Genomic DNA, 144,179 nt, shown 5'->3' with positions numbered 1-144,179 from the left:
TCAACTATTCTCCATCCTTTGTATTTACACTATTTCTCTTCCATCAGCAGTTCCAAAATAACAAAATCTAACAAATGCCTAATTTGTCAAAGATATGAGAAATTTTGCTTTTTCACATCGATCAAGCACTTGACACATGGTAGATATACAGTGATAGATGGTAGATATACACACCAAAATCTTGTGACTGAGCAAAAGGCTACAAATAATTCCATTCTACAGAATTCAGAATTTCATTCCAAATGCAATTGGCAACTAGTTTTGGACAATTTGCCCTGTGTTTTCCAAAGAAACTTATGGATTTTCCTGGAAGAAGTGAACTGGATTGCTAAACTGCATGAATTATTACTTTCTGCAATCCTGCATTGGGCTCCACATTGTGAGTGTATGCTTCCAAGTTCTACTGTAAAGTAAAGGAAGGCTAGGTCTCTGCTTGTCCAGCTGGTAAATGTCAATATTTACACCTTTTTGTCTGCATTAGGAATTCATAACATCTTAATTTAAAGAACTTTAATGTAGGTACCCAATATGTACTTATTTGTTTGGACCCATAAATACCTTTTTTTAAAGAAAACAGTAGGATTAAATAAATACAAATGTATGTGTGTTTGAATTTTCCCATGCTTTAATAGTTAAAGAAAGAGCTTCTAAAATGTAGTTATTTCTAGGACTTGCAATACCAAGCCTGAGATCAAGAAATTTTAAAGAACATAAAATTTATTGGAACCACATTGTGCTTGTTCTTGAAAACCAACATTTTGGCTTTTAAACTCAAATAATTTTTGTGGGAAATTAATGCTTACTGCTAATAACTAGATACCATTTCCAAGGAATCCAGGGACAGTCTTCTGATAAAAAAAACAAAGATAATTTGTGAATTTATCACATGGCCCAGACTTAAATTTGATCAGGTTCTCTACTGTCTTCATTTGCATTATTGACAGCTAATTCCAGAATTAAGTTGCTTAGTTATTTGCAAATTTTTGAAGGACAGTGATGATGTTGATTATCACATGAGCAAAGCCTAGGATTTTTTAAGAACTTAGGGGAATTAAAGACCCAGCTTGCAATGGAATGTAGACACCTAAAGCTCTTAAAGCTTATTTATATTATGACTAAAAGATGTTTTGTTACAGAGTTACCTCCTTACAGAGTGTAGTGCTAACCATTGATTAAATTTAGACCTGAGACCTCTCTTGTAGGCAGGAACATGAGAACTGCATGACCTGCATGTAGCACTGCCTTTCTGGACCTCCAGCTACCACCCATTAACAAAAAATTCCAGGCATAGCAATGTGAAGAAATATCCTGTGTCAGGGAAAATCTTGTTTCACATCATGCTGTCTTCATAAGTCGTGGATATGAGCAGAACAAGGACAGCAAAGAAGATGAAACTTCAAGGTAATGGTCAGTGGTCAGTAAATGTCAGCTCCTGCCATCTCAGTAATAGTGCAATAGTATCAGTTCTTAGAACGTGTTACTGATATTTCTCCTATCCACCAAGAACTGCCTCAACAAAACCTTGGGATGAGATGGAAATGAGAAAATTTGTAGTTTAAATCTGAGAGAGTATATAATAAAAAGGCCTTCAGTTTTTCTTTTTCATTTGATATGCCCTTGTGAATCCTCAAGCTTCCCCTTGAAGTGTTGCTTTCAGCTGAAAACATGACACTGCAATCCTGTATCTTGGGTATTAAAAAAAAAGGCGTTTCTTAATATCAATTTTGGCCAGTTTTAGAAAATCAGTCTCTGGTGTTTCTATCTGGAATATTACCGTGACAGCCTTCTGCACACCAGTTTGTGCTGCCATTCAAAGCTCTAAAACACTGCTCTCCTAAACTGTGCTGGCCTGGGCAGTGGAAGATGAAAGGTCTGGAGCCTGATGACCGCTAGCAATGCACGTGAATGGACAAGACTCAAAAAGCAGAGGTGCTCTTCCAACTGTTCCTCTGAATCCTAGGTAGCCAAGAGGAGACACTGCTTAGGGAAGTTCAAGGTCAGGCAACATTTCAGTTAAATATGGGGATATGAAGAAGAGAGAGAGAGAAAATTCCTTTTACTTCCATGGGAGAATATGGCGATTGGAGGCAAGAGTGTGAGATGAGTCTTCCCACTGCGATTTAGTATAAAAATTTTTGAGGTGGGTAAACTATGCAATGAAGTGCTTACTGTATTAAATTTAATGCTTAGGTTAACTAAGATGTCATATGTAAACTTATGGTATTATTCAGCCCACACTCTCCCATAAAAAGGGACTTTTTTTAGCTGTAACTAGTAATTATAGAGCATTAACTTGGAGCTTTGGTCCAGATGACAAGGATCTGCTAGCAGTAGCACCTTATGATCTGGTCTGGTCTGTGTTACTGATTGAAAGAACAAATAGGCACAACCAGTGTTTTAGACACATATTTAGATCACACTTGGCAACCCCAAGAATGGTTAACATACATACTCTCACTTCAGATTATGTTTCAAATTGAAATGACACCTCTCTCTTTCCATTGACTTTCAAACCAAGTAGTAAATCTTTGACATGCCTCTACTGAGAAACTGGCTAGCCCTATCATTTTTCTTGAGATGAAAAAACCCCATAAAACAAAACCTAATAGCCAAAACAGAACTAGTTTAGTTGCAACACAATGGACTAAGTTTTTGGCTGTAAACCCCATTTATGGTGCACTAGAGTACACCAATAATTCTTCTTGTATAAGACAAAAATGTATATGATTGTTCTAAAGCATATACACGCACAGAAAAGTCCCAAACCTTATTCACTTTGGCCGTATTTGTGCTTATCTAACCATAAACTATGGCTAAAACTATTTTGGCAGTGTAACAGTGCATTATATAGTTTATTGCTTTTTGTTTTGGAAACTGAAAGCTGCTAAGATATTGCGGTTTGGAAGCTGCTTGCAGAGCGTATACAGTGTTTCTCAGAGGCACACACTTTCGCTGTATTTTTGTTTTGTCAATGGATTACAGACATCTCATACAGTTAGGCTTTTATGTATCTTTTCAAAGACCCTTAAAGAACATAGGTGGACTTTCTGCTCAGTTTGATTTGATTCACTCCTATGTTATTAAAAGAGGTATGTGTTATATCATAGTAAATACAATAAAAATGTATTATACCACCCCAGACGTTTTTGGGCTTTATGGATTATTGTAACAGGTTTTGATTTCTTACTTGATAACTGAATCTTTATCCATTTCATATTTCTTTAAGGAAGGTTTCCTACCTATAAAAATATTTCCCCTCCAGAAAATTATTGAATAAATAAAAGAACAGAATTCCACAGTCTTTTTTTTTTTTCTATTGTGTATACTGTCTGATAGACACACACAGAAGACACACACAGAAGACACACACAGAAGTAGTAAATGGAGATATAGGTGAATAAAGAAAAGGAATTAGAGGGGAAATGATGTCGGGGTGTGTGATGGGTGCTGATTCTGTGGGATTGCAACAGCAACAACAGAACTAAGATTCATATTGAGAAGGATCACAGTGTTTGTGTCTTCAGTCATTTCTTGAGGACCCTGAATGTACAGAAAGATATGAGGGGGAGTATCAGAATAGACGTGGTGCTTAACCACCTTTAATTGGAATTGAGAAGTCCTCCCACCTCAGCCATGTCTCCCAGGCAGCTTGCCTGGCTATGCCTGGCACTGTTCAACCCCAAGCATGCTGGGGCAGACACCCCAGATCACGGGCTCCAGGTACGCCTGGGGACACATCTGCAGGCATGTGGCACATGGAGAGGAGTCTGGCCATGAAGAAAACCCTGACTCAAGATCATGTACCCTAGAGGAATCAACCTGAGGACACAGGTTATTAAAGACCACAGCACGTGGTGAAATGTAGACTGCATTTATACGTGGTGAAGTAAAGCACATATAATCAAGCAGCTATTGCAGTGATTGTACACACAATGGTTCTCACACTATTCCTTTTTTATTGCCTTCTGTTACTTGTAATCATGCATTGACATAAAACAAAGATATGTGTGTAATAAATATTTGGATGCTATCATTTATGGCGTGCCACTGAAGGGAGTAAAATCAATATAAAAGAGATAAAAAAACAGATTAGTCTTAAAGGTTGAAGCTATAAATCAGCATTGTGCAAAGTGCCAGTCAGATTTACTTGGTCCTTGTACTGTAAAAATACACAGCAGTAGGAATTGGCTTGCATGGGACAGAATAGCAGGTAGGGCACACAACCACACCTTTGCTTTTGCTGCCAAGGTCTGCCCCAGCCAATACAACCATGCTCTGACTAACTAAAGGTCTCCTTTTCAATGTTAATCTGCACCTGCACTGGGCTGGGGGGCCCTGGCAGACTGCAGAGAAGATGACCTTTCAGCAATATTTGCAGGCTATGTTGCCATGGTTCACCCTCCATTCCACAAGAGCATCCTCCTCCCTGTCTCCACCGTGGTGTAGACGTGCAGATTCCTCCAGATCTGTACCACACACTGCTCCAGGTGAGGCATACTTATCCTACAAACTGGATGCAAACTTTCCTTTTCCAGGAAACACAGCTTTCCTGCTGGCCTGACTAAGAAAGCTAAGTGTAGGTCTAGGCTGGGTTCCCAGATCCTGAAGATAACTGCTGGGGAAACAGAGGTGCCTTTCTGCAGCTCGGGTAAGTGCTCTAGCCCCATCAGCAAGCAAGAGAGCTCTGCCAAGGGGCCCCTCTGCTGTGGCAATGTTTAAAGGGACGTGTCAGTCACGAGTGTATTCAGCGTGCCTTGCAAATGCCTCTCCAGTCATGACCCGTCAAGGATTTAGGAAGAGGAATGCCTGCATCCCCAGCTGCTCGGCCCTGTCAGAAATGGGCCCGTTCTGGTGATGTGCTGAGATGTGAGCCCTGGCCCAAGGGAAATGTGGCGAAAGAGGAAAGCATCTCTGGTGTTTATGTGTCCTCAGGCTTCTGCAGCAGCTGTGTGCTCATTTTTGGTGTCTCAGTGCTGCATTCACCACTCAAATTCTGCTTGAGACCCACGGTGTGAATCCAGGCTCTGGATCCACCCCACTTGGGGTGCGTTAACACAGAGTAATCCCTACTCTTTCTAAAATGGGTGTTTTCTTCACTATCTTCCTTTGTTTCACCTCTTGTGAACCAGCCCTTCACCTGGCCCTTAAACTAGCCCTCCTCTTTTGACCTGCAGCTCTGGTCCCATCCTGACAGGTCCCAGTCCATCCTGTGAGCACCTTGTCCAAACCCAGGTTTTTCTCTCAGTCTCCCTCTCCAGGGCCTTTCCTGGCTCTGGCCAGGCACCACACCTGTGGCTGGTCTGCCTCAGATTATTCCCCAAACATCTCCAATTTTCTCTAAGGCTGCAGTCAGGATGCTTCCATGATCTTCCAGTCCCAGTAACTACAGCTGCTCTTCACCAAAATTGTGGGGCAAACTTTAGTTTCCATAAGAAAAGGATGATTTTGTGTGTGAACTGGAGATTTTTTTATTTTTTTTTTTAATTACTTCCTCCCTGAAAGTCTTCTCTGTGAGGGTGCCGACAGGTAACACACGACAGTGCATTGCATAAGCTGGTGTTGGATCTGGTAAACAAACAGAGTGCAGAACCCAGCCAGTTCCCAGATTTCATACTTTCCCCAATTATTTTCACAGGAAAGGATTCACATTTCACTTCCTCTGTTGTTGCAAAGGTTCAAAACATTCATACTTGACATATGGTTTTATTTTATTTAGAGCTTTATTTATCCTTGTTTTCCTTAAGTATAGGAGCCACCATAATGAAACTGTTCTGTAATTTAAATATATGTATAACTACATAGTGAAAAAATGAAAAGGGAATTTAAACAAAAAGTAAGTAAACTCAGCACTAAACCACAGCATATTTCCAAATGAAACCCCATAGAATCATTGCATTGCCTGCATGGTGGGATAAAATTAAAATAACCTACATTAATGTTTTTCAGCAAAATGACAGCCGTGACTATATAGTTATAGATGTATATAGAGATATATATGTATAACATAAAATTGGCAAATATCACTTGAACTTTACTCCTCTCTAGAATATCCTTATTTGCACGGGGATTACCTTTGACTTATATTAATCTGAATAAGAAAAGGCATACCTACCACTTACAGACAATCAGACCGTCATAGTCTCAAATGTAACCTCTGTAACAAGCATATTTTGCATTATATTTTTTCTTCTTAGATTGAGAGCTTTACTCTGTATTTATCTCTGTTTACTTCTGATTTTTTCTTTCAAAAATTATTCTTATGTTGAAAGGATGACTGAACTAATTTCAACAGCTGTTGATATTTTGAAAAGTAAAAAAAAAATATTTATTATGTAGCATAGCTTTGAACTAAACAGATAATTATGTCCAAAACTCATATTTCTGAATTGTTTGGAAGCAAACTCTACGTGGCATAAAAAACCCCCTCCAAACAAGATCAAAATAGATAATCCTACATTTTACCTTAGATTTTAAAATTTAGGTGAAATCTCTGTGAAGTGAACTCCATACATTAAAAGAGAATACTTTTTGGCTAAAATAACATCAGACATGGGATTTATTAGTGCAGGCAGATATTAATCACCCTAGCTGTTATTACTCCTTTGAAACTTAATGCTCAATGTAGATTAATAGAATTCTTAGCAGTCATCACAGAAAACACCACCTTCCAACTGGAGAAGAAAATTTTGACAAAATATGGGAGTGTCATTGTTAATCTCACAGAGAACAATGAGTTCTTCAACTAAAAAAAAAGGGAGGATCTGCACTTGAGTAATTTTATATCCCCCATTTAAAATTAAATAATGATCAAACAATTTGCGGTGCAGATGCATTCTCATTGCATTAATTGTGGCAGGGTGAACAAGTTCTAACAATATAGTGATTAAAACTGATCATATTTCAACCCAGAGCTGGAAGGTTTCAGTAGGTAAGTACTGTAAGACAGCATCTTTCATCTTTTTGTAGCTGGCTTGAGGCAGCCCAGATCAGTAATAACCCAAAGGTTTCATTGTCCTGAATAAAGATCTACTGGTCTGTTTTCTTGGAGAAATGAAGCAGCAGTTTCAGTTCCATGTAGCAGTACGGCTCCCACTGTCATTAGGGGCTCTGTGGGCTGTCTCAGCACACAGGCAGAATTCAGCATTCAGGACTGGGAATTTAGATCTCACCCCTAGGAATATTCACCTGAAGGACAGGTTAGGAGACCTTGCTGTGGGAATGTCTGAAGGAACAAAGTCACCCAGGCTAAATTAACATGTAAAATATACAAATTGTTTCAAATACGTGTACATTTTTTTATTTAACGTGTTGACACCTGTTACAGACCTGCAGCAGACCTGCTGAGCATCTTTAGAGGCTGCAGGAAATGAGCTTGCTCTAAGTCACATGCTGCACGATGCAAAGCATAGGAAGCATAGGAAGACTGCTTTCTCTGCACCTTCTGCACTTTTTATGGGTTGGACTTTTTTAAGAGTTACATTAACACTCAGTGACAGCCTTGTTCTGCTTGTGTTTGAATTTGAACCAGTCAGAAAAAAGTCTGCACTATAGAGAGAAAGCCTCGCTTTCTTTATTAGTGTAAATTATTTTGCTCTGAGTCAAGAGCTGCCAGACTTACAGGAAATGATAAATGGGCCTCTGCTTTACATGCAGGAGAAAAAGGCAGGAGGGAAAACCCCTCTAATTTGTTTGTATGAAGGATTGCATATCTCTTTTGCACAGTGCCTGAGGTAGTCTCGTTGAGGAGCTAATGTTTCAGTTTTGGAAATAACACTCTGTAGTGAATCTAAGCAGATCTACAAAGCTGGTGGCAAAGAGAAGGATGGCTGAAGAGCAGGAGCAGTGCACATCCCTGTGCAAACAGGTACAGGACTCCTGCCTCAGTAAAATACAGTCTTCAACACAGTGAACTGACTGAAACAATTTTTTCACCTGATATTGAATCACCCAGGCTTATGTAGATGTTATTTCTCCTACTGAGAGCTTCTCTGTAGGACTGCTCAGTTGAATTAATGAGTTAAATCTGTGAAACTGATGGATATAATCAATGCCACAGAGAGAGTGTAGGTCAGACTAAGCCTGCCTCTTTGAGCAGTCTAGACAAGAGATATATAAAATCAATTTGGAGTGAGAGGGAATTATTTTCTAATTGTTCTGGAACTAATCAGTTAAATTTTTGGACGGCATGTCTGATACTCATTCTCTTCTATCTTCAGTTTCTGTAAATATCTTCCCAAGCAAAACAAGCCTGTATTCCCACAGATCTTGGTATGCTTTGAAAGAGCTACTGAAAAACATCACTTGTGGAAAGTACTGCTTATGACCCTCTGTCCTCCAACTTCAGTCTGAATATGACCCTGCAAAATTTTCCCATGTGCTGAGAAAATCAGAACGTTCTAGAGCAGACTGCAACTCACCCATTTGCTTTTGTCTGTGTCACACCATGTGCCTTGATGACCAAAGAGGGGTGGGGCTACAAAGTTAATTCTGAAAATAATATATATCTTGCAAGCATCACAGGTAGGAGCCTTAGACACAGATTTTTGCTTTTACCCTTGAACAGTAGTAAAAGTACATTTTGGACAAGAGGATCTACTTGACCACTTTCAAAGTTCAAAATGCATTTTTAGAGAGTTGGGAAAGAATAATAACTCCAGGTTTAAGAAATTAAATCTTTTGAAACATGAGCAAAGCCCTGAAAATCTTGAGAAACAAAGACGTTTAAGAAAATAAGCCTAACTGATACAGAAGCATTTTTTGAAAGTTGCTTCTCATGATACCAAAAAAGATAAGAAAATCAGAGAGTCACTTTGCACACAAGACTATGTCACTTTCTAGCAAGAAACTGCAAATTTTTGAAGACTTTTCACTCTGAAGACAGGAGTCTGAAGATGCTTTTCTATTGTGCCCACAATAAGCTTAACCTTGGGCAAGCATGAATTTGATTATAAGAAAGCTGACTAAAAGGCAATCAGAAAAATTAAAAGGACACAAATTAGAACTGCTCTTACTGCAAATGAACCACATTTTGAACTCTAATGGATTCTGGTTTGTCCATAGTGTTGTGTGCAAGTTTGAATTATAATGTTTTATGTACACGTAGTGGTAGGTTAAAGCTACGTGTTTATTGAAATAAAAGCTACAAGGCTTAGCCAATATATGATCATCCTAGATAAAAGCTGATTCACTTTGGCCCAAGGGCAGAATCACTGGGATAAATCCTGCTAAGTGCTAAAATCAGAAAGAATCAAAGCTACAAATCTGGCGTGCAAGAGCTTTAATCTAGAAGCACTATATACATTGTATTATAGTTCTGATTTTAATGTACTTGTTGCTTGAGGAAAAACCATCTGCTTTACATTATGCCTGTGGTGCAGAGTACATAGATTTCATCACATCTCTGTACAGAATAACAATAAATGGACTGTGAACCATTCTTCAAATATCTTCTTTAAGAATATAACAACTGGTATAATATTTCAAGGTATGAAAACCACAAAGAGAATGAAACAGAATAACTGCAAAAATGCACTTTTAAAGAATGTTTCAGAATGGCCTTGGTCATGTTCCCTTTATTTTATTGTCGATTTTGACAGTTGGCCATCTTCAGCTGTCACTGGAAAGATCAATTCAAAACTTTCACTTTATTCCTGCTTTAGAGATACTAAAATAGTAAAATAATTATTATCTTTGGAAAATATATTTATCTTCTGCGACATGAAAAGTGCTGGACATGCTCTGTGCCTTTTTTTCCTCACAAGAAAGTTATTAGTTAATACACTTAGGAAAAAATTTATAGAACTTCAGATTTTCAAGAATAGATCAAGGCAGAAAATATTTCTAGGCTTTACAAATATCTGGGTTTAGAAAAAGTTGTCAGATTGATTTCTGGAATGGGACTTCCACAACAGAATAAAAAAAATCAAAACAAACAAAAAAGCCTGGTGCTCCGAAGTGTTTTCCAAAATAAGTCAGTACCCTGTTTGTACATGGAAGTAAATCTAATTATCTGGAACAGTCAGAAGAGCAGCATAGATGTGATGATGATCATAATGTTACACAAGCTATATAATTTTGCAAACATTATCTACGGCATAAAGTGACATACATAGTTATTATGGTCACCAGCCAGAACAAAGAAAGTTTGAAGAATGAAGCAACAAGGGGAAAGCAAATACAAGTCAAAGGCACAGTTTTCCACTGTTTTGATCAAGTATGCTTGCTCTAAGCAGTGCAAGGCAATTGTAGTACAGCATCCAAAACAAATGTCAGGTAAGAGCCTGAGACATCAGTAGTTGTCAAAACAGAACTGATTTAGGCTTATGGGACTGCACTGTGTGAGGAGCAGGCTTGTAGGTCCCATTGTTCCATTAGTGTGTGATCTAGATTCCCCTGCTTTGGAGGATAAATGATCATTACACAACCACAGGTAGGCCAGTAATTAGAAAATTTGTCCTAACTATCAGAAAAATGCAGTGGTGCTTGATAACTTTGTGTATGGGATGATATGAGTATATTCCTTCACCACCAAAGATCTGGTGTCAGTGACCTGGAAGTCCTTCTCAAATTATATCAGAGAGCCTTTCTGTTTACACTAGACCAGACTCCAGTGTCTGAATCACTCTCCAGACTTCACTTGACTGCAGGCTGAGATCTTTGCTGATAATAATAATTGAAGGACTCAGGCTCACAAGTAGATTCTAAAATTAGGATGGTGCTGACTCCACACCCTTTCAGTCTGCTGTTGTTTCTGTTGCACTTTTTCAATTGTGTGAGTCAAGACAGAACTAAATAATGGTCATGCAGACTAGCTGGCACAGATCATTCTGATTCATCCATGAATCTGTAAATCAAAAGAAGTTTTAAATGCTCAATAAAATAGTCTCATATGCTGAGGTCTGCATAAGCAGAATATGAAAACTTTTTTTTAACCCAACTTTAATTAAATGAAAGGGATGCATATTTGAGGAGGGAATCTAGAGAGGAGTTCCATTTTATCACTGGGGTAATCTCCCCTGCTTTGGGCCAGGCCCATTACATGACTCAGTGCTTCACAAGTGAGCAACCAGGAGTGCAGGTTCTCCATTTCCATCAAGATCTAGTCTTACTTATGGGAGAAGGTGAATGGATCACTTTGGAACAAAATCTGCCACTCCAAAGGCAATAAAAGAAAACAAGAAACCTTTTCCATGGAAGCCCACTCTTTGTCCACGCTCAAATCAGAAAAGTCCATCTCTATCAGCTTCTATGACTGCACCTGACTGTGCCAGGAGAGAATGGACCGAGGTCTTCTGTGAGTACATCAAAGAAGTTCCATTTCTTTGAGTCTATTTTGACGTATTTGTGAAGCCAGAAAATCCAGGAAATGTAGAGCAAAAAAATGAAGTGTATGCAATGGGACCCCAAACTTAATTTACATTTATTACTTGACATTTTATTTTAGCCTGGGACTGAAAATTATGTTGATGCAGGAGATCATAGAACAATAGAGTGTGTCAAGTTGGAAGGGGCCCGTAAGGATAATTTTTCCTGTTTGTGGACAAAGTACACTTCTTCCACTGCAGTAAGCAGAGGAAGTGACCATACATTCTAGTTCCCTTTTTGGTACCTAAAAGAAGACTATGAAACTAAATTAAATCATGCTAGCACTTTGTCTGATGTGACATTGTGTATATTCTTTTCTTCCTCAATATAATTCAGTGGGTCTCAGCATACAGCAGAATCCAATTAAACGTAATAAATCACGATAAACATAGACTCAAGTGGGAAAGGGGGCTTCCCCAAAACTAATCAAAGCAATAGGGAAAGACTACTAAATGGATCAAGGGAAAAAAGCAAAATATTATGCTATAATTACACTACACAGAAAGAAGGAGTCTGAAGACCTGCCATACCTGGCATATGTTGGGACCCAGATGTCAGAACACATCTACAATGTTCTACAATGTTTAGAGTCTGGCACAAGTGGCTCTATGACTTCAAATTACAGTTATCCCCAAGCAAAGCATGTTGTACAGAAAAAAATCCTTAAATGAATTACCTTTCTGGAAAAGATCATGTTGGTATTTCAGGTAAATCAGACAGTGTTTATAAAGAAAAAATGCAGTAAAACTTTAATGAATGCCTCTGCATTTGGCAAAAAGCCAAAGAAAAATGCTGTACCACTGCTTTTCAGAGAAAGTGAAGTTATTATTCACTTCATGGGTGTGGGATAATTGTTATGCATTTCTTTGAAGCCAAACTGTTTCAAAGGCAATTTAAAGCATAAAGTAAATTGCATGTGTTTTAAAAATAAAATACCTCTTTTATTGACAATACAGACATTTGGCCAGGAGGAAATCTATAAAAGGAGCAGATTTATTGGAAGAAGTGATAGGAAGGTTTTCTAAAGATTAGAACTCAATAACATACAATTTTTATTTTATTCTTACTGCAACTATTCTAACAAGATGATTTCAGTGCTAATTTGGTTCCTATATATCTATGTATTTAGGTATGTATGTATGTATGTATGTATGTATCTATCTATCTATCTAAAACTCCCTGATTCCCCTAGCAACCCAGACCTTGGTAAAAGATAGTTCTCAGCATATTCACTTCATAGTGGAGATTCCCAGTACAGTCTTTGAAACCTCTCTGCTCATATTTTAGCTTTATTTAAAGTCTTCTCTTGGATAGATAGTCTGAATGATTTAATCGCTAGCAACAGCTAATATGAGGGTTTACATTCTGAACATGTCCCAGGTGAGTCTTTTCACATAGTTCTCAGAATTCTTTGAGTCATAGATCAGTTAGTTTGTAAAACTGTGAAGAATTGTCCACAGAATTTTTGGCCCGGTCATCAAGCTTGTCTTTAGCCAATTACCTCATCTGCAAACAGAAAGTCTCTCCAGAATGAGAAATAGGAGATAAGAGGGGAACAGTTATGGCAGAACTTCTATTGGAGAACTGGATGCATCATCTATGAAAAATATCCAGCACTGTCCCAGCTAGCTGATGCTACCCAGAAACATGCAAGACATATCCTTAAGGGATCACAATCAGCTTTAAAAGACCTTGCTTGAAAAATACCTCTTAAAAAATGTTCTTCCTCCACACCAGGCCAGAGATCTGAAGAAAAAAGAGTAAGCATAGAAAACTAAGCTGAGTGCCAGCAGTTCCAGCAGAGCTTAAGTGCTGGGATCACTGTATCTGGCTTTCATGCCTGCCTAAGGCAGCCTGCACTGATTGCTGTAACACCCACTGGTACTGGCAGACAGCCGGCATCCCTGTCACTGTAAAAGCTTTCTGGTCGACTTTCATATCCCCTGTCACAGAGAGGGGAACAGGCAAAATGCCACTGGCAGCAACAAATGGATGATTCCCAAGGATTCTGCTTGCAGAATACTTAGAAGCAGGATGCAACCTAGCTGAGTGTGTTGGATAATTGATAGAAGGAGTTTATATTGAAGGCTGAGCACTGGAGGCCAGAACAGACGTGCTTTCATGGGGTCACATGTGGACATAAGTTATGCATTTTCTTTAGTGAGAGGAGATTGGCAGTTTCTTGTACATAAAAATATAAGTCGCTTCTGCATTCCAGATGCTGTGGTGGTACAATGAAGTCTTTCCAAATTTAAAAAGTTTTATTGCAACAACATTGACCAGTTATGAGCACAAAAAGACTGTGACCTGGATTAGAAAGATAAGAAATTACTAATAAGAAATCAAATTTTTCTCTCCTGATTTCCATGTCTGTGAGATGGTATGTAAATCAAACTGATTGCCTATTAACATGTTAAACAAATCCACATGCTGATCATGTCAGAATGTAAAAGGAATGTAATTATTTATTAACTTTTTTCCTCCTAAGTGCTTCTCAACAACATGCAGATGCCTCAATGTGGTGGTGATTCCTATATCTGGAATAGGCACCAATCTCCCCGGGCCTACCAGCTGCTTCTGTAGAAGTTGTGGAATTGCTTATGTAGATATTTTGGATAGCCTATAGCTAAATGGCACTAGATGTCTGTGTTTTAGTCCTTGAATATCTTCCAGTGTGTCATTCATTGACGTGCGTAGGAGATTGAATTTAAGAGTTCAGAATTTCAAGATTTAATTGTGTAACCACTAGCTATGTATACTCTGAGTAATTAAATGGCTGATCTTGATCTTACACTCTAGTCATGCTCTTGATATTCTGGAAAATACAGAATAAAGCTACATCTAGCATTACATCTGGTAACAGATCTGTTCCATTTCCAACAGTGAAGTATTTCAAATAGTCACTTTTCATTACTCCAAGTTAAAAGCAAAATGGATGATGACATTATCGCTGAGAGAGGAGGAAAAGATGCATACCAGTAAGACTGTGTCAGTAGATTGTTAATTGCTGTGTCAGTAGATTGCAAAGGTTTCCATTTCTCAGCGAAGCACAGAGATTACGTTCTCTGAAACTACACAGATGCCAAGGACAGGCTGAATGGCTGAGGAAAAAATTAAATAGAAAGGAGGAACAACACAAAAGCTGATTTCTCCACCTGGAGAAAAGATAATCTTCCAAAGGTGTTTAGAAAATAAGCTACATTTTTTGTTCTATTGTCTCAACCTCTTCAAATAGTATAACAGCATTTATGAAAAACATCTGCCAATTAGTGGCAGGACTGAAATGTGGAAAGATCTGTGGTTTTGCTCTATTGTCATTATTTTCTCTCTTCCCTTCTTTGATGCCAGAATAGTTGTAGCACAGGTCAGAAAACAAAGGCTTAAAAAACCCCACACTCAGTGTTTTCAAAGCTATAAATATTGATTTTTAAAACAGGCATAAGAGCTTTTCCCTGTTTTGCATTAATGACAATCGGCTCCAGCTTCAGAGGCAGTAACCATTCCTGCTAGGATGGGAAAAAATTTAGGAGACCCAGAGGTGACATTCAGAGCCAGAGACTGCCAGAATTGTTTTAGGTGCATATGGACAGTAGTTATTTTTGCATATATGTTCTGTATTTTTCCACATGAACAAGCAGAAGTGATCTCTATCCTGAGGCACAGAGTTCCTAAGTAAGGTAGGCCACTTCTAAACTCACCTGTCAACTTTAAACAAGGTAATTTTCTTACTTTGCAGACTGAACTAAATCCACTGTGACTGGGCCTCCAGGTGAGGAAGAACAATCAGGGTACAGACACTGACAGGGATAGAGGGGAAGACAGAAAGTGAGTGGGTAAACCTGTACTTATCTTTTTTGTTTCTCCCATAAGCCAAAAGGATTCCACAAAACATTGTTAGAAATATTTAGAAATGGCAAATATAGGATTTCCCTGCAGTTTTTGCAGAGAAGCTCAAATAATTTATGCTGCAATTTGACAAGTTCCATAAGGTATACGAATATCATGAGCAAAGGAATATATATGTCCAGCTCCTGTGAAAGCATCTCGATGATAGCTGAGAACACCTGCTGCAGGCTGAGATATGACACAAAAAGGCTGTCAGCTAGGGAGTAAACACCTTCTTTTTCCAATTCTTCTGGATGGATTTTGAAATGTTTGTGTGAGTCATTTCCAAAAGTTTTGCATGAATTTCGAAAACACATGAAACCAAAAAGAAAAAGCAATTTGGCAAGCAGCTATGAGCCCTTTAAAAGCACACCAGCAGGCATCCACTCTTGAGCTGTGCACACGTGTTTTTCCCACAGCATGAAAGGCCTCAGTCATGGACCAAGCAGAGTCATGAATAAAAGATGGGAGAAATCCAGTAAGTCATATAAATTGTTTGCAGAGTACAAGCTAGCTCAGTCTAGGTCTGAGTGTATTACATGATGGCACCTCTAACTAACCCCCAAAGGACCATCACTGGATGTCCTACTACTCCCCAAGCTTCCTTAATATTTTGGTCTTTCTTCCACAGTTTTATGCAGCTCCTTGTTGCATCCTCTTCAGCCAGAACAAATCTCCCTTACCTTTTTATCTCAATTGTTTGGGAAATGCAGACTGTCAACTCTTCCAAAGTACGAAGAAATCAAGGAATTCTTAGTGGTGGAGAAAGAGACATTGTACAGGCATTTGACATGAGTTTTCAACATAATGTTCAACAAAATCAAACCATTATAAATCTTGCATGCATAAGGAATTACCTGATATAAAGAAGGAGGCAAGATTTTCCCATATATGAATGCCTCCAATATCATGAACAACCACTTCAACTGCTGTCTCTTTGTTCAGCGCTGATGTAATAGACTACATTCACTTTGAGGAAAAGAAACCCAAACCCCCAAATCCCCTAAAAACCCAGCTTGTTGAAAGAAAAGGATTTCAAAACACGATAAAAACAATGGGCTTGTGTTACAAGGGGAGGTATTTATTGAAGAATTATCTTGTCAAGAAAAAAATAATAGCTGGTCACCTGCCACTTCTGCTGGATCATTCTATTTCTTTATACTTTTCTCTTCATGCAAATTATTTTATAGTGTGGTGTATGGAAGTGCCAGCTCCTAAATACACTGTTCAAATTGACTAAGGGTGATCATCAAGAAATATTTTGTTGTGTGCCTCTCTGGAAGGCAGTTTCTTGAGATAATTATATAGAGACTAGAAGGAAGAAATGAAGTGAAGAAAAATAGAGGACAAATGAAGGGAAATCCTTCTCACAGGGAGAGTTTTTACAGGCCTACTAGTTTTCTTGTATGAATAAGATGTACCACAGTGACCCTAGTCACACAGAAGCAGCTTTTCTACAACAATGAGGAATCCTGTTCTGTCAGTGCAAGGAGATGATGTAAGACATCTTTGTACCATTCTGTGATCTATTAGAAATGTCTCTGTTTACTGATGCAGTTGATTGAAGTTAATCAGATGATGTACTTTTACTACAAGCTCTGCAGTGAAATAGCCGTTTTGAAGGTTCCTGACTATTAAGCAGAGATTGAACAGTTTGATCACAAGCTATAGAAAATTATAGGTCATAGTTGTTTATGCAGCTCCCCAGGAAACATTCAGCAGAATGATGACAAGACTTTTCATGAGCAGGGTAAAGAGCACAATATAGCTGTAATTCACAGCACTTGACTATTTTTAGTTCCTAGTGCTTAAAAAGGCTTTGAGACATTAAGAATCAGAAAAAATCAGAACAGGATGCAATTTATCATGCAAGGCCAAAAATGTTAGCCTAAAGATCTCTTTAATGTGATCTTAATGGCACTATACTGACATTCATCTGACGTGAATGATTTTATTTAGGCAGACTGACAAAAAAAATCTTGAAAGCCACAGAGCCTGCACTGTGGTTACAAATTAGTATGATCCCAGAAGCAGATAAGTAGCTGATTTGCTCCCAAATGTGGAGGATCTCAAAATACATTAATGGTGTGTGAGACTTTTTTAATCTCCAGCCAAGAGTTACTATTTTTTCTCCTTCTGCTACTAGGCAAAATGTGCCTGGACATTTTACAGTGTGTCATAAATTAAAGAACACCAAAGGGACCTTTCCTCTTTACTATAGCAATCTACACTAAAACCACAGTCTGATTTTTTATTGTAAATAGAAAAACATATCTGGTTTCTAATTCCAGTAAGCTGAGCAGCTAGTTGTTAATGTGGCACTGAAAAAGCATTTCATACATGATTTAAGAAGCTGAGTGCAGATAATTTTATCTGAAATTATACCACTAAAAATATAGTATGGTAAATGAAAGGTCAAATACTAGCTCTTGAGGGATGGAAGAAGGGTCCTTCATCATTTATTGCATGCAGTTTTTAAATAAGTGTTTCTCAAGTTTTAGGTTACAACTAGGAAGTTATAAAAGACTCCAAAGACGTAATGGGTGGAAGAAGTTTGTACAAGTTCCATTCCTCTAATGTGAGGAGTGACAAGGGAACATGAGTGGGCTGTGATACCTGGCTGGGTATGTTTATCTTAGCCAGAGAATTGCTACCTACCTCTCACTGCTGGCAGTGGCTTGATTTCTCCTGGGCAGGAGAACTGACTTGGAGCTGCATGAAGACTGACAGACCAAAGTGTTGAGAAAGATTGCTGTGAGGGAAGATGTGACTCAGAAACAACTGGAAAAGAGAGAGCAAAACTATTGCCATGTTCTCAACATGCAGGGGGAAGACGAGGAAGAATGATGACAAGGGACAGTCCCAAGACAGGTATTCTACTTGCCAAGTCTGCTGTAAGACTGATAGTCAAGGACTAGAAAAAACAAAAAAAAACCAGCACAACTCAATCTCTCTGCTAAAGCAGAATAGAGGATTGATATGCAACAATCCCCTTTATGCTGCAGAGCAGGAAAAGCTGTTTAAGCTAACACACAAAAACATGTATGTTAGTTATCTGTGTTATTTTCAGTGCTCTGAGCTGCTGTAGCAGGAACCACCAACATGCCACAGGTAAAGATAGCAGCTGCCAGAACAAGGAAGAGAGAGCAATGAGAAGTTGCAAAGAATGGTAGCAAAGTTTGAAAAAGCTACAAAAAGCAGATAAGCCACTCAGCAGCTGTTCAAATTGGGTCATGTTACCCAACAGATTTTATTGATTGAGGGCTGCTGCTTACATGGTATCTCAAAGTGGACGAGAGTTGACCTAGCAGTTGCCACATAAGAGGAAAACAGATTCTAAAACAGTGTGGTATTTGCTTTAGGCATTAGATGTTATAAATCATTCTGTCTAACCAACTTGCTGGAATTTTCTTTCTCACCGCCCCCCTTCCCCCTTAGATAAAAACTGCTAGGTGATCTGTGTCTGTTAGCATGGGAGTCAGTCATTTCGAACATTGAATAATTCAGATCAGTTATTCCAAGTTCTTGGGTGGAAGCTCAGTCGGTGTATTTGTTGCAAGGATCCACATTTGAATGCAGTCCTTCCTGCTGCCAGTGAGCCCTGGCAGAAGGCTCATCCTAGAACCACCAGGCTGTTGCGTAAGAGGGAGTCACCAGTCAGACAAGTCTGGTCTAGGAGCTTACAGTTGGCTCTGAGCCCTGTGGTGTGAAGAGCACTTAGCACTACAGATCTCCCTGCACTGCCTGTACAGGAGTTAAGAGTCTTGGCAGCAATTCTGAGCCATATTTGTCCTTTGTGTATCCTATTAGTGACTTCAGCTACTGTGCAGTGCTGCTGCAGGAGTCTGGGTACCTCGTTCCCTGACGAAATGGGTGACTGCTCCAGCCATGAAGCAACTGTTCTTGCTCTACAAACTCCCACAGGCTAAATTCTTCACCTTCCTTCGCCGTCTGTCAAAGTGATTTCAAGACATTCTCACAGTATATTCCAGCCCTTACTGCAGAAGCTACACAGTTGTCTTCATGCAGAAGCAGCAGAGACAGAAAACTACATTGATAATATCTAAACAATAAGCTCAGATTAGTTTCATTCTACTGATATATACTGGAGCATATTCTGTAAGATTTATATGACCCCTGTGAGTAGGTAGGTGGGCCCATTAATACAAAAATACCCTAGTTCTAAAAACAAATAAAAGCAATGAAAAATGTTCAGTGGTAGATCCACTCAGATCTAGATCTTTTGCCACATATTTCACTTTTGTCCAGATTCTAGCAACAGGCATGCTGACTTCAAACCACTTTGAACTTCCACAACTTTTGAAGTCACAGCTGAGTCAGAATATCTGTATCTTGCTCATCTGTAGCAAGAAACATTTTAAATGCTGGTTTTAGATATCTGCAAAAAAGGGAAGGAATGGAACAAACTTGACAAAGTCACTTCACAAAGTTATATTTGAGGGGAAAAGTCAGAGCTTAGAAGCATTTGATGAGGTTTATCTACATTCTTTAAACTGATCATTTCCACATTTTTGCTGCTTAATAATAATATTCTTGGTCTGAAGGTCCTATGATTGTTATTTTACTTTGCAATATTAAAATTGAAATACAAAGTTAGCAAAACTTTTCTTTGCCTGAGAACTTCCTTTTATTTATTTTATTAAGAACTATTGAGGGACTGAAAGTAGATTTGAGCCATAAAGCTAAGTACATAAAAGTTTATGTACTGAATACAAGTCCAGGTCTGAAGTTTAACACAGATCCCTCTTTTTACAGTGAACGAGGTGTCACAGGCTCTTATTAGCCTTTCAAGTTTTGATTAGATGCCAGTATAATTAAAACATTCTTTGGCACACAATCATGTGCCTTCACGATCACAGGCTGTTCAGAATGCGTGCATGTGCACGTTGCACAGCACTGCTACCACCACCCACAGGGACTCACAAACGCCTCACCATTTCGTTCAGTAATTTTAGGTACTTCTGCATACAAAGGACTGTTCTATTTTTTATAGCAATTGGCAGTACTGGGAAGTCCTGACCAGCTCTTGGAATTGTATTTGGAGCTCCACTGCCAGAGAGTCATTCTGCACTTACTCTACAGTTTCATCTATAACTTGGAAGAGCAACTTGCACCTTCTGTAGAAAAAGGTTTGAGAGACAGTTATGATCATAATGTTGATGAGAACTTTCAATATTTGTGCTTGAAAAAACAAGGATGTCAGTATGGACTGTTAAAGAGAATAAACTCTCCAATGAAGCTATTTGTAACATATTTCAGCTGCAGAGATCCTTCACCTACTGCAGATGTAAAACCAAGTATGACAGTCACGCTAGTTTTTTATTTTGTTTGCAGGCTTTTATGTCTGAACTTCCATCCAAAATTGATTACATTTTTCCCCTCAAGAGAGTGGAAAAGATGCTGATGAAGAGCTGAATGTATGTCCTAACTGTTGGGCTATAGACCATCCTGGGAATCCAGCACCTCCTCCTGAAGAATCCAATTGTCTCAAGTGCATGTCCTAGATCCTAGACCAAAGGATACATCCCTTGGTCTCTCACTCTCTCTGTTATTCATGAACTACTTGTTCCAAGTGGAATGACTTAAAAGGAGAGACTTTTTCATGTCAGGATATATTATGAAGCACTATGGAGACCATTTCTTTCACATCCGAACTCCAAACAAGGTAGAGCGTGGAGAGAACTTGCTTTGCTTGCACCTTAGCTCCTTTTTGATAGGCTTTCTGGCTGCTCCCTGTTAGACAAAATTTCTTGGTGTGTTCTGAAAACACTTAGTGGCTTGGGACCCACAGAGATGCAGGAAATGCCTGACATGCAACGTTGAGGGCTTGGTAGTCAAGTAGCTTGATATTGCCAGATTCCAGTTATGGAATAATCAAGGCAGCCAAGTAAGGACTCTGAAGATTTAAATTTTGCTCTTTAAAAAAGCATGGACTATGATTTAGAAACTGGAAAATAATGCAAACACCTTCAAACATCTTTCAAGCCCACTGAGAGGGAAACCATTCTTTCTCTTCCTACACCTCCCTCTCAAGACTTTACTGACAAGTGTCACAAATTAATTTCATAGTTTCTTCTAATTTAGCTCTTACTAACAAGGAGTCAAGTTCTTCTGGTTCATACCATGTACCAAGAGATGCCCACTACTCTGTGTTGTGGGAAGTCTGACTGTAAAACCATAACCAGTAAAAAGGAGAAAATTTGATCAAAAATTTTCATTCTGTAAGAATAGGAGAAACTTTTACATTTTTTATTATTATTATTCCTGTTATGTAGCATGAAGGATTCCAATTAGTCCTAACATCCCTCAGGCATCCTCTACTGTTTTTATAATTTATTTTTTTATTAATGAAACTTCTCGAACTTATTTTTATAGATTTCAGACCTTTGGATGATTATGATCATATACAGCCTTCAAAATGTGTTAAACTATCTGTTGAAGTTATTAATTTTGAAGTTAATTTAGTAATTAATAAAAGTTATAAGCAGTGTTGCTTACACTTTTACTTGCATCCAGGTCAGATTCAAGAGAAGGTAAGAGTCTGTTAGGTTCAGCACATATTATAAATATGTTTAAGGTTGAGGGACCTCTCCTCAAAGGAGAAAACTAAGTGCATATAGCTTTATATAATACTAATAACATTGTGTGTTGGACATTGAATAGAAAAGTCATGTTATTAAGAAGAAAACTCATTATTTCATAAGACTGATCACATCTTTGATTTCATATATTTGGTTGAATCTTTTCACCTGAGAATAAAACAGCTCTCAGTTTAAGTGTGTGAGTGGAAGAGATGGTTCCTCACTGGGAAGATCTCCAAAATACCTATCTGGAAAAGCTTCCCTCTGATAGAGCCTTGAGTAAGATGATGATTTCTACCAGCAGAGTGCCTGAACTTTTGATGCAGTGCCCTACTGCTGGTTTGGTATCACCATGGTTGTTAACTTTCATGCTGAATCATATCGAAGAAGAAAAACTTCAAAAATCATTAAGAAAATGGATTTCTCCAGAACAAAGTAACTCCTTCCTTCAAATACTATTGGACACTAAGGTCATATATCTATGGGAACAGGTTGATACGTGGCTTGAAGCTGTACTTTTAACAAATGCAACAGACTACAAAGAAAAGGATAACCAGTGTTGCTTATATTATTGCTTGATTATTTCCAGATGTTACTTTATAGATTTGCAGTCTTGTTGAATTATACTTGTACCTTAGCATGTCTCTTTGTGCAGTGCAAGAAGAGTAAACAACAGGACTGACATACAGGGTTCATAGCCTAGTATTGACTCCGGATAAGACATCTGTCTTAATACATTTTACAAGACAATGGTGTAGTTCCAGCCAATTAAATTATTGTCCATCATGAAACTAAACTGAAGAACTGTTGTAAATTCAGTAAACTGCATAGGGAATTACAGTGAAAGATTTGATTTAGCATTACAAACAATTTAAAAGATTATCATGCAAACACAACAGAGCACACAGGAAACAGTAATATTAGCAAATATTATTAGAAATAAACTAATTGTTTTCTTAATGTCGCTATGAAGTAGCAATAAACAGTAAATACCAGTGTAATGTAATACCAGTGGCCAGCCCCAGATCACAAAAAAGAATATGCTTCTTTTCAGCAGCATCAATGCAGAAATCTGTTCCTGCCTCAGTACTTTCAACTGTGAATTTACTGTGACTAAGTAATGAATATAAGAGCCTTCCAACTACTAGTTGTGGCTTGCTATTTACAAACTTTATTTATAAACTCATTGTCATGCAAGTATAAAATACTAATTTCATGGACAAATACACATTTGTTCACCACTCTAAATTATATACATTGTATTTGCATCTAATATTCAGAGAAGTGCAAAGTCCACAGTGACGTAAATAACAAGTTTTGTAAACTAGTTTAGATGACAAGCTCTCAAAAGATATTAGTAACCATATGATAACATTTTTTGTATACTGCTGAAATCAAACATTTTTGTAGTAAAAGAACATACATTTCAGCTACATTCAAGTGAATATTTTATTACCATGTATTATGCCTTACAAACTTTAGTGGAGATGAGCAAGAGCGCTACAGAACCACACCTTAACGCAAGAGGTGTATTGCATGGTATGTGCAGGCATAGCGAAGGAGAGAGAAGAACTGGAAGGAAAAACAAGGTAAGAAAACTTGTAAAAAAAATGGACAGTAATACTGACTAACACTGGGTTATAATTTTACTTATAACAGACCTGAAGGGTTAATAGAGATCCAATTCAGAAACACCTGTGCACTGTAGGTACAGTTTGGTGCAGATCAAGAGTGCACTAATACAGTCAACGTTGTACGCATAAGGTAATGCACAAAATACGCTGATATGCATATAAACAACTATATTGTTTACATTAAGTAGGGCAGCACAGTTGTAGTACTGCATCCTTGGCACTTAGTGATAGGACAACATGTATTTGGTTTAACTAAATTCATAAACAGGGTATATAATGGTTTGTAAGATGGAACAAATACATTATCCCTTTCAACCTTCTGGTTTTACAGCATTTTTCTAATTTTCCAGTTCAAATGCAAACATGACACACTAGCTAGATATGGAAGACATTTCAGATATTGGCTTAAAACATCACCTTCAATTTAAAAAAAGACAGACTCAAGGATTAATTCAAATGATAGCAACTGAATTTGCTACTATTGTCTTGTGCTGAAAACAAAATCTGAAACATGGGGGTGAAAAAAAAGCAACGACCTTATAATAAAACCCACAATGTCTTTATGGGCTTTTCCTGAATAGCATCTGCTTCCTTAATGTCCCTTTCATATATGCTAATTTCACTTAAAAGAACTGCTGAATTTATTAATCTGAAAAGTTGCAACTGAGTTAGAAGTTTGGCCTAATGTATCACATCACACAGAATGGAAGAAAATATGCTCTTCTTCAAAGAAAGCATGTTTCAGCTATGAAAGGATTCCAATTTTAAGTGATTGTCTTTTATTAAACAATATTAACAACTATCTGGAGGGAGCCAATTTACTTTTGCCTGTTTCAAACAAACTAAATGGCTAAATTGCCATTTTACATTATATATAACAAATGTAATAAAATTGTTCTTAACACATAACGATGTAATACTTTAAAATTAACTGTTTAAAATATTTTACAAAGACATTTTATTATATATGAACTATACAACACACAAGAATATGAAATATCTTGAACATATACACACTTCTGTATTTTCACGTAGATTATTATTTTGCACCAAACATTGGTGTCTGCAATTTTACAGTCCTCAGATAAAAGCAAAACAAAACCCCAGAATGTTTAGTGGATATGTGTAGTTTGGATTTTTTCCTGAAAATAAAACCTATTGCAAGAAGAATTTTTCTAATGATTTTTTTCTTTCCCCGATTTCATATTTTGCACATAACTTTTCAAATGGATCAACATACACAAGAATAATAACCTCTCTATTCTTTGCAGTGCAATTTGCCAGGGATAAAAGTGAAACCAAACTGACCCTTTCCCCACTATTAACATTGAAAATTGCAGTCAAAAGAATGTAAATGCCAATCACTATTGAGACTCCTTTACACCTTTTATTGAAAATGCAATCCTTTTCAATATCCATTTTAATGAAAATATTTGCATAGAGCAGCCTTGTATTATTTCTAAAGAACATTATGACGTTTTAACACAAGATAAGGCACATGTTTTTCAGTATTAATAATCTAAAACTAATCCTGAGGATCTGCTCCTCCCCCTCAGCAAAATCTGCTTTTTTAATATACCCTGTATTACCTGAAGAAAGCAGAAAAGCAGTATAGAATAAACTCAAATTCTTTAGCTGAACTAAATTCAGAACATTAACAACTCCTGTTAATAGTGTAACAAATCCACAGATGAATTAAGACACTCTCTAAACAAATAATTGGTAGAGGGAAAGAAAAAAAGACACAGCCAGTAGCACTGTTATGTTAGCTAAAAGTTCATATACTAGAGATGACATTTATAGTGAGTTTTGCTAAAATAAGCTCCCATCAGAAACAAGGTAGCTAAATTGTGAGGCACTTAAGGTTGACATGAAAAGGAGGAATGCAAGGGGTCTGTTTCATAGAAAACCTGAAGTTGCATATCATATCCTTGTATTAAGCCTTCTATTAAAGTGCTAGAAATGGAGACTTGAAACAAAAGGATTCAAATACAAAATAAGTGATTACAGAGCTTAGTATGCATTAAAATTAAGTGCTTTCGATTCTCACGAATTTAGAGCTTTTTAATAGTTTTTTGAAAAATAAAGTCTGGAAATAATCCACGTGTGAAATCACCTTCCTTGTGCCATCAATGCTATTTGTAAAGTGCCCAATTATTTTCTAAACAACAAAACCATTTGCCTTATCTTATGTTGTATAGCATGACATAGTCTGTAGTATGTGTGTAATCCATACTGCAAGGACTCAGCCAGCCTGATGGAAAACAGCACATGCATACTTTTGATTGGAAGATTTCATTCCACCTGTCATTCTAAATAGCCAGGTCTTGAATTACATATCCACCCGTATATAGTGCAACCAACCTCATATTCCCAAAATGTCATTTAGCTGTTCAAGTCTGATGCTCAAAGGGAGACACTTAGCAAGCTTTTCCTCAGAGCAACCTGACGCCCAGACAAAATCACAGATGGAGCTCTAGATCTGAATCACATAAATCCACTAGATGCCAAATCTGAGAAGGATCTGGGTTCTTTTGGATGATGAAGAGGCTGAAGATGTGTGGCAGTCTGTGCATTACTGATCACATCTAACTGAGAGGGATATGATTCATTTACATTTCCTCCATTGAAACCATTTTGGAACTGGCAGGAAAAAAAGAGAATATAAATGGTTAGTATAGGAAACCAATTTATTTATAAGGATTTAAAAATCCTCCTAAAGACACATTGGATGAAATACATAAATACATTAAAATGCATCTTAAAATACATTGTTGAAGTCAGTGGGAGCCCTACTTCTGGCTAAGCAAAGAAATAATTCTTTTATCTAAAGTGCAATGGAGTTTCTATTTCTGGAAAGTACAGTCTGAGAACTCTAATTGTTACATCCAGCTGTAACATTTTAAAAGCAACCTATTTACATCTTTCCATGCCTGCAGTGGGATCCAGACATAACAGCTCCTCCAGGAATGCACATGCAGTCCTATTCATAAGCTGAAGCAATCCACTGGCTGAAATGTTGCAGGGTGGGCTTTTTGACAGTCTTTATATTGACAAGGCCAAGTAAGAGCAATGAATGGCTTTCATCAGTCTTAACATAATTGTTCATAGGATTATTTTAATCACATAATGTAATGCTTCCTGTCGTGCTATGGACTTTATCTACAAAATACTCCATTCGGTCATGCAAAGAAAATACAACAAAGTATTTTAAACATTTCCATCATCTCTTTAGGAGTAGCTTATATTCTAAGTACTCATTCCTTCAAGGACTATCTTTAAGAACGTGTCTTATGCATTCATCCATCCATTCAGCTATCAAATTACGCTGGGTATTAGTTCTTTTTTCCTTCTATGCAAACATTGAAATTTGACTAACTGTGCACAATTCTTCTAACTTTTTAACAAGACTTTAGCCACGTGAATTATGTTTTTAATCAAAGTTGACACACTTTTCCAAGAATATACACAAGGATTACTTCTGACAGAAGCAGGTTATTTCAATATTGTTCATTACTAAGATGACCATACTCATTACATTTTTTAAGAATGCTCTCAACATAGAATCAAGTACTTAGGAAGGTTTCTCCTGCTGAATAAAGGAATACTGATCACAAACAAGCAGTCAAACAATCACAGGCCTTTCTGTCCTTCTCCATCACTGGAAGTGATTTTAGACTACACTGGCTATGCTCCTACCACAATTACAAGACAGGCAGAAAGTCAAGGCACGTGACTACAATAGACCCTTCTGGCTTTCTAATTCCGTAGTCTTTTTACATAGAAATCGATGGGAGTTAGAAGTCTGAAAATATACCAATCATGCCTTGTATAGCAACATCTGTGCTCTCTCAGGACTCTAACCACTGACAGGGATGTCAGTATGCTAAACCCAGCCACCAAGACTGCCCTGCTTTGGCTGGGCTGTGTGAATGTGGGCTCAGACAGCAGATCCTGTCTGCTCAGTCACACGAGGCTTCTGCTTGCCCAGTGCTACTCAGTGCCACGCAGCACAGCAACACCCGGACAAGAGGGGCTGAATTTTCCTCTCAACAACTTAAGTAAAGGCAACTTTTCACAAAGTGGCCTTTGTTCATTTTTTTACCACAAACTAAATGTCCTATTATTATTGCAGCACAGCATTCTAGTAAATATGAAGCAATAGACATAATTTCTTCAGAGGTGCTGTCTTAGTCATTAAACTTTTTATAGATAGATGTGAAGAAAACACAAAGAAGAAAATAAAAAAAAACAGGGGTCATAACAAAAATTATTAAGGAACAACAAAATAATCTGCAAAATAAATGTAATTGAAATCAGCCATTAAAAATAAAGAAATGGAATTGCAAATGCAACTGGTGTTCAAAACTGATACATCACATTAGTACAGCTTTTGTGAAGAGCAATTCTTTGTTATTATAAAGATGAACTTGGATGGCCCTGGAGCTGCTCTGGAACCCTATTAAGAAGCACTCTGAAAGACTAAACACTGAGCACAGCCAGACAATGCACAGCCAAGTCAAGCTCAAGTTTGCACAGTGCAGCTTCTCAAAGGCACTTCATGCAATTTCAACCCTGGGCACTCAGGGAGAAGCCATTCATCTTGCTGAACTATGCTATATTTTAGGTAAATTTCTGCAATTCTACAATTGTATTCTTTTCAGCAGTGAAGTAGTTTTTAAAAGGGAATGTTTTGTACTTGCATTAAGCATGTAAAAAAATAGGTATGTTCTAATTGCATTCCTCACCTTTGTCTCGCATAGGTTAAATGCCAATTAATACTTTAATTCTATAAATGCTTATGCATGTGCATAAGCATGTGCAGGATCAGTACTTCAGAACATTAACTCATTGAGGTAAAACAAAAAAAATTGTAGCTCTGTACTTTCGCAGCATTAACAGAAATAAATGGTACAACAGAAGGTACTTCAAACAGGTTATTCAAAATCAGGAACGAGTAATTTAAGTTTTATTTCTAAGTTAATTTTACCAATGAAAAACAGTGTTTACAACTGTAGTCTGTGCTACAGCCAGGATCCTCTCTTCTATGGCTTTTTTGTGCATTCTCCTTGGTGAAAAAGACCAGCTTATTTTACTGTGAATATAACTTTTTCCAACTCTTTTTGCTTCAGCAGTAAATTTAGACAGCAGCTTGAGGAACAAGCTCACTTTCACTTATAGCAATGTATAAAAATTATTGCAGTGACATATTGTGTAGGAGTGGAATACTTCATATTTCAGGCCATTTTTATGATACTATAATCTAATACTTTCACTAATCCTAAAATCTTTGAGGAAACTAAATAGCTAGACAATACTAACACTTCAAAAACCTTTTTTTTTTATCCTTACAACATATTTAATGAAACAGAGTGTGCCAAGCAAACTCAATTCCTCTCAGAAAGGTCTATTAGCAAATTCCAAGAATTCAATCAATCAATCTACTTTTCTTTTGCTTCTATCAGGAAAATTACTGGTAGGTATCACAGACTAGTTCATTCACTCTGGATGAATACTGACAGAGAGCTATCAGACTGCAGGTACACGTATATATAAACTTGACCAAATGCAACTCTCTTCACAAATAAAGCAAAGACACCCACACACTGCTAACCCATCCATTTCAAACTCAGCAATTCAGTCACAACAAACTCTGCCTCGCCAGCAGTCACAGCAACCACAATATAAACTCGATTCAAACTGCAAGCAATGCAGCAAGGCTGTTTACCATACCTTGTTCCCCAAGGTTTGCTGTTGTTGTTGATTTGTCATCATAGACTCATATTGCATTTGATCCATGCAGCTGGGCTGTGCCTCCTGCGTGCACGGGTACATGGAAACAGCGCCTGCATAGCACGTCTGGGGAGTGAGCATAACCGACTCAGAGTTTATCCCACACTCCAGGTTTTCAGGGACTTGCTGCAAACAACTGAGAAAATCCTCAAAGTTGGAAGGAGTAGAATAGGTCGATCCATCAAACCCTGCTGCAGGAAAATCCATTTGAGCAAAGTTAGAAAGCTGTGGCATCATCGCTGTGGGTTGCTTGTAAGGAACAAAGTCTTGCCTACACTCATAAGGGGAAGAGTTAACTTTTGATTTGTAAGAGAACTCAGATGTACTGGCATGCATGCCAGGGAACACATATTGCTGGGGCTGCTGCTGTGAGCAGCTAAGAGGCATGCCAGAGCTCCAATTTGTGAACATCCCATTGACTTGCATATGTTTCATCTTTTGACAGAGCTGCTGTTGCTGCTGCTGCTGCTGCTGTTCCACAAGCTGTTTCTGGTGCTGATGAAGTTGATGTGGATCTAAGTCTTGCTGTACCATGCAACCTTCATTCTGGACCAAAGGCTGCTGCTGGTTACAGTCTGAATATAAGAAGTCAGATTTATTTAAGGAATCCTGAACATAAGTCAGGATTTCATCAGTTATGTTGATGTCCCCAATATCATCCACATCAGGTAATTCAGTTTTAAAAAACTCCTCATCCTGCTGAATACACTTTAGATCTTCAAAGTCAATACCCAGATTTTTCATGATGCTGTACAAATCACTGGTTTTGTTATCCTGAAAGAGTGCTGCACTGTCTTCAGGAAGTGGAACAGTACTGTCCTGGGAACATTCCAGCAGCTCCCGTTTAAGAATGCCGTGATTTCCAGCAGGTAGGAGATTTTCTGTCCAGCCACTGCTAACATCACCACCCAGTTCATCCCTACCGTCTGCAAAGAAGTTCCGCTCAAAAGAAAGTTTATGTGATGCTGGAGGGCAGAGATAAACAGACTCGTCTTGCCTTAACATGACACCTAGGAGGGAGTTTGGATCCACAGAATCATCATGTAGCGTTGCTTTGGCTCCTTTTCCCACTGTGCTTTTACTCTTCAGATGAGAGGGGTCCATAAGGCTCGACATAGGGAAAGATACCTCATATAACACAGCCTCACCAGTGGCAAACATGAAGGGCAACTTCATGTTACGCTTCCGTAGATGCTCTGCCCCTTCTTCATCTCTGAAAATAAATCAGATTTATAGCATGGTACTGCAATACTAAACAGTTACTCTAATCTTTTTTCCCCTGGAATTAACATAAAAAATGAACTATTTTATTTGTAGGCATTTTTCGAATTCCTACCTATTCCAGCTCAACTTGGCTGAGTTAAACCAAGAGGCAGATTATGAAATAAGGAGCTTATGACTGCAATGCCACATTTACATATTACATTTGTAATTAAATCTAGATAGCATACACCATTTTCTGTGCACTATGGGCTGAAATGAAAATAAGTGGGCTTTGTTCCATGCATTAAGCTTTTCTTGGTATAGCAAGTAAATCAATACTTGAACTATCTCTTTTTCTCCATTTTATAGACTCCTTAGCAAAAATTATTTAATCTATTTAACAAGGCTGAATTCCACAGTAGGCAGAACTTAGTTTAACACTAACATTCAGGACTGAATTTCTTTGTTATTTGTTGTCCCTTCTACACGACTGCAGTTGGATTTCTCAGTTTTTGCTCAAGTGGATGGAATAACATCAAGCTTCTGCTGCTGATCTTGTTCTTTATAAGAAATCAATACGCCTCAAGTTTTATGCAAAAGGACTATGCCACAAGTTCTGAAATATCAGAATTCTTTACATGTTTGTTATCAAACTGAAAGAATTTTGGGAATTTGGAATATAAGGGGTAATAATTTAAAAACAAAACTTCCTTTGCAAATATAAACAGCCTCAAACTAGTTTTCAGTTATTGGAGCAAACTACTTTATGAAATGATGACTTACGTAAGAGGTCTTTGCGTGGAAATGATGTAATCTGGTCTTCCATTTTTGTAGACAAGTCGTGCATTTGCCTGTACCCAGGCCCATCGATTTTCTTTGGTTAGAAGCCTAAATACAGTCATTCCACTCTCACCTGTCTTCATCACTAAAGAGTAAGCAAACTGTTTACTGTCCAGCAAACAAAATCATGAAAATTTGTATGTCATGAAAGGAATCCCATCTGCAGAGAAATGTTACTAATCTCATGTCCTCAAACACCCAATTCGGTGTGGCACTAATGCATTCCCAGTGAATCAGGATGACTGACCACTTCAATATGTCTAATTTACTCATAAAATAGAAGTCAAAATTGCAAGATATCTGCCACAGATTGGCAGCATGCTAAATGGGGCTTTGTCCATTATTTCTTCAATAACAGAAATTAATAAATACTAGAACATCTAAATGACAAAAGCCCAAGTCTCTCTTACCTTCAAAAAAGCAACTATTACTTTAACAATTAGAAAACACATTAGTTCTGAATCCAGTTCTTTCAAATTTTGACTGGTCCATGCAGAGGTACTTAAAAATATTATGTGTCATTCCCACTACCACTAACAATCTTGATAAACAAACTCAATTTTCACAGTATATTTCTGTATTGGGTTCGCATGGCCAGGTTTTGGTAGTGGTGGGGAGGGCTACAGGAGTGGCTTCTGTGACAAGATGCTAGAAGCTTCCTCCATTTCCAGCAGAGCAAAGCCTTGGCAGCTCCAAGGTGGACATGCTGCTGGGCAAGACTAGGACAATTAGAAATTGTGGTAATGCCTCTGTGATAACATATAAGAAAAAATAGTTATTGCAGAGATGTAATTGTGGCCGGAGAAGAGCAGGGTGAGAATACATGAGAGGAACAACTCTGCAGACACCAAGGTCAGTGAGGCAGAGCAGGCAGGAGGTGCCAGAGCTGAGATTCCCCTGCAGCCCGTGGTGCAGACCATGGTGGAGAGGCTGCACCCATGCAGAGCCATGGGGATGCAGAGATCCACCTGCAGCCCATGGAGGAGACCCACGCTGGAGCAGGGGGATGCCTTAGAGGAGGCTGTGAAGCCATGGGAAGCCAGTGCTGGAACAGGCTCCTGGCAGAGACTTGCAGGCCCATGGAGAGAGGAGCCCATACTGGAGCAGGTTTCCTGGTGGAAGGTGTTTTTAAGGCCTTATTTTACTTCGTATTATCCTGCTCTGGTTTTGTTCATAATCAATTCATTAAATATGCCCAGATGAAGTTCTTTTTGCCCATGATAGTGTCTGGTGAGTGATCTCTCCTGGTCCTTAACTCATGAACCATTCACTACATTTTCTCTCCCCTGTCCAGTTGTGGAGGGCAGAGATAGAGAGGCTTTGGTGTGTGCATGGAGAGAGGCTTTGGTGGATTCTTAGCATGCAGCCAGGGTCAAGCCACTAAAGTCGTTTTGGTGCAAAAACCCAGGATTATGAGGATTTTGAGATAAGGATAGTAGCCAGGAGAGGTAACAGACAAAACAAGTACTGAACAATGTTAGAGAGCAGAATTATCATGGGGAAGTTTTGTTGTAATTGTGGTGAAGGGACAGGGGGTGGTTTCTGTGCAAATTGTCCAATTTTGTTCTGTGTTGTGATTAAGTTATCTTGGTTTTGTGTGGAGAGCTTTCTTTTGGCTGGTTTTGTTGTTCTAAGTAAAGCTTGTGTGATGAATGTGGATTTTAAAGATAATTCTTAAATATGTGATTCACAGAGGCGAGGGGTGGAAGTAATACAATTGCTCAAAACCCCTGCAAATTTCTAGACAGAAAAATTAAATAAAATATATTAGGAAAGTCTAAGAATCTAACCAAAAATCCTTGCTACAAAACTTATTTTCTTTCTTTTAATCTTAGCATCAAAAATGCAGCAAAACCAGTTTTAAGACAAAGTTTTATCCCCTTCTACTCTGGAACCATCTCTTTGTTTTTCTTTATGAAAGAAAGAAAACCACTGATAAGCAACAGTGACTGAGCTACACCTGAAACAGAAAATGTGCTTAAATAGGTTGAGAGCAACCTGCTGAGGGGCATTATCTAATTGTTTATGAGACCATAAAAGAAAAAATAATGAACTTTCACGAGAAGTCAGTAGAAAAGAAGTACCATAATATTCTGAAGGTGATTCTGTTAGTTCCGAAGAAGCTATGTTATAACTAACAATAAAAGTAAAAAACGCCATCCCTTAAATAGTTGTACATCAGACAGGTGATGCTTATTTCCTTAATGTTATACTTCTCTCTATAATTGTTACTTAAACCTACTCAAGCTGCCATGAATCAAACCCAGAAATGTTTGGACGCTAGCATGCTAAATCAGAGATTAATTTCTGGTAAAATCTTACACCAATATCAAAAGAAAATGCTTTCTTTAACTTGCTAACAGGAAAGCTATCTTTGGCCAAAGAAAGTTGTTGAAATAGCAGAAGTTGGGTTGAGCAGAGAAGGAAGTGAGAAGAGCAAGATGTGACAGAGACTGGAATATTTATACTAAAAGGATCTAAATAGGAATATTAAACATTTCTTCAAGCAGTGTAAGTTTTTAGAAGGACAGATAGAACACATGAAATGAACAGTGTTCTTTTTATTAACAACATCTCTTTTTTTCTGTAATTCTTATTGCATTCATACGGAAAAAATACTCCATGCTTTGATTTTTCAGCCTTTCTTAGGGAATGAAACTTACTTCGGATGTGATTTTCAGCACAATAAAGCATATCAGCTGCATGAATGAACTGGTATCCTGTTCCTCTCATACACAGCTCTGCTTCGGTGTATCCCAGGACAATCTTTCCTCTGGAAGGTAAAACCAAAAAATTGCAACCCTGCTCATGAACCAACTCACAGAATTAATGTCAAGCAAGTTAATTTTGACTAGAACATTTCAGATGCAAGTGCTAACCACAGTTAGTTGCTCTATCAATTGTATACGGAAGCAGAACAGCTCTAATAAAAAACAGAATCAACAAATAAAAAAATTTTAACTAATCTGCCAGGTTGCCTTCGATGACTAGGACTGGGTTCACACAACCATTGGACCATAAAAAAAAGTGGATGCCTACACCTGAACTCTCAATTCCATACTCTGAACATATTCACTCCTAGCAGGCAGCTCCCATTAATTCCAAAGAAAGACACAATTTTCTTAGCCCTGTTTCTTATCATTTACCTATAAGTGTTTGTGTGTAGAATTAAGTAGGGATTTAACTTCAGTTATCTAAAACTCCTTGCCTAAATTAGAATTTTCAGCAGCTTAAAGTTTGAACCCAGATATATCTCAGAACTACATCCCTTTTACTGTTGAGTGGTTTGCGACCCCTGTGTTTGCATTTAAACAAGATATGACTCAGAGGACCACTAGCAAGAGTCATGTTTGACCCTGGCAGCTAAAATTAGATTACTTTATACAGGTTGGGGACATGAAACACTTAACAGAATTTACATGATCTCTGTGTGATACATGATAAAAAAAGCAGTCAAAAAGAGAGCTAAACAGGATTTGAAACAAAGAAATGGAGATTCAAGGACAAACGGTAAAAAAAAAGGGAAAAATAGGGATTGGGGACAATATACATAAAACTATAAAATATGACAAAAACTGAATGTTTCAAGTGAATAAAAATATCAAACAGAAGAAAGAAACACTGTGTTAACATTTTGTTAACTTGTATCAGCTTAGAGAAATAAAATATTTTGGTCTCTCAGTAGACAAAATACTAAGTAATTAAATTCTATCCTGTAAATAGGCATGAAAACCCATATGAGAGACTCCACTGAAAATGAAAGCACTGTCAGTCAACAATAGGAAGAAGAGGAGAAGGAAGGAGGCCAGAGGCTTTTATTTTGAAGAAAAAGCATCCTAATGGGCTTCTTGCCATGTTGATGCATAGTAAATTATTTTGATCTAGTATTGCAGTAGTGTTTCCAAATTTTACATAGGGAAAAGAATGCTTTGGAAATGGGCAAAAGTCATAGTATAAAAAGTATTCAATTTGTTTATTTTGAAGAAAAAACATTTCCATTGTATTTTACACCTCTTTGAACTGAAGGAGAAATGTAGAATGAAATGAAACACTTGTTCTATCAGTTCTAAAACCAAATTTCAAACCAGATTTAACATGAAACTTTTCTTCTTCACTATTTCTTTAGTATGCTGTCCTTAGGTGTTTCTCTTTTGCATTGGTTTTGGGGGTTTTTGTTTTTTTTTTTTTCTAACACTTGAGAGTCAGAGAGTAGTATGCCATTTCAAGGAAATAGACTATGGCAAACCCATTTCCCTTTACTTGACAGCAGGGCTGGAGAGAAAAACCTTAACAGCTTCTAAACAAACATCACTGAAACAGTTTATATACCAAAAAAGTCGCCTGCTTTATATTTCCAACACATACTTGAAACCTATTTCATCAGTAAATCATTAGATAATGACACACAATAATTTATACCTACTTTGCATCACAGCCAGTAGGTGTGAAATCCAGTTTGTGTTTAGTTCTGAAGATGAAGTTTTTGGTTCGTATCTCAAGGATAGATGGTGGCTGCAGGGGAGTAGCTACTGCAAACAGTGCAAGCTGAGGAGACAAAGCAGCACCATCCTTCCCTTTCTTGTTTTGTCCATGGAGAAACTTCAATCGTCCTTGAAAATTCATAGCCTTAGGATGAGGAAAAAAAGTAATTTTTATATGCCGGAGATATTTAAAAGCAAGATATTTCTGTTAAGATGCAAAACATGTAGTTTTCATTGTTTCTTAAGATCCATCAGATTCAAGCTTTATAGGATGGCACACATAAAAGTTAGCTAACAAGTACAGAACACTGTTGTTATACCCCTGAGTGTGTCTTTTCAATATCTACTAACAAACTTACTGAAAAGTTCATTAATGAGAAGATTATTCCATATAAAAACAAAAGAACCCAAACAAATCAAATATCAACTGGGGCTTCTAATATTCTAATGATCATACATGCATATAATTATTTCATTATGTCTCCTGCAAATTTGTATGTTCAATTTTCCAACTGGAAAAAAGTCTATTTTGAAAGATATCACAAAGAAGGTGATAAACCCATATTTGTTTTAAAATCTAAATAATTGACTAACAAAAAAAATGCATTTAAAACAGCAAGCAAAAACTTTTCCAAATAAGGAAAACTATGGTCCTCTTAATTACTGTAACTTATTGCACCTCAAGATACTCAACTCGATACAAGAAAATACTCTTGTAATGCTTTTTGATCTACAAATCACACAGCACTTTACACAAGCAGTTGCTTATTTGCATTTCACTGAGGAAACTGGACCATGAGAAATGAGAGAGCTTGCACCTGACATGTTAAAGGGAAGACATTCAGTGTCACTAACTGAAACACTGTGGCTCAAGCAGCTCAGATATATTTGGAGACAACAAATAAAGTAAGTTGCTGCACCCCTCGTTAGGATAATGCAGATTTCCAACTTTTAAGTGTATGTGGAAGTTTTTATGTAACTCCATACCCACCAGGAATCCAGATGAATTATCCAGGAGACATCGTAACCTGCAGATGAAATTCCTTTCCATAAAGGAAGAATTCTCTGGAGGAAGTTGGTCTGGGTTATAATAGGTTGCTGGCTGTGAAAAGCCATTATCTCCTGCAGGAAAGGATTATTTATAAGGATTATTTTTAGGAGAACACCTAGTTAAGGCTATCTATAACAAACGATCTTCTGTCTCATAAACAAAGCGTTAGGGCACGACCTGAGCAAGAACAATGTAAACTGGAAACATCCTCAGAACCTATAATGATTGTAACACTGAGGTCAAGCATCAATTCTTCTGATTTTTAAGCATTTTTTTCCTTTGTGGCTTTTGTTTGAGTTTTTAATTTATTCATTATGTTTATCAACAGCCTAGATTCTGGATCAGTTGCAAAGAGCAGAGTTCTTAGCAAAGAACACTCCCATGTTCCTACAACGGCAGGATCTGCAAAAAGGCATAACAACTACAGGAACTGAGTATTCAAAAACTCAGTAATGCCATCAAACTGTGAAACTTACTTTCCAGACAGCCAGGTGAAAGCAGTAGCAATAAATAAAAGTCAGCAACTTTAGGAAACCACTGCAAAAAATCAGCATTTTTCTCCAACTAAGGCAAAATTACCCTACTAAATAGTGAAAATATTTCTGGGTTCTGCTGATCAAAATACCATAGTTACCTCTTCAGATACACCTGGAGTACTTGTGTTTTGGGGGTTGTTTGTTTTAAAAAATACTCAAACCCATGATTGTTAACTAGAGCAACAACATGGTATCCTTCCACCTTGTCAGGACAAGCATTTGCTGCTAAGTGGTATTTACAAAACACACTTAAACATTTGGAATATTAAGTAAAACCAGAAGGTAAATCAATAAACTTCTGATAGAACACGTATGTTTTACATGAGACTACATACACAGAGATAGCAGAGCATGATTATTCACTGCAAATTTAGCAAAGCAATCTTGTTTGCAATATATATATATATGAAAAAACAGTAATTCCCTAGGAATTCATACATGCAGAATATTGAAAAAAATCCAGCTTAAAAAGACATTTTATAATAAAATAATCTTTAATTTAAAAAACACTCCATGTACTCTTAGAGAACCAATTATCAAGTATGGACAAAATAGTAATACAGATTTTAAGAACTCATATTGACCTTTCAGACATGGAGATGAGGTCAGGGAGAGCATGTCACTTAATAACACATTACATTATATTTTCTGGAATATAATTTTGACTCACGAACAGCTGGAAAAACTTACAGATAGGCTCAGAGGTTAGTACACTTGCAAAACTAACCAAAGGTAAACAAATCATTACCAAATGTCAGTTCAATTTAATCTTCTATGAATTCAAGGGACTGAATTGGAGCCAAATAAGATTGCTAATGTCTTACCAATAGGCCTTGCAACCTAAGGCCATCTAAATCTTACAAGTATGCTGAGTTATCCAGCTTTTCAGATAAAATCAGGAGATATCTTTTTTTCCTAAAAGAACTGCTATGCAAGGTCATTTTTGCTGAATAAACTTCAAGGTATGGAGAAAAAGAAACTTTTCCTGTCCTAGCTGGTAGTGTGACAAAAAGGGATAATCTGAAATTACAGCCATCTAAAGAACTGCATTGGCCAGTCACCAGCATGAGCACATCCCACAGCCAGACAAACTCTGTAGTAGTCCAAGACAGTCACCATACTGAAATTAGAAAATAAGAAACTCCCACAGTCATCATAAGGATGGTTCTCAACAGACAAAGCAAACTTCCTTACTCGCTACTGGTGATTTTTTTGTTATAAATTGCTTAATTGATGGTGAGAATTTTCAACACTTCTGAGAGAATGCTTCTCTAAGAAGCTCTCTAAAGAAGCATTGATTATGCAGAAAGAGCATCAAAAAACCATCTTGAAAATCCTAAATAATATTTTAAAAATGCCTACTCTAATGGGGTGAAGACCTAGTACCCAACGAGCAGTGCCAGGGTTTCTGCTGGCATCCTTGGCATTGGTAGGTGTGTCCTGCAGCATTTCTGCCACAGGAGAAACTCAGTGTTATTCTTTTGTAAATGCAGAGCTAAAATTTGAAGGTTCAATAAGTCCAGCTGGATCCTGTGGAGTTTGTCAAGTTCCATAGTAAAATGCACAGTTCTCAAGAGTGAGCAAAGCTGTGGTGAAAGAAGTGGCTCCCGACAGGAGGGGAACAGAACTCAAAACAGGAGGCAATGGGCTTCAAAACTGAACCTCCTACACTTGTGAAAGCAACACTGCTGCACTTTTCCAGGAAGACAGAAGGCAGGAAGGTTTTACTGCCAGGATCTTGAAGAGACTCACTGTAAGAAGGCAAAGAATCTTACAGAGCATCTACAATCCCTAGAGCAAAACTAGCAGTTAACACTACAGGGGTTAGAACCCATATCCTTCATAAAGCTCACACTGGATCTCATCAATGCCATGTGCATTGGAGCAATGTGCAGAACATGCAGTGCATTAAGTGCTTGTCTTTAAACTCAAGACCATATGGTTGTGCAACATGCAAAGTTCAAAAGATAATCCAGACTTAATGCCCCAAAGCAGATATTTGGGACTGAAAAATCAGAATTTTGCAAACTTCTCTGGGAACAAGACAAGGACTGGGAGGCATGTCTGGGAAGCACAGTAACAGCTGAGGAAACCAGTGGTCTAGCAGCATACCAGAGTATTGAGTGAGAAATTACCAGTTCAGGCTAACTGAAGCAGAATCAGTTCCCAGTCTCAGGATGGAATCTGTGCCTGAGCACAATTATATCTATAAATATCTACATAATGCTAACTGAATGTATTAAAACAGAAATGGATTAAATTAGCAAAAATGGAGGGGATCCTTATGGTCATAGCATTATCCTTTGCTATAAATATGAATTTAGTTTAAAAATCCTCAACATCCAAACATTTTATGCTACTTGAGGCTCAAAAGTCATAATTGTATCATAGAATGGTTTGGGATAGAAGGGACCTTGGAGATCACCTAATTCCAATCCCCCTGCCATGGACAGGGACACCTTTCACTAGACCAGGTTGCTCAAAGTCCCATCCACCTAGGTCCTGAATGCTTTCAGGAATAGGGCACAATTAGCATTTTTTAGCAAGCTAGAAACAAGATACAAAACAAAGAATTGTTTGTAATTCTGCTCAGCACTTCCTGTTGGTCAGACAAATCTGAGGCCAATCCACCTAGTGCCATACTTTTCAAACAACCTTTTCTAAATTCATATGCACTTGCTTAAGGTCCACAGAACACAATTTCACTCTAAACAAACAGGATGAAAAGCTGGTTTCTGAGAACCATATTCTTTGCTATACTGAACTTTACTGTTAACTAGCTGTGCAGCAGAGCTGTGGAGATTGATATAGAGATGATACAACAACGTTGACTGCTACATGAAAAACTGAAACATACGGCGGAGTGTTGCAAACACAGTAACTTTTCTCTATCAAGTCATGGCATTTCCATACTCTAATTTTTTAAAAATTAAATTACTTTAAGGTTTATTTTAAAAAGGGACTTTTAATGGATCAATAAATCTCCTATAATTAAGTCACAGTAACAGAAGATTTTACCTACATGTTTAAACAACTGTTGTGCAAAGGGAGCATCAAAACGGAGCAGTTGTCTCAATGGCTTTGTTGTCGTTATGATGCAGGCACGTGCTTTCTGTATTACACACAACTACCTGTAGCTACATATCTTTGCTCTGATGTGTTTCTCCTTAGTTGTTTCTCAATATAGCAGCTCACTTAAGCATCAGCCAGTAACATGTGACAAGTCTGCTCTAACTACTTGATCTTAAAGGCTCATCTATTTAATCTTTTATTTCTCTTCCCCTTTTATCTCCAAGAGAAGTACTGGTCTATGTGGCAATGAATGCACTATTCCCTATAGTAACACGGTAACTAGCACATCCTTAGACTGATCAGTCTAACAAACACTGTCATTTATACTTCAAATTACAGCCTTCCAATTTAAAGTATAATTAGTATTATAATGGTGGTGTGATATGAATAACAGTGCGTATTTAAAGTACAAAAAATAGTAATTCTCACTGTTGGCTAAATATGTCTATAAAATTCAAATAAATTTGAAAGATGCTATTTCTTCCTTTATTCATCAAAAATTAACTAAACTTTTTTAGACATAGACAAAAAAGCCCGAAAAAACTAGCAACTAATCCAACAGGCAAACAATAAATTCTGTTCCCACCTTGTACACTTGGTCCAGAATCTCCTGACTGGGCAGGATTTAATGCCCAATGTAGCTGTCGTTGAAACTCAGGTCTGTCTTCTGTGTGAATCAACTCAAATACACTCTGGTGTATAATATCTGACTATGAACAAAAGGAGAAAGGAAAAACAATAAGAAAATTGTATGACAATATGATACAAGTTGTCTGATTGACAAGGTTGTTATGGATATAGCAAAATCCAATTTGCTCAGGGATAAATACAATCACATGGAGGTGGTAAAGCTTCATTAAACAATTTTTAGCAGCACAAAGAGCAGTTCAGTTAGACCCATGACTGTAAACATGGGAAACAATAATAAAAAATATTGCCATAGAAAAAAAATTACATTATGCCAACTATTTCTTTACCTGCTTTTACCTAAGAAGAGCTGGAAATGCTATGCTTAGGTTCTGTTTAAATTATTTAATTTTGCATACTGGTAAATAAAGTACTTGCCAGATAGTACTTGACTTGACCCACTATAGGTGCTACAGGAATACAAAAGAAGCTAAAGACCCCGAACCAAACAACTGCCAAAACTAAGCCAAGCAAATGATAAACAGTGGATTTCTCTGCCTGAAAGCTTTGTCACTTCTTAAGGATGAGTTAAAACATGTAATTATTAGGCCCTTATTCCACTACTAATTGTATGGTTAGGAATGTGATCTAAATGGCAAAGGCTCAAGAGAAAGGATCAGTGCTTAAAGGAATTTAAGGGCTGAAAAAACCACTCAAATTATTCAAGAAAAGACTCAGTTGATTGAGAAGAGTTAAGATCCCTGTTTTCAGCATGTTTCAAAAACCCAACCATTATTTTAACACAAAATATTTAAATAAAACATAGATCCAACGTAATTGAGATGAACTGGCAAAAGCAGAAGCCTAGGTAAAATTTTGCTATGATGAATTTCTTAAAACAATCAGTATTTTCCAGAATAAATTGCCAAAAATGCTAATTTTTGAAACTTTAGGACTTCACTTCTATATCATGCACTTACTTGATTTACTGGCATTACTTCACGAATGTTATGCCCAATTTGTTTTCCAACCTTTTGTCTTTTTTCATTCTCCAACACTGAAGGAATATATAACCCCAGGAATAACCCTGGGGTTTTTTTGAAATATTTTCTTTTACACAAACTTTCCCCAGTCTCTTGTCAGTTACCTGAAATTGTGGACCCAGAAAGGTTTCTCACTATTTTTAGACAGCAGCTGAATCTACCAATACGCAGTATTCATGGATATCCATTGAGAACTATAACTATCATCTCCATTCTATCATCTTCACGTGAAGTAATCCCAGGAGTTTTCTAACAAAGGCAGAATTTCCCTGCTATGCCTCAGTCTTTAGTATTTTGGTACCTGATTTTCAAGCCCAATGAACTCAGCCATATGTGATCCGCATCATAAATAGTAAAAAAAAAAAAAAAAATGCTTGTTTTGCAATTAATAATTAAATAAATAAACAAGCAAGAGAACAAATTCTAAAAATACCAAAATTACTCACTTGATATTTATAAATCTCAAGGCATATGGAAATAATTTTTCGTGAAAGGTTTCTATTAAAATAATTACCTTCCCATTGAATTATGTCTCACTCAGCATCATAAACTGGGTAACACCACAGTATGAATTTCAAACAGTTGTTCCAGTAAAGAATAATTAAGTGTGAAAATTTCCTATCTTGCCTAACTCAACTTTGGAAATTATATTCCTGTTGTGCTTGGCTTGACATCCTGGCTATGTAAGCTGATAGAAAAGTAATATGGTTTCAAAGTAATTCAACCTAAAGTACCTAAGATTTTTTATTACAAAAAAATTTTAAGACCCTAAATATGAACACTGATGTTCTCTGAAATTAAGCAAAATCTCTAAAAAAAAATAGAAGAAATAAACTTACTTGTTGGAATCCCAAGTAATCTTGGATAGTAGATGAGACGTAAAAAACGAGAGCATCTGCTGTAACAACTAACACAAATCCATTTAATGCCTGGGGAAGAAACACAGCAATTTGTCAGCCTCAGAGAAAAAATTCCAGATAATTACTGTGGCTCTAGGTCTACGTACACTGTACTCCCCCAATATAACATGAAGCATGCAAAAGCACATAATTATCTAACAGCACAAACAGAAGGATTCCTCACTGCATCTCTCTACAGCATACATGTTAAAATGAAGAAAACTGGATCTAGCAAAACGACCCAAACTTTTTTAAAAATTCAGTGGAGAAGTCAAACTATGTTGATGACTTTTACTCTTGATTGCACAAGGTGAGGGACAGTAGTATGAAGAACTATAAGTTTATCTAAAATCAACCACAGTTCACAATGCTTGCGTGGCTCAAGCCTTGGACACCCCCAGCTGCCCACAGCACAAACGAGAGCCATGTCACAAACCCAGTCCAAAATCCATTCTATTCATAGTGCAGACAGGCCACTGTGGACAGGAAATCAAGCTATCAAGATCCCCTATATAGTCCAAGAAAACATTTTATAGTTTACTTAAAATAGAAAACCTCTGCAAAAGCAGACTGTTGCAAGTAAACAGTGTTTTTGAAGAGATTTCCCCCTCCGTGGAGCAGCAGACCAGGCGGCTCCACACTCAAAGTCACGCAAAGGGCATTTATCTGAACTCCCAATCAATACAGTCCGTGGCAATTGTTGTGATAGCAAACAGCACATTTGTGACTTGGCAGCTCATCTGAAAGGTGCCGATTTATTTCGATGGATTTCAGTCAAGATTTAACAAAAGGCAGTCTCCAGGGGCTGGACTGAGTATATTGTGCCACTTAATTTCCTCAGCTGCATTCAAAGGCAAATTTGGCCAGCATACTCAAAACACTTTTTAAAAAAAACTTCTTAATTTATGCAGAATTATTGTACATAGAAAATGTGAAGTAAGTGAAGGATATCCTATACCTTAATGCAACAAAGTAATAATATATAAATGAAATATCTGATTAAATGATTGGTCTTTAAATGCTGTGAACCACACCAATTTCATGTGTTGATATTATTTAATCTACTCTCGTAAATAGTTCTTAGCTCTACAAAACTCTTTGTAAGTTTAGTAAATTTTACGTGAATAAAGAATGAGCTAAAAAAAAAATCAGTAATAATCTGAAATCAAATAGCATAGCCAATCCAAGAAATCTTGAGTGGTTACAGAGAATCCTTGATTTTGATGAAGCTTGCAGTAATTTCATGGGAGCAGAATGCTGCAGTGGCAGGTGCTCGTGTCCTCTGCTGACCTGTTCTGCAGGGCATTTCACCTCAGCTGGTTGATATAAAAAACCTGCTAGCTGCACAGCAGCTAACTTTGTCTCAAATGTTAAAATTTGTTATTCTGGTCCATTTCATACAGAGCTACACACATCTTCTGTAACTAGAATTCAGTCACAGTTTGCAGTGGTCCTGGTACACAGCTCATCTCGAAACAGGATTGTTTCTGAGATAGCCATATGCATTCTTTAAGCCAAAAATTCTGTAAAAATGCATATATCTGGATATACCAATAAGTGGGAGATGAGTTCTGATGGAGGTTTTTGCAAAATGCAATCCAAAAACAATTCTCTTAAGAGACATATCAAAATTTCTCATTGAGCTTATTACTCTGGGGAACTGAAAATGATACTTGTGCCTCTAAAGATTACTGTCAATGCTCCTAATAAAAAGTAATCACAAAATTATTCATTACTGGTGAGAATTCAGTTTTAAAAATTTCTTAGAGGTCATAATTTGTCTTATCATAAACATAGATTATGTATTTAAAAAAAGAATTTGAAATAATCTAAATAATTTTAAAGGAAATGTAGCTTGATTTTAAGAAAGGCACATTTAGGTATTTGATCTCTACTTCCACAATACATTGAATTGATATGACAGTTTCAATGTTGGAAATAAAAGACAATTTCTGTTACTTAGGAAGCAAGCAAAAATCTGGTAAACATATAAAAGAAAATACAAACAACAGGATGTTTATATCACCTTGGCAAAACCAAAAAAGTAGGAAGATAATAAAAGTGAAATGTTCATCATCAGTTATAATTTATTGACACTTGCGAAAGACTTCTAAGCATAAGTGGAAGGGAAGGACTTCGTCAATATTTATAATTTACTGATTCCCACTATCTTCTAGAAAATTCCTAATTTCATCACACTTATGACTTGTTACATAACCTAAGAAAACTCTATCTGCATATTCATTCTCATAAATTTTTTCACATATATAAAATATTTACAAAACAAATTCATTTAAGACATTTGGTTCATTTGCTCTGAAGCGAGACAGAATTTTCAGTAATAACTATATCAGCCATTTAATTTTCACACCAGAAAAAAGTTCCCTCATATAACTTCCACTCAGAAGTCATAAAAATCCTATATGTTGGATGAAATCCTCCAATATAAATAATACATTTTAGCTTTTTAGGTTTTTTCTCTTTAAAAGAAAGCTGGCAGTAACTCCACACAGTTCTTTGTCATACTTTATTAAGGTTAGAAAATTAAATACATGTCCTAGCTTACCTATATCTGTAATTTCTTGAGTTTAATCTGAACGTGTTAGTATATAATTATCCACAAGCTTTGACCCTCTAGGACATTAAAAGAGGCTAGATAATATTAAAAAATCCCACACTTTAAAATCAATATTTTCCATTAGTTAATATAAAAGTTATTCAAAGTATTTTAAAATTTGTCCTGGATCTACACTATGTATGCTGAGTTCTTCTAAACCACTGAGAAAGCAAGATATTTCAGCAAGCCCAAGGCCTTTTAAAGAGACAATTTCAGACAATTCGTCACCAAATTTACAGTAAATTAGTAACTTACCTGGCCCTCATAAAACTGTTCCTTTATATTACCATCTTTATTAACAACAGATGCAAAGAGATGGGAACTCTCCCTCTAATAAATTATTTAGAAACATTGAAGAGAAGCCCATATTCCACTATTCACTCTAAAGTCCCTACTACCAAAGAAAATCCAAGAGCTGTTTAGTATTACCCAAAAGAAAATGAAAAAATAATTTGACAATAAGAAAACTTACTTTTTGTATCTCATCAGTGAGCATCTAGTATGTTAATATAGGTGGGGTTTTTTTAAATTTAAATCTTTGTACAATATGTCTATTGCAAAGCACACCTGCAATAGGAGTTCTCCTTCCAGGATCTGCATCCCTTCTCCACAGTTTCCTGTTTTAGAGGTTTCCTGAATGCCATTTCTTTCTGGTCTGGTAGAGTTAGATTTTAATGCAACTAGAACAAAGAAAAGGAAAAAAAAATTGAGCAATCTTTAAAAGGCTCAGTAGAAATTTAGGTAATTATCTACTACTCTGTGTAAGAAAAAAATGTATTAAAAAAATATTTATATGCTTATGTATACTATAAATTCAATCTAATGAAGATTTTTGTTTCCATGTCAAACTTTTTCCTTACCTTTAGGGTGAACCCTCCAATTTTGTCATCCTTCTCTTTTCTAGATATAATACTTTCACAACAAAATCATTATTATTGCAATCAACCCAAGCATCATTATTTTATACCTTTTTTTACTTCTTGTCCTTCTCTTTACTATAAGACTCACTTCTAGTTTGTCACTCTTGTGACAAATAAAGTGCACTTCTGTTTTCATAGGTCATCTTCCTATGATGATAGCAACTCAGTGTTAAGGTAGAAAAACACACTTATTCTTATTTCAGACATCAAACTATGGTTCATCAGACAGGTAAGCCTGCTCTAGACCTCAAGCTCCCTTCAGGGAAAGGAAGGAAAGAAACACGGACCCTAAATGCAAGCTACACAGTAAAAAAGCCCAACAAAACAAAGAAAGGTATTTCAAACAAAAAGGCGTGGGTGTTTTCCGTCAAAGTTAAATTTTAACCTTTTAAACAACTAGGCACTCTTTCCAACTTCTGATAAAATATTATAACAATGAATCGTCATTATTCAGATCACAAATATATCTAAGAAAAAATTACCCAATGACTAAGAAAAGAAGAATCAAACCATATTGCTATGAAGCTCCCAAAAGACATTCCCATCTCTGCATCCTTCTAATAAACAAGATGCTATCAAATAAAACTGCATACTCAAAGATCATCCATAACTCAGAATTGACCCACTTTTCACCCCTCCAAAAAAGAGGGGAAAAAAAAAAGTCTTCAAATCTGAAATTAATCTGAGTAGGTTTGTAGTGTCTAAATAGCTCAAAATTACTTGAGCAATGTACCGTAAACATTTACTATAAAACTATAGGCCACTACCTACCAACCCCAAAATTCTATGCTGCAAAGCAACAGAAATTTATAAGAGAATAAAATCTATAAAAACAACTGCACTTCTGAAAAATACAAGTTTCTCATAATGATGGGATATTCAGCCTAAATTTCAAATGATTTTCCAACCTGCTGAAAACCTTTTTTCCACTGTTCAGAACTTCAGTCAAGAATCCTGAAGAACTTCTGTTAACTCACTTTTAAATTACATTAAATTATATTTTACACTACATATATTAACTGAAAGATAAATGATGCCTTTCACGTTTTTTTAAAGCTATCATGGCAGCTAAGAATTTTCAAGCTAGATTGTTTTCATTAAAATATACCTCAAAGGCACCTCAGAGGTAAAATGTGTTCTAAAGAGTCATTAACTGATTAATCAGATTAGAACGTATCTAAAGGTTTGCTTTGAAATTAAAACCCTAATTCAGTTCTTCCTACAAGCTAGTCAAAATGTCCTGCAACAGGCCACACAAGGAACAGTTGTGAATTCATGTGAGTAGGTTGCATAGCCAATATTTTTTCTAGCATTATTTCAAAAGAATGTATAGAATAGTCACTAAACACCCCTGAAGCCAACAGGCAGTAGATGAAAACGTTTTAAAATTTATATTGTATGATTATTGAAAAACTCCACATTCAGCTGTGAAAGCTGCAAATAAAGATGCCTAATCACCCTGGCCATTCTACAAAACACTATATGTCATTAAATACAAGTGTTTGGTTTTTTTTTTATAGAGTCTGATAGGATCAAATACTGTCTGAGAGATAAAATCTATCAGAGCTCCTGAGCTCAAACATAGCTGATGCATTGGTGGCTATATTCCTCTTACCTTTCAAGGTGCACAAGAGGTACGTGTGAAGTTAAACATTTTCCTGAATTGGAATCTACACCTTTTGCAGAAATCAGAATGTGGTTGGAATCAAGCTGTTTACAACTAAGACACGTGGAAAATTGCCAACAATCTGGACTAGTAAAAATGGAAGATATAATGGAAATTAGAGCTGTATAGCCATAATTTAGTATACAACTCCTGAAAAAAAAGAAACAAACTCAAATTTACCTTGTTCTGACAGATAAATCACAGGCCTGCCAGTGCCTCCTACAAGCCTCCCAAGTCCCTGGCACTGAACAATCCCAGATACCAGGATGCACACTTGTAATGTATGTTCTATACTGTCAAATTGAAGGTTTCCAGAAGCAAGGAACCTTACAGCATGGGAGGACCACCTTGCTAAGCAGCAATTCTGAACTGACTTAACCACACAATGACATGGCCTCAGAAATACCAGCTAGAGATGTAATAACAGGTACTGGAAAGGAGAACTAAATCTTAAAAAGCATAATTCATCCAAAAGTAGTATTACTGTCAACATCACCCAGTTTAAAATCAGCCATGTGTGTTCTGCTAGTTCTCATAGTCTATCTTACTCGTGTCATTAGACAAAATAATCTCAACAGTTCATTACTTTATAGTCTTTGAATCTCTGAATTAAATAGATTTTATTGTGGGCTATCCCCTCTTAATTTTCCTACACAGGGAATTAAAACATGAATACTCCCACAGATTTAAGAGGAAAAATCTGTACGCTTACTCTAGATTATATTCACTATCAAATTACTCCTCAATTTCCCATTAATAATTTTAAAGCATCAAAAATAAACCAAATTTGCTTATATTTGTAAAAAAATCCCAAATCAAATGAGCAAAGAAAAAAAAAACCAAACCAAGAAGACATCTGTTTAAAAACACAATTTTAGACGGAGGGTTGGATTGTAAGCAACTTCTTTCCAAGTAGGTTAATGATTGTCATTTAATCCTATGTCCAGCCATAAGCATCATTTCCATTGCCTAGACTTCCCTGATTTGAGGTACAAGCTGAATCTCAAAGGGAACTAGATAGTGATATTTAGACAGGAACAAAAAAGTTATACATTCTGATACATTTGTTTTATGATTGTGAAATGCTTTAGCACCCAAGCCAGCAAATGTAAAAGACAGTTGCTTTTACAATTACATCTACAAAGATAAATTAAATAACAATGATTACATCAGTATTTACCAGCTTCTTATCTCTGAATTTAACTGTTACATTCAGGTGATAAGAAGCTTATATGGAGATGTAGTGTACTTTATTAGGCTAACAGTGTGGAGTGGGGGAAAAAAATGTTTGCAATACAACTACTTCTTCAGCTCTGAAACAGAATTATAGAAATTGAGTTCCAACTACTGCCAAAAGTCATCTCTCATTTTAAAACCATGTAAGAATTCATTAAAAAATTCTTTTCAATACATAAGGGCAACAGGTATTAGGTGGTCGTCCTCTTTCCAGGGATCAACAGTCAGTATAAGAAACTGCATGAGTTTTAGCAGCTTGCTGAATCAACTAATAATTCATGATAGATTAATTTCATTATCTGCTGAGATGTTCAGAAGATCATCTGAGGAAAATTATTGAAAAACTAAGTCTATCCACCATCTCATTTAATCTCTACTTTCCTTCAAGAGAGACTCTAGTCCAAGATGAAGAAGGTCTTTTTCACCTTCAAACACCTGATCTCTGGGATTTATACTTGGTAGGTATGCTTCCCTCATGCTTCAACCCACAACCAGCATCCTCTTCCTTCCAGGCTGTCACTCCTGTTCTCAAGAACCTTTGCCATGACTTCCTCACTTGGCAGGCTGCTGTTCTCAAGTCCCAGCTCCACTATTTCATCCACCTCAGCTTGCAAAGTCAATGACCAGGCAAAAACCTGTAGCTACTAGAGCACATTCAACAGAAATCTTGTAAACTATGACTCCTTATTCTCGTTACAAGAAATTACAACAGCAGAGAATCAAAAATTGTCATAGCAGAAGTGCAAATTCACTCTAACTGATGCACATGAGAGGACCCTACCTGTACTGACTCTTGCAAAGTTCATAAAGTAAGTGGAGATGCAGAGAATTCATCATAAAGTGTATATATATTAGCAACTACCTAGCCAAGTTTCTGACGACCATTCATGCAGAAGTCATATTTAACACATTCATACTTGAACTGTAGAATTTACTATTACTATAAGAATACAATATACATTGTTAAAGGCAAAGGTGTTCAAAAACTGTTCTACTTCCCCTATTCATGAAAGAAGTGACACACCTACAACACTTATATAAATATTCAAAAGAAATATCAGTAACAAAGAAATCTAATAAAAACGCCTTTAACCTCTATGTGACTAATATCTTATGTAATAATCTGACCACAGAACAGAGTAGCATCCATCAGTGGGTACAGGACACTGTCAATACTCAACTCAGCCAAATCAAGTTTATTACACTGTTTTCCTCAATTCTAGAAACTTCTAAATTTGGAAAAAAGTAATTTTTTTTCCCAAGTCATCAGAAAGAACAAAGTCAATGAGAAAAAATAAATAAAAGTTATTTTTTTCTGTGTTGAGTGAATAAAGAGGTTTTTCTGACATAAATGCACATTTGCTGGTGCTCAGCTGTAAAGTCTGGAGAGATTTTTCTCCACTGAAACCTGACCATTCACACACCAAATGTCTCTTTTTATCAAAGGAGTGAAAAAATGTATGATTAAACTTTCCATCTCAAAATTCATCTAATCCAGCCACATGTTATTAGAGTGTTGAATAAAACCATTTCAGCAACTGCTGGCTGAAAAATTTCATGGAAACCATACCAAAGTACGATGTGTTTAGAACCTTTTCCTTTCCCTAGCTTTTCTTCCCCAAAGAAAAAGCATAGCAAATTTCTTTAAAGAAGTCATGGTAGCTGACTCCTGAGAGGTGTAGAGAACAGAATAACAAGATGCCAAATTTTAAACAGACCTTTTAAAATTATATTGAGATGTAACAAATTTCTTTGAATCACACTTGAGATAATTTTTACTTTTAGGTGAATGATCTGTTCAAGCCTAAAACTGTATTGAAGCAACACTTGTCTAATATTGCAAATATATCACTAGCACATCAGTCATGCAGTCCTGAAATTTAATCTTACAGATTTTCCCAGAACTGCTTTAAATCAAATCTTGGCACAGTTTCCAAAATCCGGCCAAACAGGTCAAAGTTTGCAGTCAAAGCCAATTGAGACCGTTTCATAACCTTTTCAGTCGATTTATAAATTCTACTTGTCTGTTCTAGATTACTGTACAAAAACAACAACTCTCTTGAGGGGGGTGGTCTTGCTCCAGCAACAAATGCTAAGCTTCAACACGAAGGTCACCAGCTAACACAAGACAAGCAGGGCACTACTGAGAAAACAGTAGTTTAATATTAAACTCTTGCCTAAATCATTAACATAAGCTAAACTGTTTATACTCGTGAAAGATCCATTTTAAGTGGGATTAAGTATTATATATACACACACCCATGTATCTACATGCAACCTTATCTATTTCCATTACTTAAGATTATATAAAACATTTTGTACTTGCAATCTCTGACACTTTTAAGGTAAAAATGTTTATGAAAGTTAAGTAATACAAGGAAAAAATGCAACTATTTTTCTAGAAAGATAAAAGATGCATCTACTTCATATTTTGTAAATAGCTACACTTCTACATAGGAAAAAACTACATTTTAGTAATATAACTTGTGAAGGATTGCTCTGTATTCAGAGATATAAAAGAAAATAAATAAAATTCAGAATTACTAGTTCAAAAGTTGTAGTTATGTTACATGAGGTAAGACTGATTTCTGTGTAGGCTGCACTTACAAGCAAAACACATTACACATGAGGGGAAAAGGTTTTCACTGTGTTTTTCATTTTTAAATTTTTCATTTCCTACCTTTTAAAATTTTTATTTAGATATTATTATAAAAATATTAATACATAATATTAATGTATAATATTATATTGGCAATATTAATATTAATACTATATATTAATATATAACGATGATTTATTATTTATGTTTATTGTATAATTATTTTTCATTTATATATTTATATTTTCATTAATAATTGCCAAGATAGATTTACAGTGGGTCTTCTTCCTTACATGTCTGAATATGAAGTAATTTAAGACCGGTCTCCCTGGTAAACCATATTATAAATTACAGTACAGCTTCTAAATTACAGTAAACTGTGAATGGATGGAGCAATGTATAACAACATGTGTTCTCCATTACCATTGAAACAACAAAAATGTAAATACATCAATAAAAACCTAAAAAAATAGATCACTTTTCTGATGTGCAGAGCAACATCAGAAGATTTCAGAGCAATATCAAAAGAAAATACCTTACAAGAGTAGTCATGGAAGTTGAATAACCAGATTTTGTAAATATAAGAAAAATGAGGATGAAATTGTATCTTTGGTTGTGACTAGTAACAAAGGATACATTTTTCCCCCTTAAGCATCAAGAAAGGCATCTAATTATGACAATACTAGAACTGCTTTTCAAATAATATATTTTAAAGCAGAAAAATTACCAATAAAGCATACCCAGGAGCTGCCTTTACTTTCCATATAAAAGCCAAATATACTTTAAGAATTAGTAACAACCAACCTTCAGCCTCAGAAGACATGGTACATTGATTCATAAGCACATTTTAATAGAACCTATAGTGTCTGCCACCAAAGCACCTACTACAATATAGCCATACGTATTTGCTAGACTACGGGGAAATATTTATACTTTTGGCATAATTGATATAAAGAAATTTCAATATTAAGGTTCTACTAAGAATCCTATTTGAACATTTTAGAGACCATGGATAAAACCAGACCTACAAACCAAAAATAAACCAGTAAATATTCTGTCAGCATTGGACTGAAATTACTCAAGGTACAGCTCCAGAACATCCCAAGGGCCCCGCTGTACTTACACTTCAGACATGTCTTCATACATATTTTACACTCAACAAGAGAAAAGCACAGAAGTGGTACACATTACTTGAACTGCTGCAGGAGTCTAAACCAGTCTCTTCATTGCAATCAATATATAACAAATATACGTGAGGAATAAAAGCAGCACACAACATTTTTCTCAATACCAAGTACCATGATTTTTGAACGTGCAATATTTCACGTTCACCTAACAAAACCCATCTAAATTTAAAATGACCTTGCGTTTCCCCTACTGTACAAAAAAGGTCCAAAGTGAAAAATACTATTTTTTATTTATGTGTGATCAAATAATATGCTTAAATAATTTAGCATGAAAGCTATTTTTGGCATAAGGAAGTCTGTTGCTTGCCCTTTCAAAATTGACATGTCTGGAGTTCAGATCAGTTCTACTTGGTTTCCAGGTCTAAGGCAAGGATACATTTCCAATGCTCAGAGTTATAAATCATAAAACTGACAAAAACTTGGCAAGAGTATCACCTTTTTTTCTACCTAAACTTCAATCAAATTTCATTGGCCAAGACTCAAAGGGAACCACAAATTTGCCAGAAATTACATTTCTGAATCACAAGATTACTTATAAGATAGTAAATGAGTACACTCATTTGTTCTACTAAGGGAAAAAAAGAAATAATCTTTTCTCTAAATCTAATTTTGCTGTTTAGTAAAATTTACCAACACTAACAAGCAAAAGCAGAAAAAATCCTTTCAAAGAGTTTCTAAACCCAACAGCTTTTGTTGATAAACCACCATATCCTAGAAATACTGTAGTGTAGTATTTTTATTCCCCTTACTTTATGATATCTTATACTTGAACATACTATTGGAACATCTTCTAATAAACAAGATTTTCATTTATATTTTCAATTTTTTTCATTTAAATAATTCTTAAGCTATGTATATAGAAAAAATATACAAGCCCATATCAGCTACTTTTCAAAATATCTTGAAGTTACAAAAGGTGAACCAGCAAGTTGGTAACTTATTTGTTGTTTTACAAGTTGTGTGCTTAGTAGACCACAATTTAAATCCTAAAACTCATTTATAATAAAACAAGGAGATATATTTTAATAGCTGATTGTACTGAACAGTTACTGTTCTGCTAAATGCATGACTATACATGAAAACACTAAACTGTAGGAAGAAAATCATAAATTCTTTCTTTCTAGAACCTGAAACACAGGAAAGCCTGTATGAAACATCTCTAACTCTTCCTGGCATTATTTTTATACCGGCTAAAAGCTTCTTAGAAGAAATGAACCCTAACCTCAGTCTCCTATGGAAAGCTGAATAGGTAACAGCAGGTAACCAGGACAGGAATTAGATCTTACCTAATGAGTTTATGATGGGCTAAACGTATAGCAACTTCCTGAGACAGAATTTGGACAAGATACTGGGTCTCCACTGTTATTTTGGAGAAATATCTAAAACTTCATGGTTAAATATGCTAGAAGAACAACGCTGTAACTGCAACAGCCTGCAAAAGTGGCAGCTCAACCCACAGCTTCAGTCAAGGGAGCTCTTTAAGATAGCAGAACTCTCTATCCAAAAGTGAGGAAAGCAATAAATAGTGCAGAATCTGTGGCTTAGGTATATTTTTTATTTTTCACACAGTAACAGGCACTATTATGTTTTTCAAGCAAATACAGGATTATAAGATACACTACAGCATACACGTGGGGCAGGCTGGGTGGCAGGCAGGCAAGAAAGAGAGACTGACTGAATATAATGAAGAAGTTATCAAAAATATGTCTAAAAGTTGAGAGGAGGAATGGTTTTGTGGTTCTGACATCATCTTCCTGTGCGTTATGGTGGAAATCATACAGGCACCGTACACTTCATTTCCTTAACCATGAAATCAGAACAGGGGCACTTCAGCTCCACCAGCAGTGCAAGAATAAACACAGTAAAGATTTGAAAGCTGAGATTCTCTGATTGGGAGATATTTCAGTGCTCTGTATGAAAATTACATTAGATTACACAAAGCTTATAATTGCACAGGATTTCAATATCACTTTTCCTGACAATTTTGGTGTGCTACGTTTAACTACAAAATCTATGAATTATAGATCTATGAATAGTTATAGTCTCCATATAACAAACAAGGTAAAAATTTCAATGGCTTCCTATACAGAAGGAAGAAAAAGGGAAAAAAGTCAGACTGGATTTTATCCCAGACATTTTATTGAAAACTGTGCCTAGGAGGTTGCACAGGACAGAGGTCTGTATTTCTGATCTAGCATCAGAAAACAGAAATAGCAACAGCAAGTGTTATATAACTTATGTTGCTATGGGTTAGGCTGTGACGCAAAGGAAAATTATATTTTATTCATTACAACCCCAAGGAGGAGGGAAAGAGAAAGCCAAGGAATGCTGCTAAGAAGGCGAACTGGAGCACACAGACAAACTCTGGAAGAAGAGGACTTGGAGTAACGGGAACTGCTGCCTCTGTCATCTGCTGTCCCCACAGGGATTCATTTCACAGAGGGTCTTTTCTAATCTGTCCATAAGTAAACCTAATAGAAGCAGTCTGATAAAAGCACAGAGAAACCATGGGTGTAAGTTTGCAAAGCTTATTCCAGTAATTCTAGCATTACAGGATGTTATATAATAAATATTTTAAATATTTAAAACTTTAAGTATTAAAACACACTCTAGACATCACAAGTATTAACAAAAACTTACTACTGGAACAACTCATTTACTCATCTTTCAGAAACAACTGCTCAATTGAGTCAGACATGAACACTGAACACAAAGCAAAATAATATTTTCATTAATATTACCAGGTATGTCTACCAGTTCTCAATGGTATGTCTAAAAGGTATGTCTACCTTTTCTTCAATACCATAAATATTTTAACATACTTTATGATTTTAAGCTTCTAAAGTTATTATATACATTTTTGCTTACTATTTAAAAAAAATAACTCCCATTAAGGTCCTACTCCCAATAATTCTAAATACAGAAATGATATGTCCCTTTCATAGCATAAGGTACACACAATTTTCTTAGTATTTTAAATGCTTGCATTCTACTTTTAATAAACTTCTTCAGAAATCAAGACAGATACTTAAACGCTACTCCTTAAACATTGCCACTCAATTGACCCACAGATACACATAAACACAGAAAGCTTCTGCCTTGATGAGATTGCCCTGGAGGGCAACCACATACAGAGAAAGATGAGTGATAGGATAGTACCGAGATTTCAGTTTCTCGTTGCAGTTTCATACTTTAGAAGAACCATGTAGCTTGTGTGGACTGGCAGAATTTTTTTGGTTGGGGAGGGATTGGGGGTGTTGAGGATTTAGGGGTTTTTGTTTGTTTTCTGTTTGTGCTGTGGGGAAATTCTGTTTGTTTTGAAACTGTCTAGAAATACAAAGACTGTTCTGGGTATCTGAGAGGAAAAAGGATCTCTCTGGAGCTGTGACACTACTTGGCCACAGAGCTCATAGTGTGTTGTTGCAGTATCTGGTATCTCTGAAGTTGACAACACTAACAATACTACAGCACAATTTAAAAGGGATTTCCATCTGCTTCCACATAACTTGGTTCCTCAGCTTTGCAGTAAACATGAGACTTTGCTAGATGCTCAGAAAGAACGGCCCCTTTCACTGACTCCTCATTTAACACGCATTCCTTTCTTGTTTGGGAATTCCATAAATTCTTATTTCTAAAGAAACAACAACATTGGAAAGGCTGTACATAAGTAATTACCATTTCCTCACAAAATGCTTTTTGAAGCATGTTCAACTTTCACTGCACCTGAAATGCCATTAAAAAACTAAGTTGGAAGATGCAATGTCTTAAAGGGCATAAAACATTTTCAGACAATAACTGCTGTTACACCACACCACCACAGTAAATATTTAGTTAAATCTCAATAATATTTAGTTGTTTCTCTTTTTTTATTCTTTCTCCCCTCACTGACATTCTAGTAAGGCTTATTTTGTTTATTTTACTGGAAGTCCTCAAATCACCAGTGACCATTTTATCATGTCCAGCTTATGTCCTCCTGTGATAGATAACACTGCCCATTAACTTCAACAGTGTTTCTCCCTTTTTGGTATTACCCTGCTTGGAATACTCACAGACAGCAATCATAAACCCTAGCCTGCATTCTGCCATGCTAAACATGACAAATATAGTCATCTCCTGCAATATGTACTCTCTAAGGCTTCTTTGTTCCTGTGATATTTTTAAGACCCTAACGACTTGACAAACAGAACGACATCTCTCACATCTTCTGGAGAATCTCAGTTGTTTTAAACTCTTTGATAAATTGAGTAACCCTGCTCTACAGGAATGCACCCTTCAATACGACCTTCAAGAGAATCTACCAAAATCTTCAGAAGGCAGAAAAAAAAGACAGCTCAGTCCAATTTAATAAAAAGTCTTCCACATCACTTGTTTTAGTCCCACCAGAAAAGCTGAAATGAGAACAACTACAAGTTTACAAAAATACTTATCAGTATTTATTAACTGTAGCTACTGAAGTGAAAAACATTCTTAACATTTTAGTTTAGCCAGTAATTGTCTGGCTCCCAGACTTCTGAAAAGGGTTATGTAACAGGAAACATTGTTTTAACGTGGACAATTGCAATAGAGATGGATATGGCTGTAGGCCAGGGTACCGTACAATTCCAGAAGGCCAGATCCATATAAAGGACCTCATACACGAAATTTGGGGTTCTACATCCAACATACTATCTAGAAAACTCTTAATTTTAATACCACACATACTTCAGTTTCCTCAGTTCCACTGATATTGGCCTCTACATAGAAAAGAGAAACAGAAACAAGCTTAGAGCCAAAATTTGATTGCAGTTTTATTTATAATAAAAGGAATAATGTACACATATTTTCTTGTGAGCACCTGCATGATATTAAATTTGTTTTTACAGTTACACATACTGTTCATGTTCTTACCAAGATAAATGTACTTTGCTTCAAAATTTCAGTTAGAAGTTTGTGCCATGCCTTTATCAAGCATATTCAGATTCATATTAGAGTAAGCACAAATCAAGTAATATTTTAATGGTGCCATCTGTCATATTTTTTTGTAGTCTGTTGCCAAAGCAGCAAAAGATCAAATGAAATAAAATCTAAACATGAGGTTTCATTTACCCTGCCACAAGAAATAATTTTCAAGGTGGCAAAGACAGATCTGTTTGATAATTACGTATTTTCTGTTAAATTGTTCCATATGCTTAGAATATTTGGGATTTAGCCAAGAAGAAAAGAAAAATCACTTCTCATAGTTGAGCAGTTCCTCCCCAAAATACACATCAAGTTATCCTTGTGCAGTTGATTCTTAGATAAAATTTACAGTGACTTTTTCTTTCATTATGCTCATCAGGAAAAAAACCCAACACACAGTTACAGAAATATATGCATTTAGCTGAAAAACTTGAAATATAAGCTAAAATAGAGCAAAAAATACTTTTAAATACTCTATTGACAATTTCACTCAATTGATTCCATCTGCATTACTAAGCCATTTGAATTATTAACAACACTTACAAATATGTTCCTTTGACAACTGTCATTGACAAGATATATTCTTATATAAAATAATCCAGTTGTGACTATTCACCATATTTGTTTAATCTTTTAACAGAACCTAAGTTTTGCTTCCATATTTTAGACATTTACTTTAGTTCTAAAATTAATCCATCAAATCACAGATTAGCTTTGATAAACCAGAATGAGAATCTATTATTAGTTTTAATATGTTAGTGAGAGAGCTGCATATAGGACAGATGAAAAGATGACACAGAGCTCTCTGCAGGATTCAGATGGTGACTGTTAGTGAGATGAACTCCACTTCCTTCCTGCATCACAGCCCTTTGTGCTGAACTCACCAAGAGTGTTTTAATTTGAGTTTATAAATTATGGCATATACCGATAATAACTTTTTTTCAAATATACTGCTGCTATGAATTTTTTTGTAGAAATAAGTTCAGATTGATTCCAGGCACAACTTCATACTAATTTCCCTGACCTTACAGTACAAAAGAAGGAAGAGCAACATGAGAATTTTTGGCAAAAGCTATACACATCTCCCTTACTGCCTTGCACATCACCATTTTTTTAACACTACTGCCGATCATAATTTAAGGATTTAATTTTTCCATTACGTTTAATACATCACAAATTTATAAAAGGACGTAAAATATGTTTCCATTTCTAAGCAGTTTTCATCTCTGTTGGAGAAGAACTTGCATACAAACACATTCTGGATATAGTTCATTAATTTTGCAACTCAGCTTCAAATATCTGCATTCCAAATGAATATAAAGTTGAACGATCCTCATTCTTGTAGCAAAACACAAGTAATAAAATGGCAAGAAATGCAACAGTTTGAGGAACAGAAGAGTTTGATTTAGAAAGGTGAGACAGCCCCCAAACACTTCCCTCCAGCTTGCTTTCCAACCTGAGAGTGGACAGGGTTTGCTCCACAGCTGGCATAGTTTTAGCAGGGAACATATTTGCCTTTAAGTTACAACAGCCCATAGGATCACACTGCTCAGGTTAAAACAACTACAATGATTCTTCTTGAACTTAGTGTGCAGTAAATCACCACAGCCCAACATTCACCACCACCAGCTAATGCAAGCTAGGAGCCCAAATAAAGTTTAGCAGAACATATATAGCAACACATAACTGCAATCTCTAAATGTTATAAGCTTCCTTTGCATACATCAAATATTTGTAAATGTGATGGCAATTATTAAATGTCACTCACTCCAACATTGCATTTAACAAAGAGTAGAAGACTACCATTACTATCTTTTCACTACAAGTTTAAATATTCTATAACCAGTTCTTAACTCTGACCCAAACATTCAACTAAAACAACAAGGCCGTGCAAGACTACTGGAAAAGTTCATTATTTATGTTATTTTACCAGTTTAGGAAAAGTGAAATTAGTCCATGCTGTTTCAGCTTTGTGGTACATATGTATAAACTATTCAGAAAAATAAAATAAAATTCCCCCTGCTAAAAGCATAACAGGTTTCTCAGGTATGTTTAAACTAAAAAAATTCAAGTGTAAAAGGAAATCAAAAATATATTTTTATTTATATAAAAATATACTATAATATATAATAAGCATAATAAAAATACCATATTACTGGTGAAGACTATACTAATGTACAAGCAGAAAAAGGTACTGACCTGTACAAAGATATAATAACAGGTGGGATAGACATGATCTGTTTTGCACAAAGGAAATACACAATTTCTGAGATTTAATTGATCTTATTCAGTCTCACAAAATTGCCAGGCATTCTTTCTTCAAGATAGCTTGGCTTTGCAGGGAAGATAAAAAGTTAATATTTCTATGAGCTTTCCTAGTCCACTTTTAGCTCTAGCAACAAAAGAAGTTATTAAAAAAGCAGTATCTGATGTATCAGATTTATTTTCCTGCTCTTCATGCAGGCTCTGAAAACTATTGATACTTGTCTCTCTCCTCAAACATAACTGGAACAATTTAGGGGTGAATTAAAAATAAACTATATGTAATTCAGTAATGTATTTCTCATGAAAGGAACTGTGGGTGTTTAGTCTAGTTAGTACTGTAGTAATTTACAGTTTTTTGCTTTTATGTAACAAATGGCATTTCCATCCTTAGATCCTAGTGCCAACAAAAATCTACTATTTCATTCCAAACATTTAGCAGTATTACACTTTGCATACATAAATATATAGCTGCCAGCCTTGCAGAATAAATTCAAGTAATAAATACTTTACATCCAATCTGGAATCAACTTGTTCTGCAAGCAAAACAGCAAAAGCTTCTGCTATAAGCAATTCATCCTGCTCATAAAACAGACAAAAGAATCAGAACTGATTGCAACTTTCACTGTTGCATGGCATAAAAACACAAAAATAAACAGCTTTTATAAAATAATTTATTATTTGCATCTCTTAGTTCCATTTATCTTATGCATGGAACTTTCTTATACAGAGCCTTTAAGTGGGGTGACAACCTTTAAATTCGAGTAACATGTAGTTCATTATCATATTCAGAATGTAGACAGCAATATTTATTCTCAGAGATGTACATAGAAAAGGTGATGCTGCAGCAGTGTTATATTTTAACTTACTGCACCAGCTAACAATTTACCAGGCTGAGATTAATTTTTGAGTTACTAGAAATTACACAATTATCCTTTAAGTGTAAATTGCTTAAGGTTATTATCAATGTCTTAAGAGGAAGAGAGTTCAGTGACCTTAATATAATCTAAATGAAGTAGATATCCCATTAGATGGATTTTTTTTTTTTTTTTAATTTCCTAGGTTGTTTTTACAAAAGAAAGTGGCATTTTGGGAAACTTGTTAGTGCTTTGTCTCCTGACTACAATGATCAATATCAGAAGGAAAACCATTGAAAAAAAGGAAAAGCTATTGAAACACAGAACTGATTCCCTAAGCATCTCTCAGATGCTGCCACATGGGGTACATCCTGTTAAGATTTAAGTTTCTAATTAGGGGAGATTAAATCATCCGGTGTTAGATCTTGGAAAGTGATAATCTTGACTACATATCTTCCAGAGTACCTTCCACATACCTATAAGCCTGAAGTACATCTGTGCACATTAAATAGTATGTTTCACATTTTAAAAGTTCCCTGAATTTAGAGTTGAAGTTTTTGATGCAAAGAAGCTTCTTAAGTGCACCTACTGGGTTCTTCCATCACAGAAGGCAAACAGAAAGGAGAGAATTTGGTCATGACATATAAAAGTCAGTAAACACCTCTACAAAGGCAGGAATTCCCACCAGGGAGTCCTAGAAGGATCCCTGTAAGAATCACATAGCCCATCATGAAACCGTGAGTCAGAATATCTGAAAATGTCTGAAATGTAAGTGTATTCTCACTTCTGTACCTTCGTAAAAAAAGCCAAAGAAATTGAAGCAATTTCTCTAAAAGTCTCTTGCACTTAATTTAAGGTGTCTCTACTTTGACATTTACTTTAATATGCCTATAGAGCGGGGTTAGCTAATGCAGACAAAGAATCTTCAGAATACTTGAAAGATACCTCAAGTATGAAAATATTTATATACAGTGTAAATTCCCGTGTTTTATTTTCGTCTAGAATGAAAACATGACCCACTTTATGAACATGAGCAACTGTGGGCTTGGGGGCCATTACCAAATCCAATGGGAGACAAATCTTTTCCTGTATGATTTCACCTAGATAAGAGTTTTTTAAGCAGTACAGGGCTTTGAATAGCACTGAAAGAGTCTGCACAAGTCATTTTCTCCCATATGGGCTTAGAGCAGTAGTTTTTTCTGACCAGTTATAACCATCTAATAGAGTATCATCTGAATCTGTCATCTTCCACTTGATACTGCCTTCCCTCCTCATTCATTTATGTTCCTTAATCAGACAAATCCTCTCAAAGAGATTATAAAATAATTTATATATAGGTTTCCCGGGAGAGAAGAGGCAAAAATGAACATGGCTATATTCTTTTCTAGGACACTTAGGAGCTTAAACTGGGAAAATAAAGTGAAGGGTTAAAATGGAAGGACAGTCTCAGCTATTTAGGTTAGTCTGACCAGCTTAGTCACTAACAGTCAGGTATCCTCAGTTAGAGGAAGGCACAAAAGGATAGCAGGTAGTTTTCTGTCTGTTAATGGAGACAGACACTATTTGAAGTGCAGGAGTGAGAGCCCTTCCAAAAACGTCATTGTACATCATGAGTGAGATGTAGTGGCTTACTCGAGCCATAGCATTCCAGAGAGAAGATGCATTTCACAGGGTTAGCTGCCCCTCAGCACTGCTACTTGATCCCAGGAATGGGAATGTCAGTAAATATGTGCACAAGAAACACATACCAACACAGACTGGCATGGGTGTTACAGGTGATATAAAAGGATGGCAAAGTACTTTGAAGTTGCAAGGCACAGAATGAAAACACTTGCTAAGGTTACTCTCAAACACAGACGTGGTTTCTTGATTTTGTGCAAGTTTTTCGTTGCATTCTTCTGTTTTTCAAATGGATTCAAATCCTGCAAGAAACAAGCTTATAAGACTGAACCAGCATTCTTGAACATAACAGGTAGAACCTAATTCTGTTATTAATACCTCTAATGCTTTCTTCTCTTTAGTTATAAAAGGCACTGTAAGACCCATTACATTTTTTACATTGTTAGTAATCCAATCCTTTGCCTGATTTTTTTTCCCGTATAGCTTATAACATTCATTACAATTTTCCACTGTTTTCCAGGCTTCCTTATTGCTTAATGTAAAATTTTCTTCTTTGTTATATTAATTATGCTTTTAAACTTCTTGTTTGTGCACACTGATTTTACAGCTTTCTCTTTTACGTCTTTCATATTTAATTCTCTGATATGCATCCTAGTGATTTTGTAAGTGCTTTCTATTTTCATCCAGTCTTGCATGCAATTCCATTTTTTTTACACTCTAAATTTTATTGGGAAAACAATTCAGAAAGAGGTCAAAAATACAACGGAGCCATATCATGCATTCATGACTTCTTGAAAGTTTGCCACAACTTTTGCTTTTTAACATATCCTAAATCACACATTATGATGAGTAGGCAGCTTGGAAGCATTTGGTGAGGGGTGACCTGCTTGCACACACTGACCCATTCAGAATTTTTTTTTTTGCCTACAATCAAGCCCTTTTATCATTTTCAAAAGTTAGCCTAATTACTTGACCTGTCCAGCAAAACCAGATTTTCCTTTTTAAGTCTATTCTCATTACAGCAAGCACTTTTAATTAAGCAGAAGTTGTGTCAGAGAAGGAAAACACTGAGCACAGCGTAATACTCAAAAGTCCAGACCACCATCTTTTTTTAAAAAACATTTTCTCAATCCATATTCCTTTCTGTATCACTAATGCAAAAACATTAAATCAGCAACAGAAACACCCAACCTTATCTTGAACTGAAACAGCCTAGTAACCTTTTCTTCCAATAGAGTTTCAGAGAAGCAAATGTCTATTTTGCTCTTGAATTCTGAAGTGATTTGAATAGGTAAGCAGGGGTTTTAAAATGTTTTCAAAATATACAAATCAGACTAAACGCAATTGTAAATTTCGTTGACAATGTTCTGCTGAACTACTCCTAATTCAGCTCAAACATGCAAATCTCGTAACATCAGCAGCTTATCCTCAAAAAAATTCTTGATGAAGATCTCTTGACTTTTGAGGTACTAGAAATGTCACGTGTGAAAGATCACATTCTAGTGCTATACCCACTAAAATGGAAAGCTAGCATGAACATCAGTAGCTTAATGCCTGAACTCCTAATGTTCTTTTTTCTCCCATCCAGGCAAATACACAAATGTTGGCTAAATCTCACTCCCCAAGTCACAACAGCCCATACTGCCTATAAAATTTACTACTAACAAACAGTAAACTTGCATTATGAATTACAGAAAAATTATGAATAAAAGTAATTAATTAAAAAATGCCTGCTGCATGCTTAGAGCAAAATGTTTTGCAAAATATTAGTTGTACAGTAATTGAACCCTTTTCCCTACAATATCACACCCACGTAGAACATGCCTCTTTTAAAAGCATTAACAGTAGCCATGACATTCTTAAATTTTGGCTGAAGTACTAACATTGAAACAAACTTACTGGTTTTAGAAACCTTTTACAGAATGAAGACATTAGATTTTACTAGATTTGCCTAACGTATATACCATACTTTGTTTTAGAACATTCACCTAACCCAAGAACTTGAAGTTTCATCAGATTGTGCATGGGATGATTTTCTTCAACTTTCACAGCATACTTTCTTTTAAGACATTCCAAAAACACAGCTCAGCAAGCCCTAAATTGCTTGTTGAACTAGATTGGTGTTTCTCCTAAGACCACTGAAAGATTAAAATAAATATCTGCTGTTATAGATCTGAATTGCTCACAACACTGATTAAAACCAATCCAAGCTCTGCTGCACAGGTCAGCTGAACTCAGGTTTTGTATATGTTTTTAGCCTTTTTAATGTTGCTTTTTAAAGAAAGCGTTAACAGCATTAAGTGTGGAATGTTAAGTGTTTATGCAGTAGTCTCTCTTAAATGGAGGACATATCCTGTTGCTACAAAGCAGTACTTAACACAACCCTATTTTCTTAAGTAGAAGGTAAAACCAACAACCAAGTTGTGTATTTTTTTTTCCTTAAGTGACTGATACTGAACTTATTTCACAGCGTGATAATTATTCAGTCCAGAAACAGCACACTAAGTCAACATACACCAACCTACGAAAATGAGAGTTCAGTCACTACATTTGGAAGACTCAAGTCTTTGCTCACACAAACAGTTGTACTTCCTATAGCAGATGTTCCCAAACCATGCTATGCTACTAGGAGCCATTGCTCCTGATGTGGGTGTGAGAATGAAGACCAAATAAAAAAGAATAGAAAAATGAAAATGCAGTCATAAGTAGTTGCAACCACTATACAATAATGAATGCTCATTCCCTTAAAGCCTAAAAGCATGTGTATGCATCTTGCTGAAAATACCCCCATCAGGCTCCCAGATTCAGGGAGGGTAAAAGGAAGGCAAAGTGAGATTTATACTGGAGCTGAAAGGCAGTTTGCAATTTTTGAGAGCAATAAGTGGGCAGAAGGTTACAGGACATTTTAAATACAGGATCTGGAATAAACTATCATGTCTTTGTCAGAGAGGGTCAAATGTGGGTGAGAATTTCTAAGCTTCTAATGTGGTAGTTCTCAACTTAAAGCAGAGGTAAGGAAAAAACAAGCCTTGAGAATGACTGCATATGACACATGGATAATGCAGCAGAACAGCAACCAGTGTGCAGTGCTCTTAAGGTTAGCCACTTGCACCTAGTCACCTGATAAAATTTTGGTTCACATTTTTTTTTAAAACACACATAAGGAATAAAACTTCACTTTTGCTATTATCTTGTACTTGAAAACAGAAAAGTAAATCTGAGGAAATGTATACTTGTTCAAAATTGTAATCTCTCACTTGGGCTTTGAAGCTTAACAACCACATACCAAACTGTATACTGCTTGTGGTTTCAAGACTTAAAGGCAATGAACTCTTGTCCCCTAACTATCACAGAGATGACAGTCACCTACTGAATCAACAAAACCATATCCTGGCATACACACATTTCTTCTGAGCTATTTCCCCATTCAGTTGCTTCTCTTGGTACATCTTCTTTGCCTCTTCAGAAAAAAAAGGTCATTAAGAGGGGCATATTGGTTTCTATTAATATGATACTGCTTTAGCCACAAAAAGGGGAGGAAAAAGGGCTTCCTAATTTTTTTTTTAGGTGAGGCATGAAAAACCAAAGAAGAAAGTGAAGTAATTTAATTGCTAACATAATAAGATCTATGGAAAGTTGAACCTAGATTAAGAGTTTCCTACTTTGGAGCCTTTGGTTTCCTAAAATCAGAGTTTTTTCTTCCTATAACAATTTTTCAATATGTTAGAACAAAGCAAAAACTAATCAAATATTACATATTGTTTAAACTGCCATTTTTTAGGCTTTTGGTTTGTAGAAAAGACAACAAATTAATAGCAACAAAAAAAAAAAACAGCTAATACCATATTTTTTTAATAAATCACTAATTCTGAAATAGTTAAACTATTTGCTTAAGAGAAGAATCACATTAAAATAACCGCTCCTTTTTATACATCCGTACTAATTTTTATTATAAAGGCTAGAAATCAAAAGTGGCTTTTAAATTCCCTTTATAGTTCCCAGTTATTTTCTTATTCATCAGTTTCATTAGGCAACTCACCTCATGCAAACTTGGACCTGGTGCTCAAACATTAACTCAAATTCTTTTTTTTTTCTTTTTTTCTATTGAATCAAAGCCTGAACTTTATCTTCATTGAACTGATGGCTCAATAGCAATTTCATAGGATTTTTGCCTGGGGGATTTCTCTATCATTTTAACTGAAAAAACGGAAATTGTCAATTATATTCCATACATGAAAGAGGAGAGTTTATTCTACTAGTAAAAGGCAATGTTGAGTTTTACAACTAGTGCATTAAAAGGGTATGGAAGCGAGTTTGGAAGGTTTCTTTACAAGATCATTCAATTCCAACCCTTGCTATATAAAAAAATTAATGAATAAACACTGTCTAACAGAATTATCTCTTATTTAAATTGAGGGAGGAAAACATACGTTTCACCAAAAGAGATGAAGTTGTATTTTTATGCCAGTTCATAACTTCTCAGCAATTTAGCAGAAGGCATTCTGAAATGACTGAATTATAGCAAGAGAATCAAGTGGGCTTTTGGAGGATTGCTTCCTTTCCAGACCAAGACTGTCTTTTCTCTACTTGGGATACGGGAGTTACTCTCAGCTTATTTCACTGCCAGAGCCCATGGGCTTATCTTGTTAAAAGCCACATGCATGTGCTTGGCCTGAAAGATGATTCCTTCCTTGTCCTTTGCAGAAACTTCTAGTCACCCCCTGAACTTCACAGGTTGCCACTGAGATTGACAGTGAGACCTCAGTTGTACTACACAAGGGCAAATGGAATGGACTGCTTAGGACAGAACTGGAGAGATAAGTCTCCAGCTTGGTGATAAAAAACAACATTGAAGACCCTGTAAAAGTCAAGGGAAAAAATATTAACTGCTCTCCTGCTGTCCACAAAACCAGGTGCTGTTCATAAAAGGCAGTCTGTTTGTCAGGTGTGACCTGCCTCTAGCCTATAGGTGAGACAATTATTATCATAGGATAAAAGCTGAGGAAGAATTTATTCACTTGACTAAGGCAGTAGCTTTTCCACAGCAGTACAGCCATGTTACAAGAAGCACTGAGGGATTCAGTGCAGCTGATGCTCCTAATGCCGAAGGTAATTAATTGCAAGAGCTCCTGCACAGGGCTTACAGTCAGCTAATATAGATCAAGACAAACAGAGGGAAGGGGGACACTTCAGACACACATAGACTTAACACATTCCTAAAAACTCTAAGCCATGAGGCTCAAACCCGTCCTGCAGGAGATCATTAAGCCTTGATGTTTATCTTCAAATGATGATGGGGTGCATGAAGAGGGGGATATTTTTTTCCCCTTCTACATCACTAGGTAGAGCTCATTAGCATTTATGCCACCTGATGACATGCTGACCAAGAATTCATATTAGCATTGCTATCCTCCTGAAGGATTAGCTACAAACCACACAATTAGGTGACTGATCATCAGACTTATGAATAGACTTCACCTGTCTACAAAGTTTCCATTAACTAGGTCAAGAAAGCATATTAACAAGAGCCTTCAGTATCAATGTGCTGTATGAGACCAGATGCATTTCAACATCCTTTAATGTGATCAAATCAACAGCCTGGTCTCTGGTAAGATATTACACATAGCACCATATAAAGCATGACAGTATCAAAGCAAAATTCAGAGCAGCTGTGAGGACAAGCAAGAAAGGCTCTTTGTTTTGTTCTAGGCATGTCTCTTATCATTGTCTGGTAAAAGTAAACCAAACAACAAATGGTATAAGCAAGGAGGAAACTGGGGGCTAACCTGATTTTTTCCTCCAAATAAGTAAAATACAGCATATTAAGAAAGGTAGCATAAAGAAAAGAATCAACAAAGGAAAGACATCATCCTTCAGTTTGTAGCTGAGACGGAGACACCAAGAGGAAAAAGGGAATTCACTCACAAAGTTAGTGTCTTCTGGTGGCCCACAGGTATTCTACTGCTGAATATGAGACAACACAGTTTGATGGGGAAGTCAGACTATTTGACCAGTCAGGCAGTGGACTTACTCCAGTAATCCCTACTTTATGCAATCAGTTAGAATTTGTCTTGAGGGGCCAAGAATGTATATATTTCAGCTTATTAGATATTATACAATACCATGCATAAAGTGTGCAGTACTGTGCATTTCAAAAGGCACATGGGTTGAATTTCAAGAGGCAATTATTCAGTGGAAAAAACTGAGCATCTTTTTGCTCAATTAAAAACAGAGTTTAGCATGCATCACTAAGGGCAACTAATTCCTATTTGTAGGTCCCCTTTAATGTTCATAGCTGGCAGGCAGCAAACATGTTTTCTTAAGGCAGTTTCAGATAACTATTCATTCTAGTTCTTACAGTTTACTTCATTTAATTTTCTAGAATAACCATGGTTAAGTTTTATCACTAACATAATACCTTGTTAAACATACAGATTGGACACAGCACTGATGAGCAGGAACTCTCAAGAGACTTATGCCAGGAAACACTTATCAATACATTAAACACTTATCAATACATTAAACACTTATCAATACATTACCTGAAACTTTGAAGAGCACATTTGAAATTCTTTTTTTTTTTTTTTAACCTCTTTAAAAAGAGTTAACCAATAAATTAAACTATTACAATGACCAAGCTCGGTAAATGGAATTAGTTTCTAGCTATCTAGCTGGATCTCCAAGACAATTGACAAAGCAATCATTCTTTAAGTAAGTAGTTTATGGAAGTATGTACATACCAGAAACTGTTCTAACAGAGGTGAAGTTTTTGTTTACTCAGGAAAAACAAACAGTGATATAACTGGCTAGAACCGTAAACATGTACAGAGCTCAATTGTACATGTTTAATTCCCGTTTGACTTTATCTGTATTCCAGTGAGGCAAAGCTAGGACATTTCTCCCATTGGCAAGCACACAGAGGAGGAAAACTGCTGAGTCACAAACAGCACAGACAGCAGCAAAAACTATTCCAATATTAACAGATTATTTGCCACATTTTTAATGTGTACTCATACTGAAGCCTTAAATTACTAGGGCATATTTCTAAGGTCATAGTCAAGCAAACCATACAAATTCACATGGATGAATCATGAAGCCCAAGGGAGACAGATGTTGAGAGCCCAGTTGCAACCTCTATTTATAATTTGCCACTCAAACTGTCATTAGAGGAGGGAGCAACAGTTGTGGTGATTTGTATAGCAAAGTCAAAAAGCTCCAAATTGCATTATCTTTAGGTGCTACAGTACAGGAATAACATTAGCAAAGATTACAAGACTAGGAATACAAAAAGCCAGAAGCAGTGGTACTTCCTAAGGCTAGGCTTTTTATCTTGCTACCTGTTCTAGGTTTTAATGTCGTACAACAGTGTCAATCTCCAGAACACTAATGTTAGAACAGGCTAAATTATACTTTAGGCTCTGATCTTGCAAACAAGAGCCAGGAATCCAGAGCAAAACCCAGAACAGTATAAACTAATCTCCCTATTAATAAGGCCTACAGTGAAAAAAAAACAAATGCTCTGCTTACTGGGACAAGGTTTTCAAGAAATTTTACAATAGCTTTGTGGAACATAAGAGGCTCCTACAGAGATTTTTCATATGCCTTTCATTAAGTAATACACATAGGGCAGAGAGGAAGAGATAACCTTTCATTTCTCTTCCTTGCAAAGGGAGTTCTAACAATGATTAACATCAATCACTGAAATACCAGAATGTAACAGGAAAAGAAAATCCAAAGAACACATTAACTGTTAGCGTTTGTACCTGGTTTCTCCTCTTATACTACAAATACATAAACATTTTAAGTTCTTATTTTGTTATATAAACAGAATTTTCAATTTTAGATCTTCAGTTTGGGTTATATTAAATTGCATCAGTCCATGGGAGTATAGAGCTGCCCAGTGGCATCAGATGCTTAGTGACACAGCACTCCTAAAAATAAAAGCTAAGATTGTGAAAACGTACACATTTTCAAATTTAGAGTGATGTCACAGCTACATGGCTCTAATCATCATTTTTGAAAGACCAGAATTTAGGACTTCAAAGCTTAAATCCCTACTTATCGTCTGTTACGTAAAATACAGGCTAAAATAGTCTGTAGCAGACAGTCCCAAATGGTCAGCTGTGAATCTCAGGGGATTGGGGGCATGGGGGGGAGGTTTGGAGGGAAAAAAAAAAAAAAAAAAAAAGGGGAGACAAGCAGTGAAAGAACAAGCATGGATTAGGAAATAATTTGAATGGTATGGTAGTCTGATACTGAAATAACTATACAATTCCAAGGTTTGCATTTTGGATGAATTTGGATTTGGGCTGGGGGAAGACAATACAAAAGGATATAGAGTTGGTTTGTTTGGGCTGGGGCTTCTTTTCCCAACTATTTTCTTTCCTCCAACTCTCAGACAAGATGGATAGATTTTCATTCAAAACTGTGAAAATTAATTCACGTGCATGGTATAAAACATCAGATACAGAAAAGGTAATTAGAGAACAACCAAACTACGGGGTATTTTCTACCTTGGGTGTAGAAAAATAGCTCAAGACAGCCATGAATCAAGTAATACTAGCCAGGCCCACTAGAAGATGCTGGCAACAGCAAACTCTTACGCAGCATCCACAAAAACACTAAAAGTGGTGAGTGCAGCTTAACTCCACTGCTCTGCAGAGTTTTAGCTTTTCCTGGTGTGGAAGTCAAGTATCAATGTATGCAGCAACAGGAGCAGGGAAAGGAGGTAACATGAAAGGGACATCACGCTTTCAAAAATATATGAGGAAAACTGCATTAGACAGACACAGCAGGCAAAGATGGTAACTGTCTAAAATAAAAGCAAGTCAGGACAGGGCTACTGTATTATCCTGGTCTTACTGGGCTGTGTTTTAATAACTTTTGTACTTTCAGGTTTCTGCTTCAGACTGCCATTTGACACTTGGCAGAAAGGCTACTGATATCTGCTAGACTGGAAATATGTTGCTGCCCTTCTCGGTGTGACAGAATAAATACATTGTCTCCCACTATGCCTGTCTTTCCCATTTCTACATCTTAGCCATACTCTTCAGAACAGGAACCACATGCAGTCTGCTCTCTCCAGCAAATAGTATGATGATAGAACAGTGGGCATGACAGGAAAAATACATTATCAAAAAAATATATTTTATGTGATGACAATGACTGCACTGCAAATTTAAGCCATACGACACCAAGGAATGTGTGTTAATTATATTACAAAGTTAAAGAAAAAAGGCAATGCAAACTTAGTGGAAAAAAAAAATCTTAATTATTTTGTTATTGCTGTGCTTGCCAGAATCACTAGCATCCCACATAAGAAACCAATTCTAAACCAATTTTGAGCGGAAACTTTCTTCTATAAATGCAGAATACTGCCCAATAAGCAAGAGGGGAGAAAAAAAAAACTACATACTTCAAACCACAGGAATTCTTAGAGAAATGGATGAAAGGACAATTAATAAGCAACATGCTGAATTTTGTTTCTAATGTATTGATACACACACATAGCACAGCTACTTCATTTTAGATTCTGCAAGCCTCTCCTTTATTCTCAGTATACCTTTAAAAGAAAAATTATGCCCCTAACATTAAAAAAGTGATCAGTCATACAAACCCTACTTTTAAGCCTTTAATCTGTTTCACCAAAATCCCAAGAAGAACAATTATGAATGCTTTTCTTTACCACAGTAAAGTATTTAAGTGATATCAATTCATCATATAAAGACCAAAGATAGAGGCAAAAGGGCTTTTTCCTTTAGTATGCATGGGGAACACAGGCTATGCCTAAATGATTGTCCAGTTGTGCTCCAGATGCTGAGCTCACACTAACCTGCATCCACACAAAGAGCTGATGTCCCACATTCTACTTTATGTTTTTCACTGCTGAATGCACACATGCATGGGCATTTAACAGCAAAATGAACTGAAATAATACCAGGAACAACACACAGTCTTTACTGATTGTCAGCAGACACCTGCCTGATTCATCCTAGTCTCTTAAAAATAAAAAGCTTGCCTTAAGCCACTTTCAGAAAGTATCTTACATGCACAAAATAAACACTCCAGCTGTGATTTAAGCTAACCTACTTGACTTTGAGGACTGCTAATCCACTTCAGTACAGCAGGTTTAGTAGTGCACAGCTGAAAAGTGACACCACCCTAAAACACTTTTTAGCTTTGAATTGCCACATAAGACTTTATAAAGAAACAGACTTGAGACTCACTATTTTAATGCACTACTATGATTTCCTTGATGAGTCAAGGTCAAATCTGTACATATAAAAGCATGCCAGAGTGCCTGACATGGGCATACAGAAAGCCAATTGACATCATGTGGACTTGAGACTAACCTGATCACACTAAACTATAGTGTATGTATAGGGTCACTTAGCAGCACAATGACTTCATTAACAAGAAACAACAATCCAAAGCAATGCTTAACAGAATACAATCACCAACACCAAGATCTTGTGAGGTTGTGGAAGAGTAAAATGCATACATCTATTTCCTACAACCTGAAATATGGCAAGCATGAAGAGGTCTACCATATTTCAGTAGACACTATAGAAAATCTCACCTGTCTCTAGCTCCAGAGAACATTCTGTACCACTCTCCATCTTAGTAACTAGGGTCAAGTGAAGGTGTTCTTTGGTGGTGTTCTTTTTATATCTATACATACATACATTCATATATATAAAATATATATAAAAACATATAATATATATAAACACACATATATACACACTTAGCTTTTAAACAACCAAAAAAACCTTGTAGACATTTAAGTGGGGCACGTTTATTCAAATTGATGTAACTTTGAGATGTCTTTCACAAAGCAGTTCTTTTTCTCCCCCCAGACTTCCGCCTTCAGAAAACAGACATTCACTCTAGATTATTTAAACTTGGAAAAATGCAAGTGTTTTCTTTGAAAAAAATATCTATTGTTGCAGCAAAAACTCGGGCTTCCTTTCAAGCAAGATCATATGATTATGCGTTTATATTTTACTTTCCGCAGGAATTTACACACCCCCCATTTGCATCCTGTTATTCATTTAGCGTTTCCCTTTACTTCAGCATGCTGCGTTAATAAAGTGGAGCATTGGCTCAGTGTAGGCACTCAAGGTGACAATCGGTGCTCCCTCTTGCATTTGTCAGATTTATTCTGCAGGGTTTTCCGCATATATCCAACTACACAGAACACTCTTTCAAAAATGCCGTTCTGAAAAGCACTGCATAGGCAGAGCATGAAAATCACGCCTAGGGTTTTCAGGGTTTTATTGCATAGTACAAATTTTCCTTTTGGAAGGTGAATTTTACTGAAATAGATTCCATATTATTTAAGACAACTAAAACAGTATAAAAATGTCATTTTCACTCTTCTGTCAGTCACAAATTGGTTACTTTTGTTTATCTTCATTTAAGTCGTCGTTAGTCTTTAAATACCTTCAGAGACAAACTGATACTAACATGATTTGTAGACCTACAACAAAAAGGCCTTCTTTTTCAGAAGTAGCAAAAATACCTTTTCTGCTAATAAAACCCATTAAGACAACTTCCACTGAAGATATCGATTCTTTTTTTCCCTGTGGAGAAATCATAGCCTTAAACTTTATTCCAAGACCTTCAAGTGCAAATGGGGGGAAAGAGGCAGGAAGAATAAAAATCAAGCAGTTCCATTGCATAAAAATTGACATGAGAAATTAAGATTTGGTATTATCACTCCATCTCAAGTAAGATAAAGACTTGCAATCTTGGAATTGTTTCAGAAAATATAACTAAAAACAACCACAACAAACACATTTCATTGAGACTAGAATTTCTTCAATTCACCAAGAGAGCACAGACAAGCAAAATAATTTCTTTTACAGCAGTCTACCTGAGATAACACCTTGCAGGTACCAAGAGAACTCTCATTGGATGGGAGAAAATATTTGCACTTGAAAAAAGCACCGCTGGAGATGTTTGGCCAGCTCTAGCCTTTGAGCTTAGACTTCACACTAAGAATTGTCCTGAACAAGCACAGAAATCAAGACACTTTGATATATTCTTCAAGCAATAAAACAGAATATAAATTCATAAGCACTAATAAACTGAAGTCAGTTGACACAATAAATGAAAATAAACATTCTGTATTCCTGCAGGAAAAAATGGCACTATTTTAGACAGGTTTCTTGAATCCTTTCATCTGCGTTTTGGAGGTTGAGACAGTCTTTAACTGATGAGGACAGAGGTTATTTTAACATTTAAGACAGTTTAAAAATAACTTGAAATTTAACATCAACTCCATTGCAATCAAGATTCTTTAGCTACAGCTGATCAATACAATTTCATCTTCAATATAAAAATTGTAAAATCTCAGTGACTGGTAAAAGAAAAGGACAACTAATTAAATACAAGCTCCTTGCTTTATTCCTGCCTTTGAAGAAACTGTCATGAAGCCAACCAGTGCATCTCACCCTACAGAGCAGCTCAGGTAGTGAAGGAGAGAGGGACAGGACTCCTTGGCCAGCTGGGAGGTGACAAAGGACACACACTTCTGATCCCTTGACTACTCTGAGTGCTGCTGTATTACCCCTGCCAGGACTGGGGTCAGCACACACCTGCCCACATAAGTGGAGAACCTTAGCTGTCGTCTTAATGCCTCATGTCCTGCATTAATCAGGGCTTGGACATAGGAAAGATTTTGTCTCTATTCTTTACAAGTCACCTTTGCAATAAACTGTAGGAAGGGGCACTATCAATTACTTTATATCAAAGCAAAGTCATTTTTAATGCATCATTAAGCAAAATACAGCTGGATGGAAGTCATATGAGATATTTTGAAACAGTAATAGGCAATTTTCAGAGGGAGAAAAGAGAAATCTCTTGGGTATCTTTGACAGTCCGATGAAAAGGATTGGAGGACTCATTAAGGACAATATTACTTCCAAATGCAAAGCTTTGAATGACTGGTGACCTAAGTGAAATGTAAGTAGCTACATTTGGTTTCAAGAAAGTGGAAAGCTTACTTTAGACAGTTACATTGTATATATTCACACAACTGGCGGTTCCATTAAAATCCAGATAAATTTAACAGTTTTAAGTACTTAAACAGCTGAAATCAACATATAGCATAAACTGAATTTTACGAGCAGTTCAAACCCAAATAAATTCCCAGTGCTTACCGTCAAAAAAACTTTTAGCTCTCAGGTAACTGACGCTAAGCCTAAGCACAGACAGCTTATCCAGTTTGGCGATAACATCCTGAGGGAAAGGCAGCAGGCTCGCCAAGCGGTCCAGCTCCGCATTCAGGCGGTCCCTGTGCCTCTTGGATGGATTGGACTTGACTCCTTCAGCTGGGGATGGCTTTACACTGTGGCAGAAAAACAAACACAATATAAACGCCAGCTCCTTTCCAAAACGAAGGCAAATGTTTGCCAAGCCTAATGGCACATATTGTCTCAAACTGCAGCAACCAAAATGTTTTCTCAAGTGACTTTGTTTCCCATTGGAAAAAAAAAAAAACAAAATCTAAAATGGCCTAATCTCCCCTCCAACAGACACATCGTTAAATGAAGCAGTTAGAGCTACAATGTCCGTTTGAACCTTTGAATGAACATTCGAAACCTTTGAGATTCAGCAATTTTTACAAAAAGTTTCCTATGTTGTCACTTGAATTCTTCCAAATGTTAGTATTCTAAATATATCAATAACTTTTAGTAATATCTGCGTAGAAAAAAAAATTGGCAATACACTTTTTCACATCAATAACAATTTCTCACAGATGTCCTTAATTTTTATCAGTTTGGAACAGGCTAGTATTAATTGAATGCAACAAAAGTTCTAGCAAAACTTGCTAGGCATCTGAAACTATACTAAAAACCATGAGATATAGCTCAGTCAACATGTAAAATCTTTGTAGGAAACATTAAGAGCTCATCCTTTAAGTCATCTCTCAGCTGAAGGCATTTCTTTTGAGTACAGCATGGCAAACGCGTGCCTTTGTACCGTACAAAGAACCATTTTAAAAGCTCTGTGTTATGAATTACATAATGAAGTTTTGTAAACTTGCTATTTTCCATTCATATCCACCCTGAGCTCCAATTCCAGATACTTGGATACTCACCCCTTCCCACATACACAGAAGTCTGGGAAAAGGTTTAAACCCCTACTCATTTAAATTACAACTAGTCATTACAAGCCAATACTGAAACCAAATAATTTATCTGCCTAAGCCATAGTACATTTTATGTTCTTTATTAAACAGTTTTCTAATTAAAGAGTGACTCATTGTCACTTTTCCAGTTCTGCAGTTCTACGTGAGATCTACAGCAGTTATCAATTTGTGCTGCTCTCACAGAAATGTTGGTCCTGCAAGATGCATCACTCAAAAATAGAGCAGAAAGACCTTCAGCAGCTAATTTCTTCAGTATTTCATTTAGTCTGCTCCCAACTGTCATCCTTATATCAATTATATGATGAGCAATTGCAAAAGTTCCAACAGTTATTTTTGCCACTGCTTAAAGCAAACCATACAGAAAAGTAATTTCATCTTGCGTTTTCAGTCACATGAGTACTGATAGAACGGACTTCTTTTTAGCTTGTTTTTACTTTATGTTTCAATTACACCTCTTAGTTTAAATCCAAGCCCTTCTTTTTACAGACATTGTTTATCCAATTGTCACTTGTCAAAAACTTGCACTTAAGCCTGGCTGCCTGCTCCCCAGCACAACTGACTCCACATCAAAGGAGCCTTATGTGGAGCCTGGAAATGCAAAGATGCCATAATGCAAAATGTTGATAACAGACAAATATATCAGCAGAAATTACTTCCCAGATGGATAAAATTAAACTTGCTGCAGAGTAAATATTGTAAATTAGTAGTGCTTTAGCCTAAAAAAATTGGAAAAGTGGGCAAAACACTTGAATCAAGAATCAGGAAAATTCTTTCTCTTGAAAAAAAACATAGGTTCATCATCAATGGCAATGGATGACTAATTATTTGATTAGATGTGTGCTTCAGTCACAAATTATGACTTTGACACCAGCAGTTCACCATATTCCCAAGTGAACATTAAACTTTAAATAATTTAGCAAACTTTTCTTCGTATTCTCTTATGCTGGCAGAAAATTAACTTGTACAAGCCATATGATTAGCAAAACTTAAATACTGCCCTAAAAAAAAAAGTTAAAAATTATCAAACATGAGCAGCAACATTAAAGGGTACTTCTTAAATATTTTTAATGTATTAGTCTGTTTCTAAATGTAGAAACAAAATAATGAATTTCAAACATTAAGCACGTAACAGTTGTATAACAACCAGTGAACAGCTAACTACTAGCAAATCAAAGTGGTCTGCTTCTGAAAAGCAGAGGACCCCACAGAAACCATTTAACACACACAAACTTTACAAAATAAATCAGCACTAAGTAAGAGGCTTTTTTATCTTAACAACTGTCTCTGCTTCACTTTAAACTTGCAAATTCACTAAGTAGTTGAAACTATGTTCAACTTGCAATCATCTCATCACATTGTGAGTTAGATGTGATTGTTTTTCTACTTTACATTTACTTTCCAAACATTTCTCTTACTTTTAACTAGCTCAAAGCATTTCTGAATACTAAGTTACGGTATTTGCATCATAAATCTTGCCATATTCTCTTTCCCATATCAAACACTGATTATCCCTAATTTTCTCCTCTGTCACCCAACTAAAATTCACTATATAAAAATGGATCCTTCAGTGATGAAGGGAATAAAGGCAAAAGTGCCAGGGGCATAAGCAGCAACTTAACCACTTTCCATCCACTTACATAAACCCTCAATGCTAAAGGCAGCCCAGCCTCAATGCAGAAAATTATCTTCAAGGCAAATTATGTGCTATGTCAAGATTAAGTCCGTGCAAGTGCTTTATTTAAATGGAGAAAAAAAAAAAAAAAAAAAAAAAAAAAAAAAAAAGAGGGAATGTATTTAAGCTGATCTTTCCATTCTTAATCTTTTACCTTTCTTACGAAATCTGAATTCTCTAATCAACGGCCAGAGGTCTCTGTACACTCGGTGCCTCTGGACTTATTTACAACCCTTGTTACCCAACACAACAGCTGCAAGACAAGCAAGAAAACTTAATTTTTGATTTAACAATTTTAAAGGATTTGCCATCATGAAACCAGCTGACTGCTGTTTTCATAGATCTGCTACAGCATACTTAATGAGAAGTTTTCACTACACATGCTCATCACATGCACCTTCATAGACATTAACCTTAAATTTTTTAAAACTGCACAATTACCTGAGCTTTAATTATTATTAAAAGGTCAAATTAAGTTTCAATATTTACATGCTCATTTGTATTATTTTAAAGGGAAATTTTAGCAGTTTCTGAGAAAATGCAAAGGGAACACAAGTTTATTTTGTTCATAACAACATAAAACACCGGGGAAAAAAACTCGAAAACCCAACAACCAAGTACTGAAAAGCATGATACATTAGTAACAAGACTGGAGTGTGAAATGAAATCAGACAATAAAAGAATGAGTAAGAAGAACACTAGAGATAGAGATGTATTTTTAAAAAACTAATTTGCTAAAAACTCCTAATTATTAGTTCATTAGAACTATTTTATTGCTTAGGAAAGAGGGACACAAGGAAAAATGAAGAAGTCACCTAACTAATGGATTTAATCTTCTCAGCTTTGAATGTTTTTCATCTCATATTTAATAGTACATGAATAACATATCTTTTTCTTATGCATAGGATTTCATTCAGTGGAGGCCAGGTATATAAAATCAGTTATGACACTAAGCAACAATTAATAGAATCCTTAAAAAAAAAAATCTTTATTTACTTTAGCAACTGAAAAATACTTCTAAGCATTTACTCTTATTTCCCACACTGAATTTATGATTACTGAAAATTCAGCTGATAATTTCTTTGGAAACAACAGATAAGAATTACAGATTATAAACCTCTTAAAGTTATTGTCAACCAATCTTGAAGGTGCAGACACCCCTTCCAGTGGCTCTTTCAGCAGAGACTGAAACCAGTCAAGATTCAAATTGCTGAAGGGATAAAGTTGTTTTACTAAAAAAACCTCGATCAGTGACATGCTACTCATCTGGTGCTGGGCTACTTTGTTTCATCCAGTAGTAAATAGTTCAGGTTGGTTTGGTGCATGAAGGATTCAACCAGAGTGACAGAAACACCCAGAACACCAACCAAGGATGAAAGTTTTGCACTCAGTTTTAACATATTTCACAACTTTCTAAGATAACAAGCCAACATTTTTTGGAAAAAAGAAACAAGAAATATGTTCCTGTCTACTGCCCATGTTACTTATATATGTATACCTCAATTTGCTGCAGATTCTCTTTTTAGGAAGTATTCTTTTGCAAGAAACATTAACCAAAACCAATCAATTAAAAAAACCCCACAAACCTTAAAACAAGTGACTTTTAAGTTTCAGTCCATGTAACATACAGCTATCCCAAGACTGACAAATATATATGTAAGAATTTTATTCTATGTAAGACAACAGCCTTACTGCCTCCATTTCAAATAAGAGGCGCAAAATGCTTTGTAGCAGATAATGCTTTATACAAAGGAATATTTCAATGATTATTTTTATTTTCTGATGAACTTCCTTTTTGAAAGCTTATTCTGGCACTTCTTATTTGTTTGCCTTGAATGAGAACATAAATAGTTCCAAGTTTTTTAATTGTCTCTGCTTTCTAACATTACTAGGACGACTCATCACTAAAGATCAATCAGTCAAAACTCTGGAGTACTTAATGTCACAAATACAGTTAAGATGACAAAGAAGAAAACCCTATCATAATTTTTTTAATTTAGTCTACAACATAAACAAATCATTATGTTTTTTGCCTCTGCATGACATGAAACATTTAGAACTCCCCACCCCATTCCTTGTCTATTACATTTATCCAGTTATACAAAACAGTTTCTATCCAAACACTGAAAAAAAGAAAAACAAACCAAATCAGAGCTAGTAGGGAGAAAGACATAAAAGCTGCAAGTTGGAGCTGTACTTATATAATACCTTTCATCTCACATTAGAATCTATCAGCAGTAAACACCTCTTCCATAAAACTTGCATTTTTTCCCTCCAACTACCATGCTGCTATATTAGTTCACTTAATAATCACTAGAAAAAAAAGTTGAAGACTTGGAATAAAAGACAAAAGTAGAAAGCAGGGGCCACGCATTGCTCCCCAAACCTCAGTGGGGAGTGACACATCCCCCAGCCCTGCTGCCACCAGGGGGACTCACAGGGTTTAAACCTTAAAGAGCGAGGAAATTGACCGACTCCAAGGTATTGAGAAAGTGATTTCTGTAGCATATTACAAGCAATTGCAGTGCACATGTTTAGCATCTTTTTTTCTCTTCCCTTACATGCTAAGATAACAAGATGAATTTCAGGAACCATTACCTATTATGCTCCTCTGCAATTGCTTTTCTTTTTCAGCTGCAATACTGTAATTCCCAACTGAATCCAAAAAGCACATTTCAATACTTGTCACAGTCAGACAACAGCCTGTGATTCCCTCTCAAATTCAGTTCTTTACAGGGCACACAGTAAAAACTGGGAGTAGTAAGGAGAAAGTCTCTTAAATTGTTCTAGAGTTATGACAGTGGCTTTCATAAGTTACTTGTACCTGAAACAAGAAGTATTTCTTCTGTTTTATTTTTCTCCCATGGCAACTATGGCATTATATTTAGATCTTCTTCCATTTCTATAGGCTGTCTACACAGATTAGTAATTATTATGCTCCATTAAGAGGTACATATATATGGCAAACAAAACATTAGAGCTATCAACAGATATAATCTCCTCTACAAAAGATACTAGTTCCAGTAATGTATCACCTCTACCTTTTCCTCTTTTTCTTTTTTTTTTCTGAATAACTGTGAATTCTACTGAGGGGAGGAAAAATTGAATTCAACCAGATTAAAATGACAGTCGTGTCAAACCTTTATTAGCCTGCACCAAGTACATCTTTCCTCTCTCCTGCAATCAGTTAAAAAAAGCTTATTGTCTGTCTCACTTTTTTTGGCCTAAAGGTGTGGTCTGTAAGTAGTTATGTGAGAAATCAGAGCCCTCTGACCTACTCGCAATGTTCTCCAATGCTGGCCCAATAGAAGCAGCAACCAAAGAGCATAAGGTATTTTGAGATGAAACAAAACACATGAACACGGTAACTGTGTTAAAAACAAGATAAATGTCTTACATTAAAATAATTTCCAGTAACCCTAGCAAGGTGGGTTAATAATCAGCCTCCACTTCAATTACAGGTGAACAAACTGTTTCAACATCAATACTTTTATTTTCAGGAAGAAACTTCTCCCTCTGATCCTAAGACAAAGTCCCTCAATAGATAAATAGTACCCATTAATAATAAAGCTTCGAGTTCAACTAATCACAGCAGTTCGGACAACTTACACAACAAGAAGATACAGGGAAAAGGATCACTTACATGGACACCACAGTAAGGTAAAACAAAAAGGTTTCACATCCTCTAGCCAAAGCTAACCAAAATTTAATAATAAGCTAGATATTAAGCGATCTTACCAGCAAGGCAGAACACCTCATCCTTTCACAATCAGAACCACTTGCCTTTAGCTATCAGTAGGCTACAAATGCCACCAATACATTTCATTTTCTCATGAGCAAACACTGATTTTATTCTTAAAAATCTAAATCTACAGTGTGAATTTAATTAAGTACCTCTACATTTTTATTTGGAAAAGAATGACCAAAAAAGCAGGCACTGGTCTTTTCCTAATTAATGCATTTTCTAATAAGGGAATTAAATATATATACATATATATTAGTCTTTTTTTTTTAATTTGTAGGGTAAAGAAACCAAGCTATATACATACAGTCATTCTGACAACTCCAACCATAAAGAAGCAAGCACTCAAGCTAATTCCCTTCATCCCAAGACCAAGCTGTCTGCTGTAAATCTATAAATACATAACTCACAATACAATTTCATCAGATATGTTTGTTTCGTTCTCTCCTTTAATGCTTTGGTAGCTCTTGTAATTATTTTACATCTACAGAAGTAGCCCACAGAAATGCGCTGGGACTTTTTGAGCTTTGCTTGTTTTTCTTGCAACTCAGTAATTTACCTTTGCTACTTTTTATGATCTATAGATTCTTGACTTTTCTTGACTTTTGAAAGTGCAAGTTAAGCAATTCCTCTAGCCTAAAAATTCCCCTCTCGTGAGAGCAACGTTTTAGTGAAGCATATAAAACCAAGGATGCAAACCTAAAGCAGGTGCATTACACAAAATTACTCTGGCACTAAGCTGTTCCCACAGTTTCAAAAGCATAAATTAATAAACAAAAAGCCACCATATAGCCAGGCTTTTTTCTTCTTCTTCTTTTCCCTCTTTCCACTGGTCTACAGCACTTGGGCTTCTTTGGCTCCGCACAAACAAGCGCATCTCATGCGGTACCGGAGGATTCAAGAGGAGGGTTCAAGCCGGGGGGGGTTCAGCCCTCCCAGGCAGGCCCTAAGCGGTGGGAACCGGCCAAGCCTTTCCCTCCTCCGACCCCGCGTTCCCGCAGACACCTGAGCGGGCCGGCGGTGGGGGCGGTGCGGGCGCGCAGGGGGAGCGCGGCACCCGCCAGCGCGGCGGGGCGAGCGCAGCCACCGCGCGGAGCCGTCACCTCAGATGCCTCCCAATCTAGGTCAGCCGGCTGCGCCGCGCTGCCGGCACCGCTCCCTCCTTCCACCGCCCCGACCCTCCGCGCCCCGGCACTCCCTTCTTCTTTTCTTTCGCGGTGGGTAGAGGGAAAAGCCCTAAAAGCAGTAGGAATCCTGCCGGCACCCCGAAGCAGCAGCATTCCCGCGCCCCTGCGCGGCACCGCACCGCCGCACGCCGCCCCCCGCCGGGCCCCCGCGCCGCGGTGCGAGGCAGGACAGCGCGCCCCCGGGAAGCCCGGCGCTCGGTCTCCCCTCCGTGCCTCGCTCCCCGCCCGCCCGCGGGGCCGCTTACATTTTCTGCACAGGTTTCCGCCGCTTGCGACTGGCGTAGATGACATTGGGGTTCATCCTGCCGCGGGCGCCGCCGGCCGGGGGCCGCCGCCCCTCCTGCTCGCCTCGCCCCGGCTGCCGGGAGCGGGCGAGCCCCACCGGCGTCGCAGCCCTCGCCTCGCTCCGCCCGCCGCCCCGGTCCTGCTGCCCTCGGCCGCCCGGAGCTCGCTCGCTCGCAGCGGCGGTGGCGCCTTCCCCGGGCGGGCGAGGACGGGAGGCGGAGGCGCTGCGGGGCGGGTTCCCAGGTGATCGGCGGCGGCTACACCCACTCACCGCCCCCGGAGGGCACAGGTATGGGGGCGGTCGGGGCTTTCCAGCGCCGCGTCTCCCCGCCGAGGCGACGCCGTCTCCCTGCCGGCTCCTCTGCGGCGGTGGGAGGGTGCGCGGCGGGCTCTGCACCCCGGCGCGGCCGCCGTCTGCTGGCCGAGCGCCTGTCAGAGTGCGCGGCGCCGGGACCGCCCCGCACCGCCCGGCCCGGCCCCGCGCCCGCTCCCGGCCGGGTCCCGCCCCGCCCGGCTGACAGCCGCCACCGCCCCCTCGCCGGGGAGGCCCCTCGCGGCGGCGGCGGGCGGAGGGAGCAGGGGCGGCCGCGCCGCCATGTTGGGAAGGTCACGCCAGGAGAGGGAGGACCGGCTCGGCGGGAGCGCTCCGGGATGGGCATGGGCATGCGGATGGGCATAGGCATGGGCATGGGGAGACGGAAAAACCTCGAGCCTCTGGTGGCCGAGGAGCGATGCGAGCGGGGCTCCGCGGCCAGTGAGAAGGAAGGTCAGCTCCGAGGGCTTATGTAGCCCAAATAACAGAAAATAATCGTAGGGGAAAAAAAGAATCACACCGTTCAGGTTGAAAGACAGGTGACACCAGCTCAGTGGCACCGTGAGCTCCGTGTCTGTCACTCCTCCTCCCCCGTCCCACCCCTCGCTCCCCGCCTCCGCCGGGCTGACACCGTCACAGCCGCAGGTCGCCCCAGCAAAGAAACCAAAAATAGAGCGCGACAGCCCAAAATAGGGGCTTACTGGGGGAGAAGCGGAAAGGCACCAGGCTCCACCGAGGCCAAGGACAGCAGGACACCTGGGGACAGAACTGGGGAATCATTGGGGGCGAGGTTGTAGCTCGCCAAGCACCGGGAGGACCGGCGGGTCTCAGTGACCGAGGACGCGGCTCCTGTCTCATTAGGTGGTGAATCTCGGAGATATTACGCTGACGTTTTCGGCTAAACACTTGTTTCAAATGAAAGGAGTTGCATGGGAAAGTTACTGCCAAATTGCTGACTAGTAAAACCGTCCGAGGAGAGCCCCGGTGCCGCTCTGACCCGCCGTCGCTTCCCTGCCCGTTCTCTCCCTCCCATCCCTTTCGCCGCCGCTGCCGCAAGCATCAGAGCTCTTCCTTCCCCTGAAATAACCGCAATAAATTTTGTCTCAGCGCTAAACTTGAGAGCCGGGGACTCGCCCTGTGTAAACACGGGTTGTTCGCGGTCACGGCTGAGACGAGAGTCCGCAAGAGCATCCTATTCTCCCTTCGGACGCACCCGCGCCCCGTGGGGACGGACGATCCTGCCCCGACCGCAGCTGCAGGCTCGGCCCCGGCCCCGCGGTGCGGTCCCCCCGGGCGGGAGGCCGAGGCAGTGTGGCCGGGGCAGTGTCCGTGGTGCTGCTCTGGCTGCCCTTCCGCAGGGGCTGGCCGGGCTGCAACATCGCACCCGCGGCGGGGGGCTCGCCCCTTCCTTCGCTGCTTACTGGAGCCCTGGTTTCAGGGGCGTTTCTGTTCCGCCCTGCCGACAGAAGAGATAGCGGTGGTCCCGGTGTTATCGCACGGCAAAAACTTAGGGCTGAGCGCGGCGCCCGCCCCGCGGCCCAGCGGCTGCCCCGGGGTGATGCTTTCGGTCCCGCGGGGTCCCTTCGGGCCGGGCCGGGCCCCGCCGGGTCCCTCCGCAGTCCTATGCCAGGGGCAAAGTACACTGGAGCCACAACAGGCAGATAAAAAGCATTTGACTAAACCTGAACGATGCCTTTGACAAGATGGGCTTGTCAATGCCAGGGATTTGTCAAATGATGTTTTGAAAAAATAAGTCTTCCGAATACAACAGTTTTGAAAAAATATAGTGGCAGGACCTTATGCCTTATGAAGTCGCTGCCTTGCAGTCAGTCCTGTCAACTTTCTGACCTAACATTTTTGCAGAGGACGCCAATTTTTTGGTAGCTCTTTATCTCTGTCCCTTTCCTCTTCACTCTCATCTCTCTTCAAAAGATCATAGCAGCATCCTAGAAAAAACAAATGTCTCACTTCCTTCTCTTTTCCAGCCCCTTTCTTCTTTTGATTTTAGAGCTGAAACTGGAAATTCATGCACTTTCTTCACTCCAAACACATCCATCTATGGGAGCACTCGGTTTCTTCCAACCTAAGCTTCCCAGTCCCCTTCAGTGCTGGTTTCAGTCTAAGCCTCTTCCTATTCACTGGTTTCTTTCTCTGTCCACACAAGTGGGCTGTGATCACTCCATACAACATAAATTGCTGCTCTGCTTTCGCTCTTCTCTTCACTTACATTACCTTCATGTTGAAAGGTTACAGTCATTGTTCATGTCTCCTCTTCTAATTTTTAATTTAATTGCTTCCAGTCTTTTATTTATTCACTTTGAGATTGAACAAAGACTTCTTATTCTCCACTGCCTCAAGATCACGACTCTTTCTTGATCTCTTGTGCTACCTAGATAGCAGAGAGACATCCATACTTATGCTGTATTATTTGCTGACTCCAAATCTGCTGGGGGTTGCATGAAGAGGGAAGTAGCCTCCATGATGGACTTCATCTCCCAGTTCCCTTCTGAAGCCATGGGAATTGCATAGCACAAGCAAGGTACTAATTAAGGTACTAGCTAGTACTAAGGTACTAGCTCCCTAATTTGGAAATCGAGAGTAAGGTAAATTCATGCTGCTAGGCAGAAGTTGCATCTTCTGTACATTTGTAATCCAATCCACTGCCTGCTGTTAAAAATCCACTCAGAAATGTCATATTTGCTGTTAAACAGGCAGCCACCTGTTTAACAGCAAATATGACATTTCAGATGTTCTGCACACAGAGAATTGCAGAATGCATGGAGAATGTCCTTATCCATCACTGGGGCCTTTTTGGCAGTTAACTAAAAAATTCTAAAACTTATGCACAACTTTTGCAAATCAGTTTCTCATCTGATGTTCTTACTGTCTCTTTGCCTAATGCACTCTCAATATTTTCTATTTGATAATTTGGGTAGAGATGTTGCCTCATATTGAGTGTAAAACAAGAAAAACTATATGACCATTATTCAGCAATCTTAGAATCTCCTTCACAGTATGTTTTTTTTGTTGTACTTTTTATTATTTTCCATTTTTGAACTAATGTATTGTGTTTAACAGCATATTTGGTCTCACAAAGGATGACTGTTGTTAATGTCATGAGGACAATTTTAAAGTGTTTAATTCCTGTGGAGATCACTTTCATGCATATAGTACTCTAATCTCTTCTCATTTTATCCTAAGGCTACTACCCAGGTGTTTTGCTATGTCTAAAGTAAAGAACACATCTTACTGGAATAAATCCTCTCAAACCACAAGCAATCATTTTTCTCCTGATACTCAAATCCAGCAATTTTGCACTTAGAGATATGAACTGTGACACCAATCAGTGATGAGATTTTTAAGAAAAATATTTGTGCTTCTAGTGAGCTGTGCCTTTCCGCATCCCCAGCATATGTGAGGTCCAGTATCCAGTATGCCTTGCAGTTATCATCCTCTGAAAACTTCCAGAGCTCTCATTTGTCAGCAGTCACACTTGTTGCCCTAACTCCAAAATGAGCTGTATAGTTTTGTTCCACGCAATTCCACATTCTGCCTGATTTCTGCATCTCCTGCCCTGAACAGTTTCCTCCTAAGCTCTGTCTCCTGGCCCCTCACTCATTTCATAACATAGGGGCTATTTGGAAGACTTCTACTAAACAGACAGAAATTCCTGAGAGTGCTGGAGATTCACAGGGTCACTATGAGACCAACAAAAATCTTGTCATTTGAGAGGAATTTATAAGAATTATAAACACTGCTTTTTATCTTAGGGCCATCTCTGACTCATTTCTAGCTTTTATCCTACTCTTTCTGTCCGTGGCCAAAGTTTTACTTCCGTCAGCTTAATTCTCTGTGCTGACTTGTTCTAGCTGTTTGCAGTGCAAATAACACAGAAGAAATCTAGGCTGGCTATCTGTGATTTCTTTTCTCCTTCCCTGGAGACATGGAAAGAAGATTGGGATTTAAAACTTGTCATTTATGCATCTCAGGTTTTATGAATATACAGAACTATTGCTGATTTTGCTGTTATATTCTGTGTTCCGCTACAAAGGTATATCTATAGCAACTCAGACGAGTCTTCCTACTCATTTCAGGGAAGTAATCACTTGTGAAAGATGAATGAGAGTTAGTGAATCACCCATGTATGGATTCTTTGGTGACTGGAAGAGTCATGCAAACATATCACTGCGAGAAACAAGGATTGTTGAGAGAGATTCTACCCCACTTTTTAAAACTTAGAGGTAATTACATAGAGAACAAAGAAAGTCAGTAATGGGACTAATATTACAGAAGCCTCATTTGCTGGTACCAAATGATCTGTCTAGAGTTTTAATGGGAAAATGGAATTGACAATAAACTTCCCCTTCCCCCACCCTGCTATTTATATTTTTGTCAACATAGGACAGAACCACCACATTCTTTTTCTTTTCTCCCATCCAGACACCTGCCTCTCCACTCCCACTATTCTTGCAGGTGCTTCTTGTGTGTTAGTGTTTAAAATCACGCCCAGATTTTATTGGATATTTACTTGCGCAGCATTTCCAGAAGTTGAAGAGCCATATCAAGGATGAAAAATATGAAATGTAATTAGTATTTGGACAAGTAGAATATCATCCTCACATACTGGCTCCTGCTGATAGGTCTTGGTTAATAATGGTGTTTTAATTATTTTAAATGCATTGACTTACACTAATCCAATGTAATCTGTAGTCTTAATTGTTCCAACAGAGCCTCCAAAAAAATCTTGAGTAGATGAAAAACACATTTAAAGACTGTATTCAGGATTTTTCAACTTGGGAAAAGTTTCGAAAATTAGTAAGAATCATCCGTAAGGCAGGATCGTGATTTTGCTCAGATCCTATGATATATAAACCAAAAAGCATATTTTGCCTCTAAGTACAGGGATAAAGGAGCAATATTATTATAAAGTAAATATAAAAGTCAGTACATTGCTTATTATTCTCAGTTTTTTTCTTGTAAGCAGAAACAAGTAGAAGAGAACAAATTTATACAGAAACCACCCCTCTTTGTTCAAGAGAACTATTTTTTTAATCTGAAACCAAAAAGTTAGTTCTGAAGAACTGTACAGATATAGCAAGCAACTTAAATGAAAGTTGTCTTCCTAAAACATTCATCAATTCTCTTTTTCCCACAAGCATTGAAAGTAAATGTTATGTTATAGCTAAAATAGTTTTCCATTATTATGCCCAAGGGCCTTTGTCCTGAAAAGTAAAAAGCCACTCATTTTAATCCGACATAATTCACTACCAGTCAAGTACTGGAAGACATAAAGCAATCAGTGATAACAAGCCACTCTTCCCAATGGCAAGCCAGGATGACCCAAGAGAACCTCTTAACCAAGACACCAGCAGTTAGACACCAGTATGACTGACAGCCCCTCCTTCCTCCTCCCCTCCTTCCTTGGTGATGGGAGGAAGTTTATGTTTGTTACATGAGTCTGCATAGCGTTAAGTCTGCAGCTACAAACCTAGTAAGAGAAAAATGCTGGGTTTGCATACATTGTGTTATGTTTCCTGCAGTCAAACCGCCAGGATCAACAAATACATTATGTTCCTGGGATCCTTCTCTGCCCCTGAGGCTCACTGGCACAAAAGGAATCAGATCCAGACTATTATATTTTCTTAGTTTCCAAATTAAGGTGATTGCAAACGTCCACTGGCCTGTCCTACCCCTGAGCTGCCCCTGGGAATCATGTGGGAACATGCTGAAGCTGTCTAAAGGATGATTTTAACAATTTAAATCTACCAGTGGTTGTTTTAACATCCTACAAGTTCCACACCACTTGTTAAGTTTACTAATACGGATTTAACCTCAGAAAACATTTGTGATGCTTTTGGCCATAAATGTTCCAAATAGCCTACAATCACTAGGACACAGAAGCAGGAAAGTTCTGGTCACAACAATAAATCACCATGACAATCAGCAAATGTGGGCAGCATATGATCCAGCTGCACCACAAATGCAATCTTGTTGCACCAAGACCTTCTGTTCTCTTATAGACACAACAAATGCTTAAAGAGATGATAATTTTACTTCTGCTTTAAAAACACTACTGCACTCTATTTATTAAGAGGGCTTTGTTGCTTAATTGGCTTATAATTTTAACAAAACCTGTGGTTTGAGAGGTCCTGAAACAAGCTTACAATTATGATGGCTGACTCAGTAGGCTGCAAATTCTCTTTCTGCTCTCATTAAGAGGAAAGGGTATGCACAAAGTAAGACTAATGAGTAAAAAAATTATCTAAATTCGACATGACAATGCTGTTTCCGTGCCAGAGTTTTATTTCTGTAAAGAGAAAATTGAGCTAATTTTAATAAATTTAGGTGTCATGAATTTTAATTTTACTTTATAAACCTTACCATGATTAAGATGAGCTACAGGCATTGTATCAATGGCAATTGTGTTATTTCTCATTCTAGGACTTCCTATTGAGTCTAGTGGGTATACAAAGAGAAGAATAAAACAAAAATAGCAATAGGTACACAGATATCTAAATGCCAAAGACCAAGGCTAAAATTTATATGAGGTCTGTATAATTACGCAGAGAGATTTCCACAAATATAATGCATAATTAATAATAGATGAGAGAAAACAAACAAGAAAGCCCAAACGCGGTGATTTTAATACCTGCTCAAGAAATAGCCTGCTTGAGAATAAAATTGTGGTCTATGTTAATTTCATTCACATTATTTTCATTGACGTGATACAATATGCAGTCATTCCTTGAGTCCATAGTTCTCCAAAGCATAGTGAGCTGAATCTGTGTCATCCCTAACAGCTGATTGCCCCACCCATCATTTACTGCCTTCTGTCACAAGGAGACTGCAGCCTCCCCAGGTAATGTGCTATGGGCTTACTCCTAGAGACATTTTCTCATTGAGCAATTGTGTTTTTAGAGGCTTTTTAATTTAGACATCTAACATACTTTCCCATCCAGAGTGACTAAAGTTTTCTGTCATTCCAGCTATTTTGTTTTTTTATTTCATCCCTGACTGAGCCACCTGAGGAAGAGAGAAAACAATGCATCTGTTAGGGCAGGAAAGTAGGGAAACAGCTGCCTTTGAAGAAGTGAAGCCAGCATGGATCCTGAGAGCTACCACATTACATAGAGCAAACAATAACACTGGAGAAAGGTTAACAGGAGCAGGTATCTTTTCAGTAGGAAAAACTTGAATGCTTTTATTCTGCAAATAGTAATCATGGCTTGTTATTTCTTCTTACTATTAATAGAGAACATGCATGTACTGAAAACTGCCCCCAAACCATTTGATGCATTGTTTGCTTTATTCTTTCTATTTTTTTCTGCATTTATCCTGTTAAGTGTCTCAACCAGACTGTGTTTACATGTATCCCTAAGCAAGCCACAACTGTTGCTAGCTACATATCCTCTTTATAGTCTCATTATCTCTGGTTCTCTGAATTCTGTCGGCTCACAGACTGACTTTTAGTATTCAATACTTGCTTGTAATGAGTCTTCCCGAAGCCTTCTAATCAGTGTGGCCTGCCTGCAAGAAAAATTTTTAGTTCCTCAGTTATAGTGACCTGCATGTTCATTTTCCCAACTAGCTATCTAGTATCAGCTTCAGAGTAGAGCCTCGGGTGTTGTCTGAAAAGTAAGATTTTAACAATCTCAGCTATGCAGAAGCTGTCTCTTAAATTTTTTTTGTATGTTATACACATACTAAAGAACAACAGACCAATGTCTAGTGTGTTCTTTTGTAGTTCAGAACTTCCTCAAAATATTTTTCTGTTTACAACAATAAAGATATTGAATAATGAAGATACCGAATTAGAAAACTATCTGTCCAGTGGAAAAAAAAAAGCTGTTCTGTTTCTTCTAAAGAATGCTGCCTCATTTATAAATTGTATTTTGGATTATATATATATATATATGACATTGTAAATTAATTACAAAATACTCGAGTGGATTAGAGATATCATCGGCATTCTTTGCAATGAAAGGTCTTTTAAAAAGAAGTGCTTGTTTTTAGTGTATGTCTTTAATCTTCTAAAAACACTAGATTAAACCAGCTTTAAAACCTGCACATTACCAGGTTTCTTATGTCAGTTTTCTTAGAAATTCTGATAATCTCAGCAAATAGTGTCAGAACTCTTTCTTCAGTGTTTTGCACAAATATTCTTATTATCCTAACACTACAATAGATTGCATCAGCAAGATGCCATGAAGCTTTAGAAGTTCACCATTTTCCCTAAATAAGCAATGAGTCTGTTTTCTAAACTATCTACCAGAGATTAAAAATTGCTCATTTCAGAGGTATAAATTACTGCTTGTTATTTCTGAGAGTGTATATCAGAGCCAGTTCACAGCTTCTTTCATAAGGAAGACCTACCAACAGGGATGTCCTAGAGGCAGCAAAACTCCAGCAAACATTACTTTTTCATTACTTTTTCCAGGATTCCTTTTATAGGAATTCCCTGAGTCCACATTTAGTAAGTTTTAATCTGAGATCTTTCAGCTTACAAAGTTAAGGGTGAGGTTTCCCTAATAATGTGCAGCATGATAAATGATCCTTCAAAAGTAGTTGATAGTCGTTTCATGGCACACATGACAATATTAGTCCTTTCATGGCACACATGACAATATTTTCAAGTAGAGTAGGATTTGAAAATAAACCAAGTAATAACCACAGAAATTGGGTGAGGCGATCTCCTCTATGTTGAGAAAGACAAGCAGCTGCATGTTGGTCTATCTGAACTTTTCAGCTGGCCTTCAGGCTTGCCTTAAGGTGGCCTATGATCTGCAGAATGTCTCCAGGCCAGTGTGATGTGATTTGAATTTCCAAAGATGAAAGAATTCCTGTGTTTGTTTCTACTTCAAGCCTAAAGGAATCAGGAGTTGCAACTGAAACTTACCTCAACTATTGAAGTTATCTTAGTGAATAAAATGGAACAACTCTGTCAAATTTTCTATTTTCTGTTTTGTTTGCTTGTTTCCTGGTAAACATTCCTACTATACCTACTACAAATATGAATAGTTATAATAATATGAAGTGAATTGAGTCTATGTTGCATTCAGTTCCCTAATTCCATCAGATCAGGATATCTGGCATAGTATTTTGCATGCTAAATAATACTACAACGCTGTGTTGTTCTTGGTTCGTTTATTCATTCCTTATCTGATAGAAGTAATTAAGCATCTCTAAACAATCTTGAGATGTTTAATAACAAAATGTCTTGGGACAATTAATCAGAGTCACAGAAATGTTTAAGTCTTACTTTCTAAAAGTGGGATTCCTACAGTACTTTTCTAGAAATGCAACCAGAATAGAACAGGAAGATAAAACTGATGAAAAGCAAAGACAGTAAGTACAGCAAATAAGGAAATTCAGAAATAACAATAAGACAATAGTTAAAAGAGATGGGTATTGAAGAGAAAACTAACAATGGACGTGGAGCAACTTGAGACCAAAAAGAGGACATTAAAAAATATCTGAAAAAATAGACAAAAGAGAAAATTATTGAGTTCCACAAGTAGCTCATAAAAGCATGGAAGTTATTATCTTATAATAGTTCATTTAGAAAAGTTACTGTAAGAGCTAGTCATCAATATGTTGTTACATTAAAAATAATTTTCCTAGAGCTGTTATGCCAGTAGTTACAGTGGCCATACTAGAGAGAGCCATACTAGGAATTCTATAAATTCTACATAGTACATATGTCTGATGAGCAGTATCTGGGTCATTGACAATATCTAAACTCTATTTAATTTCCTAGGTATGTTGCCTTTCACACATGTTCTAGAATTAGCCAGTCCAAAAAATGGACAAAGAAAAGGAAAGATATGGGAATAATCTTCAGCTTGTGCCCATAGATCTTCTTGTGTCTTTTGCCTCCCAGAGCATATTGTGAATTTACAATAATTCTTCCTCGGTGAAGCCCCCAGGGAAAGGCACACACAGGAAAACCTCCAGCTCTCTCATCACACAATCCTTCAGCAATAAGCTGAAAAAAGAAAGCCTTTCTAAAAGGAGACCTGAAAACAAATTTACTTCAGGATATTAGTCTTCCTGTCAGAACCTCTCCCCAGTAACAATTGTTTCAGCAATCCATGTGCCAGAATGTTATGGCTAGATCATATTTGTTAAAGACGTATTGCTACCCTTGTATAAAATATTTTTTTTTTCCCATAACATTCTCAATAAGTAGCAAATATGTATTTTGTGGTCTCCATTGTATCAGGCCAAAGTCATGACAGCATTCATAATAGACACAATGAGGCAATTATCTTGATCAGGGCAGATCCTGGTAGATACCTATGTGTGTTTTCCCCTTGTTTTTCTTCCCTTTGTTACTATACAGATGGAAGAATCAGCTCAGTGGGTTTTTTTGCCCTTCATCTCAATTTTTTCTATTCTAGGCAGAGCAGAATAAAGAAAACTGCCAGTTTAGGATTTTACGCCTAAAATAGTGCTGTTCCTGATGATTGGAAATATGGTTACCTTAAAATAATGGCTGCAGGTCACTCGAACTGCTTTTATAAAATGAAAATAACAAGAATTTCAGATATGTTTGTGCCATTTTACTCCATTGTGGTTACTGATGCTCTTTGACTTTGCTGAGTTTGTTCCTCTAATACCTACGTAGATTCTATCCACAAGCAGATAAATAGTCACTGCCCTAACATAATTCACACAGGATACTGAATGGCATTAAACATGAAGATAATGCTCTAAATTGTTTAGACTTGTGGTGTCTAGAACTACCTCCTGTGATCCTCTCCAAGCTTCTTACAACTGCGTTTTATCTATCTATCTATCTATCTATCTATCTATCTATCTATCTATCTATCTATATATATATATATATTTATATGTACACACACACACATATGCATCAAACTATCATACAATGATTTATATGTGCCAAACATAAAGTCAGATAAAACAATAATTTCTTACACCAAGCTGTATGCAAACCTAGACCAGAGCAGAATTTTACATAAATTAATAAATGCTTCTTGTTTAAGCCCCAGTGTGTCATGGGGGAGGGAAAAAAATATTATTATAACCTTTTTGCTGATGAGTTAATATTATTGATACTAGAGTTTTCATGGAGATTCTTGGTACTCACATTCTGTGAGAACATCCAGTATTGTAAGTAATATATTTGATATATTATATTCATTTATTTGTGGGTTTTTCACGCTGATAATATATTTGCAATGTATCCAAACAGCAGACATAATATCTGTTTTCTGAAATACTTGATAAGGATGACAGAACTTAGAGAATAAGCTTTGGGCAGTACTGTATATTCTAAGTCACCTGTGTTTTCTTTATGAAATAAAACATTTTTTAGTAGCTAGGTCATTTCCATCTATGAAAAGCACAGAAATCAGTGTTTTGTCTGGTAGAATTTTCCAATCCCTTCAATCTATTTAGCTTAACAGATGTACCGAGGCACACAGATGGAAACAGCTCAATCTTTTTCAGGCTTGATGCTCAAGAAAATAATCAGGACAGTGAGCTGGTGACACTATGCCTTGTCTCCTCTGTAAGTGAAACTATTCAAATGGGATATGGGAAAACAAGTATTATTTTTTCGAAAACTATGCATTTGGTGTTGGTTATCTAATGTCCAACCTACGTCATTCCCAGAAATCACTCCAGTTCAAAAGAAGTGGCTGTGCTACTCAGCTCTGGGCGTTGTACTGCTTCTGTTGAAATTAATGGTTCATCCAAACTGCAGGTGCTGTTAGACCCCAAGCCTGGGTGCAGGCAGTGGCTGCATTCTGTGGTGGAATAAGCTGCAATTCAATATAATTTTCTCTCTTCCTCTATCTTTATTTCCTGTATTCCAGTTTACACTGGAAGACGAAACATCAGTAGGGAGGAAAGTCAGTGTGTGCTGTGCACAGGATCACTGCAGGATCAGGTACAAACTGCTCAAGACTGTTAGTCTAAATGCAGTCCAGGAAGAGATAATAATGAATATAAATTCGATAGAAGATAATCAGTGAAGGTTATTTTGCAATTCCATCATACTTTTGTAAGCAGTGATAGGATTCAAAATAAATCTCCGATGGTGCTCCATGGTTTGATGAGCAGCCACCTGTACTGCCAGATGTACAGATCCTCAGGCCTTTCTACCTTTCAAGTCAGTGTTCTGCAATCAGAGTCACTCCGACCAGCAGTCAGGTAGCAAATATTCAGCATGGTTCACTCAGGAATTTCAGCTGGGATTTGGACCCTACAGGACTTTCCTTGGGGGAACTTGTCACAGCGTGTTTGTGCTGACACAAGATTTTAGAAACAAAGTAATTTATATTACCTTTTGCAAGGTAAAAAGCCTCTGGGAAAAGTAATAAATAAATAAATTCTCTTTGTGAGCAAATCCCTCTACTGAAAAGAAAACAAACAAAAAATCATCCTGTTGTTTTGAACTGATATCGATGCCACATTTTTGATAGCTTCTTTCTTTTCAAGCTTCCAGCTATTTTCAGGACTTCTGATATTTGTGATTTTCCCTGATTGAGGATTACTGACTTATCTATGTTTTATTCCTGCCAAGCACCCTTATCCCAATCTAACCAATACTCAAACACTTTTCTCTATATCTTTGAAGAGATAGAGGGAATTTGTACCAGTATCATTATTGTACCTTTCTATCTCACTTTTTAAAGTCTTCCTTTATTGCTTTCTTTTATCTAATGCCTTGCTGTTGTGCAGACAGGCAACAATACAAAGCCAAACACATTAGTCATTGAAAGTACCTCCCTCACCCTTCATCAGAATCTGTTTTGTTTCTTCTGCAGCTGTATCTTACACAAAGACACATTCATGAAATCACACACAACTTTGATTATTTTGAAGGCATGGAGAAAATAAGCAACACGAGAAAAACAAGCAAAAAATACAGAAGTAGAAATATTCTCTTTAATTGCTTTCATACTGAAATTAAATTATAATCCTCAAGAAAATGCACAGGATATCTAAACTTGGGAATACTTGGGAAGTGATATGATATGTAATGAAAACAAGTACTTTTTTTTAATAGTTCGTCTGAATATGCTTACATGCAGTTTTACCTGCAGTGACATTTACTGTGTTACTAGACAAACACAGAGGTTGAAAGTAGTAGATATAAATCATTCTGACTTGTAAATACAATGGAAATTGCAGGTTTAGTGTGTAAGTTGAGACCTGTTCTTAAATATAGACTCTTAATTTTCAAGAGGTGAAAAAGAAAGGTGGGAGAGAATAAGAAAAAAATATTTATTTGGGTTGAAGAGAAACAGCAATAATTCAGACTTGCTAGAAAAAATTAACACTTCCACATCTCCAAGTTTATTCTACAAAAGAAAATTCCTTCATTTGAGCATGGGTCAAGGTTTCCATCCTTTGGAGTAAACACTATAAAAAGCACTGCAATTTTTTTTTCTTTTTTTCAATGTCAACTGAAGCAAAGTCAGGATTAGTGCTCAGTGGATTTTCTGAAATAAGTGAATCTCATACATAAATAAACTGCTTGGATCCAGCTCTACTCAAAATGGCTATAAATTTGCTTTTTGCCGTCGGTTTATGGAGTACCATGCACAATGACTACAACACAATTCATGTTCAGATATTGAATGGAATCTCAGGCACATTTCCTGTGTGTTATTTATCCCACTTGAAGCTATCCAGATTAAATAAATCAAAATCAGTTTATATTCTGCATAGTAATTAATACACAGATTTGAATTATCCTAAGAACCTGGGCCAGAAAAGTCAGAATTAAATTGAACATTGTGCCTGAAATCTAACAGTTATGGAATACCGTACATTCCTTAAAATACCATACCACAAGTACAAACACAATTAGCAACAATACAGGTAATAACAATACCAAAACACAGTAGCAATATATTCATATCCAGTTACCAAATTTCTCCTGAAGAGCTGATGTCACTGTCTGGAAAACAATACAGAACGTAAGAGTTCCAGGGAAGTGTTGCTAAGGAATCATTTACCCTCACATGGTTATGTCTCAAGCAAGCACATGGATAACAACAGCACTAATTAAAAAACTATTAAGCAGGTCCTGAAGCATAAGCATACTGCATAAACCCTGGTTAGGCAAAACCCCAAGTCATGCCTGTTTTCTTTCATTCCATATTTTTATCCTGGATAGAAACAAAGTCAACATTCTCTCTCAGCTCTCTGAATAAAACCTCCAGGAGCCAGGTGCTTCAAGCTCAACACAGGTAATGAGAAAGAATGAGGATGTAGGGTTGTTGTAATCAACCACAAGAGGTAATTCACATCTATACTTTCAAGCACCATAGCAAGCATTTAAAAACTTCCCTAACAGTAAGCTAAGATTCACAAATCCATATTACTTTAGTCTTAATAAGTGGAAGTTCTGATGCATCTAGTTCTGCAAGTGGCACTGCTATTAATAGTTGTTTGTTTGCCTCAGTTTGTAAAGAAGGAAAGAGATTGTTATTAATGCCAATGTGAATTGTTTTTATGTATGGTACAACCAACTAGTTACAAAATAAAAAGTTTTAAAAAATGAAGACAGAGAAAAGTCCTAAAATATATCATCTAGATAATGTTATCCTCATGGAATCAGGCTATACCGTGGGAAGGGACCTATAAATATTAATAGAGATAAATAAAACAATAGATAGTATTAAGTAAATATAGTATAATGTCAATAAATTGGACAGAGTAGCCTGGAAACAGCACACAAACTGTTTCCAAAATCAAGGAGAACTGATCTAAAGCTTGGAGGCAATGAAGTCAAAGAGAGGTTAATCTGATCATGCAGCAATCCTTATGACCTCTTTATGTTGATAGGATCATTCCTCTTAAGCGGAATTAAAACTTATGGAGGAATAAATATACTAAACTGTACTGAGATGAAAATGATTATCAAATTATATATTGCTGAAAATAGCTGTGTTGTGAAGGCTGCCCACAAGACAGCACTTGCCATCACTGCATCATTACCTGCTTCTGAAGGCAAGGTGCTGATTTTGAGTAACCTACTTCTGCAAGAATTTTTTGATCTGCCCAGTGATGCTTCATTACTTCAACAGTCTTCTCTCTTCTCCAGCAGTTATCAGACCACCATGAGGCACTTATGTTTTACATTTTCTTCAACTAAAAATTATGCTAATGAAATATCAACCAGCTTCCATTCATGACAGATCTAATTTTGGCAGGCTGAAATTAGTGAGTGCTATTATTTTTTTTGTATCACAATTTCTAGGCAGACCTGGATGTTTCAAGAAAAATTTAAATGAAGATGCCTATCATTTTACATTTTGAAAGAAATTCAACAAATCCAGAATTTCTGATACAGATTGCGAGCACAATATTTTGTGTAGTGTGTATAAATCCTGAGATAAGGTTAAAAAGCTCAATCAGCTTTCATACTTTGAAACATCTGGAAGGCAAAAGCCATTTTACAGGGACAGCAAATGAACTGAATAAAAGGGAAAATAGATTTCATGAAAATGCTTAAGAAAATACTTTGATTGCAAAGTATTACTGTTAACAGCATTCACTTCAAGCTTTTACCTCATTGCAATTGTGTCTTCCTTTGTACACAAGTAATCAAATTGCCTCCGTATAATTTAATTCTTTTGGGCGTAATAAGCTTAATGCTTTATATAGCAGTGCTAAACCCAACAACTGTGCAGAGTCCTGTAAATGCGAGAGCAATTCGTCACAGTATAAACCATCGTGCGCAATTACCCCGGTTTAGACAAAGCCATAAACCACTGCAAGAAAGGCTGCAGAGGTGTCAGCACCTGGCACAACACAAAATTATTTGCAAGAAAATTTTCCAGCCACTAAAAATATATTTACAAAGCAAATGGATGCTTTTTTTTTCATTTTTCAAGACTCTGATGCACTGCAGTCTACACACACTAAATGCTCAGATACAGTTTCAGAAACATTTTAATTAAAATGAGTTATCAATTACTTGAAAATACTTGCTCTCAAATATTTCCTTACCCTTTTTCCAGCTGTGAAACTTTCTGAGTAATAATGCTTTCTGGGACCAAGATGGGGGAAGGAAGACACCTCATGGGGGAAGGAAGACTCCTTTTATTGTAATGCAGAAGGCTAGGTCTGTAATTGGTATGTGGTATATAAAAAGACAAAGTATCAGTAGGTCTGATTTTTAATTTTTTTTTAAACCTCAGGTGAGTACATAGACAAATCTCCTATGGAAAAGCAGCCAACCTTCTATTTAAAATATAGAAAAATGGTTTTTATAAAATATAGTTTTAAAGTTTTGTTTAATCATATGGATCAATATTTGAGTTGATATTATCTGATTAAATTAGCTATTTCTTTTGGAGTATAGCTACTATTATTGAGATATATTCATAATATCTTTTATATCCAAATTCCTTTTCCTAAATTGCTTTCCTAAATTTCGTTAAATTGGAAGTCACCTCTCCTTGACTACTATAAAACATCAGTTCTTGCAAAGCTATTTAAAATATCAATTAAAAAGAGCTTGCTTCTTATGCTAAGTGTAGACATAGTATTTGTATTATTAGAAACAAAAGTACAATATGTATTCCAGTTCACTCTCTGAGGCATTTGCTGTTGGCTTTTATTTTAATTTAAAAATGCCTTCAAAACCAAACCAAAACAAGAAAAAAAAAAAAAACCCAAACAAACAAAAAAATTATTGCTTTCTTTGCCCTATACAAGAGAAAATAACAGAGTTCTGAACAGACTCTCAGCATTTCAGGACTTGGTGCCATGATGTATTAATATAATTTTGTGTGTGTGTGAATTATTTTGCAGAAATGTGAAACTCATTTGCATGTTTGTCATGGTTATGCAACTTACTGAACTGACATTTGAAAAATACATGCAGCTACTCTCTCCAGTTTTGGGGAAAACTTCTGGATTCCCACAACTTTCAAAAGGAGGAACCTATGGAGACCTTTGGATTTGCCTAGGGGGTATGACCAAACACTTTGCATCTCCAAGCAAGACACCAATTGTCTCTCCTCTGTTGTTTTTGCAGCAACTGGACACTAAATTTAATATACAGGAAATACTGAGCTTCACAGTGCTTCCAGGGAGAGAAGCAGAGAAATGGATCCCTCCATGCATTTTGCAACTGGGGAGGTACTGAATGAAGGCATGAAGCAAAATATAGTCCTAAAAGCACTGTATGGGTGTAAGGATAATATAATGTATAATGGTGTAAGCTTTCTTGAGGATTAAGGTAAAAGAAGCAAAGGCTTGCATCACAATGAAAAATTGCTTCTTCTTCAAAGAGGCACTGTTCCACTTTAGTAATCATGATAATACCTCTGTATTTCATGTACATAGATTTTCATGTCAAACAAATGCCTCTGATTATTCTAAGACTTCAGTTTTCTTAACTGTTTTACTCAGAAAAGAGTGGATTTTTTTTTTTTTTAATGGGACTATAAATAGTCATTTCTCTATTCAGCTTGACACATATGTTCATTCTATCATTTTTACCAAAATAAGGGAAAGCAAACAAAGATTTGGGGGAAAAAATAAAAAGAGGAAGAATAGTGAGGTAAAGTGTTTCCTGGACTTTGTCAGACTTCTTTATTCTCAGAATTTCTTCATCTTTTTCACACAAGAATCTACACAGAAACACACTGACAGTGCTGACAAGTCTGCTCAGTTCAGGTTTACTTCCCTTTTCCCTTTAACATAATAAAAATGGTAACAAGAATAACAAAGATGTTGCAGCTTACAGCTTCACAAGAAATTGGGCCAATATTTAGTGTGTAAAAAATAAAAAATAAAAATGTAACAGTGAACTTTTAAATTATAGCTGTAGTTTTTTCTTGACTTTGAAAATATCTGTACTATTGCTTCACAAGAGGTCCATGAAGCCCATTAAAAAAGAAATTGGTGCAGCAAGATAAAAAAGCTATTTAGAAAGATGGGCAAAGATGGAAAATTAAGATCCAAACCTGAAATTCAAACACTCACAGGATTTGTGCACATTCAAATCCAGACATGAAAAAATATATCTAATGGCTCTGACCTAAAAACTCACACCAAAAATCCTGGTGAGCTTTTTGGCTAAGGCCTGTCTGCATTTAATAATCATTTATTATAGGCTTGAGAATCTAAATAATTAACCTTTTTTCTTTGCAAGAGATCTTCCTAAAGTTGTGAATGAAAACAGTACCTCCAATCAGGAATACTGATCATATACCAATCTCTGAGGAAAAAAAAGAAGCATTGTAAAAAAATCAACATCTAATGTGGACTTACACTCCTAGATGGGGATAGATTTCAAAATACTTTCAGGAGTTTCTCCAGCAGATTAAATATCTTGATGAGCATGTCATTTATCTTGTCTGTCATGCCTGGTAACATGTAAGACAGAAAACATTATTTCTTTAGCCACCACCCAAAAACATTCTGTATTTACATAAGAAAAAAAATACAAAGAGGTAAATTCTCATCTTCTCATCTGTGTCTAAAACAGTTGGATGTAGTTGACCTGCAGGGCTGGCATGGAGAAGAATGAACACCTGTAACCATCCTTTTAGCACTGAGGAAGCTGGACCCTAAAGCAGAAGAGTCAGCATATAAACTAAAGGAACTTTATTTGGTGGTTTTATTTAGAAACAGCAAGGGCTGGATATAGGTTAGATTATCCAATTTTATATTAATGCATTGCATCAGGTAAAAAACAAGATCTCTATGTTAACTTGCAATAAGTTTACACTAGGAAGTGTCTCCTGTGAAATGAATTGAAATGCAGATGGGAAAATGAACAATAGTAGTTTTGGCAGCCTCTACCTTGATCCCTATTTTAGGGATTATTCAATGATTTACCCAACACAGGTGTTTATGTACATCACCTATGAGATTTATGTATGGGCTTTTCACTAAATTAATACAGTCAAATATTATATTCTGGCCTTTATTCCATCCTTCTGTGTTGTGTTGTTCCTGTGACTGGAACAATGGGAGGGATGGCCAGCTCCCCAGCATCTTGCTCTAATCATCACTTCTCAGGAGAAAGCAGCTCCCTGCAAATCAGAAGAATTCACTCCTCAGGTGCTTTCCCACAAAATCCTTCAGATGGGAGGCTTAAAATAAGCCCTTAAAGGGATCAGATTGTGCTCCTGGGGAGTGGTTGCTTTTTGTTCTCTTCTTTTTCTGAGAAAAGGATCAGCAAAACATCTGCTGTAGGATATGAGGTAGTTAGAAAAAAGAGGCTTTTGAAGGCCTAAATTAGAATAAGGGAGATGAATCCTAGAAAATTGATGAGCGGTATTAATATCCTACTTGAATGTAGTTTTGTAAACTACCGAAGATACTTCCGTCATATCAACCACTATTACATACAAAAGTATAATAAATTGTAGCTTACTGCAAAGAAAACAGTAAAAAATCTAGCATTTACAGTTGTTTGAGAAACCTTAAATCTTCCTTCTTATGTAATTCTTGAGAGATCAGAATAAACATAGAGTGCTATGGAATAAGATCACCCATGATCATGTAATTGAAGGCAGTTATCATTATAGATAAATATAAATGCAGCAAAACACTTCTGGTGTCTTTTCTTCCACTATAGAGTTTGTCCTGTAGACTCAGTAGCATTTTACACAGTGTAGCATTTTACACTAAGCAGTCTTATCTTCCCATTTTTCATTTCTATGACTTACAATGTGTAGGACAGCCCCCAAGACGTCACCTATAAGATACCTTGGCTGTGGAGAAAATTTGAAACTGTGCTGTAGTTTTATACATTTTTCATCCTCTGAGATAAAATGTTAAAGGGCCTGATAGGGCAGCCTACAAAGTAATTTCCATGAACTATACCTACATTAGCATATAGCTTTAAATAATTTCTGAGAAAAAAACCCAAAAGAACATTACTTAGGATGTAAAAGAAGCTATTGAAATGTGGGTCTCATAGATTATGAGAGCCACACTCTAGCTCTGCAGCAGGTTCTGACTTCCACAATTATCTACTCCTACTAAGGTTTGGTTACTCAGCCTTAGAAATTCCAGGAAAAATACATGAGAAAAGAATTGAGGAAGGGATTGAGAATTTTTCGAAAGTTTTGTGATAGTAGTCACTGATGCCTGGACTGTTTCCAGTAACAACTGCCCTGAGGTAACAGCACAATCAGCAGCTATGAAGTCCAAAAATTAGAAATTAGTTTGGCATAGAAATCAGTAATTTTGAGGAAAGGAGCCAACTGAAGAGTACTTCATGCATCTGGCATCTGGTGAATAGCTGCTCTGTACAGCATGGAAGGATGTTGTAGGAAAAGATTTGAAACAAACTGGAAACAAGTAGCTTAAAACAAGCCTTCTGGGGACTGAGAAAGATTCTGTGTTGATAGCAATATGGAAAAGATAAAATATGAGGCTTCTGGGAAAAGGGTGAGCCACAAAATAGGCATGACTTGTAATATGACTGAAGTGTATATGACAGAATATAACCCTAAGTATCCTTAGCTTGCAGATAAGCTAAAAGCACTTTTCTCTTAAAAATGAAAACAACTGAGATTATTATTATATAATTAATTACATGACAAGTAAAATAAATGTTCTTTTTAATTTTCCAGAAATACTAATATTAATGTCAGTTCTCAAAACAGGCTATTTTCAGTGTGAGTGAGAAACCTAGAACTTAGATCTACAATAATAAAACAAGTCTGAATCATGATTTAACACAGGGCTTTGTCTAGTGTTAGATGAAAGAAGGCTGTGAATAAACTAATATTCTTTAAGCCCTAATGGGATTAAGGCAGCAACATAATGCAATTTGATTACTCTTTCCAATAAGAAGCAGAAAGCATTTGGCTTTCACTGCCATAATAGAATCACTCTTTTCTAAGCATTTTTAATTTTGATGGGATATCCAATATAACATTATGTGGATCAGCTTAAAGGCAGCTATGTTTGATTATTTTCCTCTCTTTGTTTATTATGTTCCTACTGATAATAGGATCTCTGCAATTCTAAGGCAAACATTCAAAATCTGTAATTAACAAACTCTAGATATGAGCGACTCTAAATATATACAAATACAAGAAAAGTCTTGAGCCAAATCTGAGCCTGATGAGTAAATTATTCTAATAACTATTACTTAATTATCATCAGAAATGCCAGGAGCAAATTGTAAATTGGAAACATGACTTTATATTTTCCCAGCTGCAGGCAATGAGAATTTGCACAGCCTGACCTGCTTGTAATAGTGTGCTCTTAAATCTCTGTTAGAGAACCTTTGACCTCAGGCAGGTGACCAGGCTCATAATTCCCTTTTGTAAGTCCTGTGGCCACACTGGGTTTGGGTTGCTTCTACCACCACACTCTAAGAGGTGATGTACTTAGCAAATGAGTCTGCCAGGCTCCTTTTGCCTTTAGCAGGAGCAAGTTCTCTACCCTCTTTCATTCCAGGTCTTTCTTCAGCTCAGTATCTGATTTTAGTGTTAGTCTTTTAACTATGTGATCACCCATTTTCTTGAGCTCATCATGAAAATGTCTGCTTCATTCATCAGTGGGCTCTGAGCATTAACACATCAACATTGCCCTGCATGTTTGCACTGGGTAGGTGCTAATGCTCATCTCAGAAGTCCACCTGTCTGCCAAAAAGAAAAAGTGTTATTTTTATTTTGTCAGATATCAAGTCAGTGGCTTCACATACACAAGAAATAAAAAATCAAAACAGAATGATGATGTGGGAGACAGTCTTGTTCAGTCATTCCCTAAATCCACAGCTTCTGTACAGGTTGAAGGAACTCAAAGGTCTCTGAAGTACAAATGCTTTCTAGTGGCAAAGAAATAAGGAATTTTGCCTTGGGACATTGCAGTATAAAGGGCCAGGTCAAAAGATTCAGAGAGCAGAGCTTTTTGCTACTTTCAAGTTGTCAGGTTTAGTTTGTGCTAAAAGGCACTACGGTCCCCAGTGAAAGGTAAAAAAGCTGTTTAGACTTCACAGAGAAAAGCAACTACTCTTCACTGAGGTTCATGAGACATTTCCTGCAGACAGAATCCTTCGTAGTCCAGAGACCTTGTTTACCTGCCCTAGCTCCCAGGGAAGCTCCTTGTGCTGGGGACTCCATTGGCTGCATTGGGGGGAAAGTCAGACCTCTCCCTTCATGTGCCAGAAGTCTACCTAAGTGTTGAGTGAATTCTTCCTTCACCTCGCCAATTATTCCCAGCTTTACCAGATTTGATGAATAAGAGCAACATTTGTTTCTAAAGTTTCCTTCTTTAAAAGAATGTTTAATGAAAACAATTTGGGGGACAGGGTGGTTATTATTGTTACTTTAAGATTTACACTTGGGTGGATGTATAATGAGCAGAAATTGTTAGTCTTTTAAGGCAGATTTGCATTCAGTGACACCATGTTGACACTGAGGTCTGCTATATTGCAGCAGAGCACTTTTGTTTTGGTGTTGATATTTCAATTTGACATTATTGGCTGGCTCTAAAATGTCTCTGACACCACCCCCTCCTCCATTCCTTTTTATACACCCCTGCCACTGCACAGTGTGAATTTGGCTGGATAAATTTCAGACCAAAGCAACCTAGTAATGCTTTAAGTGTTACTCTTGTGTTCTGCTCATCCCTCTAATGTAAACAGGGGTTGTTCCCTTACCATTTTTGACAGAGTTAAATACTCAGGTACATCAGCCCAAAAGTGAAAATTTCCACCATTTCTTGACATTTATACCACAGAGACATTAAACCACTTGATAGACAAGACCTTTCTATGTTTGTTAATCAGATAAAGCAACGGAAATCCAACCACAACTGAAGAGTCACGTTTTTATTCAATAGCAGGTATTCACTGATACAACCAAATAGTGAAATACAGATCTGAAACTACATCAGTTGTTTCTGAATGTGACAAAATCTTCAGTGTAATTTCTCCTCCCACTGTATTTTTCTAGACTCCTCTGTTTAAGAGGCTTTTTGTCTGCACACAGAGACACTAATGAATCACACTTTCCTTCACAACTAGCCTCATATCTAGCAAAAAAAAAAAAAAAAAAGAGGGAAAATATTTTAAAATTTAATAACAAGAGTATTACAGAAACTGAGTACCATGCAGCTGTTTGCTCACCACCTCCCACCTGTGGTGGGATGGGAAGGAGAAGCAGAAAAAGGTATTACCTGTGGGTTGAGATAAGAACAGCTTAATAATTGAAATAAAATATAATATTATAATAATACAACTGTTATAATAGTAATGGAAAGGAAGATAATAATTAGAGAGAGAAATAAAACCTAAGGAAGATAAGTGATGCACAATACAATTGCTCACCAGTTGCTGACCAATGCCAAGCTCATCCCTGAGCTGTCATCCCCTCTGAGCCACCTTCCCCCAATTTATGTACTGAGAATGATGTTCTCTGGTACAGAACATCCCATTGGCTGGTTCAAGCCAGCTGTCCTGGCTATGGTGTCTCCCAGCTTCTTGTGCACCTGCTTAACAGCAGAGCATGAGGCACTGAATGGCCTTGACTAAGAGTAAGCAGTATTTAGCAGCAAATAAATATGTTTCTACACTATTCTCACACTGAATGAAAGAAGCACAACACAGTAGTTAGCAACCAGTTACTCAGAAGAAAATTAACTCTACCCAGCTGAAACGAGGACTACTTTGTACAAAAATGAGAACAAACAAAGAAACATGATTTTTCAAAATGTCACCAGCGATAAAAGTTCCATGAAGGGCTTTGAATCACATCATAGCTGCATATAAACACAGTGCATGCTGTGCTGATCAGACTGTCAGCTCCCTATCCAAGGGACCCTACCTCTTAAGAGCATCTGATCACTTCCATGAAAGAGCAATCCCATTGAGGTAAGAGGAACATATGATTGTCAAGCTTAGCTCAGCATAATAAAATGTCAGAGAACAGGGGAACACCCATTTTCACTCTATGACTATTTTCTTCAAATATCTCAAACCAAAAGCATTCTTTTAGTGCTGGCTAATATCAAGAAAACATATAGGATACACCTATAAACTGTGCAAAATTGAGCTCCATTTCTAACAGTGAAAAAATAAAGAAATCCAAAGAATAGTAGTTAGAGAAAATCATGGTATAACACCATGGTAATCATGGTATAACTGAGGAAAGTTATAACCAGTGATGAAACAGTATTTTTAGAATCACAGCTGAATACTTCAGTCTTTGAATACCATGTCACTTATCAAATATAATGCATATTCCTGCATTTCATAGTAGGAAGCAGACAAAGAAAAAAAATCAGTCTAGAAGGAGATAAAACATCTGTTACATTAACTACTTATCTGTGGGAATACATTTTCACATGTTTAAAAGAACCAGCTAGGGTATATGTGCACATTTTAATATGCCATATTCTCTACAATCTAGAATGCAGTTTTGTTTTAATAATTAAGAAATGAAGTTGAGCTCTTCTATGGACAAGTGAGCATACTATATGTAGCATTGATTTTAAAAACTCGTTTAAATGAGTAAAGGAATATTTTTAGACACTCCATTCTTCTGTCTCTTCTTGTTAAAGAAGCGTAATTTTTTCCCATGTTGCAAAACATTATCCCAATATTGGGGAAAACTTATTTTCAATTGTGGTTTATATGATATATTTAGCATGGAGAGCAAATACCCCTGAGGCATTCAGGATGGGAGGGACTGTGAAGACCTGTGAAGTTTCTGTTAAGTGTGTGAGGCTGAAGAAACAGTGAAAAGAGAAGGCTGAGTATAGAATTACCTATGTAAGCTGACTAGATGAGTACTTATTTATCTAGAGTGATGTATGTGGCAAATATTGCAGCATTATCCCTCTGGTCTTGATACTTGCAGTGGAGTTGCTTGGGATACCTAACAAAGCAGATGAAATGCTGGCCTTAGAGTCTGCTGAACAATAATTATACACAAAAAAATTATAATGTGTTAGGAACTAGCACATAACTTTTTTTTTTTTTTTTCTGAGAATTCACACAAGCTTGGTCACATGAAGGGTTTGAGGAGGCCTCCTGAGAGTTGTACCCAGTTGAGAAAAGGAGTAGAGAAGCATAGAGATGCAAAAGTGTGGATTTCCAGTCTAAGTACATGAACTCTATTTGTAATCTTAAGAGATGCCACCAGTAGTAGGGAGCTCCTGTCAATGAGTACTCATGTTGTATCATGACAGACAGTTCCCACTTCAGCTTGATAAACTTCAACTGGATAAGGAAACCTCTCTGCTCTTAGAACCTAAAACTTAATTTCGAGTTGAACAAGTGTTTCTTGGTATTGCCAAGAGGTTTTGCTCTATGTAATAGAAATTATTATATTTTATGGAATATCAGTTTTGATTACAAAATGTTAAATTATACAAATAGTCTTCCCTGCAACGAGAATATTGTCTGCATCTACAACCTGGAAATGATGCAAATCACACATATATAAATATCACATGACACCTTTCTTTCTAAATAGACAAATATATTTGCTCATGTTATTAGGGGATAATGTGCCAAGAGTGCAACTGTGAGAATAGTGTTGTTACTCCTCTTATGATGAGTCTGATCTTACTGGAGTAGGTTGTAAAGAATACATATTTCATCCACACACCACAAACTATCTACATTTCAGCAGATGTTTTCTCATAGCAGAAATTTTGGAAACAAATGTCAGTCTTCCTAACCACAAGATATGAATCACACTACCGTAGCATGGAAACCAAGATGATGCACATTCAGAAATAACAAATAAAATCAAAGGTAGCAGTCTATTGTGGTAGCTATAATTCTTAAGAATTTCTAGTGAAAAGACTGTTTGCTTTATGAACAAATTAAATTCTATAGTTTACTTATGAATGACATAGATTAAATTCTTCTATCTCTGAGTAGTTTTAGTTTACATTTAGTTTCTTCTTTTCAATTATTTCTCACTGAGTTTTATGGGCATGAGAGGCTATTTGCACTTAAATTTTACAAGAATTAAAAGAGTAGAATTGATTTTCATTTCCTTAATCCTTCTATCACTTTTTTTTTGCCATACCATTCTGTAGATTATCATTCTTTCCTTCTTGCAGAACTACACTTTCATTATTCCAGGACTGAGGAGTCATGATCTGATTTTATTCTGACCATCAGGTGCCTCTGAATAAAGAAATAATAATTTTAAAAATCGAAGTTTCTGGGCATCTTTACTTTTAGCAAGGTTTGTTGCATCCCAGCTGCCACTTCTGCAAGTGGATGTAACCTTGCAGGGAGATGTCTGAGCCAGGTCTAACCCAGCTGTGCCTACTCTGCACTACGACTCAAACAGCAAACGCAGCCCCAGTATTGCTGCAGTGTGGTTTGCTGGATCAGCCTTTGCTGTGCTGGGACATGTGGCTTTCCCAGCAGCTCTAGAGCTGGCTCCAGTACAGGGCTCTGCACCTCACTGAAAAAGTTCTCCACTTCCTTTGTTCTTATACTGTGTTCAGCACTTCCCTTTCTTCCCCTTCACCAATGAGCTTATCCTGCTGCCCTTGAACACACAATACTTTTTCTCAATACTCCTACCAGTTACTCAATATTAGCATTGTTTTAATGTCATCATGCAGTTTGTGTTGTAACCATGGCACAGATGGGTGAGGCGAGAGGAGAGAGCCAAGGCACTCACAGAGCTGAGTCTCAAACATGGAGGAAGTTTGGTGTGCCTTGTCTTTATGAAGGAGTTGTAAACTTGACCTACTTGGGGTTATCATCTTTCCTCCCACAGGCAGCTAAACTCTAACACATCTGAATGTCCTACAGACATTTGCATAAGGCTGGAAAAGACAGATCAGCCTGTCACAGAAAGTAAATGTATAGACGTAATCCCCTCCAAATAGATGTGTTTGGTTAGCAGTCAGACAAGATTAATGCAAATTAAATGCATTTACCCTATCAGAATTATTAGAAAAAGCTCTCAGTCTGTAGTTTTTTCTGTAGTTTGATCTCATCACAAATTTTGAGATTTTGGCATGTGAAATAGAGGGCTGTTTGGCAGAATGAAGAATTATGTTTACCTTCCTTTTCCCAGCTCTTCTTAAGTAACCCTGAATTGTCTTGCTTTTAAAGACTCTGAATGACATAATAAGAATGTATGTATTTAACAAAATCCTAATTGAAATTTTTAAAATTAAATTAATACTAATATCCTTTATTGTTCTTCCATACTGCGGGGCAGAAACCGCACAAATAAATAAAACAGAATGCAACAGAACTCTGCCTTCAGCTAAAGCTGAGATTATAAATGCATGCAGACAGGTCAAATACTGTTGTGGTTTCACATCAGTTTCTTCTGTTTTACTTCCAGATTTTTGAGAGCTTCCCTTAGGTAAGGAAGACATCTGTTTATGTCTGAAAACAATAGATATGTTCAAGCTGGAATGTGGAGGAGGTTTCTCTTCACAAAACAAGCACAGCACTCTCCTGGCAGGCTTGCCAGAGGGCACAACATAACTAAGAATATGAACTGCTCCACTTACCATCTCTATACAAACACAAGATTTTTCTCCAAACATGCTCTTGATGATACCAGAGAATGTATCTGAAGCTAACATTGGAATATTCCCATTTATTTCCTGACACTGGGATAAAACCTATCCATCTAACTCACAAAAGTGGGTTACTTCCTGCGTAGTATCATCCAGATTATTACAGTGCAAAAACCCAACAATAATAAAGAGGCAATGTGCCGTATCAGCAATACACTTATACATGAACAGAGCAAAATATTGGCCAACCTACTGTAGGAAAGCTTTTGTCCTCATTTATCATGAAATTGGTGTTCAGCCTTAAATGTCTACAGTCATTCATGCAATTAAAGATGTAGTCCATAGAAATAAAATCAGGTCTTGTTGAACTTTTTTTTTTTAATTTGGCTGAGTTTTAAAGAATCAGTCTTAAAAAGTTACATTTACACTACTAGTATGAGATCAGTTAGAGATAATGCCTTGGTAATGATATTTCCTTCAAGCTATGGTGAGAATAGAAAAACACATTTCTGGTGCATTCATTAAGTTAACATATTCTATAATTAATAAAGAAACATGAGTCACTTTCTGGAAACAGCATTAAAGGAACTTCAGGACATAGTATTTGAAGATAGAGAATTCAGGAACTCCTGTGATAGCGTGGAACTGCACTTCTTAATCATCAAGGAAAGTGATTTTAAGGGGAAGGGAATTGGTGATTTCTTTTAGTAAAAATGAATCACATAAGTGCTGGAATCTGACAATCAAAATGAAACCTCACCAAATTATACAAGTGACTAGCAATATAGTTCTGAGACATAAGGAAACCACAGATTTCTGGCAAGTATTTTCTTAAGAAAACTTGGAGCAGTTAGAGAAGATATAAAGCACAGAGCAATTAAACTGTTTCCTCTTTTTTACCATTGAAGACTTAACAGTTTAGCAGATGATTCTGTAAAGAAAACTACTAGTTTTCTATTCATGCATGTTTCAATGCATATTGGCATATGTTTACATGCCCTTACATACACTTTTCTTTAAGATTTCAAATAACAGAGTTATTGAGAAATCAACAGTGAATAGAACTCATTTTAATTATGTGCTTATTTCAGATGCAGTTTCAGCAAAAGGTTGGGGTAGTGGTCCCTGCTTCCAGGAATGGTTTTGATTTTTTTCAGTGGTAATCTAATATGAATCTATACATCAACATGATTTAGTATAAATGCATACATGGCATTTTAGTCATGTCCCTTAGCAGGTGTATTGTTTCTGGCTGGGATGGAGTTAATTTTCCCATGGCAGCCCTCAGAGTGCTGTGCTCTGCACTGACAGCTGGAAAGGTGTTGATAACACACCAGTGTTTGCACTACTGCTGAGAAAACAGCATCAGCTCTGTCCAGCATTCCCCCCTCACCAGCAGGTTGGGAGTGGGCAAGATCTTGGGAGACAATATGGCCAGGGCAGATGACCCAAACTGACCGAATGGATACTCCATAATATTCCATACCATGTGTATTCTCAGCAATAGAAGCTGAAAGAAAAGAGGAAGGGGTGAGAGAGTGGGGTCAGGGGTGATCTGTTATTTACGTAATTTTTCTTCTGGAGCAACTATTACATGTACTGAAGTCCTGCTTCCTGGGAAGTGGCAAGACATCCACTTCTGATGGGAAGCAGAAAATAAAATATTTTTGTTTCCTGCGCTTCTGCATGCATGACCTTTGCTTTTGCTTTATTAAATTGCCCTTATCTTGACCCATGAATTTTTTCCACCTTATTTTCTGCCTGCCCTGTCCAAATAAGGAGGGGAGTGATAGAGCAGGTTCAATTCTCTCCAGTTTGAAGAGTCCAGTCCTACCCACTTTTTATGACATTTTTAACCCACTTTTTACGGCAGTGTCAACTTTCATCAGACTTAACTTCATATCATACTTCTCAGATTTTCCTGCAAGACTTTGAAAAAGTAGCTCTTTCCAGGACAACCACTGTGAGCAAATGTTCTCAAATTCTGGAAATTCTGGTCAGAGGGGCAAAGATCTGACAGTTCTGAAACTTTTAATCTACAAATGTCATATTCAAAGTCTGGCAGTCCCTGAAATGGATGAATTAAAATTAAAGTAATCAGATCTTCTTTTCAGCATCATTCAGACAGATTCTGCTCTACTTTATTATGAACTGATAAGAAAGCTAGTCCTGCTTGTATTGAGGAAGAGGAAGCAGATCCTACACCATAATTTCACACTTCTCTAATTTGCTTCAAAAGAAAGGAAAAGCAGATTAATATCTTCCTTTCCTTATTCTCCAGCTAAAATACTCTTCTACCCTGAGAGCTGTTCATCTACCATAAGGTTAATAGTAACGATAGCATTTTTAATAGACATTACTTTTTATTAATAAAAACTAAAGAATTATATAAAGTAGAAACTTTAAAGGTAAACGTAAAAGAATGCATGACTTATCTTCTCATCTTCCTTTTCCATTATGTTTTTTAAAAGTCTTTTTTCCTGAAATTGTTATCTGTCTCTGTCTCAGATTCCAACTGTCTTACACAAAAGCTCTTACAAAGCCTTTTTTTTTACTCTAGTAATCTTTTTCTACCCTCTAGCAGAAAGATGAAAGGCAGGTAATTTGTCTGCAGTCTCCAGACTGATGAGAAGCAAGAGATTCTGTGCACAGAAGAAGTTCTAACACTACTAAAGTAAACATCCCAGCAATGTGCTTCTCAGTGACACAATTATTATTTGAAATAACTCATTGATTGGGGTATATATTTTATATATTGGAATGAGAAAATAATAGTCTGTATTTTGCATTAAAGGAGAATTTTTCCACTGAAAGCCAAAAAAATTATTTTGCTTGGGAGTAAGAACCAAGAAATTATAATCACATTGTTACAATCTTCCAGAATAGTAGTACTCAATTATCATCTTTAAGAAGAAGGTTATGAGTGTGTTTTGTTTTAGCTATTTTGCAATTATATTATTCTTAATATTTGAAATATTTATTCTCAAAGAGATAAAATTTGCTTTCTGAAAGCTAAACACATAGACACAGTGCTTTGTTGAGCCTTTTGCAAAGTTTGAGGTGCAAGTTGCAATAGACACATCTGTGCTTTTGTCTTTTGATAGAGTTTCAGCCCAAAATTTGGAAATAACTGAAGTCAGATTGCTCCTTCAGGTAAAGTAAATAGGTCCTGACATGACCAACAGAAACAGACAACCCAAATTACTTTCAAGAATAATGCTTTTTATCTAAAATAAGTACTTCACCTGCTTCTTTTCTTTCTGTTGTTTTAAGAGTCACTCTTAATTTGAAGAGAAATTTTATTTTTTTGACAGGGAAATATAAAGAATGGGAACTGATATCAAAAGACAACAAGCTTTACAAATGTATCCAAGAGACACAAGTACATAGTGTCTTGGGGGGAAATGAAAGAAAAAAAAGGGAAAAATAAGAATAGGTTATTTATAAATGTTTTTAAATTTTCATCAATGACAATCTCTCCATAAGAGTTCCTTAACAAATAACAAATCCCATAACAAATCCCCAAAACCCTCAAACTTAAGAAAAATTCTTTCCAGTTCCTCTGTTTTCTTTCATATTTCAGAAGAGAACCTGAGGTATAACACAACAGGTAGTTAAAGAGAAAAGTAGGAGAAACTAAAGTTTACCATTTCACTGGGCAAACCAGTCTGAGACTTTCAGTGAAGCTCCTGGCAAAGCCCAGGATACTTCCAGTGGCAGTTGAATACAGGCATTGGCTGGGACCAAATACAGAAATCTATTTTTTGCCTTTGTGCTCTTTTGCTACAGTGACCAGCAGTCAATGCAGGTACTTCTGTTCCCACTAAACCCTTTTCACAGATTAATTCATGGCCTAAATAACTCTGCATATTCTGCTTCACACAATTGCAGGAAATGTCATTCTTCCTCTTTTTTTCCCCCTCAGTAATTTTTTTAAATTTTTGCATTCCAGGCAGCGTAACATCTGCACAGTATAATCAAAGGTGACTTCTTAGGGTTCCCCTCCATGCCTTACCACAGCTGTCCTTCCAGCCAAATCTCCTTCTCCAGTCCCTGTTCCTTCCCTCTAACCTCCCACTGCTGCCAGTATGCTCTACCATTTTTCAAAGATGCAGTGGAGTATTATGGAAATGCAGTTCAAGGTCTATATTTACCACATAATATTAATGTTTATTAGCTATAAATGGCAGGTATATGAAATATAGTTGTGTCAGGCACCATAACTTTTCAAAAACAAGCATTCTTCCAAAAGTATGGGCAAAATATATTTTCTTCATTCTTTCTTCAGGAAATAGTAAAAAAATAAAGATAAGGCAGATGACCTCTTCTTTGCTTTATTACGAGTGATATGAAACAGCCTTTGCTCCCCCAAATCTACTATCATCAAGCATTTAAAAGATGAGAGTAAATGCTCACAAATGCAATCCATCATTGACATAATTCCACCAGGTTTCTTTTTTTTACATATGTCTCATTCTAAAGGCTCTCCTGAAAACACCTCTGTTGACTCCTCTGCCTTGCAGTACTTTATCAGTGCTGGTGTAAATACTCTGTGTGTCTATCTCTCATCTGTACTAATTAACTGTACTAATTAACCGTACCAATTAAAACAGCTTCAAAAAAGAGTATTAAGGATCATTCTGTAAAATATGTAACTCCATGGTTTCAGATGAAGTCTCTTAATTTGAAATCTTGCACTTCAATCTTGAAGGAAAGTAGGAAGAATAAGAAGGAAGAAACTCTTCTGCAGGTGAGTTTTTCTACCATCATGTCATAGTATTTTTCAACCCAGAAGGACTCTCTGAATAGTCTACTTCAATAAGTCATATACAATGCCCAGCAAGCAATCTGACACCCTGCATAGGGTTTTGTCCTATGAGATGATCACATGCATTATAACACATTGCTGACTCATTGCTAGTACAAGAAAAAATAGTTTGCCCTCAGGGACAATAATAGCTTATCTCATTTGCAAAGAGAAAGAATAATAACCATGAAGTCATAGCAAATTATCTCCACCTGTGACACTGGTGAAATTCTGATCTGGAGCTGGCCAGGTGCAACTGTAGAAGTGGAAACTGTAAAATAAAAACGTCTGGAAAAGGTTGTGTATTGAGACACAGGACTTTCTTTGAAGAAGATAAGCAAAAGGGCAATGTTCAGTTATTATTTCTGTAAAAATATAATGAGTCAAATAACCACAGTGTATTTTGTAGCTTGAGGGAAGGGTGGGGGTGTGTGTGGGGAGGGGAGAAGAAAAAAGGCATCTTCTGTCTGAGTCTGGCATCTATGAGAAACAAGAAGTTCCTTTCCTGGATAAGTTTCTCTTCTTAATAACTTCCTAAACTCCCAAGGTATACTTTTTATTTTGCTCCGAAGCTAAGGAAGTAGAAGGCAAAAAATTGAGAAAAATAATTGCTCAACCTCACAAAGGAGAGACTATGTCTGGTTTAGAGAGGGGTCAGATTAGTCTGTGAAAGCAGAAACTTGGTACTTGTGAAATTGAAATGTCAGTATAAGCACTTACTATATTTGAAATGTGTAGACACTGGATACATATGTTTGGATTTGTTTATCAAAACTTAGAGAATTTTTCTCACCATTGATCTGGAGTCAGTGCAACTTTACTTTGGTGTGGATTGAGGCAACCATGGGCTCTCCAACTTGGTTCAGATGAACTGCAAGCATATTGAGACAAACAATGTCAATCATTCCCACTCACAGTGTGCAGTTTCAGGAATTATCTTTGTGAGGAATCACTCTTCTAACTCACAGCCTAAGTTTAGTTCTGCCTTGTTATAGTTTTACTTACCTGTGGTAAGTTTCTCTGTGGTGGAGGGGACTCCACCAAAACAGGTCCTTCATTTCCTCTACAGTCACTGGATAGAATGATAAATATTTGGAGACTGGGAGAGGAAAATCCAGTCCATTTGCCATAGATGGTTTTAATTTCTTTGGATGCACAGGCAATTTATAAAATCTTCCGCAGTTAATTTTGGACAGAAATCTAGTTCTTATACTGAGGGTATAAGGGACTGAAAAAAAGGTTAGAAAAATCAATATTTTCATAGGTCAACTAACCTAGCTTTCTTTTGACAAGCCTATCTTCTAGGCTTCTATCTTCTAATATGACTCAGTAAATGTGAAATAGTTCTTAGACTTCAAGTAGTTTGAATCATCTCGGGTACCGCTACTGAAAGAAATAAAGACAGGGTCTACAGCATAAACAGGCATTAATTTTTTTACTAGGGTTCTGCTCTGTGAAGATTTAGTAGGTAACTGTAGCACACGGAAGAATTACCTGCATTTGGGAGAGCTAAGCTCAGCAGTCCATGAAAAGCACCCAGTGAAGCTGCATTGATGTAATCTCGAGAGTGACTGAAGCCTATGAGAAATGTAAAGCTATGCTGAATTCCTGGGGATATATATTAGGAACCAGGGAAAATATACTCAGTTGACCAAAGCCATTCTTACTCAACCTTTGAGTCAACACAACTGCATTTATATCAATCATTTCAAGCACAGGGATGTCTGGCCCTTTACTAATAAATATGGGCTTCAGTTTTCCAAATTATTATGGAGGCTTTATTATATGTCTAATACCACAAAAATCAAGAACCTTGTATCAAATCAAGCTTAGAGTCAATCTTGGTCTAATTGGGCTACTAGTTTCACATACTTTTATGTTAAAATTTCCTAGTTGTTACTGACAACACCATGGGCTGGCATTATGTGGATTACATTGTACTTTTGACTGTATAATCTCAACGTTCAAGTACATATTTACAGTTGGGAAAAAAAATCGGGAGTTTTGGGTTTCAAATTTCTCCTCTGCAGAGAGATTTGAGCAGTATTCCATGTAATAGGTACGGAAGAAGAAGCTACTTAGCTCCATTAAAGACATGGAAAACTTTGATTTACTTAAAAACTGTGATTTCCAAGTTGACAGGATGTATACACAATTTCAGGAGACAGGAAGACAATAATAGTTAAGAACATTGTGTCCTTGCTTTGAAAGCTTTTGCTGGAAGCTAAGTTTTATGATTTAATTTGACTTAGAAAGAAAATGGTGTGGTGTCACCCAACAAGATCTTTCATAGTTGAGTGTGCTTCTATAATTTAAAACACACACCAGAAATTGCAAAAAGTTTTAAAAAAATAGTGGTGGTGTTAATACCAAAAAGATAGCCTACACATTAACTTAAACCTACTCTTTATTCTTCCCTAAGATGGCAGCCAGAACCAGTTTTGAATTTGTTAATTTTGTTTTAACCAGAGACAAACATTTCACAAAGCGTTTGTTAGAGCATAGATGATTAAAAAAATTATAAATCAGTCCAACATGCACCACAGTGCTTCTCTTCTGAGGAAATTTCTCTCAGCAGAAATGCAAACATTAATACAGAGCATGGAATGTTGTGAGTCAATAAAACCACACTTCATCATAGCCATTACACTGTCACTTTGTCATTGCCCTACACAATCCTAATGGCTTTTCCTTCAGCATTTTCTTAGTGTAACTCCAGTGGACTATAAACTCAGGAGTGTTAAATGTATACAACAATCATCACAGAGACCTAGCTAGATTGCTAATTCAATGCAATCATTTAATAGCAGAAATCAAAACTAAAGCAAATATAATTGTCAATAAATATAAACACTGCTGTACATACATGCACCTGGAAATGCCCAGATGGCAAACCTGCAGGATAAATTTCTTCACTTGCCTTACCAAAATTTGCCCAGGCTCTCCCTCGTTCTGCCTGCTCAATGTGTGCATTTTGTCATATAGAACAGGATAAACAAAGCAAAGGGACAGTAAAGCTTTTGACACCAATAGATCTGGTCTGGTCTGGTGTGATAAGGCACCAAAACCTGATCCTAGTCCTATTCACTGAACTCCTACAGGAATTCCAAATCAATGCAGAATTAAATTTAGTGCACCTTTACAGTAAATATTTCAAGTCATGTGATTCAGTCCATTCAAAACTGACAATCTGACGATGTCAGCAACTCTGACATTGCTTTTGAAACTTCTGTTTAAAAAAAATTCAGTGCTAATAGTGATGATAATCAACCCATGTATGTACATGTATACATACACATATTCTAAATAGACAATTTTATTTTTCCCTCTAACAGCTGATATTTCTTACTTTTACTTGTGGCATCTTTTTTTAAATTTGAGGGAGCTCCCAGTTTGTCAGACTAGCATAGATTATCACTTTTTTTTTTTATTTGCTATCAAAATGCATATATTTATTCAGAGTAAAAGCTACTGTAGTTCATTTTCCAGCACAATATGTAGTACAGTGTGTGCTTAAAGGGAGTGAGTTCTTGTAAATTTTGTGAGAGAAATCCAGAACTCCTTGAACTCTGCTGAACTTAGTGGTTTTGCTGTTGGCCATGAAGATGATGTCCTTCTACCCTCATCCTCTCTTGCTCTACAAAGAACCTGAACGGTCATTAACTCTGACATTGCCAGAAGAAACAATAAATGCTGGTTGTTAAAATTTCCTGTTTTCATGGTCTTTGGAAGTCTAATGGCAATCAGACCCTTACCATACACTTGTGAATGCTGTGAAGTGTTCACCTTCATCCAACATTTTAAAACTGTCATAATTTTAGAGTCTGTGAATAAAAGCCAAAAAAACAGAAGCAGAACTCTATTAGTGATTCATTGGTGATTCAGAGTGTCTCATTTATTCCCTATTTCTCACCAAGGGAACTTGACACCCACTTCCTATCACATCATTGTTACAACCATGAACATCAAGCCACAATATTGTTTTGTTGGTGTTTACGATTGCTAAATGCCAGCTTCTTAAAAAAAAAAAAAACTGCAAAAAATAGGTTTTCTTAATATCTTCATTAGGTTCTATGGCTGAAATCTATCAGCTAGAAAGTGCACAGGAAAAGAAATATAAGATTTGTGGATCTGCAGCTTTCAATCTGTCTCCTGTGGTACTCTTAAATTGGTTCATCTCAGTCACTTGAACCTTGGTACACTCTGAATCTTGAATAATGTAAGGAGGTTTATGGGGTGTTACTGAAATATTTTCTTGACTTCTGAAACCATCACAAGAAGAAATAAGCTAGAATTGGAGATACTTGAAAGTGTTTTTCTGGTTTGTAAAATATGTTCTTGGTTTGGTAGGTTTGCTTTTTGATTTTTTGTGGTTTTGGTTTGTTTTTTTTTTTTTTTTCTCTGTATATTTAATGTGTTTTACATTCCAAATAGATTAAATCGATCTTTTTCAATATTTTCAACGAACTGCAAATGTCTCATATTCACTGGCAGTGATGCTAGCATTCTTGTCACCAGATTTGTCTGCTCTGAGGATAAGGAAATGAAGTGACATCCAATACATTTTACCCGGCATTTTTCAGGCTTGAACAAGACCTCTAAACAAAACAACATGCTGAAGATTTTATATCCTGGTGTATTAAGATAATTCATACTTGTCCTATATTTTCTGACTTTAGATCAGTTTATCTGAAATTTAAGGAACTTTTTTTCAGTCCCTTATAACCTCAGTGGAAATGCTTTACAAAGTCTCACATATACTTTAGACCCACCTGTAGAATCACTCAGTGATCTCCATCACCTTCCTCAGACAACTCTCTATCACTGTAGAATAAGAAAAATGTTTGTAGAATATCAGTTTTTTATTAAACAATAAAATAATGCTATTAAATAATAACATAAACCACAAAAATTTAAAAATAAAATATTTTAACTATCACAGTATTTACCTTATCATAGTATTGCAAGGTTTCTTTGGAAGTTTTCCTGTCAAAATTCCTGTTCACACTGGGGCCTAAGCTTTACAAATTGCTGGATAGATCTGCATTGGGATAATTTCCTTGTCACACAGGGAAAATTAATCTCTTTTGGTACCAACATAGAATGAATCCAAGAAAAGCATGGAAGGAGGAGAAAGCTCCACACTCTGCTAGGAAGGGTACTTATCGCAAATTAAGAGTTTAGAAATTTTACACTGAAAGTCCATACTCTTTTAAATTCAGAGCAACCTGAGACAAAAACCTTTGTTTCAAGCCTATGAGAAAAGTCACCAAAACCTTCATTTTCAAGCCACAGAATAAATCCTATTCCCCAGGCTAATCTGTGCCCTGTGGTATACTTTCACTAGAAATACATCTTCTCAATATTTTTTAAATTTCCCTTTGCCAAACCAAAAGATTTTGGGTTTTACTATGAAAGAAGTTCTGGCAAACCTGGTTCAGTGTTAAGCATGGTGGCCTTGGTCCGTAAAAGCACTTACTTTCTTAGCTCTAAACAAAGACTTAAATCTTATTCTTTCAGCTACTTGAAATTATGTACTATTCCTTTACCATCAAAGCTGTAATAAGATAAGAACCTCGTAAGAATATATTCTAAGGCAAAAATGTTATGATTCAAAATAACCATGTTCTAGGAACTCATTAAAATTATAGTGTTTTGGCTTAATTTGTCAAAAACAGTTAGAAAATAACTGGAAAAATACTGTTTGAACTGTTTATAGTTTGTCTAACTCTTTAAGAATTAAAAGTTAAAACTTATTTAAATTACTATCAAAACCTAGGACCTTTGGAAAGAATAACTCTGCAAGTACAAATGTATGGAGATGGAATATAACTCTATTTTATGTTTTCTTTTTAATACTGTACAGTATCTTTTTAATATTTTACAGTATTGAATGTTTTTGCACTATGAAAACTAAATATATTTAACCATACCATTATTTAGAAAACTTATTTGCATTTTAATAAGAAGCTGTACACCTTTGTTACTGCTAGATATATGAAAATAAAAATATGAAGGCCATGCGAAGACCAGAGATGTTTATTTCTGTCTCACCAAAGTTGTGCAAATAAAAGTTATTTGTAGTCACATACACATAGTCATATACATGCCGTTATGCACATCTATACATGGAAATCAAAGAGATTTCAATAAAATGTTCCAAGGCTACTTTTGCTTCCATTGTTTCTCACCTTAGAAGATAAATATCTCCTATATTTTTTGGTGTTTATGTACACTTGACATAAAAAAACCTATAATCATGAATAATAAAGTCGTGGGTGAGAAGATAATAAGACAATAACCAAGAGCAGAGAGATAACAAGCAAGAAAAATTCCTTGTAAATCTAGCATTTGTTGTTAAATGCTCTGCAATATGACAAAAAATTAGACCAGTTTATACTCTTTAGGGCACAATATAGTCTATTTCTGGAGCCAGAAGATATTTTTACTGAGTTTGTCGTGGAATAGATAGCTGGCTAGGGACAGTGACTGAAGCTGGAGTCCAATTCCAAGATGCTGATGCAGAACACCTCACTCCTCACAGCTCATATTCCCACAGCCTAGTGAACACACTGGGATATTCCTTTTACCTGTCAGGAAGCTGGGGCAGAGAGAGATTTGCCCATCCCCAGAGCAGATTAAAGAGGCTGTGGCAAGAATGCAGAGCCAGTGGCTCTCAGCCAGTTTTTGGCTGCCCTGTCCAGCAGCCTGGGGCCTCAGCTGGGTGGATGCTGGCAACCAGAGGAGAGCGTGCGACACGTTGGCAATGGCTTGGTGTGAGAGACCGGGCTGGAGCACACTCATGAGCCTTTAGTGCCTTGGAGAGAAACACAGGAAGGAAATACAGACTTCAAAGGCCCATTATATTGCCCAACAAGCAAAAAGGAACCTAATTATAACTGAGAATGTGGCCAGCAGGGTCAGTGGTCCAGCTGGAAGCCAAGCTCTCTTTGCTTCATGTTAAAGGTCCCTTGAAGTTTCTGTTGTGCCCAATGTCAAGCATATTTTGAGCAAAATTTTATGTTTTAACTAGTTCACATGAAATCAACAATAAAAACCTTACTGACTTCAGTGAGATCAGAATTTGACTGGAATCCATGACCTGAGAACATTTTTCACAGTAGATAAGGATTCCATTTGATATCAGGTTACTTGCAAACTTTTCTTATTGATGTCTTCTGAAGGAAGGTATTTGTGCCCACAAAAAATAAAGGATAATACTGGGTCTAGTACTTCAGAGAGAATAGACTGCACTCTTTTAAGTCTTCTCAATAATATTTTCATGCCCAGAAGGGAGGCTGAACAGCATCACTCTTGTGAAACTTTCCTTCAGTTACCACTAGAAAGAATGCCTTGGGGTTTTTTCCACTTTCAAAGCATCAGGTTTTGTAAGCTCAATTTAAAAACCATGATAGAATATATTTCTTTTAGGCTGACTAAGGCAAAAGATTTCTGTGTTAGGGAGGAATTATAGATTCAGTGTTACAATGTGACATTTGTTTTAAAGCCGCAAAATGATCAAATGTTTAAGAGGTTTTAACCATGTGATTATTATGTGTCATCATTATACTGTAATATCCTTCCCCATATCTAAATTTTTTGAGAGTCAGGGTGGGTAAAGAATACTAAAATTTTGGTAACTTTTCTGTTCTACAGAAATACCTGGTGGCTGCACTTGAGACATAGCAGTCCTTCATCTGACTTTTTTCTTGGAAGAAGAGATCTGTCTTTTGTTCCTTGGCATCTTCCCAAATCCTCATTTTCAGGGACATTTATTTTCAGATTATTCTTATGTGGACCTATCAATTCAACAACAATTTTCACCACCCCTGAAAACAGGAGGGCTGATGCTCTCCTACATGCCAGATGTAGCCTCCAGGAGCTAGGTCAGGGATTTGGTCTGCCTGAAAAGTGATCTGGCAAAAGCAAAGACAAAACAAATCCAGCAACCTGCACTGGCTGGGTGAAAGCAGCTGTAGGGCTGCAGTGGTAGGCAGCAGACCTGGTGTTCACACATCTAGGGTGGCCTTGGAACTTTTGTAGTATATTCTGAGGTCCAGGCTGCCACCTGGCCAGGAAACACCTCTGACTTCAGCAGGGCCAGTTTGTCTGGATTCCTGGGTGGATGGCCATCTACCTCAGCCTGGAACCAAAGAATATTGCTGTAGAAGGCATTCATGTTTCTACCTGCTACAGATCTCCACTTTTACGCCTATCAGGAATGTTTGCTAACTTTGAAATGTTTCAGACAATGGTGAATAACACCATTTTATTTCCCTGATCTATTTTCAACCCAAAAGGAAAAGAAAAACAAAATGATAGCCAGATATCTTCAGGGTTTCCCAGGTAAAATTATGTTGTGTTGTTTATTGTTATGTAATCACAATTGAAATTAATTTTTTTCCTTTGGTTACTAAATTCATGCTTTGAACTCCAAGTGTTGGTATGCACTTAAATCAGAAAAATATCAAAAGTTCAGTGCTCAAAGGCATGTCTCCCTTTTTAGGCAGTGCTCAGGTCTTGAACTTTGGAAGAAAAAAAATCTCTGTTTTTCTAATACTGCTGTGATTACATCTGCAGCTGTCAGATCTATATCCAATAGTCCAAAAGGCATTTTGAGATGAGTAAGCTTCAATTTTTAATGGGCAAGAAACAGTTTAGTGTGTTTTGTTAATTCCAGTTAACCTCCATACACTTTCCCCTTTTCTGTTACATTACTAAAAAGAATGCCAGCCCTATCTACAACATCATTTCTGACACAGCATATGAGCTCTTGTTATGGAACTTTGTGTGGAACATTTTTACTGTCTTATGCAGAGCTCACCAAAATGATTCAAAAACACGCATGAATGCAACACATACTGGAACAAAGACATTAAGGGCTGTTTTACTCAATACTAAATCATAAAAAAAAGGGCAAAAAAATGCTTAATGTTTAGATTCAAGAGTTATTTTCTTCTGGATGTGGCTGAAATCACTGCTTTTGTAAAAATGCATTGTGTGTTGTACACATAACAACATCTACTTTTTTCCGTATACTGCGCCTACTCATTCTAGAAGACAGCTATAAGCAGCCACTGCTTTGCTTTCAAATCATGCTTTTCTCTATTTTTTTCTGACTTATTTTTATCAAAAGAAGTGTTATCAAGGACTTTTCAGCTATCATAAGAGCGGAGTACATGGATGTTGTATTTTATCTGAAAATGGACTCCTCCAAGAATAAAAATTCTCAGCACTGTAATAGTAAGGCAGCAAGTTAAATCATTCTGAGATTAAAGTGCTGTTCACAGAGAGTCACTGTCAAACATTTTGCAGTCATTTATTTTTTTTTCCTGATGTCACCCTTCTTTATGTTAAACTAATAAAATGCTTATTTGGTGGTGATACATGATCTCAGTGTAATGTAGCTGCATACAGACCGGCTGCTTTGATTGCTAACAGAATTGTGTGAATGTGGCTTGGCCACATGCAGTCACTGTTGAATGATTGGATATTCTGATAGTGTTGGGTCTGATTGATTCTTTTTAACTGAAACATTTAGTTTCAGTTATAAACCTTAGAAAAAAAATAAGGGCTTTTCAGTAGTGAAATTTCTCACCAGTAAGATACTATCTTTCCAGAAAAAAATAGATTTTTTTAATTTCATTTTTTGTTTTGGTAGAATATCTTTAAGTGCAATATAAACTTACATTCATCTTTTACAAATATGTGAAACTATACCTTAAGTTGCTTTTTACATTTCAATCATATTTGCAAAACCTAAAGATTGTCCTAACACAAATAAAACACAAAATTGAAATGCACATGTAATCATTATTTCTTAAAGGTCTCAAAGAAATATTTTGTTTGGGTTGTGAGAAATGGTAGTAGAGATACAGTCTACCTTGAGTTGTAGCAAAAAATAACAGGGAATTTTATCACCAGTTAACACAAAACAGTCATGGAACTGCTTTTCTTAAATTAATGGATCTATATTGAATCACAAGACCAAGAGACTAGGAAAGGTTGTTAAGGCCTGGTGGTGCTAAAGACTTCAAGAAAAAGTACCATCAAACACAGCTTTAAGTTTACCTTTGTAAAAGAACACAACTTATTTCAGTTAACTCTGTAGTCAAAATAAATTTTCAAACTAATATGTCAGAGCTTTAAAGAAACCTCACTGAACTGTGCAGAAATATCCTTTTGAGCATTGGTTATGACCATGGATGTTGGAGTTAGCTTGAGCAGCACTAGTCAGAGAATGACTTTGCCCTCTCCATCCTAAAGCTGCACCCACCAGGCAGCCCCACAAATCACAGTCCACTGAAGCTCTCTAGTACTTTTATGCATGATGCTTTCAAGGACAAATTGAAGGTGTGTAACTGCAATTGCAGTGAAATCTTCAGCGCACACTGGGATAGTTCCTTCCCACATGGTAGACCATTTTCCCTCCTGTATCTATATTATGAATGCATTCTTTATTTTCTCAAAACTATGGCTTCCCTAAAAAAAGGTTAAATGATCAAATTGTTCTACAATTACTGACCTACATCGGGCAATACAAATAAGACCCTTTAACTTCAAAGACCTAATGTCCTTTTTAAATCGATATGCTAAAGAAATTAGATTTATACATATCTCAAGTTCCTCAATCTTCTAACTGAATTAGTAATTGAGAACAATCTTCCCATTTCACTCAAGTGAAATTATCTTGGGTAACACTGCCCTAATGTACAGCTGTATTTAGGTTAGGTAGTGGCTGAATATTTTTTCATGGTAACTAAATCCCTATACCCAGCAGACATTACTGTGGGATTTAAGAAAGATTAAACTTCTAGGATCCTGCCAAAAGCAATAATTAAAGTAACTAGGATCTGCTTATATAAACAACTGTCATTTTATTTTATCTGGGACTTTTGCCTTTTAGTAGTGTCAAACAGAATAATCTTCCAGGGGACTTCACTTTCAAGATGTTCCCTTTAGTAACTGTATCTTTTATGAGAGAAAAGATGTCTTGTTAGTACAACACATTATTTGCATACTCTGCCTATACTAAGAGGAAAGTATAAACTCTTAAGAATTAATAACCGAGTTAATGATAAATCAAGTTTTGAACTAATAAAATCCTGAATCTGCCATTAAGTAAAAGGCTCTTGATGTAATGAAAACATTGAAAACATAAGAAGTAAAAGGAATTTTTATAATGACAATGAAAATAGCAACCTGGGGAGAGCAAGAAAACGCAGTAAGTGTAACCTGTGCTGCAAGTGTCTGCATCCTGAGCACTCAAGGCACCAAAACTCTTACCCTGTAAGAACTTGTAGGTCATCCAGTCACTGTTGCTTATAACCTTCAGTGACGGCTGCTCATTTCTGCAGGATGAAGCCTGGGCAGGGCAGATTCCTGGGCAGCAGAAAGTTTAGTCTGTTCTAAGAGAGGAGAATAGGATAGTGGGCTCCTGGGAAGTGCTTGCTCCTCCCTCCACTCCTCTGCCCTTGATCTCCCAACCATGCCACACATGTAGAAGCACAGCCTGGAGTTGCCCCAAGCCAGCCCTGGGAGGGAGATGGCAGCAGGGGACATGGTCCCCAGCTTTCCTCAGAATACAGGCACAGCAACAAGGCTCTCAAAACTCAGAGCGTGTCCAGGCATCAGGGGCTCCTCAGCCACTACACAGTGACTGCAGACATGATTCAAATCTCTTTATGGCTTCTCTAGAGACCTGTATTATGGGCCTGCTGATGGTGGGCCCTTTGTGCTTCTTTTCCCCCAATTTGGAGCCCCAAATCCTGTCTGTATCTTCCTGAAGGTTGCAATGAGCTCCTATCCAAGTGCTCCATGGCCAGGGCTCCCAGTTTTATGGACTTATTTGATACTAAACTAATAGGAATTCTAGGATGTGGCCCATGACCTGTTACTTTTAACATGTTATTCATTTATGTCTCTACTTTTTATTACATTATTTTGGCAGAAAAAGAAGGAAAAATTTGGGTCAGTCTGCTGAAAATTCATTCTTAGCCACTGGCAAATCCAGCACTTAATTTTCATTCTCCTCCAAGTCCTGTTTGAAGGACAATGGTTTTAACTCTATTTTCCTATCCTTTAAGTAAATTAAAAACATTGTATTAAAAACAATGCCAGCAATGCTTTCCCTAATAGACAGATAGGCCTACAGAGCTTATTTGCGTAATTAAAGGCAGACTGGTCTTTAAAAGCTAACAATTTCCACAGAGTCTGAGAGTCTCTCATTGAATTAAGACAAAGAAGTAGATACATTTCATGCCCTCTTTGCTGAGGACCTGCCCTTTAAACTCAGTGCCAAGTTTCTAGGTAAGCCTAAAAGAGTCTTAAAAGTCCCTCCAATTCTCAGGATGCACATTATCCCAAGCCACTTTGAAAGTGATTGATTTAGTTAAAATTCTGGCTGCTGAAAATCACACTCTGAGGAACTAGAAGAGAAAGATGTCCAGAAGGAACTACCAGCAGAAATGTGTAAGAAATTTAAAACTAAAGCAACAACCAACTACTTTACACAGATTATATTCTGGTATCTTGCTAGTGAAATCAGCAACACTTTAGACACCCACATCACAAATGCTTTTACAGCTTTAGAGAGATTTACAAATGCAAAACATGCAGAATAAGGAATATAAGATATTCTTCTGTATATCTTTTTCTAGAGTTGATTGCCCAATTGCCCTTTTTATTTTGCAATCAGTTATCCATAGCATAATGGCTAATTGATGCCAGATATAGTGGTCATGAGTATTGTCTCTTCTCCTGAAACCTATGCCCAATCTGACACGAGAATGTCCCCCTGTGAGAAATGGAGATTGAAGGCTGATCTCTCAACAGAGAGGATATGAGGATTGGGCTATGCTTGGAGTTTTGTTGATTCTGGCATGCAGTGACCACATCTGTCTGTCACCAATTCTCACAGCTGTACAAGTATACAGAATTAGGAGGAGCAGATAAGTTTATCTGAGAAGCGTAGGCATTTCTGTGGGTTAGGATGGCAGCTCTACATTGTTGATGTATGATAGCATTAATGGTGCTTCCGTCTCCTTTCAGTACTCCTCTGTGTCTAGAGCTTCTGACTGCTATTCCCATTCTTATTTGCCTACCCTTCAAAAGATTTATATCGCTAAACTCAATGTTTAATCTTTACTTTCCATGTACACCATTCCAGACAGCTTGAGCACAGTTAGCTTGGGCTATGTCTTACTCAAACCAATTTTCTAAAAATAAGGCATCTGTGGAAAAAGGGTCATCAAATCCAGGGTGTAGTTAACCAGGACCAATACACTGAGTGATTTGTGACAGCCAGAACACTGAGAAGTTTTCTGAAGAAAAGTCAGGGTAGGGAATCTACTATCAGCTGTTAAGTTTTTTCTACCATATTTATTGCTAGCATAGAAGAAAGAGGATTATAAACAGGGAAGAATTTTCTGCATTCCAGACAGAGCTGCTACTGTAACAGTGAATTCTGTTATTCCCTGGAGCATGTTTAGAATCTCTTAGGAAAAAGGAGAAACAGTGCATTTCTACAGCCATCTTCCTTTGAAAATATTGAAAAAAATTTTAAATCTGCAGACACTGACTGCCTCTTAGGACTGCCTTTACAGATTTAAAGACAACTGAAGGCCCACCCTCCTTGCAAACACAAGCAGACACTTTCAGAAATATGCTTTTGGTAAGGGGATTGCAGCACACAACAGTGTCCATTTAGGCCTCACTAGACAGCAAATCTTGGGTAAAGCATGGATAAGTTCTTCACTGCCCAGATGTTCTGGGGCAGTCAACGCACATGACTACTGTTGTGCTGCTCCTGTAACACAGGAATACAGCAGTTCTTCCACTGTGATCTCATTAAATAACCTCTTAGAGAGATGTGCTGTGCAGCTAGAGACCTAGTGCAAGGAGCAGTTCTTGCTCATAAGTGGAAATGACCACAGTTCTATTCAGAATCTTAGTTAACAAGACTGGAAAAACCCACAATCGTGTCACAGCACAAGGCATTGGATACTGGTGATCATGTCACTGTAGGTATATTAAAGGAACTTACACAGACCAGCAAAACATACAACTGCAGGATATAACAAATACTTTGGGATCAAGAAGAATCATCAAGCCTGTGGTCTGCTGATCTGAGAATTTTATTGCCAATATCCTAGCAGACTGACTGCAGGAGAAGACTGACAAAATTCCACCGTTTCAGCCTCAGCAGTGAACATTTATGTATGTATTCCCTGAACCTGGAGCTGTTACATTCCCAAGGGACATTCACGTTTTGATTTATGAAAATTCCATGTTATTGTATAAAGACAAGAGTTTAGCCATACAGACAGCAGTACTGCTAGTCTGCACAGTTCTCACCCTTCCTTGCAGGGATCTCACAGATTACCAAGATGAGCAGGACTGTGAACTAAAATCATCAGAGGATTCAAAACACAGGCAAAGCCCAGTGAGTGAGCCAAAGGAGGGGCAGGTTAAAATTACAGAGAGCACCAGAGGGACACATTTCCCTTTCATGTTGAACGGTCTTTATACCAGGAACTTGTGGTAGTTCTTTGTCCAGAAGATTTTGTAACTGTGGAAACTGTCAGCCTAGTTTAGTGTAGGTTTCTCTTTGCTTGATGTTATTCATGTTAACTTCTTGCAGAATATGTGGAGCACCTTGTGGCATGATGAATCTCTCTCTACAGCATTTTTAGCTGTAGAATTCTTGAAGTCCATGTAGACTATTACCAGTAAAAGATAATGTAGAAGTCTCCTGGCTTGCTCACCTCGAGTTACACTTTAATAAAGATGACATGGAACCAGCTTGTCCATCTCATACACAACCTCTTCTGTTTTGTCGATTTCTGAAAGAGAACATAAACTGAAAGTGCTGGAATGGCCTATGGGAAAAAAACAAAACAAAACAAAACACAAAACCTCCACATTACAATAGGATATTCAGTTTTTAAAATAAATAAATAAAGCCCCATGCTCCAGTTCTGAACCTTTCAAATTTTTCCAGTTTCAGTATTAAAAAATAGTTTTGAGTTTTGTTAGTTCTAATACTGGTGGAACATACAGATCATTCCATTAAGGTGTCAAAGATGCTTTTTTGATACATCACTTCAAAAAGCTTCATTTTCATTCAAATCAGTGCACTTTTCCAGCCTTTTGATTTCCCTTGATTTAAGCAGCAGTTCTCATTAAACCATACTATACTTGCAGAAGGCAAATGGGAAAGTGTGTATATATAAATCCCACACAAAAATTGAAAAGTTTACCTCTAATTGCCCTTCAGTCTTTCAAGTAATCACCAAACTCTGGTAGACATGTCTAGAGGAACTAACATAGTCTAAACTTGAAATAAACTTAAAACAATTACAGTAATTTATTCACTTGAGAAGTATACCTGATTTATCAGCACCATTTAGAACTTGATAAAATTATGGAAAGTGAATGAATGCTGACCCACTTCACTTTCTTGTGATCAATGTAATGAAAAGAAACTCTGGTAAGAGAAGACAGAGAGGACTTGGTGAATGATAGAGTGCCTTTGTTGGCCACTCCAGGCTGTAGCTGTCTGTATGACGGCACCATGAGGGAAAACAAAAGCTTTCTAAAGTAAAATTGCAAGTTATTTTGAAATCTGGACCCATTTGACAGAAGTTAATCAGTCCTGAGTATGTAAATATACCTCAATTTATTTTAATGTTAAAGTACAGTAATACATTTATATGCTCAATGTAACAAGTATATTTTAGCATCGGGAACTTTGTTTTTGCAGCAGTTTCAGAGCACTCTTTAATAATTTGGAAGAATATTTCTAATGCTAGCTATGTCTGGCACCACGGTACTGCCAGGTCTCATGTTTTGAGTATTTCATGGTTGCCAAACACATGTGCAAGCTAAGGATGCCAGAAATGGATCTAAAGTAATTTCTTATTTTTTCACATTTGTGGGGTTTTTTTTCCCCCCCACCTAATCCCCACGATCCAAACATTGTCATCTTTAATTTGGGCGTTTTTTATATGTTTGCATTGAGTTGGAATACGCAATACTTTCTTTTAAATGCTCAACCTAATTTCACTAATATAATAAAGACCATTCTTTGTGCACAGGGAATGCACAATTTACACAAGCTAAACCAGAAGTTTGCATAATGTCATGAAAATCTATTCTTGTTTTGCAAATATGTAATGTAAGCACCGTTTATATTGTGTGCAAGGTGCTCTGAAAAGTAACCCAGTCATCGTATTTGAACCATTGCAGGGAGGGGAGAAAGGAGAGCTAACAGAGCACTTGCAGAAAGATTTTCATCAGGAGCAATTTTTTTAGCAAAACGAGTAGAAGCAAAACACTCAGAGAGTCAAGTCCAGGGTTTCTTTCCTTGTCTTAACTGGGGGAACTAAGATAGAGGCCAAGGATGCCTTGAGTTTTCCTAAATGTGTGACAGCTGCCACAAAAAGAAGTCTGAATGAAAACAGACCACCAAATATTGGTTGCACCAACTTCAGTGGAAGTTTCACCAAGATTTAAGCCTGAAAGAAGGCTCCAGGTTGGGCTCTGAAAAATAGATGCAGTGCAAAAAAATTAAGGAAATTTAAACAACTGTAAGCTCAGTATCCTGGGCTGGAACTAATATTAAATGAAGAGGTGAAGTATGAAGATTATGAGGTATAGAAGAGATAGTTATGCCATTTAAATTAAAAAAAAAAAACCTCAGGGATATACTAGTTATTAAATGAAAAGATCTATATCTGTGTTGGACTTGAAACTAACCAGGGTTTATAGGAATCTTTAAAACCTCGTGTTTAACTGCTGATCCACAGCTTACCCCACAACACAGATGCCAAATGAACAGATAGCTATTTTGGACTATATATATAGATATATAAACATATTAAAATAATTTCCTAAGAAAAATAAAATTTTATGGAAGAGGTGCAGAGACAGCTGAAGGGCCAAATTCTGTTCTTAGTTACAAGTATGTAATTTCAAATTCATGTACTTGCATGTGAGCTGGGAGGAGATGCAGGGAAAAAAACAGATTTGGGCAGAATTTGATCAGTCTACCTCAGCAGACTCCTGGATTTCCAGAATCTGGTTTTGTGTTTCTGTCACTAAGTGAGATCCACCTGCACATTCAATGCATTATGGCTCAAACATGAATGTTATTAATTAATTTTAGCTTCATTAATTACTGCCTTTAATGCTGAATAATTCTGGATCAAATGGAGAAGAATTAAAGGATCTCTAAATCATAGTGAGGATTTTACCCTGATATATCTTCATCGAGCTTGGCACTAAATATTTTGGGCAAGTGCTTCGCGTTATCTTTGATAAAGTTTACAGGGTTCTCATCTTTAACAGCATGGGGAATTGAACAATTCAGTGGGTGTTGCACTGTGCAGGTAATAGCTCAAGGATAAATTATACTTTCCAAGTATAAGAAAGGAGACCCCTGTGGATGATATAAAGACTCATCCACGAGAAGCATCCGCTTAGTTAAAGAACTTCATGTACTCATGCAAAAGGATTCATGTATTCATCAAGGCTGTTGTGTTGCTTTCCCCTACAGGATTCTATAGCCATAGTGTTTATGAATGTTCATATCAAAATTAATTTTGCAAGGAATTGTAACCCTGCCTTGTATATAGGGGAAGTTTATTTTATCCTTGGAAGCATCAAGTTTTAAGCTGTTTGCTCAAAAAAGCTGACATATTTTACAACCTAGATTATTATTTTTCCATGTAAATAAAAAATAAAATTTTTGCACTTCATTCACCTTTATTCTTAACAAAAGAGGAATATTTTCAAAGGCATTTGTGGGAGAGAGTGTTCTCTTTTCTTAGTTTTAAGTGATTTTGGCCTGAATCAGATGTTTTAAAAGATAGATATATATCAAAGAGACAACACATGGAAAGATGTACCTTCAATAAATCTATAACACGGCTGACTGTTCATTATCTTCTCCTTTCTTAATATTGTGACCAGGCTAACAGTCCTTCAGTGAGAAACAAAATTATCCATATATTAGAAAAGGATGCTGGAAATTCAAAGCTCTCAGTTCATTTTTCAGTGGATTATCATTCCTATGGCAGTTTCAAAAATAATTAAGGAGGGAAGAAATCATTGAATGTATACCTAAACTTATGACCCAAATCCAGGTCAGACATACTTTTTGGTATGCAGATCTGGCATGCCCTGCTGAGATTCTTTCTCTTTCAACCTCTGCTAAAGACACCACATGTTCCTACATGGTCTGGATTAGAAAACTTTTATAGAGAATATGCCATTCAGTTTTGCCTATTACAATACAGGACAATGCCCACGAGGTCTTTGAATCTGAGGCTTTTCCCTTTCATACTCCCCTGAGCAATATAATTTGCTACTGATCACAACCAGAAAGAGCATGCTGAGCTGCAAAAGCCTTGGATCTGGCCTCTTATGGTTGTTCTTATATTCTAAGACATCATTCATTAATATTGCCATGAACTGTTTTTAAAGATAGGATGACAGCACCTAATAGGCTTGTAGAAATACTTAAACTTGCAGATATTAATTAATTTATTGTCCTATTATCCTCAGACACCACAGAAAATTCCCTTAAAGAGACCATTCTTTCAGGCTCTTTGTTCCACAAGTCTGCTTACCACTGGGCAAATACCTCAGTAACAGAGAATAAACACCCAAAAGCATCCTCAGTATTAGCAAGTTGCCAGTAAAAGACTGAAACAATTATGCAGGGGGTTATGATTCAGAGCCACTGACTCCATTGTAACAATGTCTCCTTTATCATTTCAACATAGATCACAGCCCCATGCCAAGACAAATCGCCAAAAACTATCAGAAAAATACCCAAGCAGGCATTAGGAGCAACAGCATTAAAGCATATTCAGAGGGTATGTAATGCTCACTCACACCTGTTTGCTGTGTCATAGGGGACTCGGTGACCTTTTTTAGGACATTTTAAGTCCTACTGACTGGGCTGAGCCTATTTGCTGTAGTTTAGCATCTTGTAACTCTGACCAATTATTTTTGTTTCATGTTTAAAAAAGCATTTACTCCAATAGATGTCTGTGTGATATAAGCAGTGCTGTTTCTTCCTGTACTTACCAAGATTCTGAGTATGAATGTGACATTTTGGGTCATTGTGACAACCTCAGATCAGCTATGTGCTCAGAAGCCACAATCTCTCAACAGTGTAGGACTTTGGCAGTGAATAGCTGCAGACAAAATGCAAGTGCAATCATGTGAAAAATGAAGAGCTCTTTCAGCAGAGTACATGTCTTCAGAAGAAGGAATTACTTATTTCTGCATCCTTTTCAGCTCCTAAGCAGAGTTTCTTGCAGAACTCACTGTATCCCCACCATTAAGAAGATATGCATGCTATTTACTGTAATTACTCATGAGGTTTCCTCCTTATCTGCCTTCTCCATTGAATGTAATTAGCCAGTAATAATTTCTGAATAATAACTGCTTACTAATATAATAAGAAATACCAGGAATGGAATTTTCAAAGGAGAGTGAGGAAGTCAACTCCCACTGAGGGTTGTGTTTTTAAAGGAAAGAGTTCACACGCAATTGTTTTTATGGAGTATTACTCACTAATTAGCAGCAAACTGCATAGCAGATCCCACAATTAATGGAACTGGCTGGTAGCTGAAGCACAATTTTCATCAGAGTAATAGATTATTAATCTTAAGGGAGAAAATTACTTCCTTTGTTTCTTTTTTTCATTAACCAAGAATCAGATGATTGGAGAAAAATAAAATCTATTTCTAACTGCAATTGTAGCTGGCATTTTGCTCTACTCAAAATTTAATTTGAGCAGAGAAATTGTTAGACTCTCCCTGGTTAATTCCTTCCATAGGGTGTTAAAGTGGGCTTTCAAAAGGTTAAATAATGATGCAAAGACTGAGTCCTCAGTTTCACAGACCTGGTAGGATTAGACATCAAAGCTCATTCAGATCCTCCAACTAGTCCTAGTAAGGACTTGATAAACATCAAGGCTTCAAGTCTTTAAGCACAGGCATAGGGCATCATTTCAGACATACCTGCCTGCCTAATGCATCAGCCCAGGGCTTACAATATGACAAAGGACAACTTGGGAGGCCTTCCAACCTTCAGGAAAAAATAGGATATACTGAATATTTTCAGATGGCATCAGACATCCACTACTCTCACCTGAAAAATTAGCAAGGGAAAATAGCTTCTCATTTTAGTGAAAGTAAGAAGGTAGACTTTGCTTAGGACCCTGAAACCTCAAGTCAGAAAACAAAAATAGCTGTGCTACTTTTGGTTTGGTCATTTCTGTATATTCTCTGAAGGTGATGAATATTCTGTCTTCCAAAAAAAGTTCAACATACCTGTGTAAATTTCATTGGAGTAATCAAAATATTCAACAAAAATTCTCCTCAATTCCTCTTATGTTTGATCTAAAATGGCTTAGCAGGATTCTGACACCTTCAAGCCAATGTACTTCTGATTTCAGTTGGAGTAAAATCTGCACCACTTTGAATTATATTCCACTTCTCACAGGCTTCAGATAGCATATGAGAAATGGAAAATAGCCATGTCACTGCCTTGTCCATCTCAGCCATGCTATTTAATCTGGTAAGAATGCATCTCCACGCCTTTTCAAACACTGGTGTTTCCAAGATGACTTTTTCTGTGTTTTTCGTAAATTATTTGTTACACAAATTTATGACCAAGCTACTTAACTTAATTTTAAAGAAATAAAATTAAATATTTTCTATAAGATAGCCACCCTAATTACTCCATAAATCTTCAGTCTACTAATATAGAACTGTTCATAAAAAAATAACTGACTACACCTCTGGTTAAAGAAGTGTGGGAAATGTTCCTCAGTTCTCACTTCTTGAGAATTCCCTTTAGAACATCAGAAATGTTGGGAGCTGGACTCCTCAACTAAGATTGTTTTTAAAAGCACCAGAAGTTTTTGTAGAATAATGATAATTATACAGTTAATAATTATACAGATGATAGGAAAAATCTTTTTTTTATCCTAGCAGCAAACAAATGTCTTGAAAAGGTGGTAGTGAGTACTTTGTAGATGGTTCTACCCAGAAGTCTTATCTCCCTCTGAAGAGACAGACTTTTGCAAGAAATCTCTGCTATGTATTTTCTGTACCTAAATCGTGGACTGCTAACTGAAACTCTCTATTCATTTCTTTTGCCAACAGCAAAGCACTTGGACATGGATAATTGCTGTATTGCAAGAGCTGCAGTCATGCTTACACACCTGCACACCTTTGCATGAGCAATGCTTTTAGGACATGACTTAAAAATACTTCCATGACAACGGAACTTCTGCATTTGTTTACTGTCTGGTTGTTCTCTCCGTCATTTGAAGTTTCCCAACAAGCCTGGCCTGAAAGGGACTTTATTCCAGAAGGAAGAGTGGGAAAAAGTTAATGATGAATAACTACATTGTTTAAAATCTGACATTCCCAAACAAATAAGTCTTCAGGAAAAGAAGTAGCAAATATTCAAGTTTTCAGTGTCTTTACAACATCATTGAAGTGATATGTAATATCAAAAGAAACTGCTTTCGGTAAATTGGCAATGGCACCCAGTGAAACTTATATAACTGTCTGGGTTCAGAAGAATACTTGTTTGAATGCCAGTGCTTTCCCAGATTGTGTCAGACACTCCTTTCATAACTGTAAAAAAAAAACCCAGAGCCTTTCCCATCAACTGAAAATAAGCTGATATTCTTAATCTTTTCATTAATGTTAGATAACAGGGAGCTACAGAGAAGAGTAGCTGAACTTAGCGTTATCTGTTGAAAGAGTCTGCTGTTCCAGTTCCAGAGCTTAACAAGATCACAAAGTAGATTCTGAAACAAGGAGGAGCCCAGCATGTCAAGAGTCATCTATGGTACAATTAATTTAATTCGATCCTTTCAACAGCTGTGCTGCTAAAGACAGGCCAGCCATGTTGCATTTTAAAAGGGCTATTTTTGTAGAACAATGTTGCCCAAAGCATTTCCTGTTCTTATCACTCCTACAGCAATGTCTGGAGTTCATTACCAGTAGCTCCTATTTTCAATAGTCAATCTTTTGCAAAAGATGCTCATTCATGTTTTCTCCCTTTCCCCACCAATTTTCCTTTGGAATTATCTAATAATATATCAGTGCTGGACTGATTCACTTAGGAAACAGAGACCTATTCACATCTCAAGAAAAACTGTTGAACAGAAGGCAAATTCTTAGACCACCCACCCACCAAAATCTTCTCCAGCTTGTATGTCTATAAAAATTCAAAATCTTGAAAGAATGAATTTGCATTTTATTATTCAATGTTTGTCAAGTAAGTAATTAAGTAGTCATGTTGAGAACTCAGACTATTCATGGGTTTTTTTCTCTTTTACTGAAAAGTATATACTAAGAACATTTGGTAACAATTTTGTGTGTATTTGTTCTATGCTGATGGTCTTTATGTGATGGTTGTTATGAGCTTGTGGAGTTTTCCTGCTCAAATATAGTATCAAAAGAATAAATGCAAGTGTAACACATTTTGGAAGCTTCAAGGATAAAGCTAAATTTATAGAAAATGTCTTGAATTTGTAGATGAGGGTAAACTAATGAAAGGGACTCTGTGATGTGATGTGATGTGATAGAAGTGAGTTTATAAGCCAGGATGTCTCTTTCAGGACCAAATTCTTAGCGTTCTTTTGATGGAACATGATAAACTGAAGTCCTGAAGTGGTTATGGGAAACCTGGAGCAAAATGGGGAAAAAAATTTATCTCAGAAACTGAAGTTCGGCAAGAAGTGCAAGCCCATGCTTATCTTTAAGCACAAAACAAGTCCTTTAGAGAGAGATCCTGCCTTCACTGAAGTTACGTTTCATATTTCTCAGAGATCCACCAAGGCCCAAACCTCTGCTCTTGTCCATTAACTTCAGATACCTTCATAAACTGCATCTATATCTCAGCCAGCAGACTTTGCCAGCAAGATTTTTCAAGGACAAATTTCACAGAGGAGTTTTGCAAACTGGTGGGAATTATATGCCTGCTTCCCTCTCCTCCAGTGACAAAGATGTTAGACACAGGGAAGTGATATTCACACGGGCTCTATGAAGTATATAATTTTCATGACAAAACCAAGGGAGAGGGATAGTTTTCTTAGTTACTTGATCACAATTAACAGCTATGGGAGAATGTGCATCTCTGCATTGGTTTTACAGTTTTCTAGCTCATACAGTGACTCAGATAGCTTCACCTCCACTGTCTGGTCACCACACACCCACCCCATGCCAGCACCCAGAGGAGCAATTGCACCAGACACTGTGCCTCACCATTCCAGCAAGATTAAAAAATAGGAGCAAGCAAATCACTTTTTTTTTTCTTTTGGCAGTGATATTTTCTGATGGTTTAATGACATTAAACTAAATAGAGTGCAAAGGCTGCTAGGGGCAAGCAGAAATGTCTTGATCAAGGTAGAGTGGCACCACAGCAACCATCATGGGCTTGATCATGTAATTCAAGTACTAAGTTAATGACTTAGATACTAAAGAAAAAAAAAACCAAAGAATGCAGCATGTAATTCAAGTCTGATATGTGGAAACTTGATCTAAGATTTTATATTTATTATTGGGGAAAAAAATGCAAAAAACCTTACACAATGTAAAAATTAGGACTTGTAAGACCTCAGTGTCATAAAGACTTACACACAGGCTTATGTGTCTTTTTGTATTGTAAGTTAAACTCCCAGGAGTGTATTGCTTGATAATCCTGCCTTAAAAGCCAGATATACCACATAAGAACACGTGAATTAGTGGGATATATTTCTAAATGATGATCAAAGAGTGGGTAAAAACAGCCCATTATCTAATTTTGAGGATTTAAATTTTACAGCAAAAGACTTTTAAATGTTGCCAATAATTAAAAACAAAGGAAAAGCTCATAAATGAATGGAACTCATGTATGCATGAAGTGCACAGTGTTCAGAAGTGGTCTCGTGTGTATCAGTTACTGCTGGGTTAAGAACACGGTAATTGCATCCTAAAATTATTTAGCTAAATGCCTGTTTTTTCAGTAATGGGCAAGCTGTTACTGGAAGTAAGCATAAATGTACCACTATTTGTATGCATTATAAAATCTAGAAAAGTGCTGCATTCAGGAATTTCCCGACACTGGCTCTGCAATCTGAACCTCTGAGTCAGATTTTGACTTCTTTTGTATTCATTCAGCACTTGATTAAAACGAGTCAAGTGAACAGAAAGACGTGATTTTTACTGTGCAGGATTGCAGGGAGGCTTTACTCTGTGTGTTTGCAAGGCAGCGAGGTCAGCACAGTGCAAGGCAGGAGGCTGACACACAGCCCAGTAGCTGCTTCTCTCAGCTACTTCAGCCTCCCTGTGACTGTCTGGAAGCTGAGTGGTCTGCCACACCTTCAGCACACACGGACAGGAGCCTGCGAGAAACAAAAGGCAAGACAAGATGCCCAAGTTAAGAAGCTGTTTTCACAAGACTCTTTATATTATCAAAGGGTAGGGCCTAAGGGCAGAGCCCTCCCTTTGTCTCCTCACACATCATAGCCTAACACTCGCTATGCCAGCCAAAAAATAAATGAACCTTCCTCCTTCGTGCCAGTTCAGTTTCAGTCTGCTCCTGGATCTACTTTAGCATGTGGCCCTACACATGCTGATGTTGACACAAGGTGGGGAGAGGTGCAGAGGAGCAGGAGGGCAGAATTGCCTTTTCCAGGAGCATTTTATTGGACGTCCAAGTTTTAATCACACTGATTTTCCTGTGTGAACAAGTCTTGGCCCAGAATTTCCTTTCCTCCTGGCTATTGTCATTGAACAACCCATTCACACAAGTGAGAAAAGGATTAGGTGTACCTAATCTGTGTCCACTTATAGCAGTGGAAAAATCCATATATTTTTTATTAGAGAATTATGAATATTTATATTGCTGTAGACCAGTGTAGTTAAATCACAATACAAAATTCCTATTTTTCATGCCAACATATTAGCATATGTCACACTTGCACCCAAGTAAGTATGTCAAAAAACTGGGGTTTTGTGCTATTTTTACTTCAAGCCAGTGGTTGCCAAATATCTTACAAGAAAAATAATTTCTTAGAAAAAGGAGTTTGACATTTTTTCAGAGCTTATTCCAAAACAAATTCTTAGGACTGAGACCACTGACAGACTGAAAAAAACCTAAAAACCTGGTCTTAGACACTTCAAAGTAATCTAGACTTAAATTGCAATAGTCTGAAACAACTCTGCTGCTCTCAATGTGACAAGAATTATGTCCTGCATATTCAGACATGTTGCAGGACATATACATTATGAGAGTATTTAAACCACTGCTTTGTATTCTTAAGGATGCGTGATGTAAAATGTATCCTTCAACTTTTGCCCAAACCATGGGGGTTTTTACACAGTTTGTATCCCATACCACTAATGAACTAAGGATCACTAAAATCTTCCAGGTTTTGAACCTCAACAAACTTTGTCATGAATGAAGCAGAAGTTACGGGTTTGTAACAGAAGACCAAACAGGGAAACTTCTGGCCTTCTTTCTCTCTGCAATTTTTGATCTCTGTCTGGTTAAAAACTGATTTTCAGTCAAATTCCTATTTCTATTTGCTTGTCACTTTCTCTGGATTATTAATACATAGCCATGAACTCACATACTGGGCTCATCACATTGGTGATTTTTGAATGCCAGTCTGAATGCCAAGGTTTTTGAAAACTTTGAAAGAAAACCAGTCTACTATCAAATTTAGGCATGAATTCGTCTTTTGCTGCATGTTGTCATTTCCATTTGCAACATTTTGAGAATTACTGGGAGGACATGTTGCATAGTATATAGAAATTTCTTCTATTTAATTAGTTTCTACTGAATACGTTTTTTCCCTATGAGCTATTCCATTAGTTCACAGCCCAGACTACTGACCATATGAGGTGACTAATACAAAAGGCAAACTTGAGTTTAAGTAAATCAACACAGTAAGTACAGAGGGAAAAATACCTACTGGCAGAGGTCTCGTATTTGGAAGCTGATTTTCCCATTTCTGTTTGGAACAGTGTTGGAAATGAGCTTCAAAGTAGCAAGACAAGTACAAAATGTTGAAAAGCATTAGTTTATACAGCAATTCTTACTGGGCTTTGCCCTTCAGTCATGCCTCTGAGAAAACAAATTGAATTTCCTGATTTCAAATGGCAAACTCTGCTATTACATACTTTGTGATTTCAAAGAGCATCTGTCATCACACAAAGACAAATACATTTCTTGGAGAAACATCTGGTGCTTTTTTAAACAAGCCTCAGGCCAGGTCTGCGCAATGAATGAAATATGTACTATAGATAGAGTGTTATTTAGTGTTGCTTTTCATTTAATCAACTCTGTGTGGAATGTTTGCATTGTCTTAACTATCTCTAAAATATTGGCTCTCCTACTACTTTAGGCAATTGTTGCCTTTTAAAAACTAAATGCAAAATTATGCTTTGAGTCTAACAACAAAGAGCAGTAAACTTATTCCGCTTGGTTTCCTAGTTCCTTGCAGGACATGTGTGGGAAAAGCAGTAGATGTTCACACCTCTAAGAAAGTGTTTAGTCCTTGTACTTTGAAAAAAAAAAAAAAGAAAAAAAGAAAAAAATAAGATCTGTTCTTTTGACTATCTGAATGTACAATAGAGAAACTATACATCCAACCCCACCCTTCAGCTGAGCTAATACCAAAAATCAGTAGTGTAGCTCAGAAAAGAATACAGAAGAGCTAATCAGCATAGCAGTACCCTTGAAGCCCCATTTCTCAGATTTTGATTGCTTTCTTGGGCACTTTTTGCTGTGATGGCATTAAAATCACCTACTAGCACATTTGTTGCCTCCTGATGAGGTATCACAAACTCATTTGTAACATTGCTCTTATGTCGAAATTCAGGGCAGTGATGGCTGGCAGAGTCCTTTGATTTCTCTCCATGGTAGGTTTTGTCGTGCCTTGTGACTGACCATGTCTTTCATAGTTAATGGATAAGTGGAGGGAATGGTTGAGGACAATGCCATACTGTAAGAAGGCTGATGGGAAATTGATTTTAATAGGGAAGGGAAGGGAAGGGAAGGGAAGGGAAGGGAAGGGAAGGGAAGGGAAGGGAAGGGAAGGGAAGGGAAGGGAAGGGAAGGGAAGGGAAGGGAAGGGAAGGGAAGGGAAGGGAAGGGAAGGGAAGGGAAGGGAAGGGAAGGGAAGGGAAGGGAAGGGGCAGCACTTCTCACAGCATTTCATCTGTGTCCTCTACATTCACATCCTGCTTTTTGGTGAATGGTTCAGCAGTCAAAAATGCAACCAGTACACTAATGTAAATATACTGCATACACTTAGAGGACAAGGAAACAAAGTAGCAAGTATGCATAAATAGATAAGTCATAAAGCACTAAGAAAACACTGAAAGGCAGAATAAACCTTAGTATACGTCTGCATTCATAACAAAACAAAACAAAACAAAACAAAACAAAAAGGACAAACAAGACCTAAGAATGCATAAACAAATAATTAGAACTCAGCTACAAAGATCTATTTCTAGGCAATGTAACGTTCTTCCTATTGAAGTGTATTTTGCAATATTGTCTGCAAATTAAATCTTCTAAGTC

At 37.0% G+C, this 144,179-nt stretch overlaps 1 protein-coding gene and 1 long non-coding RNA gene across 2 annotated transcripts; one reads left to right on the top strand and one right to left on the bottom strand.

Annotated features, from left to right (window-relative positions):
* Nucleotides 1–22,999: 22,999 nt before the first annotated feature.
* AHR (aryl hydrocarbon receptor) lies at nt 23,000–84,058 on the bottom strand. Its single transcript, XM_014894398.2, has 11 exons — nt 83,937–84,058; nt 76,099–76,286; nt 46,215–46,327; nt 42,971–43,060; nt 41,048–41,171; nt 36,794–36,924; nt 35,745–35,947; nt 33,985–34,094; nt 31,265–31,406; nt 29,219–30,491; nt 23,000–26,128 (listed from the first exon to the last, which is right to left on the bottom strand). Exons 1-11 carry the CDS (start codon nt 83,990–83,992, stop codon nt 25,973–25,975), a joined length of 2,586 nt encoding a protein of 861 aa, XP_014749884.2. The 5' UTR covers nt 83,993–84,058; the 3' UTR covers nt 23,000–25,972.
* A 146-nt stretch (nt 84,059–84,204) lies between these two features.
* On the top strand, nt 84,205–143,074 carry LOC148225130 (uncharacterized). The gene is made up of 3 exons (XR_015802780.1): nt 84,205–84,265; nt 135,359–135,451; nt 137,756–143,074. It is a non-coding gene; the product is annotated as an uncharacterized LOC148225130 (long non-coding RNA).
* The last annotated feature ends 1,105 nt before the right edge of the window (nt 143,075–144,179 follow it).

The sequence above is a fragment of the Sturnus vulgaris genome, chromosome 1 (genome assembly GCF_052056855.1).
Source record: "Sturnus vulgaris isolate bStuVul1 chromosome 1, bStuVul1.hap1, whole genome shotgun sequence".
NCBI lineage: Eukaryota > Metazoa > Chordata > Aves > Passeriformes > Sturnidae > Sturnus > Sturnus vulgaris.
The sequence above is the reverse complement of the archived record's forward strand: the minus strand, read 5'-3'. Positions and strand labels throughout refer to the sequence as shown.

Bases quoted from the DNA above. Each gene is read 5' to 3' on its own strand.
- AHR (XM_014894398.2), bottom strand. From the start codon at position 83,992: ATGAACCCCAATGTCATCTACGCCAGTCGCAAGCGGCGGAAACCTGTG. The intron at 36,925-41,047 runs GTGGGAACAGAA...CCTTTCCTGCAG, and splicing joins TTCTGGACCAAGTGTACAAG to GAGATAATGGCTTTTCACAG. The intron at 31,407-33,984 runs GTAAGTTTCATT...CTTACTCTTTAG, and splicing joins TGCTGAAAATCACATCCGAA to TGATGAAGACAGGTGAGAGT.